The 125562-nt window shown below is 35.4% G+C and overlaps 1 protein-coding gene across 2 annotated transcripts; it reads right to left on the minus strand.

Annotated features, from left to right (window-relative positions):
* Positions 1-25100: 25100 nt before the first annotated feature.
* On the minus strand, positions 25101-95045 carry LOC126967234 (uncharacterized). 2 transcript variants are annotated; one of them, XM_050811725.1, is made up of 2 exons: positions 94516-95045; positions 25101-27882 (listed from the first exon to the last, which is right to left on the minus strand). In XM_050811725.1, exons 1-2 carry the CDS (start codon positions 95022-95024, stop codon positions 27654-27656), a joined length of 738 nt encoding a protein of 245 aa, XP_050667682.1. In that variant the 5' UTR covers positions 95025-95045; the 3' UTR covers positions 25101-27653. The 2 variants fall into 2 exon arrangements, 1 of the variants encoding a protein (XP_050667682.1); XR_007729940.1 differs by having other exon boundaries at positions 27734-27882; positions 94478-94654.
* Between the last annotated feature and the right edge of the window lie 30517 nt (positions 95046-125562).

Consider the following 125562-nt stretch of genomic DNA (forward strand, 5'->3'; position numbering starts at 1 on the left):
AGCCTCTTTTAGTTGTTAGGAATCTGCTTGGCGAGACATTTTGCGTGTCACAATCACATTATTGTCCATTTTGAGAGACCTTACTTACTAAAAATTAAAAACTTTCCGAAAAAAGGATTAAATTAAATTTTTTGTACGGATGTGAAATAAATTATTGCCTATAAGGATTCAAATAAAATGTCAATGAAATAAACAACAATAAAATGAAAATTGGCCAAAACATATAAATTAAAAACACGTTACATCTATATTAAGAAAAAAAACTCAAAAGATTCGAACCGTAATCACCAACACGTTAGTCCAATGTCAAACGACGAAGCTATTCAGTATTTAATGAGCGGATTGAAATGGGTGAATCTATGTTAACAAGCCCACGTCAAATATAGGCTCAAACGTCATAAGCATTAAGCACGGATTTTGAAGTACCGTCGCAAGTTATTTTACACCAGCACAAATTTACTTAGTGTCTTTAAGCGCAAAATCACAATGGTTGAATTTAGTTAAATAATACCGCTACTGTTGGTTCCACCTTGTAATGAATAGCCCTTGTGTTTATTTAATTATTATGATAGTTATCTAATGATAACTTTCATAATCACCCTGTTGTAACAGTAATAAATGAAACGTCGAAGAGTGCACTCGGAATTCAAAGGTATTTAGTGCAGGATGAGCGGTTAATTTCTGTTGAGTAACGCCTGTATTTGAAGCATCGATACTAAACTTTCTTATTAATGTAATGTAAAACAGACTTAATTTATAATTTTTACTTATCTTTTGACTTCAACTTTTACGGAGGCAACCGCTCACTGACACCATGACACTCGAAACACAATATTGAAATATTAATACTAATATTACTCGATGAAATAAGGATTCTATGAACTGGATTGTCACACACTTTAAAATTTATCTTCAAAATTTAGTATTTTACACCCTAAAAATTAGGGAGCACTCAAGAAACACGTCATGACGTCGTACACGTCATTCGCAAAAGAAAAGAAGATAAGTTGGCATTGATCCAAATTTTATTTACTATCGGTAGTACTTAATATTGTTTATTGTTGAAAAAATTTTGGAGGCCTTCGTTTCGCCGTAGTTTTTTAAAAATAATAAAACTTAATTCAGACTGTCTTAAAAAAAATGTAGGTATGGATAAAGGTACAAATTTACCGAAAAATGATTCAAATATTCTTCGTTTATTGTATTTTGGTTTGAGTTGATGGTCTTGTTACCAATGCTCTAAATAAATAAAACTAAATCTAATGAAGGTACCAACATTGACTATTTAATTTTATATACCACATTTAAAATGTGAATACAATTTCATTTTAGAATTCTAAAGTCAGACATCATAAATGTTTTCGTGGAAATGAACATATTTATCAAAATGAAGAAGACAACATCTTATTTTCTTATTAGATTGCTAACTCTATGAAGATTTTTTTTTAACACTGTTCTTTTTACACACGCACTCTGCTGGTGCATTTTAAAACTAATTCATGTTCCAATTAAGCATCAGCACAATTCAGCATTGTGCGGCACTGAGTCGCATTATGCTCTGTAATTGGAAAACTACCAGAGTATTTTTTAACTTCAAGTTTTTATATGTTATTTTTCGCATTTTAAGAAAAAGTTCTGAGGTTGTCATTACCACTTTAGGAATATGAGATTAGCGTAATTGCATTAAGTTCGAAATTGATGTAAATGAATTTGTAGTTATGTCTTTTCGTGATTGTGAATTAAGGCCTATCATGAAGCAGGAATTATGTGTGTGTATTACATATTTAATAGATAAATGTGTGAGTTTGGCGACATCGGTTTCCATATTAAAATAACATGATGACACTTCTACTTGTTTTTTCTGTTCTGTGGTTTCTACAACCATAAAATTTTGTTGTCTTTCTGATTTAATGACATATTACACGTTATTTACAAACTAGCATTTATTTATGTGAGTTATTTGTAATCTGTGGCACAATCGAGTAATGGTTATGTGTGGCACATCACTAAGGAGGCGGTACCCGTCCATGAAGTACAATATTTTAACGTAAATAATAAGAAACTTCATGGGCGTGAGCTGTGAAAAACTATTAATAAAAATGGAAAAAGTATAAGTCATATGCACTAAGCACTAATCTGTTATTTTGACATAACACACAGATACTTTAATTTTAATTACTTGTAGGTAAACCGAGATAATAAGTTACCCACTCAATAAGATAGAAAGACTAAACGAATTTGAAGTACCTAATCTGGCACAAGGCAGAATACCTATAATGAATAAGTACCAATAAATTTATAACATACGAGAATTTTATATATTATTTAGTAAGGATCCCTAATTTTTTTGTAAATGTAATGTACCCTATATCAGCCGGGGATAATGTAGCTTCCCAACAGTGAAAGAATTATTCAAATCGGTTCAGTAGTTACGGAGCCTATAGAATTCTACAAACAAACAAACAAACAATCAAATCTTTCCTCTTTATATTATTAGTATAGATTATGTTAACGACTGTTGTAATTAATATTAGGTGAGGGTTTTAAAAAGTAGGTTAGTAGATAGCTGTTATTATGGATATGCGACTATCGACAAAAAAAAAACTATTAATCTTCACACCACTAAGATTAGCACTGCCCTTTGCCTACATCATAGATGGCGCTAGTTACAGAAATTGTTTGTTTCCCGCATGGTTCTCTTCAAAGGTCCATTTTTGAAACAGAACCATTCTTGGTAAGCTAGGAAGTTCAAACACAGAAATAGGTACCTATTACTTGGTAACGATGTGACATGCTTCTAACATTGTCAACTAGGTGGCGCTGATTTTGTTGAAGAATTGTACATGATCGCTTTTTATGGTTATGTATTTTTTGACAAAGATAGAATTTGACAAATTTGCATTTTAATGAATTGCATAAAATACATAATAGCTGTAAGGGTAAATGTTATACACTTTTATAATGAAGTCCCAGCCAATGTTCATGCATTCTATAAACTTTAAATGTATTATTAAAAAAATGGTCGTATCGTAAATCCTACTGCTACATAGCTGAATATCTAAGTGATCGGACAGCCTGGGACTAGATTATGTTTATTTTATAGCAATAACAATATGAATGAAATAATGCTGGGAGAGTTTCTTGCGCCGCTTCTCCTCTCTCAGGGCGCCATTTGCTTGCGAAGCGGTGGAAGTGTTACAAATGACACCAAAAAGAATTCTAAAGGAATCAATTTTGAGAAAATATATGCCTTTTTATGTCTTTTTTTTATGACGTGTTGTTTATGTGGAGCGTGGGCTTTCTGCTTATCATCATCATCATCATCAGCCGGAATACGTCCACTGCTGGACAAAGGCCTTCCCCAAAAATTTCCACGACAATTGGCCCTGCGCTGCCCCATCCAACGTATTCCGGCGATCTTGACGAGATCATCGGTCCATCCTGTGGGGTGCCTACCAAGACTGCGTCTTCCAGTACGTAGTTGCTATTCGAGGACTTTTCTGCTCTGCCTCACCGGCCACTTCAGTTTTGCAATCATTTGGGCTATGTTGATGACTTTGGTTCTCTAACGGATCTCCTGATTTCTGATTCGATGTCAGATGGAAACTCTGAGCATAGCCCTCTCCATTGTCCTCTGAGCGACCCTAAGCTTTCTCATCAGGCCCATAGTTAGTGACCACGTCTGCATATGATTTCGATTCAGATGCTTGAGCTGTGTATGATGTTGATTATATCATAATTGAAATGTCAATATAATTTCATCAACACCAATGTTTTAGTACGTCCGAATGATGAAGTCCAGAATCATAACAGGATATCTCAAGTGTTTACCTGTCCGTCCGACAGTCAAACTCGAGAGATTATAATATTTAACAGAATGTGTCTCAGTTTGAATATTATGAGAATGTAGTTGTATAATCTTGGGTGACTGACTATTTAGATTTCTTTGAGTTAGATGGACTACTTGTGGGTGTGTGCTGTGAGGCTGATCTAGCCTGCATTCCACGATGAGGTCAGCTATGATTCCCGAGAACAAAGAATAAGGCAAAGGAGGATGGCGAGAATCCATGTATTTTGGGACCCACTGAAAGAAGTGGCGTACATCATGGAAACTTATTAATAATTGTAGAACGTAACAAAACTAAGAAAAAAGCAAATCGTACGTACCTAAGTCTAAAAAAGTGGGAGAAAAAAGATATACCTAAAAGTATAATATAATCTAAAATAATTAATCAATATCTATTGTTCAATCAATAATTTGTATCTTATGTCTATGCCTAATTACTGTCTGCTAAAAGATAATATAATACTTATGTGGTAGATTGACAAGCAATAGGTATTTGAGGATTTACCTACAATCCATTATTTTTTCAAGTAGGTATCGAATCTTTTAAAGATGACTGATTTTAGTATCAACAAACTATAATAATCTTATTGAATCTTATTTTGAATGATTACTGAATTACTGATTTGAGTAGGTACAGACAATTTCAAATTTCAAAGGTTTCGGAACATCCATATAAAAAATGACTGTTATGTCAACAAAATGTCAATTGCGCAAAACGTTCCGATACTGCAAGATGACTTATTTTTTAATCTTATATAAAATTCTCGTGTCACAATGTTCGTTCCCGTACTCCTCCAAAACGACTTGACCGATTATTATGAAATTTTGTGAGCATATTGAGTAGGTCTGAGAATCGGCCAACATCTATTTTTCATACCCCTAAATGTTAAGGGTGATCCACACGATTTTTTTTATTAATGTTTTTGACATTTTTTTTAAATTTGATTATGAGTCAACATTAAAAAATACATACAACTTCAAATTTTCACCCATCTACGATCAACAGTTACTTTTGTATCGCGATTTTATAACGGCAATACAACGTTTGCTGGATCAGCTAGTAAATTATAACAATTTATTTGTTTTGACTCCCATATCTTAGCGCCTAAATAATTTTTATATAAGCATCGTATAAACTGAAGTTTATCATTAATATAAACTTGTACTTGTACGATGCTTCCTTAATTTTTAAGTTATGTGGGTCCATTCTCGCCATCCTCCTTTTAGGAAGAGGTTCATAAGAGTGGAAAGGGAAGAAGATAAGGAAGTATGTCGTGAGAGTGGCAAGTGGTCCACAGTCCTCGCTAACCCGTTTGGAAGACCGGTGTGTGTTTGTTTGTGTACTAATGGCCCACAAATACTACATTGGCTGATCTCCTTTCATCCACCCTGTCTCCGAACCTTATTAAATGAGACTTAACCTTAATCTTATATCTCAAGCAGACGCAACAGTAGTGCCACTCAGAATTTTTGGATTTTTCAAGAATCCTGAGCGGCACAGCAATGTAATGGGCAGGGCGTATCAATTACCATCAGCTGAACGTCCTGCTCGTCTTGTAATTTATTGGCATAAATAAGAGAATTAACTGAGAGAATTGAGATTATTTTAGTGGAATAGAATCAAACGATGAAAGCTGAGCAATAAAAAAAAATAATATAAGCAGTTTTAAGAGCAGGCCTGTTTTGATATATAGTTTCACAATACGATCTAGCACAAAAATGAATCTTTGTCACTCTTTGCTAAGAACCCCCCCCCCCCCCCCCAAATCATGATTGACCACTTTTTCGTCATTTTGCTTCTTGTAGTGCTCGTCGATTCTGAATTTTTTTCATAATATTTCTGTAAACTTTAAAAAAAATGTGTATAAAAGATACAAAAAAAAATATGTTTCTTAAAATATCCCTAGAATTTTACAATTTCCAAAGAACATAATATTGTAATATTGTACGCAAGACAACCTCATCTTCATATCCAATACATAAAGGGACTGTATGAAGTCATAAAATATGTCATGTTCCTTGTCAAATATATTACGATGAAGACACCGTCGCTAATGGAAAATATTACTTTTTCATCAATCCGTACATATATCGCGGCTCGTCTACGGGCGCGACGAGTTATATTTTTGTAATTATACTTTCTTAGACTAAAAGTTTAGGTTTAAATATAATTTGAGGTTAGTTTTATTGCCACGCGTTTCTTATACTGACATCAAGTTCTTAGATCAAGGATTGGTCTTTGCTGTGCTACAACTATACTAGCAGCATGCTATGATGGCCGTTTTGACGTTTGTCCACTCATGAAGTTTCGTATTAATTAATAATTACATTGAAGGAGCAAATTACTGTTCTTTATTGTCAATAGTGACGTGCAGTTAGTCATAAAAATTTATCGAATGTATAATTTTAGGACATAATTTTTTTTATTTTTATTTTTATAAGATTCTAATTATTTGTGTACTTATTTACCACAAAACACAACATTTGTTTTTCGAAATTCAAAACTTTTTAAAATGAAATCTAATACAATCGTCACATAGGATCGCTGGCCAGTACAACTACAACCTCCGGCAAACTCACGTCAATGCTCAATGCAAAACAAAGCAGTTTCGACTTGACGTTGCTTCGAAAAGTACAAATTGTGAAATTTGTACTTTCAAGCAACGTCGTGCGATTGTGATATAGTTTTGACCTGGCTTTGGATTTCGGATATTGATACTTTATTACTGTTGACCCTTGCTCGTTAATTTAGACTCTGTTTACGCCTTTTGTTGTGGATTTCGTCGATATAGCCGAACGTACGCAGAGAACTGTTCTAAACAGTCAGACACGTGAGTTTGTAATACGCTTTAAAACTATTTCGACCGTAAATCTCAAAATGGAGGGCCAATTTTACCTATAACGTCAGTGGTTGAACGCGTAGTTGATGCGCTTAACATTGGACAACGAACTGTTAGATGAATAACTAAAGAAAAATATGGCGATACTGGCACAGAGGAAAATAAACTACACTCACCAAAAAAGAGGAAACGTGTCGAGTCGAGAAAAACCAGTCGTAGGCATCGATAGCTTTGATGCCGATGCCATCTGAAGACATGTGTACGGCTACAATTTACGTAAGGAGTATCCAACAAGAAAATAGTTAGTGCAATCACTGAAGGAAGCTGGATTATTCTTCGGTGGGGAAAGTTCTTTAACGAAGATTTTGAAGACCGTTGGATTTCAATACAAACAATCTAACAAACGCAAAATATTGATGGAAAGGATATCGTGATGGCAAGATATAGTTTTTTACGGCAAGTGAAAGAAATTGAAAATTGACAAAATGTTGTGTTTTTGATGAAACATGGCTAACCATACTGTAAACCGTTCTTGGACCGATAACAGACGGATGCAGCATCTACGTCCAAAGTTCCTGTTGGAAAAGGATCGCGACTTATAATTTGTCACGCCGGAACCATCACCGTGTTTGTCGAAGGTTCTCTCATGGCTTTTGCGTCAAAAACCACTGGAGACTATCATGAAGACTATCATTGTGTAGCCTCCCTGAACCATCTATTATAATTTTGGACAACGCCTCATACCACTCGATGCAAATTGACAAGCCACCTGCCCAATCCCAAAAGAAAACTGACATCGTCGCATGGCTTCAAAAAATGGCGTAGATGCAAACATAAATATGTTAAAAGCGGAATTTAAAAAAAAAAGAAAACAAACCAACCAATATCCGATACGTCACTGACGAAATAGCGTTAGAACATGGGCACAGAGCTATACGGTTACCGCCTTATCATTGTGAATATAATGCAATTGAGTTGATGTGGGCTCAAATTAAGGGATATGATGCAAGACGCAATACAGAACCCCCATTTGCCACAACAAAAATGGTAAAAATATTAGAAGAAGCTTGTGAACATGTGACTAAAGGAGACTGGGAAAAGGTTGTGAATAGAACTGTTACTATTAATAATTGAAGATTATGAAAGAGATGTGAAAATAGATAATATTCTAGAAAAGGAACTTATTATTAATGTTGGTGATGATAGCAGTGACGACAGTGAAAATAGCAATATGGACGAATCTGATTAAATCTGGCCTTTTGTTACACCTTTTCTTGGTCTCTTTTTGTATTCATATGTTTCTTATGTGCATATTAAGTATGTATATTCATTTTCATTCCAATATTCAGTTCGTTCAAATATATTAAGTAAACATTTAAATTTTTGTTTTATTAAACCTTTTTAATCAGGTACTTGCAACAAAAACTAATAGATTTGATTATATTTTTTTCGAGAATAAATTGACATTTCACATCACTATTATAATATGTCAAAACGGCCATCATAGCGTGCCGATATATTGACACCGCACTACCTAACAACAATAGATTCTTTAATGTGGAAACTAATAGATGTTTGTGTGCGTGGCATCTTAACACTCAATGGCATTTTTCAAATTTTGTAACATACGCTTCGTGTTATATTACATGGAAATCAATAAAATACAAAATACTTACTGATGATATGTGATCTTATGCTTATTCAGTGTCATTCTTATTTCTTGTAGCATTAATTTTACAAAGTTTTACTACATAACCCGGCATTTTAGTTTTCAATTATTAGCAAAGCATAAGACAACATGTGGCACGTCAACGTCACACATTGGACACCAATCTTTAATGTAAGATCAAGCCCTACATGAGTGTATGTGAGCTGTCACGTTGTGTCAGAGTACTGCAAACTAGAACACGTTCAGAGTGACAGCTGAAAGTTTCTTGAGTGACGGTCATTCCAATTAATAACGAACATTACATCGTTGCGTGTAAGCTGTTAGTAAATTAAAGTACAATATCCGGACGACCGAGCCTTGCTCGGATTTTTAAGAATGTACAAACCTTGAACCAAAAAAAAAATTAAAAGGACATAAACTTTCCGGTTCCGCCCCAGAAATCCCCTGTATACTAAATTTTATGAAAATCGTTGGAGCCCTTTCCGAGATTCAGGTTATATATATATATAAGAATTGCTCGTTTAAAGATATAAGATTAATCACGGCTATTGTTAGACATTTACGGTTCATTACACCAAACACAGCAGAGGTACAGGATTCCATGGACTTCATGTTATTATTGGAACTATTTTTCTTTCTATTTGTTTAATTCGACATTTAAATTTTCATTTTTCTAGAAATCATCATTTCGGATTTAAAGCAACAGCATGGTATTGACACTTTGTTGATGTCGTCTGATTATTCCTATATATTACTATTTATTGATGGGGAAATTAATGATTTATATAATATAAATAGTATATTTGATATCCAATCAAAAAGTTTAATAAATTTAATATAAATAATATTTAAACCAACGTACTTATAAATGACCAGAGATTGGAACTTGTGGACACTACGGTCTTCTTGGGTATCACGTTAGATAAAAAGCTCTTGTCCACATATTGCCCAACTAGCAGATAGACTCAGCTCTGCGGCATATGCCGTTAGAAAAATTGGAGAGTACAGGAATGTTGCGACCGCTAGATTAGTGTACTTCAGTTATTTTCACAGCATCATGACGTACGGTATTTTACTGTGGGGTCATTATCCTGGCATTGATATAGGTATTGCTCTGCAAAAGAGAATAGAAGGAGAATAGAAGAATAAGAATAATTTATTGGGGTACCATATTAGTTACAAAATGTTACAAAGTATACATTGGTACAAAATAAGTAACTTTAATTTTACAAGTATTCAGGCCTCACACTAGGATTCCCTGTGTCGTGAGGTCCAGTCTCTTCCCCTATAATAGTACAAAATAAAAATAAAAGAAATTCGCGTGTGTGTTAGATATTATTATAAAATTATTTTATATTATTATAAAAGAGGCCTGTTATATATATAGTTATATATCAGCGTGGTTATAGACAGTCTCTCAAAGAAAAATTTAAAGAAATAAATATTATGACTGTTCATAGTGAAAATTTAATAAACGTTCACAAAAATCGTCACCTTTTTGCACTTTTTAGTGATTTTCATTATTATAACACTATAAATAAGGGATTCTTATAATTCTAGCATTCTTCATAAGATACATAATAGCTTTAAGGGTAAATGTATAACACTTTAATAATAAAGTCCCAGCCACTGTTCAGGCATTATCTATAAATAAATTTAGTTTTATTAAAAAATGGCTCTGTCGTAAGTCCTACTACTCCACAGCTGAATATCTAAGTGATCCGACAACCTGGGACTAGATTATAAATATTTTATAGCAATAGCAATGACAGTACAATATTGTATATTTGATTAAAAACAGCGCAAAAGAAATGCTTGGAGAGTTTCTTGCGCCGCTTCTTCTCTCTCTGAGCGCCATTTGTTTCCGAAGCGGTAGTAGTGTTTAGTATATTAGAAATGACATCAAAAAGAATTCTAAAGGAATCGATTTTGAGAAAATAAATGCCTTTTATTGCAAGGAAGGGAAATCGTAAGTGGGTGTTACTTTGTAATAAGGTTAACAAGCCCGTTGCTCGAGTGGTATTCGTTCCTGACTATCGATCTACGGGTTGTACTGTATCATATTATCTTCCGATACAGCCGAGAACTTCTGTTCACAAATCTTATATGTATATATTCTCGTGTCACAATGTTCGTTCCCCTACTCCTCCGAAACGGCTTGACCGATTCTCATTAAATTTTGTGAGCATATTGAGTAGGTCTGAGAATCGGCCAACATCTATTTTTCATACCCCTAAATGTTAAGTTAATTTTTTTTTTAAATTTGTTTGATTATGAGTCAGCATTCTAAAATACATACAACTTCAAATTTTCACCCATCTACAATCAACAGTTACTTTTGTATCGCGATTTTAATCGGCAATACAACGTTTGCTGGGTCAGCTAGTAATTATATCTTAATATATATAAATTACATGTCACGTTGTTTGTCCGTCATGGACTCCTAAACTAATGAATGGATTTTAATGGGGATTACTTCATGAAGTGCAGTGTAGTCCAACTTGGGAGATGTGTTAGTTTTTATTTCGATAATATGATGGGACCCATAATTATTTTTATTTTCAATATTTGTTTTGTATGGACATAATATTTTCTATGTGAGAATTTAGTGACGCACGGTTTGACAGTTCCACTGCGAAACAATTTCATTATAACAACAGGGAACATTTTTAACGAAATAAATCTTGATGTTTTGAAATATTATTGGCGAATTCGTATAAAACAGTATTTTCTTTCTTATCTACAGAACAACGTCTGTCGGGTCAGCTAGTAGTTTTATACATTTTTCAACGGAGCTATGCTCTAAGTTTCCCTGCGAGATCGAATCAGAAATGAGATCCGTAGGAGAAACAAAGGCACCGACATAATGCCCAAATGATTGCGAAACTGAAGTGGCAGTGGGCAGGGCACATAGTTCAACGGACAGATGGCCGTTGGGGTAGTAAAGTCCTCGAATGATGACCACGTACCGGAAGACGCAGTGTTGGTAGGCCCCTCAGACGGAATACGTTGGATGAGGGCAGCGCAGGACCGATCATCGTGCAAAACTTTGGGGGAGGCCTTTGCTCAGCGGTGGACGTTTTCCGGCTGATGATAATGATACATTTTTCATTCAATTTATTTCTGGATACTATCGAGAGATATATTAATGATTAATAAATAATACGTCAGTTGTTGCTGGGGCTGCTGCTTTGACTGCCGAAGACATGAAGCGTCGCAAATGTGTCGGTCTCAGTGAGTCATACATCATTGTGCCGTTTGGTCCCAGAGGCACGGAAAATGTACCAATTGCGTCTCATTGGACTACGGGAAACCCAAGCGCTGGCTGTAGGTATTGCTAACATATAATAAGTAATGGATTATATTTGTAAACCATTTCGAAGCTTTCTAAGGACACGTTAATAGTAAACCAGCCGGCATCCTTTGCACAGGATGCCGGCTAGATCATAGGTACCACAACTGCGCCTATTTCTGCCGTGAAGCAGAAATTTGTAAACATTACTGTGTTTCTGTCTGAAAGGCGCCGTAGCTAGTGAAATTATTGAGCAAATGAGACTTAACATCTTATATCTCAAGGTGACGAGCGGAACTGTAGTGCCACTCAGAATTTTTGGGATTTTCAAGAATACTGAGCGGCACTGCATTGTAATGGGTAGGGTGTATCAATTACCATCAGCTGAACGTCCTGCTCGTCTCGCACCATATTTTCATTAAAAAATATATATATATATATATATATATAATATGTGAATTGTGAAGTGTCGTCAGCGAAAAGCACAGTCTGAAACCATTACCAACTGAAAGGAAATAAAATGCCATACTATTTAAATTTAAAAATTAAAAGGTATTATTATATCAGTACTCATAATTACGCCTAAATTTGAATGAAACCGAACTCTCAGGAACTGTTAAATACTCTGCTTCCGTCCACATTCTTCAAATAACTCTCCGACCGGAATGCGGCAGGCACGCATAGTCCACCTTCTGAGAACGCCAGCGTTCCAGTAAAGCTTTGGAACTCACATAATATTATAAGCAACAGATTATGGTCCTGAGATTTATTTTATAAAATAGGCTTTTGATATGCCTGTTGGTAAACGTGCCTTTTGTATAACAGGTTCTATAGAATATCGTATTTTGTGTTGATATTGATCCGGGTTGGAGGAGAGTTTATTATTCCTTCCGATCTGGTAACCACCAATACTGGCTTTCACAATTAATATATGAAGGATTTTTTTATTTTTGTTTTACGAGCAGGACGTTCAGCTGATGGTAATTATACGCCCTGCCCATTATAATGCAGTGCCGCTCAGGATTCTTGAAAACCCCAAAAACTCTGAGCGTATAATATGTTTAGTCTGATTTGTCCGGTTATTTCGATAGCTACGCCGCCCTTCATACAGAAACATATAATAGAAATGCTTACACATTACTGCTTCACCTATAATGGTAAAAGGTTTAAAGTGAGGTTTCTATCTGCGGTATCGATCTTAGTTCTAGACTCTCCCTAATTAGGTTTGATTTGTAATTTAAATTAATAATTAGTTACAAGCAAGGCTGTGTATTACACTAAACCTTAACAATCGTGCCATTAATTAATGTTAAAGACGGCTGTAAGGCTGAGAATACAGGACCAAATGCTATAAAGCATTGTGTAAGGAAGCTGTCATAAACCAGGCGGAATTGTAATGATACTACAAATCAAACTAGACAAGCGGCTCTTAAGGGCGGTTTTACTGTCACGCGAATTGGCATCCGCGTGCGGAGCTAGTTCGAACGCTCCTGGCCACACGCAAGACAATATCCCACCTGCAACCAATCTGATTACCGCGTGCAGCGCTTGATAGAAAACACATATTGTATAAAATAATAGGATGCGGCAGATCAGATCCGATTGCGGATGAAATTCCGAGTGAAAGGAAAGCCGCCTTTAGGCCTGGTCCACCAAGGCGGAGAGGAGAGGAGACGAGTGGAGATAAACCACGAAGCTTTCAGGTTATTTCCACCAGAGTGGACATGTGAGCTGTATTTATAGCAACGCTTTCGGGTGTGCGAGACGCGGGGAGAAGGTAGCGGGGAAAAGGGCGAGCGAACGTGGGCTGCCCGGCCGCTCGCCTTCACGCATCTTCGCTCTGCCGCGCCGCTTGATCGCTCGACGTGGCACAAAATTCCGCTTGATCCAAAGCAGAGAGGTTATCAAAACGCATCTCCTCTCCCCTCCGCTTTGGTGGAAACCGGGCCTAACACGTTAACAGTCCGGTGTACCTACCGTATGTTGGTTTGTGCAGCGTTCGTGTACCCTATGAGGTAGGGTGGGCGGAGCTAGTTGAGCAATTTTTCACTTGAGCGGCTATAGATCCTCAACGATAACTCTTAATGTCTTGTTCTGCATACTGATCAATTACTAATATGGGATATATTAGCAAAAGTGTCCATAGTAATTATTATTTCTAGCTAGTTGAATTTAAGAGCTGTAGGCTGTTTAAATGCAGAAAGTCATGTTTGCTCAACATACCCCATGGGTGAGGTAAGTTGAGCAAGGATATGGGGCAAATTGAGCACTCAGATGGATTCAATGTTAACTAGACACGAAATATAATTTGTTTTTGACAATCATCTTTTATTTATAATTTTTATGGGCAGAACGACAAAACTTAATTCTTTGAATAATGAACTCATGTCACTGTTGCAATTAGCACAAACGAAAGTAAGACCAGCACCAGGCACACATTTTGTATGAGCCCATTTTCTGCAAACTTGGTATTGTATGCATGTTTCTCTCCTAGTAAACTTTAAACTTCCCAGCTACAATCTTATTTGGCTTCAGCACAGTGGACACTCCTGTCTCATCCAGATTCCAAATACCTGATACACTGAATCCATATTTGTTGAGCAACTATGGCTCAACTAGCCCCACCCCAAAATATTAAGTTAAAGGTGAGATTATGAATAAACTGTTGGAATTATATAGTATAGTATAATACTTACCCGATTGAAAACGAATTAAATTTGACTGTTACAGACGAAATATTACTGTTTCCCACTATTTTACTCTTTGTTGTCAAAATAAATAATGCGGTCATGTACTTTACTCGATCGACGTGTCGAGGGTAAGTTCTTCTCTGTCGACGCTTTCTTTTCGCTATTTGATGTTTCTGCGAGCGGTGTATAGTTTCCGAGATATTATTTCGATTGCCCAACTTGCCCCTATGCTCAACTACACGAGCCCTGTGTTACTTTGAGAAATCTAGAAGCACGGACTTATCAATTAATTTGTGTTTTCTATGTAGATTTGTGTGGCCAAGGATCTAATTAATAGCAAAAATCAAAAACATATTGTCATATATTTTTAACCGACTTTAAAAAAGGAGAAGGTTCTCAATTCGTCGATATTTTTTTTATGTTTGTTACCTCAAAACTATCGACTGGGTGAACCGATTTGGATAATTCTTTTTTTATTTGAATACTGGTGCTTCCCGTGTGGTCATTTAAATAATAAATAATCTGACAATGGCATCCATGAGAAAACCATAAAAGTTTTAGATTTGCTATACGTTTGTGTATGATAAAATTACATATATTTTTAGATTTTTCAAAGCTGCATTGAAAAATTCAGTATATCTACACATATTTAGACAAATTGTTGGTTAGTGTACTTCAAATTCACTAAAAATCAATAATTAAGTGTTGCCGTATAACAAAACAAAATGAAATAACTTTTAATGAATTTTATTGGTAAACTTTAACTTAAGAACAATCAATACGTTATATTTTGTACAACTTTTATATTTTATACAAGTATAACCAGCGGACCCGACAGACGTTGTTTTGTAAAATGTACTTAAAATATAGATTTTTATGAATTTGTTAATAATATTTCATAATATCAATAATTATCTCGTAAAATATGCTCCAGTTGTTATAATGTAATTATTTCACAGCAGAACTGTCAAACCGTGCGTCAATAAATTCTCTCATAGAAAATATATGTCCATCCAAAACAAATATTGGAAGTAAAAATAATTATGTGTCGCAAAACGTAATAAGAGCTATACTATCTCTCAAGTTGGACTAAACTGAACTCCATGAAGTAATCTTCATTAGTTTAGGAGTTCACTGGGAACAAACATCAGGACACTGGAATTATACATACTAGTTGACCCGGCAAACGTTGTTTTGCCATATAAATTATTTTTAGAGTAAGACCGTTTCTTGAACATTGCAACATTACTTTATTTTTCTAATATAAAAATAAAAAATCTAAAATAAACGCAGCCTAAGTTACTCATTATTATATTAGCACCAATAAAAGTCCCGTCAAAATCGGTCCAGCCATTTCAGAGATTAGCCGGAACAAATAGACAGACGGACAGACAAAGTTGTAAAAAATGTTATATCCATATAACAGACAGACACTCCCTTTTTATGTATATGTATAGATTAACCCCCTTATTCATAATAGTCTGCTAACTTAAACCATTGCTAATTCTCACTCTGTCTTCTTCTATTGACCTAAGTCAGAATGAGAAAAAACACTCCTTAGCGGCTGTTTTAAGTTAGCGGACCATTATGAATAGGGGGCTAAGATTATATCTTAATATATATATTTCTTTTGTGCGTCTGTTGTAACTCCACTCCTCCTAAGCGGCTGAACCGATTTTAATGAAACTTTCTGTGGTTCAGATTCACAATTGAACTGCCTCCTAAACGGCTGGACCGATTTTGATGATTTTTTTGTGTGTTCCAGTGAATTTGAGAATCAGGACTCTTGTATGTTAGTGAACTCCTCCTAACGGCTTGACTGATTTTTCAAATTTAAGACGTGTGTACAGGAGGACAACGTCGGTCGGGTCCACTAGTATTTGTATATATTTTTAAATTTTCTTATGCGTCGTACACGACAGCAGTGAAAATTGTTAAATATTTTAATATTCGAAGGTTAATGTTTGATCTAAGAGTCTTCAATCATGTTACATTCAGTTTAGATAAGCTTACGTCAGCAGTTTGAAACATGATCCTAATTCATCGCTTTATCTTAGATTAGGTGAATATTAATTAGTCGACGCAAATGTGATTTAATATCAAGCTGTAGATTTTTTCAGGGCATTTGCCGCTCTTAATATACCAGCTGTTTTAGAGCCAAATAGTATTACCCGCCGCGATGGCAAGCGTCCTGATGGAATGACGCTGGTGGCTTGGGCACGGGGAAGGGCGCTGGTGTGGGACGCGACTTGTGTCGACACTCTGGCTCCTTCTCATGTCCAAGTTACGTCAGTTGGTGCTGGGGCTGCTGCTTCGACTGACGAAGACGGCAAGCGTCGCAAATATGTTGGTCTCAGTGAGTTATACATCTTTGTGCCGTTTGGTGTCGAGACACTTGGCCCGTGGGGCCCAGAGGCGCGGAGAATGTTCAAAATACTATCTTCGCACCTCAATAAGGCTATAACTGGAAACCCAAGCGCTGGCAGCTATCTCGTTCAACGGATCAGCCTAGTTAGCCAGCTATCTTTGTACGCTTCCACGTAATGATAGTTTTAATTTTAAGCACTCATAGTATTGTAAATATAGTTATAAGATTTGTTTTGTTTGAATAAATGTTCAGCTGTACACGAGAGTAAAGTAGTTTCAAATTATTTTAAATTTGTTTAATATTACTTTAGCTTAACTGGGTACTAGGATTTTAATGTTTATTTGAGAGAGAGACTTAAGTTACTGAAGATAGAACGAGAGAGAGTTACGTTTACGTTTACGTTTACGTTTATTTGAGAGAGAGATTTAAGTTACTGAAGATAGAACGAGAGAGAGTTACGTTTCCTATATTACTGTAGCGGCAAGAGAGAGGTGCGAGCACTCATTTTCTTTTACTCTTTCTCTCATAGCCAGTGCATGATACGTGGGTAACACTGAAATTGTTTAGAACTGGCCAGTTAGAAACATTGCTAATGAAAACTTTTTTGAATTTAAATTTTAGAACCCTTTGGTAACCTAATGTAGTATACTGTATTCATTTATCATTTACTTTTGTGAATTGGCGGCAAATTTAAAACCCTTGTTACACGTGAAAATAAACCTAAAGCGAGAAAATTTTCTGTCAATGATTTATTATGACTTTCGTTGTGGGCTTACACAACAACAAAGCTATGATAGGCTGCGATTAGCATTTCTTAATGAAGCCCCATCTCTTGCCACTATTTACAATAATTGGTTTAACGGGGATAGCGTGGACGTTGCAATCTCAATGATGGTCCCCGTGTGGGACGTCCTTTAACAGCGACTACTGAAGATAACATCAGTGCTGTGCGACGCATGATACAGGAAGATAAAGTTAAACCTATCAGCAGATACGGGCAAACCTAGGCATTGGTATGAGACAAGTTCAAAAATATTACACGAACATTTAGGCGTCAGGAAGCTTTGTACCAGATGGATTCCCCATACTTTAACTGACGACCAGAAACACCTTCGCATGGACTGGTGTCGCCAAATGTTAGATATGTTCAATGCCGATGACTCCGATGCTGTATTTGACATCGTCACGGGTGATGAAAGCTGGATATATTGATACGAACCCGAAACCAAAAGACAATCAGCTCAGTGGGTGTTTCCTTTCGAGGATCGGCCACCTAAGGTAAAGAAAGGAAGAAGTCAAGGAAAAAAGATGATTGCCTCATTCTTTGGTCGGAATGGTCATTTTGCGACAGTTGTGCTAGAAGATGGAAGGTCAGTTACTGCAGACCGGTATGTCAATCGCTGTTTGCCTGTTGTCTTTAAAAAAATTCGACAGCAGCGCCCTCGTAGCAGGATCCTCCTTCACCACGACAATGCTGAAGCAAAACAAAACGTATTCGAGGTATTCGCTTTAAGAGCCCTGAATCTGCGGTGAAAGCCTACGAAAATGCCATAGAAGAGACCCCGGCAAGGAAGAATGGGCCCACTGTTTTTCTCAGTGGTTCCATCGAATGCGACGATGTGTAGAGAGGGACGGAGATTACTTCGAAAAACAATAAAAGTATTGGCAAATTTCTACATTAAGCCGTTTTTCATTTTCTAAACATTTTAAGTGTTACCTAGGTATATATATATATATCAGCCAATAGTTCGTTAGGAAATAGTATTAAATTGGATGAAAAGAAATAAAAAATCTATTCAAAAATATTAATTTATCAATGAAAACCCATAAAATATTTTTTTATTTAATAGTTTTTGTATAACCCGACAAATGTTTTCTCCATGTAACTGTTATTTACTGAATAGATATAAATTAACAAAAAAATGTATGTTATTGGACATTAAATTTCAGTATTTAGCTTTAGCTATGTTTAAAGAGAGAGCATCATACTTTCGTTTCGCGAACTTAGTTTTTATTTTATTATGACGTGCAAGAACAGTCGCATTATAAAGTTTCATATGTTGTAAAATTAACGCCAAAGATGTTTTTACATGAACACATTTCATAAGCTACAAGTTTGTTTTTAAAGCTTATAATGCCTACTACTCGGCTAAGTCGAGTAAGTGTGTCTTTTGTGGGACGATGTATATATTATATTCTTTAACAACAAGATTTGAATAATGTGCTATTGGGTTTAATTTTTTTTTGAATGTATTAATGGACTAGGTAAATGTACAAATCTCTTTAATCGTGAATCAAATTTATCGAAAATGAAACAAATATCATGATAAAAGTTGAAAAGCCCAGTGACGAATAAGTATCTAAACATGTTAAAATGGTTGCCAAGACTTACTTCCTAATGATCTGTAAGAAGATAACGTCTAAAGTCTCTGGGAGAAATAGGGTCCAACTATAGGACCTGATTCTATTATTATTGTCGTTATAAATGTATCACGTCAATAGTTAGTGATTACCGTGGCCTATATTATACGTTGGATGAGGGCAGCCCAGGACCGATAGTCGTGGAAATCCTTGGGAGTGGCCTTTGTCCAGCAGTGAACGTCTTCTGGATCATGATGATGATATTATCTCTCTTCTGCAATACGGAGGAATCCCGTGATCGTTGCGGACGAGGTAGGTGAGTATACGCAGTTTTCCCCATTAAGATTGGAGACCCAGCGCTCGGAAAACGGGCGCAACAAAGAACTTGTTGCAATAGAGGTGCTTGATGAAATAATATTTTTTTTTATGAACATAAGGGACGAGAGGAGAAGGATGTTCAGCCAATTGATACATCCTGGACATTACAATGCAGTGCCGCTCATTCTTGAAAAACCCAAAAATTCTTAGAGCGGAATTGTAGTGCCTGCAATTGCGCTCGTCACCTTGAGACATAAGATGTTAAGTCTCATTTACCCAGTAATTTCACTAGTTACGGCGGCCTTCACATTGAAACACTGTAATTATTTACACCTTTCCTTTGAGCCTCCCACTGGTAAATATTTAAAGAAATACTAATATGAATAATACACAGTACGCTTTATAAATATATTTTATTAAACATTTTATGTAAAATAGTTAAATTATAACCGACATTCATAACAAACACATATAAACACTGTTGGTATCCCGTCCGATATTGATTATTACGTTAGTAACACCCGTTCCACTGAACCGTTGGCTATTCTGGTTGTGAGGACTTCAATGTACTTGAATACGTAATCTGACATAAAGATGTCTCTGCAGGTATTATAACTAATGCCTTTCATACATGTGACTACAAGACTTATGGATTTATACTCGTCTATATTATAGCTGACCCGACAGACGTTGTTCTGTGCATAATAAATAAAATACTGTTTTTTTATGAATTTGTCAATAATATCTCATAACACCAAGAATTATTTTGTAAAATATGCTCCCTGTCAATGACGTTCTATATTATGTATAGAACCTCATTGCTCCCTGTTGTTAACTATAATGAATTTGTTTCACAGCAGAACCGTGCGTCAATAAATTCTCTCATAGAAAAGATGTCCATATAAAACAAATATTGGAAATTAAAATAATTATGGGTCCCAAATCGAAATAAAACCTATCCTATCTCTCAAGTTGGACTAAACTGCACTCCATGAAGTAATCCCCATTAAAACTCGTTCATTAGTTTAGGAGTCGATCGCGGACAAACAACGTGTCATGTAATTTATATATATTAAGATATTATATTATACGATTAAGGTTTATATGGTTTGAGTTAATTTGAGTTCATTTGAGTATTTTTTTTGAAAATAAGGGACAAGACGAGCAGGACGTTCAGCTGATGGTAATTGATACGACCTGCCCATTACAATGCAGTGCCGCTCAGGATTCTTGTAAAACCTTAAAAATTCTGAACGGCACTACAACTGCGCTCGTCACCTTGAGACATAAGATCTTTAGTCTCATTTGCCCGTAATTTCACTAGCTACGGATTTGAGTTAAAGGTACCAGAATGGTCTGTCACTGCTATAAGGTACGCTGTAATTTTTGCTCATGGTATTTTTTAAATGAATATGGAATTTTGTATTGTAAATTGAACTATGTGAATTTTTGTACTAAATTCCTTAGTCCCCGAATGTTAGCAACCGTAAACCAGTTGAAGTCGTTAAATGACGTTAATTCACTAGTTTAATTCCTTTACCGTGTTAGGGTGAAGGTATTATTATTATGTTTTAAGTCCCGTATACAAATGTGGCACACAAACACACATATATATATATATATATATATATATATATATATATATATATTCTATACGTCGGTAACATCAACTAAGTACACAACACAAGAACACAGATAATAACTCTCACACAACAAACAGAGGTCTCCTCCAACACTAACCTACCCCATGAGTTAGTGTGTTCACATTATTACGTTCTGTTTCCCAACTCACGTATGTAATTTGATTGTGCTCGTTGATAACTGCTATTTATTGAGATTTCATTTTAAACAACAACAGATTTTATTGTTTAACTAATAATTTCGATTCAAATTTGCAACATTTTTATTTTACGAAATTAAGGGACGAGACGAGCAGGACGCGATGGTAATTGATACGCCCTACCCATTACCATGTAGTGCCGCTGAGGATTATTGAAAAACCCAAAAATTCTTAGCGGCACGACACCTTGAGATATACGATGTTATGTCTCATTTGCCCAGTAATTTCACTAGCTACGGCGCCATTCAGACCGCAACACAGTAATGTTTACACATTACTGCTTCATGGTAGAAATAGGCGCCGTTGACCCATAATATAGCCGGCTTTCTGTGCAAAGGAGCGTCCCACTTTTTATTATTAGCGTGTGATTGTTTATTTGATTAAAGGTTATAATGTTTTTATGAATAAATATAAATATATTAAACAGGAAACTGTATATTAAAATAAATATTGTTGCTCAAATTATAATTAAAGATTATTATTATAGGCCCACTCTGCAGAGATAGTGCTTACATTAAAAGTGTAATTTTTTTTTATGGAATAGCAGGACAAACGAGCGTACGAGTCACCTGGTGTTAAGTGATCACCGCCGCCCACATTCTTTTGCAACACCAGAGGAATCACAAGAGCGTTGCCGGCCTTTAAGGAAGGTGTACGCGCTTTTTATGAAGGTACCCATGTCGAATCGTCCCGGAAACACCGCACAAGGAAGCTCATTCCACAGCTTTGTAGTGCGAGGAAGAAAGCTTCTTGAAAACCGCACTGTGGAGGACCGCCACACATCCAGATGGTGAGGATGATATCCTAACTTGTGGCGTGTCGTGCGAAGGTGGAATATTTATATTGACTTAATTTCAAATTTCAATCAGTTATTATATTGATATTTAAAAAATGTATAAATATATTTTTTAACATATTATTTCCACATAACATGTAACATATTTTAGTTTCTGGAGTGTTAGGAACCAACTTAAATCGTTATTATTTTATGATTGTTTCCGTTCTTCACTGGTATGGTGTAGGTATATTTATCAAAGCCCTATTGATTTTTACGGTCTTATTCATAATTACTTATCGGAGGTTTAAAACATCGTTAAAAGACGCTTGTTAAAAATGGTATTCATAATCGCATATAGAGCTAAAACGCTTATTATCTCTTCGCTAAAGCTCACGTGACTTATAGTAGTCAGGACTCTTCTATATTTTAAGCCCTCGATAGCAAAAAACATGGCAGACATAGATCAAATGTATTTTTCGATGTCGGTCAGTTCATAGCTTTTATTAGTTTTAATTACTAATAATAATATAGCACATGAGTAAATAAAACGACACAGATACTAAAATTCATCCGGATGTGTGAGTGTCCACTGGCCGCGCGTTGCGTACGCGGCAAAACTGGTTATAATCGGTTTACGATCGCACAGCCAGTTCACAATTTCAGGGTAAGCGCATATTGGTTTATTGCAAACTTGTTTAAACTAAATATTTTAACATCAAAAGGGATATTATATTATTAATAATATGGTTGTTTACTGTAGTTAAACGTAGTAGTACTGTAGTTACGAATAATATGTAAAAAATTGAAAAATAAAAAATTGTGTCATTTTTTAACTATCCCAAGGTAAGTAAATAATTGATACTATTTATATTTGTATGGTCCTTTTGGTTATGGGAAGAGACTACATCACGGTATGTTTTCACCATTTTATTATTAATGTAAGGCTTGACTTAACACATGTTTGTTGGTTGGTTGGTATATTATCACTATTTAGTTATAGTTTAAGTTCAACACCTGCATAACTTTGGTGGCAATACAATACTATTATATTATACATAGTCTGACGCTGCAGCCAGGATTATCTCATCAGTAGGGAACTCTGCAATGGTTCGTAGTATGGTCACAAAATTTGGTATGTAAATTTAGTAATCAAAATATCTAATCACGTATTTATTACGAACTGCTGCTGCAGTGATGATTGTCACTTTACGAGGGAACTCCCTATTAGTTAATAACAAGGACGCGAAACATTGTATGTAAACTTTATTACATTTTGAAAATTCTTTTTAATGTTAATTTCTCCAATCTTCACAAAAAATCACTTCGACACGTTTCGCCTCTACTACCTAGTAGATAGTAATAGAAGTAGCTAGCTAACTACAAGCAAATAAAAAATGGTTTGTTTTATTTGTCTTAACTTTTTGTGACATAATAGGTAACAATTTTGCCCGCTTTTAAGAATCTTTGTCTCTGTACCGTTTATTTACTCATGTGCCTACAGACTAAGCTCGCTACTCAAAACTTGAACTAGTATTTCGACATCGACTGTTGAGAACTGACAATCCATTGACATTGAAAAGATGTCTGTTTCCGTAGACAGTTGCTCGTTAAATCAGTTAAAATAATATTTCTTGAACACAACATTGCGTGCTATAGAGATGTATTAGTTATCGGAGGTTTATCAAACGAATATGAATAAGGAATGTTATATATAGACAGGTTTAAAACACGTTTTAACTAATACAAGTTTATATAGGTTAATATAGGTTTATACCTCAGATAAGCGTTCTATTATGAATAAGGCAGTAAGACTATAACAGCCACTAGATCATCATAACATATTTGTCAATTTATCAAAAAAAATACATGGTCTTCCAGTAATTCGAAATATATAAACAGTCATACAATTTCTTCACAGCTCAAGATTCTACAATATAAAATGTGATGATTGAGACCAGGCCCCTATTGAAATTCAAAACAAACTTTACCCAATCAAAAAAGATATATATTTTAGATGTAATCGTACATCTGATCTTTTGATGAAAAATTAATTTAATATTTAATGTGGTAAACGCATTATATATAAACTTAGACCATTTATACGTCTAGATAGACTATGACAGCTGTGAAAACGTCAAAAAATTGCATTTAGGACTACTCTATATTTAGAGCAATTCACGCTATCACAAAGTGTCATACAAATCGCGAGTGTAAGACGTAGCTTGTCACGCACACTAAAGTATTTACTTGGCCTGTTTTTATCGGTTGTCTAACAGCAAGAGACTCTATCTAGACGAATTAATTATCTAAGTATATAACATATACAGGTCTGTATAGGTTCATGCGTGTCACTATCTCTCATTGAACAATATTGTTTGAAGCTATCAAACAATATTGTTCAATGAAGCGTGCTCAGTACTCACAATACCGCAATCATTCATCGAATCCTTACATGTAACAACACCGTTATAATATTATATCTACAACAACTATCTACTTTCTAGTACGTACAAAAAGCTCATAGTCTTACAAGCAAGTTGAAAGCTCTTTTGACTAGATCTGTGTGAGAAGAGATAGCCTTTTTCATCAGTTCCACACAAGAACGACTTGCAATTTAGCATGGGAACTAAATAATAGGGGTTAAAGGATTAAATTGCCGTTTTATTATAATACGTGCTTCGAATTGACATAGAACCTTCATGGTTTGAGATTTTTGAGTGAAACTTTTTTCACATTGTGTCTATGTAGTTCTTCTTTTAAAAACATTCGATTATCGACTTTAAGTTGTTTTTTTATTCAGCTTAGACAAGAAAGATGGATACTTCGAAATTTCGAGTGATTTTTTAATACGAGTCCCGACACGAGTCTTCTACGTGATAGTTTTCTTCTCAGGAGGCAGTACAAATTGCTTTCACACAGTTTGTCGAATCTAGATCACCACAGCTCTATCGAAGGCATAAATGACCTTTATATTATCTAATATCTTTATATTAGCTGACATCTGTCAGCAATGTATAGACTATATAATGGTAATTACTTTTATCAAATAAATATGTTAAATTAAAAATAAACGAGTTTAAATTTTTCAGCACAAATAGGCAATTTCATTCTTTATTCCCTAATACAAATGCTAAAGCTCTCGATATCCCTACAACATAGAATGTGTATAGATAATAATAGTTTACAAAAGGCAACTTAACAACAATATACATTTTAGATAGACATAATTATATAAGCAACATATATATAACAATTCATTTATCTTTTAAACAATTACAATATTCGCTTTTACAAAGATACCAAACAGTTAAATTCATTTAAATGTATAATAATATATGTATGGTATTGGTAACACATTTAAAAACTGTATTTATGTAGTTCATATGAAAATATTATATGGCTTGGAGATAAGAGTCGAAATAATAACGATTTTAGAAATATGATATAATATGTATTTAGATTCTTCTATAAGGAGTTTCTAAAAAATAAAATAAGAATTTAATGTTTTTATAAGCGTTTCTAATACTGAACATTACAATATAGTTCATTGAGTTGATAGTATCGGTTGATGTTGACCAAAACAAAGTGCAATCACCCGCAGTATGGGGACACTCAGGTGCCACATAATAGCAGCGAGCATTCTACTAACATATATATCTAGAGCGTAACAAAGCCTCCAAAGTATTCGCAGGAGATTGGTCTATTGGGCAGAACCAACTGAGGGAGCTTGAATTTTTAGGGTCGTGTGAAGATAACTAGTCGACGACCCTCAAAAGTTCATAAGGACAGTTATACACGACTGCACGGGCACCTGTTACCAACACGGCTGAAGACCCAAGAGCCAAATTAACCCAACACTATACCAAAGATATACCACACGTCAGCCTGTACGAGATTAGTATGGCCCTAAAACAGCTCAGAAACAATCAGGATGATGGAATTACTGCCGAGCTTCTGAGAGCTGATGGTACTCCTGTGCTTAGGATCCTCCAGAAGTTATTCAATTCCGTCATCCTCTAGGGCAAAACGCCCAAGCATGGCACAGAAGTATAGTGGTGCTGTTCTTCAAAAAGGTTGATACAACATTTCTAAGGTATGTATATAAGCTGTTTTCTAGGGTTTATTCTATTTATTTAATAGATACACCCAGTAAAGTAGGGCTATCACAAATTGTGATGTGCGGAGCGTCTCAACGACTTCGAGCCCCCCCGAACAAGCCTGATTCCGAAAAAGGTTTAGCAAGACGCAGTGTTGCTAGGCCCCTCACAACACAGAACGCCGATCGGTTTAAGATCGCCGGAATACTTTGTATGAGGGCATCGCAGGACCGATTTTCATGGAGATCTTTAGGGGCAGCCGTTGTCCAGCATTGGACGTCTTCCGGCTCATGATAATGCTAATGATGAATATTCTGCTCTCCTTTACAAGACGCAAATAACAAATTGAATATTTATATATTTAATGGACAGATATTAAACCAAAAAAGAAGTAGTTCACATAAATTTACTTTCCATATTATTTTATCTAGAACTGAAAAGAACACAAAGGCAGTATTGATAGATTTAAAAGTATAATAAAGTATGATGCATCAAATATTACATTATATTATATCGCTTGGAAGGATTGTCTTATGAATGATAGGGCAACAGTCATAGATGTTACCGGTGTAATGGAGTTTGTGATCTATAAAAGAGATCTGATAGTAGAGAATATCAAGTTTCTTTATAAATATTGTAGAAATCAAACAAAAGAATGTGAAGAAGAAGTGAATTTGGAAAAAAGTCAGCTCGTTGATGTATTTTAAAAATATCTGAAACAAATTGTTGCATTGACAAACGACTACCTACTACTAAGTACGTCCATATAACATTTACGATGGAATCACTTTTATGGAAGGTAAAATAATGTCATGATTACTAAACAATTTAATATTTGTCAAAAAACAATGATTTATTAATTCAAAATTTATAATATACGAATTAGGTATAAATGTTATAGTTTTAATCGTAAAATATATCATTTCGTAATAATATGGTGTATTGTGCATTTTATGTGTACATATTAAATTACTGTTTTATGAATAAAAGGCATCTTCAGGTTTAATTTCAAGGATCTCTATTTAAAACGTAACAATGTTATAGTTTGTAAAGTCTACTGATAAAAATTTGACCCCTAACATTCCTTTTTATAAGTCATATATCCATTTTAAAACGTAAGAAGTTAGAAAATTAGGCAAATTAATTTCGTCTTTACAATAATATTATATAGAAGAATAGCAGGAGATTGTACAATTTTAGGTATAATTAATACGACCATATTTAATTGAACGATAAAAATCTCCAAACAACATATTTATATTATATACCAATATATTTATTGTAATAATTGTTCAGTTTGACGAGTCGCAAATAGAAGTAAAATCAAATACAGTAACACAACACTCAATGTCATTACAACTCCATTACTATACATCCAACACATTTACTACAATATTGACGGCTCATAACATCATATCCTAAACATCTATCGCGTACTCTTTGTACGCACAACATTGAGTAGTGACTCACGAATTCACAATAAGTTCACTCAAACGTCTACAAAAGTTGCCACAAGACAATCACTTGTGCGTCGCGGTCAATGGAATCATCAATCATACTGGGCTTGCCGAAGAGCTCAGTGGAGTGTGAGAGGGTGTGGCGATGGTAGCGGTGTCGTCTGGAGGTTCAGGGTTTTCGGGAGGCGCAGCCGCCGGTCGGATGTGGTCAAGCCTTGGTCGCGGCGAGTAGCGCGGGGTCAGCGCGATCCCTCCGACGACTGGGTGCGATTGACGATTGCCTCCTGGAGCGCGTCGTGTATCAAGCGTTCGTTCTCCTGCCGAACTGCGAACAAAATATCAAATGCTTAGTCGACGTACAACATCATCATAAACAATTTATGTTTTTAAAGTGATAACCCTCACTTCTGGGATTAATACACAAATAAAATTTGAAAACAAAATTTTATGAATTAGCCAACTTGAGAGTTGAACAAAGTATACATGATTTTATAACGATACGTCACTAGAACGGTTAGCTCAGTTGGAAGAGCACTCGCACGGAACACGAGAGGTCTTGGGTTCCGCATCGTTCATAAAATTTTGTTTTCAAATTTTATTTGTGTATCATCATCAACTTTGAACGAAACGGAACTGTGGAGCCGCTTTTTTTCGTCGGTTACCTTTGTAACCTATGGAGAAAGTTCTTAAGTCGACGCGTATATTTTTTATGTGTAACTTTTTACACAGTAGTCCGATTTTAATAATTCTTCTTAACAATAATAGTATAATTGTTTTTAAAATATTAGTACGATTAATGACAACATTTAAGTAGGTTAAAATCAGCTGGCAGAAGTTTAGTGGACGAAAGAAGTGTTAATAGAGTTATACAATGAGTTCCTACACTCAGATATATCAACTGTTCCTACTAGGTATTCATTGCATAGATGAAGAGTTGTTATCCAAACTTTATAGGGAACATTATATGTATTATATTAAATAAAATATTATATTTTATTATTTTGAGGATTTATTTATACTTCACGTTTATATTATTAATATTTAAATATACCGAGGTAAGGGTGGTGTGTTCTCTTTTATCAGGTAAATGCAAAAGTGACAGCTGTCATAGAGGTGGGGTTTGACACATAGGTAATGTGATGAGTCAGAATATTTTAAAATTATACAAAATTTAAACATGTATAAAGATAATTAATTAGTAAGTTAATATAAGATAATGTCATTTAAAAAAAAATTGTCATTTTATGTTAGGGATCTGATTTACCCTTAGCCTGTGTTTGTAAAACACATTGTCAGGGGTTGCCTGAGCGACGACTTTAATCATCTTATTATTACAATTACGGACGGTTTCCCAGAAACCAGCTATTCAATTTCATATAAAGGTTTCTAAAACCTGAAAACCTTGGCATTTTTAATAAAATTCGGAGGGTATCATATATGTATATTGTACCCTGAGGATGTTAAAGGATCTTTTGGTATGGTTGATCTATTATTGTGAAGTATAAAAACTCATACAGTACGCTTTACACAACGTAACTTTAACATCCTCCTGTAGATGTATGTAATATGTAGGAATGAATCGCTTATAAAATGCTCGCACAATACCTTCGTAAATAATACGGTGTGTGTGGATGTTGCAGCTACTGTACTCAATAACTTTTGTTTTGTATTAATTTACATTTATTTTTTTGATTTACTCGTGTAAGGCATTGACTATTTGACGTTTGAGTATGTTTGTTGCATCACTTTACATATATTGTAATTGAAATGATTTGTAAATCGATGAAAATGTAAATCTTGATTTGAAAGAGTGGCAATGAATTTATTGCTACTTCTTCTCATTAGCTCAACCCTTTACGAAGTAGCGGTAAATTGAATATGAAATTTTTTTTTGACATTCGTAAGTGTTTCCGAGAACTACATAAATAAAGTGATCTTGATTTGATTTGATTTGTTTGCAAATAAAAATAATATAATACCTGACGCACAATAAAACGAATTACGATACACATAATATACTTGTACTAGCTGATCCAGCAAACGTTGTTTTTGCCAAATAAAGTAGTAAAAAATTCAATAATTAAAATTTTTAGGGTATAAAAAATAGATGACGACCGATTCTCAGACCTACCAAATAGATCGTACATAAAATTTACCGTACTAAAATTATTGTATTCGATTGCCATCTTGCAAACCTATTGCGGATCTGTGGATGGAATAGAATAATATTAAAATCGCGATACAAATATAGGTGTTGATCGTAGACGGGTGAAAATTTGAAGTTGTATGTATTTTTTAATGCTGAATCATAATAAGATAATAATAAAAAAATGTAAAAAAATATAAAATTTATTTAAGACCCTTAATAATCCTTATCATTTAGGGGTATGAAAATAGATATTGGCCGATTCTCAGACTTACCCGATATACTGACAAATTTTGAAACAAATTGGTTTGGCCGTTTCGGAGAATTTTGTTAACAAACACCAGGACACGAGAATTTTATATATAAGAAGATATATCTCTCTATTGAACTGATTGCTCGATGCCGCCACATTCTGCTCGATGTTCCTCTGGTGCTGCAAGTGAGTGTCGTCGGTGGTGATCACTGACCATCTCGTGACTTTCTTTCATGTCTTTGCCAGTCCGATGTAGTATAGTATAAAGAAATAAACATTTTGACTGTTGCTTCTCAATACATTTTTGATAATGTTTTGTATGTCCATAAGCACATTGAGGAATTTTCTAGAAACTGTGACATTCATAATGTTAACACGAGGAACAAACATAAACTTGTTGTGCCTACTACTCGGTTGGGTCGAGTTAGTAAGTCTTTTGTTGGGCGATGTATATGCTTCTACAATATGATCCCAGAAAATGTACAAAACAAATGTGTTACGAAATTTAAAAGAATTGTTAAAAAACGTTTGTGTGGGAAAGGTTATTATAGCATAAACGATTTTCTTAATGACACCACGGACTGGGAATAAAGCGAACACCCTGAGGCTCTTTAATTATAAATGTTTATTGTACGATATTACATTGTAATCCATATTTTATATTTAAAAAAAAGCCCGCTGAGTTTCTTGCGCCCATTCTTCTCAGATCTGAGGCAGTCTCTTTTGAATGGGTGGTAGATTTTGACGTTCAATAAGTGATTTTAAATCCTATTTTGAATAAAAATATTTGAATTTGAATTTGAATTACCGCTGGCTCCAACCCTCCTCACTGTGTCGGTCACTTAATGTGCCTTTTTATTTGTATGATTTGCAGCAAGTGAGTTGACAGCGCGTGCTGACACCCTCACATCAAGCCAGCAAGAATCAGATTCTTTCATTCGTTAAGTTGAAGTTGTCTTTACAAAAGAGATTAAACGGATGCAGGGTGCGTTCGTAGACCGCATCGATCGCATCCGAACACAGCACTGAGAGGCCCAGTTTCCACCAAAACGGAGAGGAGAGGATACGAGAGGAGATTTGCCGCGAAGCGGTCAGGTTATTTCCAACTTAGCGGAGAGAAGATGTGTAGTGGGGAGGAAATGTGAGCTCTGCATAGCGGAGATGTGAGCTGTGAGAGCTCGAAATCAGTCAACTGATATCTACGAAAGGAAGACGTCATGTCGTTACAAAAGTTATATTTTAATTTGCTTGAGGAAGAGGAATTAGAGGTTGAAGAAATACAATTCTATAAAAATATTTTTGAAGCCTCCTCCTTTTTTTGAGTTAAAATACTAACTACCTAACTACTAAAGTCGGTTAAAAATACGGAAGGAACGCCTTTTATAATAATAATAATAATAAATTTCTTTATTGGGGCAACAGAAGCCCATATTTTATTAGTAATAGGCTTAAAAACTGTGTTAGTATATTACAATTTCTACTTTTCTTAATACATAATTCAATATAATTTATTCTTTATACATAATAAAACATAGGAAATCTTTGATAACAATCTGAGACAGCGTGTTTTTATCGGACCAGAACTTGAACGAATCGTTGCAGTATTGGTGAATCCAGTTTTCCCGCTATCATATTCAGGATACTGTTTGAGCTCGAACGCAGCCTTGCCAGGACGGATGACGTCCTTTTCCTTGTGATGGCATAGAAATCATCCGTTCGTGCTTCAGCAAACATGCCTGATGCCGAACAAAACCGCGGCAAATGTTATACTGCACCCTTAGCTTGTCGAGTGTCTTTTGAGTGTAGTTGGTCCACAGCCCCTCCGAGTAGAAGGTTTGTCAGTAGGCTTTAAACAGCGTAATTTTTGCTTCCTTGCTACATCGGGTGAACCTTCGGGCCAACATATTACACCTTACGGCTAAGGCTTTTCGTTCTCGTTCTATGTCCATCTTGCCCCTAAGGTCCTCCGTAACATAATGACCTAGATATTTGTACTGGGTCACTCGTTTGAGTAAAGTCCCATTGAGTGCGATACTCACATTGCACTTGCTTACGAGGAGCCTTAAAGATCAGGTATTCAGTTTTGTCCACGTTATACACTAACCCATGTCTAGCAGCTTACTTCTCACATGATTGAAGCAACTCTCTGATCGAGCCGGCCGTGGGACCCAACAACACCATGTCATCTGCATAGCTGAGATTATTTACACAGATGCCGTATATTCAGCACCCGACTGGCTTTTTGCTGAGTTCCACGATCAGCTCGTTCACGTAAAAATTGAAGAGGCAGGGGGGTTAATCTCGTTTGCCTCACCCCGCACTCCAACCCGTACGGCTCAGAGAGCTCCCTTCCCCACCTGACACAATTTAACTGGTTCGCGTACCAAAATCGCATAATATTAAGCAGCTCCGGTGGTACGCCAGCTCTCTCCATCTTTTCCCAAATCACATCGTATGCCACTAAACCGAAAGCCTTGGATAGATCAAGGAAACAGGCGTACACCGGCGTTTTTCTGCTGGTATAATATTGGACAGTCTGTCGAAAGTCCAGGTCGAAACCCAAACTGCCCGTCATGAAATTGAAGCGTTTCACTGAGCTTTCGGTCAATCAGACTATCGAATAACTTGGCAACTATGGTAGCAAGCGATATGGGACTATAATTAGACCGGTCAGAAATGTCACCCGTCCAGTTTTTAACAATGGGGACTACTATTGTTCTCATCATGTTCATATATATGTGGATAGGATATATGAGTGACTATTACAAAGCGAGTAAAACATCGACAACACCCGTGGTAAGTGAAAGCCTGCATATTTCAGATGTTCTATGCTGAGTCTGTCGTGTCCAGGTGATTTTCACTGGTCATATTGTTTATTACTTCTGAGACTTGCTTAGCAGAGAAACGCATTAGCTCCTTGTCACAAAATGCCTCAGCATAAACCACCCCCCTCGATGGCCCCAGTGGTTATGACACCTTAAAGTCGGGTCAGCACATATTTTTCCCGCACACGATACAAAAAGCTCGGGAAAACATATACTCCTGAACCCACTGTTGCATTCCTCATGATACCTATTGATCTGTTCGTCCGTTCTATGACCCCATATTATTTTATTTGGAACGTTGTCATCTACAAATATTTTTGTAACGACTAAGTTGAGATCACAATCTATGATAAGTGGCAGATGATCCGACCAATAGACGTCATGACCAATGGTAACCCTAGTAACAGTACGCCGAGCAGATTGTGTCACTATGCAGTGATCCAGCCAGCGCAGCCTGCCGTTAATATCACTCCTATAGGTAACTGTGTCTCAATTTATACCTAAGATATCAGTGTCTGCACATATCCATGCCTGTTCCGAACAAAAACTACAAAGCTCATTCCAAAAAGGCTGGTTTGGGTGAGAATTGAAGTCATCTAACATGTAAACTGATTCCACATCGTTATTTTCAATTAACGCCTTCATTTCACTTAGACAGTTTGTAAATTCAACTACATTTTCAGTCGAGTCTGTTGGCATATAAATACTAAAAATAATAATAGCTTCCTCATTTTTTAACATGGCTTTAACAGCGCTTAATGTGACAGCTCTAGATTATTCTAGAGCTGTCACATTCTAACATCGCTATCTTTTGCATTCAAGATCTGTCAATCGAATAAATGACGCTTGCCGGTGTGCGAGACGAGGGCGCCGCACCGTCTGACTGCAGATATCTCATATCTCCGTTCTGCCTCGCCGCTTGCTCGCTCGCGGCACAAAATCAAAGAAAAATGAGACATCTCCGCTTCTCTTCGCTTGATCCTTTCAGATCCATCCATCAGATGTGGAAATTACGACATCTGATTGATTATCAGAACGCATCTTCTCTCCTCTCCGCTTTGGTGGAGACCGGGCCTGATACTGCCAGCTGTCTCTACCGTTCATTACACTCCGGAACTCGTATTCAACAACTACTCAAATATTCAATATATTTTTACTCACAAAGTCCAACAATCGAAGGTTCTGGTATTTACTAAGTATCTCTGTGGAATTGTAGATTAATCCAACGCCAATTCACCAAAACTAAAATGTAAACGTCATACTATATTCTGACATTCATAAGTGTCAATGATTGACTTCTATCAATAAATTACCTTTGAGTTTGAATAATACCTGTAAAATGTTTCGTTAATTTAAGTATAGTAACCCGATCTACTCAATAAGGATTGAATCGTATTAAGATGAAACCTTTTGAACTTTGCAACAAATTTGGTACCTGCCTCCTGTCTCCCCCCCTTACTGTCACTGAAAGCAATTTACACGGGAGAAAAGTTTCATTTGAAGTTATTCAAAGTGTTGTAAAACGACATTAATTATCCTACGCAAATAACGTCCAAGTGAGGCTGCCGGGAGGGTTCAGGAGCGCCTGGAGTAAGGCATTAAATTAATCCGGGATCGGGGATGAGTTAGAATACAACACCAGAACACAATTATTATGAAAAGTTTTATGTTCTGTTGTATGTTTTCAATATTTAAACATATTAACATGTATAAATTAAAATTTTCTGTATCAGTAGTGTTTATCGCGAACATAATATCTTAATACACTAATGTACTTTTTTTTTTTTTTAATATTTATATTGGTTGTATTTCCAAATGTTTGAATTTCATGGCGATTATATATATTACAATTTATTTTAATTTATAAATGAATAAAGATGAAATCATAATGGTTTTAGGTACAATCAACAATGTTACTACTTCGTGTGTCAGTATATATCTCACCCACTAATTATAAAGCCGAATCATATGTATTTTTTATGGAGATTTGCAAAGAAGAAGCGCTCAGAGACATTTGAACCTCTTAGAGCCTCTACATCTAACTACATCTGAACTCTTCATCAGTGATTCAAATCTATAACCTAATACTTGCAGCCTCCGGCTTGGTGACAGAAAAGTAAAAAATATTTTCTCTTAATTATCATATGCTTCTACTTTATTTGATAAAAAAGCATGGATACTTTGCTAAAACTTTTTTTTACATATCAATACGGGAAGATACGAGCTCAAGATTCTTGAAAAACCCAATAACTATGAGTGGCATTACAATTGCGCTCGTCACCATGAGACATAAGATTTATATGCCCAGCAATTTCACTAGCCACGGCGCCCTTCAGACCGAAACAATAACGCTTACACAATAATGCGTCACGGCAGAAATAGGCGCCGTTGTAGTACCCATAATCTAGCCGGCATCCTGTGCAAAAGAGCCTCCCACTCACACACACAACATCCCACCTTTATAAATATTGGGATGGGATCTGGTCCAATCCAACCAAATGATATTTCAAAAGGAATAACAAAAATCAGCAAACGATTTCCTTTTTTTAACAAACAAAGTTTGGTTTGTTGCCGATTCCTCTTGTGCTTGTTAATTATGACTAAGAGTAACTTTTGACAAACCTTAAGAAACGAAGAGTTTTTAATACACAAATAAAATTTTAAAAACAAAATTTTATGAACGATGCGGGATTCGAACCCACGACCTCCGGCATTCCGTGCCGCTGCTCTTACCAACTGAGCTAACCGTTCGAGTACCGCCTCGTTATAAAATTCTGTTTGCTTTGTTCAACTCTCAGGTTTTCGGTCACTAACTCACGGGAGAACTATTATGATGATTATTTAGATAGATACCAACGTAAAGTGATCACCACGGCGATAACATTCACAAAAATAAGTCAAAATCAAGTCAAATATCACACAATATATATATACAAATAAATAATATATATATATAATATCACACAATATATATATATACCACATCAATGTAGATGTGGCGTTCAGGTAGATGCTCTTGGACGCCACGGGTTATCCTGCCTAAAATCGGCAGGCCGTATCAGTCGTCACGCCAGCATTAATGAAGTCATCCGCAGGGCATTTGCCGCTCTTAATATACCAGCTGTTTTAGAGCCAAATGGTATTACGCGCCGCGATGGCAAGCGTCCTGATGGAATGACGCTGGTGGCTTGGGCACGGGGAAGGGCGCTGGTGTGGGACGCTACTTGCGTCGACACTCTGGCTCCTTCTCATGTCCATGTTACGTCAGTTGGTGCTGGGGCTGCTGCTTCGACTGCCGAAGACAGCAAGCGTCGCAAATATGTTGGTCTCAGTGAGTCATACATCTTTGTGCCGTTTGGTTTACATTATACTAATACTGTAAAAGTAATAAATGTTATTTGCAATAGTATAGTCAAATAAACTTTATTCAAATAGGCTTAAACTAAGCGCTTTTAAATCGTCATTATACATATTTTATTTAATTTTCGTAAGCTATCATTATATGTTCGGAAAAAGTAGAGCTCGATTAAAGAACATACAAGTAACTCTTTAAGAAAAAGCAGTATGTAGTAAACAAAACAAATTAGTTTATTTAATATATGAATCGTGTTCAAATAAAGAATAAACTGCTTAAATATTAATTATATATTGGATGCATCAACCTTTAGAGCTTGAAATCATTGTTGAAGGACGCTCTCAAAAGCGCTGAAAACACAAACTCGTACATATCGGCTGAAGCCTGACTGTTTAAAACGCAAACTAAAGTTGTAATAAGAATTATATTAAGTAATAACTTATATATATAATAATATTATGACTGTCCATTCTCAGTACATTTATGAAAATTTAATATACGTTCACAAAAATCGTCACCTTTTTGCTCTTAATAGTGATTTTCATTGATTGCTTGATCAGTGATTGCTTGTAACTAATTCTAGTAGGCTTCATAAGATACATAATAGCTTTAAGGGTAAATGTATACACTTCTATAATAAAGTCCCAGCCACTGTTCAGGCATTATCTATAAATAAATTTAAAAGTTTTATAAAAAAATGGCTCTGTCTTAAATCCTATTACTCCACTGCTGAATATCTAAATGATCAGACAGCCTGGGACCAGATTGTGATTATTTTAAAGCGATAGAAATGATTGTACAATATTGTGTATTTTTATTGAAAAGAGCGCAAAAAAAGAATGCTGGGAGAGTTTCTTGCGCCGCTTCTTCTCTCTCAGAGCGCCATTTGTTTCCGAAGCGGTACTAGTATCTAGTTGTTATTATAAATGACATCAAAACAAATTCTAAAGGTATCAATTTTGAGAAAAAAAATGTTTTTTTTTTTTATGGCAAAAAAATTCAAATATGCATCGTTGGTTTGATGTTTTTAGTTCTTTGACGCCCGAAAGATTGGCCTTTAGAACTATAATCTTTAATCTTTATATATATAAATCTAATGTTTGTTTCCAGTGAAATCATAAAGTAATGAACGGATTTTAATGGGGATCACTTCATGGAGTGCAGTTTAGTCCAACTAGAGAGATATTATAGTTTTTATTTCGATTTGGGACACATAACATAATTATTATTTTTTTCAATATTTGTTTTGTATGGACATATTTTCTATGAGAGAATATATTAACAATTTGACAGTTCTGCTGTGAAACGATTTCATTATTACAACAGAGAGCATATTTTACAAAATAATTATTGATGTGATGAAATATTATTGAGAAATTCATAAAAAAACAGTATTTTATTTATTATGTACAGAACAACGTCTGTCGAGTCAGCTAGTTATTATTTTATATGGCAAATATAATATTGGTATCTCTACCTAATACTCCCGTATTGGACAGATGAATACCGCACATTCAGTTAGTTTTAGTGCACCGACAGATTGATAGGCTTAGGCATTATGTATATTTTGATTAAAAGGTACAGTAATATTAAGAATTTCAATTCAAATTCAAGTTTAAATATTTTTATTCAAAATTGGATATGATTGTATTTAAAGTCAAATCTACTACCCATTTGGAAATGAATACCTCAAACCGGAAGAACGGGCGCAAGAAACTTGCTGGCGTCTTTTTTGTTTTGTAAAAAAGTTCGATACTACCAAATATATCATTTAAATAGCCTGAAGGCTTTTCCTCCACTTCCAATCTGTGATATCATTAAGAAAGTCATTTATGTTATAGTTACCTTTACCACACAAAAGACTTACTCGACTAAGGCGAGTAGTAGGCATCATAAGTTTATGTTTGTTCCTGGTGGTAACATTATGGTTGATTAAATTAAGTTAATTTAACTTATGAGCCTATGTATATTTATAACATTATCAAGAATATATTTAGAGGCAACAGTCAAGATGTTTATTCCTTAAAATTTGGCTCTCAATGATTGTTTGGGACCTAGGTTATAAATAGCGCGAATAGTCCTCTTCAAAATATAGAGATTTTACAACGAGTTAATAATATGCATGTTAAAATATCTGGCCATAATTTTCAGCAGATTATTCAACCTTGTAATATCCGGTGAACCCTCAAAATATGATGTAGGACTGAATAAACATCCCGTAATACTTTACAAAATCTTTATGTCTGAATACGGCGCTATTCACTAGAAATTTTACAACTGAATAGAGGCGGTGCCTCTTTCTATACATGTGTCCTCTTTTACGCTTTATAAGTCGTTTTCAAGTAATAATGCCGAGAATGTTGAAATATGTTTCGTGTCAAATAAACAATAATGATTAATCAAATCCAAATGTACCATTATAATCATTTATAATGAGATTTTGTCTGCAACTTTGTCTCCGCGGGCTTCGAATATATTTATTTTGAAATTTAATTCATTTTATTTATAAACTGATCAAATAAACACTCAATGTTGATCCAAGCTTACCGCAGTAGGTGCCAGTGGAACCCGCGTCTGGTTATGTAGTTTCTGTATTTATCGGGAAGACGGCTTACTTTTATTGGTCGTAATTATTTGTAAAAACAACAAAGAAACAGAAATATGGAAATGGTCTTCGCTGCGCTCCAACAAGATACCGCACTTCCTAAGATCAATTGCTTTTTTATTACGGCAACTATTAGATGCTTGTGTGCGTGGCATCTTGACACTCAATGCCGTCTTTAAAATTTTGTTACATACGCTTCGTGTTCTTTTACATTTAAAATTAATAAAGTACAAAATACTTACAAATGATATGTGATCCCAGTGTCTTTCTAATTTCTTGGAGTATTATTTTTACAAACTTTTACTCCACAGCACGGCATTTTAGTTTCAATTACTAGCAAAGTTTAACAACAACGTTAGTTCAGTGCAAAGTGCGATATCCACTACACTGGCTAGCACACACTGGTATGTTATAACGCGCGCAGTGCGATGTCCACTACACTGGCTAGCACACACTGGTGTGTTAAAACGCGCGCAGTGCGGTGACCACTACACTGGCTAGCACACACTAAAGTGTTGTAACGTGCGCAGTGCGGTGACCACTACACTGGCTAGCACACACTTAAGTGTTGTAATGTGCGCAGAGCGGTGACCACTACACTGGCTAGCACACACTGAAGTGTTGTAACGTGCGCTGTGCCGCGTCCACTACACTGGCTAGCACAGACTGGTCTATTGTAACGCGCGCAGTGCCGTGTCCACTACACTGGCTAGCACAGACCGGTCTGTTGTAACGCGCGCAGTGCCGTGTCCACTATACTGGCTAGCACACACTAAAGTGTTGTAACGTGCGCAGTGCGGTGACCACTACACTGGCTAGCACACACGTAAGTGTTGTAACGTGCGCAGAGCGGTGACCACTACACTGGCTAGCACACACTGAAGTGTTGGAACGTGCGCTGTGCCGCGTCCACTACACTGGCTAGCACAGACTGGTCTGTTGTAACGCGCGCAGTGCCGTGTCCACTACACTGGCTAGCACAGACTGGTCTATTGTAACGCGCGCAGTGCCGTGTCCACTACACTGGCTAGCACAGACTGGTCTGTTGTAACGCGCGCAGTGCCGTGTCCACTACACTGGCTAGTACAGACTGGTCTGTTGTAACGCGCGCAGTGCCGTGTCCACTACACTGGCTAGCACACACTGGAGTATTGTAACGTGCGCAGTGCGGTGTCTACTACACTGCCTTCACATTAGTTAACGAAGATCACTTCCACCATCGAATTTATTTAGTGAACATTGGTCGAAAGTTAAGAGCCGAGGAAAAAAATGTATTATTAATGTTCATGAAATGAATTTTTATTATACGAATATAAATCCACGATCCGTTTCTTGCTGTAGAAATAGACACTCATACCGCTAAATCAATGTTATGTTATATTATTTTAAGTTACTTGTTAATCACATACAACGCAACAATTCAAGAACTTTATCGCAAGTTATGAACCTTGTATATAAAAAGCGGGACCACTCAGACTTTCATTACTCATTCTACACTTTAATAGCGTATCTGTTTAACAACTATCATTATGCGGAACTTTTATCCGGAACCCGCTTCTAGTTACATAGTATCGTGTACCTGGCCTCGTTCCAAAGTCTCAGCTTGTTCGTGTAAATAAGCGAAGAACAAATGGCCACTATTATAAATAAAAAAATCGGGCAAAAGCGAGTCTGACTCGCCCATGAAGGGTTCCGTAGCAGCAAGTAACATAATATAAAAGTTCTTGTAGTTCGATGTAACTTTGATCTATGTTTTATTAATAGTGTATTTTTTTTAATTAAGTTACTTATGACGTATTAAAAAAAACTACTTACTTTATCTCGTCCCAACCAATTTTCTGTGGAAATTTGCATGGTAATGTATATACATTACACATATATTTTATAATTCTCTTGTTTTAGAAGTTACAGGGGGTAGAATGTGTCCGCCCAATTTACCACTTTGGAAGTGTTTCTCGCGCAAATTATTCAGTTTAGAAAAAATAATATTTAAAACCTCCAAATCGTTTTTGAATACCTATCCATAGATACCCCACACGTATGTACGCGTACACTTAATTGAGCTTAAACTGAACTGAAATTATAAAAAACTTTGAATTTCAGTTGTAAGTATCCTCCAAAATTTATCGTTTTTTGGAACGAAGTTCCGGTGCTGCGCGACCGAACTGAAAAAAATGTGATAGTAAAACCGTAAGAAAAAATCCGTGGAAAAAAGTGCGTGGAATAAAACCGTTAAATGAGACGTGCGCAGGCGCGACAGTCGCATACACAAGCGAGTAGTGTATATATTATCAATATTATTATATTAATATATGATAACGATTATAGCAATATTAGAAGGATTTTTTTTGCAATTTGTGTCGATTCTACATTAGCCGAAGGAACTTCGTTTCTACCTCCTACCCACGACACCACATCATTTGTTTTTTCTATTTTTGTTTGAATATCTTAATGCGGTTCACAGAACACATCTACTTACCAAGTTTCAACAGTACTGTTCTTATAGTTTCAGAAAAAAGTGGCTGTGACATACGGATGGACAGACAGACAGACATGACGAATCTATAAAGGTTCCGTTTTTTGCCATTTAGCTACGGAACCCTTACAAGGACATCCTAAGATGTGCATGAGGTGTTTATAACAGACTCTGAAAACAGGGATCCGGAGATTATTTTGAAATCAGTATTTTTTTTTTATGGAATAGGAGGACAAACGAGCGTACGGGTCACCTGGTGTTAAGTGATCACCCACACTCTCCTGCAACACCAGAGGAATCACAAGGGCGTTGCCGGCCTTTAAGGAAGGTGTACGCGCTTTTCTTGAAGGTACCCATGTCGTATCGTCCCGGAAACACCGCACAAGGAAACTCATTCCACAGCTTCGTGGTACGAGGAAGAAAGCTCCTTGAAAACCGCACTGTGGAGGACCGCCACACATCCAGATGGTGGGGATGATATCGTAACTTGTGGCGTGTCGTGCGAAGGTGAAATTCGGCGGCAGGAATCAGGTTGAACAGCTCTTCGGAACACTCCCCGTGATAAATGCGGTAGAAGACACACAATGAAGCGACGTCTCTACGCAACGCCAAGTGATCCAGCTGTTCACAGAGTACTGGGTCCCCGACAATTCGAGCTGCTCTGCGTTGCACGCGGTCAAATGGATCGAGCTGATATTGGGGTGCGCCAGACCAGAGATGAAAGCAATACTCCATGTGAGGCCGGACCTGCGCTTTGTGTGCTCTATTTATGACGCCCATTTTCTAAAAAGTATTTTATTACAGCCTCAGTTTAAATAATATAATAGAGGCCAACTTGTTCAGCCGTTCAAGTAACATCCTAGCCTTTTAATTAAATATCGCCCTTAACGACGCAGTGACCTGGTTAAATCAGTCAGTCATTGGACGGCCTAGTCCTTTAAGCAATTACCGGCATTAAATTTTTATTTGTTGTTAAATAACAATGTATGTGCGATAATTCAATCAGCACATTTGTGTTATATGTGTTATGTTTGTGTTATATAATAATAATATTGACACACTTTTTAAACAAATTATCTTGCCCCAAGTTAAGCATCTATAGCCTGTGTTATGGGTTACAAGACAATTATATATTTAATACAATATACTTACTTAGACATACATAAATTCATATAAACATACATAAATACATTTAAACATCCATGACTCGGAAACAAACATCCATATTCATCATATAAATGCTTGCACCTACCGGGATTCGAACCCGGGACCTCTAGCTTAGTAGGTAGGATCGCTAACCACTCGGCTATACAGGTTGTCTATATATAACAGGTATATGTTATATTATTTATCATGTAACCCAACATAGGTCAGAAAAAGAACATCGTTTAGACCTCTTCTTACTAGACTGAATTAATTCTATTTCTAATTAGGTTTGTTTCATAACAGTGCTAAGAACCACATGATATAACTAACATAAATATAACTGCGACTACGGAAGAGTAAAAAAAGAAGGACTCCGTGTCACCTAACACAACAGTGAAGGACCCAAACAAGCCGGTTGACGTGTAGATACATAGCCCCACGCACACATTTACACAAATACAAGCCGATCAGCATTCGGCCGCCATTATAAGATTTGCCAAAGTCTGTGACAGATCGGTTTGCCTCGCAATAAAATATTTTTCTCAGACATGCATGGAAATATTGTCATTATTTTCGAAGAAAGAACACGCTAGGTATCGTATTTTCGGACAAAGAAAATCAAATCCATTGCAGGAGCGTTTTTTGAATTTGGAACATTACAACGCTCCTGCAATGTTGTATGAAACGGCGTGCTTGGGTTATTAAATACTCTTTGATTGTGATTCTTCGCATACCTTAGTCTCTGCGTTTGCCTGTCGGCACAGATGATAAAAACATAATAAATATAAATTTAATTATAATTAAAATGAGTTTCAACGGTTCAGAGAATGAAATGGAGATTGATTCCACCAGATTTAAGATCAGAAGCCAAATGGGCAATGGAAAACCTGCTTCCAGCGAAGTCAATAGAAAAATGAAAGTATATGAAATTTTTATGAGTTGGAAAAACGAGAAAAAAGTGAATATTTTCTGCGGAACAGTATTTTTGGCGTATTTAATGAGATTTCTAAAACTAAAAAGGCATCTAAAGGCCAAAAACATTATGGGCAATTTATTGCATGCTGAAATGTTATGTACAGTTCATGTTATAAACGGCATAAACTTGAAAAATTTTTGGGAATTTAACTATTTTTAATTTATATTATATATAAAAAGTGTGTTTTATTTCCCTGCATTATTTTGAGAAAAGCACTATATATGTCTCGGCGGGAAATGGCAATTGCCTATCTCGTATTTAGTGAAGTCCTCGCCTACTACTCTACCTGCAATTGCCTACTTCCCGGCCTTTGCAATAATGTACTATTAAAAATGCTGTCGTGCGTTGTGAAAAAGTGTAAAAACAATATAACCCTACAAAAAAAGTGTCAAAGGATTTTACAGGTAGGCCAGTAGTTAATACTTTTCTGTTATTTTTAAATACGAATTAATTCGATGACTGGAGCACAAAAATCGCGCTACGCATGATAGTGACAGTCAAAGTGTCCGGAATATTAATAGGGACTTTACCCGAAAACTAGGTAATCCATTTAAATGATGTTCTAAGTAGATAAATCATTATCTGTTTCAAGATGTAGAGATTTCTTTATTTTTCTAGGTTTCCTACAGGTAATGAGCTGTGGAAAAATGATTTGGTTCAAATTATAAGGACGGTAGAGGTGAAAACGTTTGTCCAAAACTAGTGTGGTATGCACCGTTCATTTTGATGAAAATGATCTGTACACCATAGCAAACGGACGTCATCGCTCAGTTATGTATGCAGTTCCAAAGTTAGTAAGTTAAGTTATTTTTATTATTAATCGATTTTAATAACTTCTCAAAAAAAAATAGAAATAAATTTCAATAAGTTTGAATGTACTTGCTGAATATCTGACGCATACTGTGGTTTTGATTTCTTGTACAATTATTTTAAATGAAAATAAGGGTCGAGACAAGCAGGGCGTTCAGCTGATGGTTATTCATACGCCCTGCCCTTTAAAATGCAGTGCCGCTCAGGATTATTGAAATACCCAAAAATTCTGAGCGGCACTGCTCTCAACTGCGCTCGGCACCTTGAGACATAAGATGTCAAGTCTCATAGCTATTATTTTAATTACCTGTGCAAGAAAGGCAACCAGTTGAGCCCTGAACAACTAGTAGACTTTGAGGAGTACGGCGCCGTCTCGATCATGAACACAAAAAAACAGATGTCATTGAATGACAATCAAATAAACTTTATTCAATTAGGCTTAAACTGAGCGCTTTTGAATCGTCACTATAAATATTTGTTTAAAATTACTGAATTTACCATATGTTCGGAAAAGTTGAGCTCGTAAGAAGAACATACAAGAAACTCAACGGCCACTCTTTTCAATCAAATATACTCTATTTGATTGAAAAGAGTGGCCGTAGAGGAGTCCCTATATTTGACTTTATAGTTAAAACTGCACGTCGCATATGCATAGTATTAGTTTTCGCAATAGGTACAAGGCTCCCATCGTGCACTATGATGGTGGCAAATTGATACCTATAAGAGTGTAGAAGATAATATGGGAGTTGAAACATAAAAATGTGTGATAATAATTTATCTAAAATGATTTGGACTGTTCTAGAAAATTCTAGAATGATCTAGAGATTTCTAGAATTATTTGGAAGGTTTTCAAATGTTAGCCTTTATTCTATTCAAATATTAGAATGGAAGAAAATTTAAGAATGTTCGAGGAATATTTTATATAAAAATTGTGAAATAATTCGTGATAGACAAAAACATTAACAAATAACTACACAAATAAAATTTGTAAACAAAATTTATTAACGATGCGGGACTCGAACCCGCGACCTCGCAACTTCGCAACAAGTTAATATGTGTAATTGATCCCAGAAGTAGTAGAATCTTAGATTTCTTTGAACATATCGCCAGAAAAGATGGCCACAACCTCGATGATGGTTGGACGTTGGACAAATGATGGTTACTGGGAAGGTGACGGACGACATAAAGGCATAAAAGGCATAAAAAGACATAAAAGGCATTTATTTTCTCAAAATTGATTCCCTTAGAGTTCTTTTTGATGTCATTTCTTATACTACTAGATGTTCAAGCAAGTTTATATTAAAATCTCCACACACTATAATTATTGACTTGCTGGTTTTGCTAAATTTTGATAGTACCTCCTCCATTCTATGTTGGAATTGTTCATATGATGCAGCGGGGGGCGGTATACACTTACAATAATAAATTGCTCTAGTTCTATACAAGCTATCTCAATTAGTTGTTCTATAGAGAGATTAACAATATCTCTTCTATTTTTACTTTTTAATCTATTATTAATAATAATTAGGGAACCTCCATGTATTGCCCTACTTCTACAAAACGAACTGGCTACTTTATGTTCTCTAAAACTAAACTGGAGCTGATGACTTACAGCCAATGTTCTGTAATACATAATATATCTATATTACAGCAGCTCAAAAACAGTTCAATTTCTAATTCCTTACAGAGGGTTATGGCGGTTAGAGTCATACGCGGTTACCGCACCGTATCGACGGAGGCGGCGTGCGCATTGGACGGATCGCCCCCGTGGGATTTGGAAGCGGAAGTGCTCGCCGAAGTTTATCGGCGGACGGCTGAGTTTCGAGCGGGTAGTGGCAGTCGGCCCCCGCCCAAAGAGGTACGCGAGTGGCGAAAAGCCACCCGCCGAGCCATCCTAGTTCGATGGTCGTCCCGGCTGGAGGCTCCACGTGCTGGATTTGCTGCCGTGGAGGCGCTCCAGCCGGTCATTGTCAAGCGGGCAGGGCGACAGCACGGGGCTCTTTCCTTCCGACTGACGCAGGTGCTTTCTGGGCACGGTTGCTTCGGGAAGTACCTGCACTCAGTCGCCAGGAAGGAACTGAGTCCCGCCTGTCACCACTGTGATTGCAGTGAGGACTCGGCTCAGCATACGCTGGCAGTATGCCCGGCCTGGGTAATTCAGCGCCGGGTCCTCACTGCAGTTATTGGAGAGGATCTCTCGCTGCCGGCCATGGAGCGTATGACGGCCGGCATTTAAAGCATGTCAAGGCATTTTACCGCGGTCGCAACCTTCTGCGAGGATGTCATCTCGCAGAAGGATGTGGCGGAGCGGGCTCGAGAGGACGATGTCCACTTGGACCGCATCCGTCGCCGGCGAACCGGGCGGCGGAGGGGCGCTTACATGCGCCTCATGCCGCCCTCAGTGTGGCCGCGGGTGGACGAGACGGGCTTACCCATCCACCCGCCTTAGTGCTCAGCCGCGAAGGGGCGACGTCCGCGTGTACATGGACGCCGCCTAATTGAGAGTTTATATAGAAGATGGTGCCGGCACTCATGCGGGCACGCGCCAGGATTAGTACCGGATGTGTTAATAACGCCGTTCCCGGACTCCTCCTACCAACGCGTGGTATGGTACACCGTGTGGTTTTAGTCGGTTCGATTCCGACACACCACCCTACCGAAAACCCCGGTGGGGTGACGGCCCGTGGGGGTTTCCACACGTATAAAAAAAAAGGGTTAGACTATACTGCTGAATCACTACATATTATTATAAAACAAAGTCCTGGAGGACCGCATCTGTCCGTCTGTCTGTTCGGGATAAACTCATCTACTGCTACACAGATTTTCATTTTCACTAGTTGTACAGTGGTTCTCGAGGAAGGTTTTAGTACATAATTTGTAAAATGTATACATACATAATTACGTACATTAACAATATTTGTTGGAAGTGTCGGAAAAAAATAAGCCGTCTGGGAGCTTTCAATGAAAACGCTGTCCTTACCCTTTGAGAAATAACAAAATAATGTACGGTGGAATGGTGTATCTTATGTAGGTCTACAGATAAGTGTCCTGTAGCATATGTCTATCTCATAAGGATAACTCTCTATATCCATTTTAATACTTTTTAAATTGCAAATTATTAAGCGGTAATGTAAAAGCTGTTTTAACAAATACGATATCAATCCACGGACGAGTAAAAAAAGAAGGACTCCGCGCCGTGATATTAGCAAGTGAAGCACCTTTATACTAGTGTGTGTGCAGTTACGGATACCATTAACACAATTTTTCTCCCTTAAATAATCAGATATGGCCACAAATACACATATAGTATCGTTTTTACACTTTTTCACAACGCACGACGGCATTTTTAAAATATTTTACTGCGACGCAAACTGATCTGTCAGACGAAGGCAAATCTCATAATGGCGGTTGATCGGCTTGTATTAGTGTAAGTGTGTGCGTGGGGCTATGTATTTACACGTTTACCGGCTTGTTTTGGTGCTTCACTGTTATGTAAGTTAACAAGGAGTCCTTCTTTTTTTACTCGTCCGTGTATCAATCCTTATCATTTTATTACTACATGTTATTATCAAATCATTACGTATTTGTTTCTGTTTTAACTACATTAACTTTGATTACACATTTTTGATGGTCAACGCATTAGGTATTGTTTGGCCCAACAGTAGTCTAAGGACTACTGTTGGGTCATACAATACCTGATCTTACCGTAAATACTGAAACAAAGAAAGAAAATTATAATATTTATGGGTATGAGTAGAATCTTTGTACAGAAAGATTTTACTAATACCAAGCGTATGGAGAGTTAATAATTACATTTGGCTCCATACCTACTTTCTGTAATGCAATCACAGCGATTCGGTTCTCTTTATCACCCCACTCCATTTTAATATCGCAAAATATTGTACAATGTATTGGCGCCAAAATGAGAAAACTCAATGAATGAATAAAAATGTCGGATTCCAAATTCAAATGTAATATTTTGTTTATTTTATATTGTAATAGTATTTATGGCCAGGCTAAGTATATAAGACTATCTCGGAACGTGTCTAAATGTAAGTTACAGAATGTAATATCAAGTATATGTACTGAGCAGTAAATATTACAGAGCAAAGAGTGATATTAATTCCACGAAACCATAAAAAGATAATAATCATTATTCTTCGCGTCTGTTCCATACCAACAGCTACCACACACTGAAATCCACAACATAAATAACATTTGTCTAAACTCTGTAAGTAACAGACCGTTATTTAATCCATAAAAATAGGCTCGTTTTAATGACTGCGCAGATGTGAATAACATTTTATTTTAACGCATTTTTTGCTTGTTTCATCTTCAGTAGAAATAGGTTACAAACTCTAGATAGCTTTCATTGAAACCAACGTGAACATAATACGGTGTTGAATCTGTATTTACATTTGTGCAGCGAACACTCGTAATATTTATTACTGTAGTTTTTGAGATGCAGCAACCGCATGGATGCTGTTATATATAACGCTGTAATATATTAATTAAAAAAAGGGAAATCGCTGGCTGGGTGTCAAATCGAAACACATTGTGGTGTTGAGCTCCGGTAAAATAACTTAAAACTGTGAAATTATTGTGCAAATCAACAACAGGACGTGCAAAAACTTTTAAAAGTGCATCAACCTGTATAGCCCAGTACAACCTGTAACCTGGTTAGCGATCCTACCTACTAAGCTAGAGGTCCCAGGTTCGACTCCCGGTAGGTGCAAGCATTTATATAATGAATATGGATGTTTGTTTCCGAATCATAGATGTTTATATGTATTTATGTATGTTTATATATATGTTTATATGAATTTATGTATGTTTAAGTAAGTATATTGTATTAAATATATCATTGTCTTGTAACCCATAACACAGGCTATATATGCTTAACTTGGGGCAAGATAATTTGTGTAAAAAGTGTGTCAATATTATTATTATATTATATAAGAAATAATTGAACTAAGTGAAACTATGAAGAAACAATACAAAATTAGTGAAACTCCAAAACTGAACTCGTAAACTCTAAATCCAGTATTACATAGTATTTATATTCTCTTTGGTGGACAGTGAGCATAGAGAAAAGAACCAACTGTTAGATACTACACAGACTGATTCAATAACATTGATTCTTCAACATTCCCTGACCTAAGGTTCTATTTTTAAAGATTAAACGGAGGTCTTAATACTCTTTCATCAAAAATTTCAATGCTTATGGAATTCTGGTTTCAATGAGATCACTTGTTTATCAAAGAACATAGACCCATCTTCACAAATTAAACTCTGTAAGATACAAGTTTCGGTTTCATTTTGTGAATTCACCTGATTTACAACCCATTACCAGAATATATCGAACGAAGAAGGTTGCGTTATTAAAATTCCATCTTACACAATGTACGTAAACCGGAGCTTTTCCTCGGAGAAATATAATATTTGTTACATAGATAGCCTGTAGGCTATATGTATAATTAATATCACTAAACAAGAGGTTTTTATCTATACCTTGTTGTTAATTATACCTTCAGTGCTTAATACAGCTACAAAGTTACTTCAGACAATCTCTATTGATTTTATACCCATTATATATATCGGCATAGTATTTTTTTTATTAAAATAAGGGAGGAGACGAGCAGGACGTTCAGCTGATGGTAATTGATATGCCCTACCATATACAATGCAGTGCCGCTCAGGATTTTTGAATAATAAAAAAATTCTGTGCAGCACTACAATTGCGCTCGTCACCTTAAGACATTAGATGTTAAATCTCATTTGTCCAGTATTTCACTAGCTACGGCGCCCTTCAGATGGAAACACAGTAATGTTAACACATTACTGCTTCACGGCAGAAATAGGCGCCGTTGTGGTACCCACAATCTAGCCGGCTTCCTGTACAAAGGAGCCTCCCACTGGTATGCAAAGGAGCCTCGCACTGGTTAAATCTTATCTATATCTTAGAAGTTTCTAACCATAGAGCTTTTAAATTAACATTAAATATTACTGTAGAGTTCTTTTCTATCATAACTGATAAAGAAACGAGAATAATTGACTATGGCGGTGAGAAACGAGCGGCCTTTCATTACACCTGGATGAAAACATTAACGTGAGGGAATATAAGAGATAAAATTTACATAATATTGGCCTCCGTTTCCTGTAATAAGTGTTTGACATGACATCCTTTTTTAGCTGACTGCTCGACGCAAATGAGGTTATGTGCCTTGATAGATATAATCACATTAAAAACCAAATACAAACACACATATATATATACTAATGAATATTTGTGGCAGTCTAGAGAATATTCAAATTCAAATTCAAAACGTTCCAAGCCACAAACATCAAATTTTTAAGGAATTCGTGTTTAAACTTTAATAAATATTAGTGTATTCCATATATGTGGGTTTGGCTAATAAGTCATGATGTCATTTAGAGAGTGACAGTACGGCTGCCATTTTTTGGCAGTCCGTTAATATGAATCACGTGACCAGTTTTGTGTTCTTAACTCAATTTCGACATGATTGTGGTTTGGAATGTTTTTCTGGAATTACGTCCAATTTTACCATGAAATTAATCTAATCCTTAGAAATGATCTAAAAGGTCTGACAGTTTTATAAATTTAATATTGCTGAATGCCTATTTGTGAAACAGAAAACGAAAAAATGTTAAGTGGAGAACAAAAAACAGGTCAGTGGTAAGTTTTTCATAAAAACTTTTTGGTCCTACGAAATTACGGCACTACCTTGATTCCAGTAGCTAAATAAGTTATTAATAACCACGTAATATTCCACCAAAGAACAGTGAAAGTAGCATCAAAGTATAGTGAAGTTGCGGAGTTTTGGCTACCGAACAACAAAGGGCGTTTATTACAATATTTACAAAATATTCTAGAACTATCCGAGAGAATTATGTATTTTATTGAAATTATTGGAACGGATACACTTACGAAATAAAGTAATATCAGGTCAGTTCTGCAGCACACGCGGTTAAAAAGATTAGACAATTAACTGAAATAGATACGGCGCGACTTGTTTACTTTAGTTACTTCCATAGTATTATGTCCTATGGTATATTGCTGTGGGGCAGCGCTGCCGATATTAATACAATATTTGTGCTGCAAAAGAGGGCTATTCGCGCTATTTATAAACTAGGCCCTAAGGAATCATTGAGAGCAAAATTCAAAGAAATTAACATCTTGACCGTTGCTTCTCAATATATTCTTGATAATGTAATGAATGTTCATAGGTACATAAGTGAATTTGCCAGAAACTGTCATAACCATAATGTTAACACCAGGAGCAGACATAAGCTTATAATGCCTACTACTTGGGTCGAGTTAGTAAGTTTTTTGCGGGGCGATGTATATGCTTTTACAACAGGATCCCAGAAAATGTTCAAAACAAAAGTATTACGTTATTCAAAAGAATTTTTAAAAACGTTTCAAATTCAAATTGAAATATTTTTATTCAAAATAGGATCTGAAATCACTTATTGAAAGTCAAAAGAAACTACCACCCATTCCAAAATGAATGCCTCAGGCCTGAGAAGAATGGGCGCAACAAACTCAGCAGGCTTTTTTTTTCAACAAAAATATGTTTAACAATTAAAGTGACATTTACAAAGTAACATTGTACAATTAAACTTATTATTTAATAGCAATTTGACACGTGTTTCGCCTCTACACGAGGCATCCTCAGGACGTGTTGTCTCGCCAAAATCTGGCACGAGACATAGAGTCATAGAGTCTCGTGCCAGATTTTGTAACGACTACTTCAATAAATTTTCTAAAATTAAAAGGTTCAGGACTTTTTTTCTTAAATTAAAAGGACTTAATTGATTCCAATCGTATTTAAAGTAACATTAAACTTAACTGTCCAAAACATTAGACACGTTCTATAGATACATTCTTGATCCCTGTTCGTAGAACTAATTATACTAGCAATTGTTTTATTGTAAAAGCAGTGTTCCATACACTTATAATAATAATTATAGTCATTTTGACTTTTTTCAGCAGCTATCGAACATTTGCTAATAAAATTAAAGAATATCTTAAACATCTATAAAATATGTCCAACTGATAAATGTGATAAACTTTGTTTCATTTGTATTTTTGTGTTCTTTTTTCGCCTTATGTTTAATTGTATATCAAATCGTTATGTTTTGTATTATATTCACTCCTACTTTGTTTATATTTAAGTGAAAACTTTATTAGCTTGTGTAATTTAAATTGTGTTCCAATGTGTATAATTATAACTTAAGCTGTTTGTTTTCCAATAAATAAATAAAATTAAATAGAAAAATAAACTTACTAAAACAAACACATATTTAGCTAATCAGTAAAAAATAAAAGAGTTTCACCGGGAGTTGTGAATGCATCGGCCATAAAGCTGACTGATCTTGCATCTTGAGATTTCCACCTGTTGCGCTCTCTTCAGAATTACATATTTAGGTAAAATGACACGCTTTTTTTGTCAGAAGTCCTAAAATTTCTACAGCAACGATATCATAATATCACTCCTTACAAGATGGCCAAAACTCATCAAAATAAATTGCACTTAATATATACTTACTGTATGTTAATAAAAAGATGTCCAATTTTCTTAGAAATATTGCATTGAAAAATTTTCCCCAACCTAATAGTTATTTTCAAATTGGTGGTAGTTTATGACTTTCAAATATTATTGTGATATTTTAAGTAAAAATATCACAATTGATCGTTCGGATTTCGTAAAGGTTTTAGCGTTTAAGCCACGTGGTCGTATTGAATCAATTAATTTCAAATTCAAATATTTATATTCAAAATAGGATGTGACATAACTTATTGAAAGTCAAAAAAACTACCACCCTATATTCTATGTATGACGAAGTGAACTGGTTTAGCGCTAATAACCTATTGTTAAATAGCAAGAAAACTAAATACATTAAATTTACCGTACCAAATGTCAAAAATGTAAATGCAAATGTTTTGTTAAACGGAGAGGTGATAGAACCGGTGGAATCTGCTATATTTCTTGGCATAACTCTAGATTCCAAATTACAATGGGGCCATCTGTTCGCCAATCCTTCAATATGGGGGATATTGAAGGATTGGCGAACAGACTTAGTTCTGCAGCATACGCGGTTAAAAAGATTAGACAATTAACTGACATAGATACGGTGCGACTAGTATACTTTAGTTATTTCCATAGTATTATGTCCTATGGTATATTGCTATGGGGCAACGCTGCCGATATTATTACAATATTTGTGCTGCAGAAGACGGCTATTCGCGCTATTTATTTATAAATGACTTACTTAATGATACCACAGATTGGGAATGGAGCGACCGCCCCTAAGGGCGCCTTATCTGGCACGAGACTCTATGACTCTATGTCTCGTGCCAGATTTTGGCGAGACAACACGTCCTGAGGATGCCTCGTGTAGAGGCGAAACACGTGTCAAATTGTTTAACGACAACTATTGTCGGAATTAACACTAAAGAAAACTCAAATCATTTGGATACTTATAATTTAATCTTTTAATAAATTTATTTTGAACACTTTCTATAGCATCTATATATATTATTATACGTCATACTTAGTGTGAACAGACTTTTTCCCCGACCTATAACATGAATTTGCAGGACAGTTTTTATTTTTTATATTTCATCCTGCCCATGAAAAAGCAATACGAAAATGAGTTTAACTATTTGAACATAAGACTGACTGGTTATCGAAGTGCCTTAGTGCTGGTAAACTATGCACAAGATTCAATTTTGAAGTGCAGCGTGTGCTGCAGAACTAAGTCTGTTCGCCAATTGTTCAATATGGGGGCCCCATTGTAATTTGGAATCCAGAGTAATGCCAACAAATTAAGCAGATTCCACCGATTTTATCACCTCTCCGTTTAACAAAACACTTGCATCCACATTTTTCTTGCTATTTAACAATAGGTTATGAACGCTAAACCAGTACACGATATCAGATAGAATATCGTTCACTTCGTCATACATAGCTTGGTTTCTTTTCACTTTGAAAATCAGTGAAGTGTCGTCCACAAACAATACTACCTTATATTTTTTCTCTATAAGATTAGGAAGATCATTTATATAGATAAGGAAGAGGAACGGTCCGAGAATAGACCCTTGTGACCCCCATACTGAGAGGAGTCCCAGGAGATCTCCTGCCATTCACGTCGACCTTCTGAATTCTATTGTTTACATATGGAATCAGAAGATCGAGCGCAGTTCCCTTTATGCCATAGTGACATAGCTTCCTGACCAGCGTTGAATGTTGAACACAACCAAAAGCCATATAAATAAATCGCAGAAGATGCCAAGTGCATTCTGCGATTCCTCCCAGGCATCACAAATATTCTTGATAAGCTCAACATCTGCATCCGTTATTGAACGTCCCATTGTAAAGCCAAATTGTAAGCATTTGGCTTAAAATTATTATAAGATTAGCTAGTTTTAAGCTATTTAATTCACTGCATAGTTTTTGTAGATTTTTTTATTAAAATTATCTCTTCTCCGAATCATTACAATAATAGAAGTATTTCGTTAAAGTTCGTTATTATAATAATAATACTCAATAATAATAATATAATTATACTCAAAATCTGAGCCCAAAACGTTTTGTAAAAGGAAAATGCAGTAAAACTTGTCTGAATTAATTTAATGTGCTGCGTGTTGTTGTCAGCGATAATTCCTACTTGTGATGAACAAATGTGGGACAACATATAAACGGCTTAACGTTTATTTGAATAAATTGAGGTAATATCTAGGAGCCGGATACTCATAAAGATATATTAAGTCAAATCCGAAAGGAACGGACTACATATTTCATTTGAATTCTGTTTTATATTATGTATACAACAGCATGTATTACGGGCGGTCTCACTTCTCTAGGAGAAGATTTTATTAATCTTTCCTTGAAATGAATTTATGTACATAAAAGTCGTGTTATAAAATAAATATTCTCATAACGATACGTGGGTAACACTGAAAATGTTTAGAACTGGCCAGTTCGAACATTGCTAGAGCAAACTTTTTTTTGAATTTCAATTTTAGAACTCTTTGGTAACCTAATGTAGTATATAGCATTCATTTGTCATTTGTTTTTGTGAATTGGCGGCAAATCTAAAACTCTTCTTACACGTGAAAATGAACCTAACGCGAGAAAATTTTCGGTCAAAGATTTATTATGACTTTCGTTGTGGGCTTACTCAACAAAAAAGCTATGTTATTTCTTAATGGAGCCCCATCTCGTGCCACTATTTACAATTGGTTTAACGAGTTTAGACGTAGCAATCTCAATGATGGTCCGCGTGAGGGACATCCTTTAACAGCGACTACTGAAGATAACATCAGTGCTGTGCGAGGCATGATAGAGGAAGATAAGAGAGTGACCTATCAGCAGATACTGGCAAGCCCAGGCATTGGAATGAGTCAAGTTCAAAAAATATTATACGAACATTTAGCCGTCAGGAAGCTTTGTACCAGATGGATTCCCCATACTTCAACCGACAACCAGAAACACCTTCGCATGGACTGGTGTCGCCAAATGTTAGATAAGTTCAACGCTGGTGACTCAAATGCTGTATTTGACATCGTCACAGGTTATAAAAGCTGGATATATTGCTACGAACCCGAAACCAAAAGAGAATCAGCTCAGTGGGTGTTTCCTTTCGAGGATCGGCCAACTAAGGGACCTAAAAAAAAGAAGAAGTCAAGGAAAAAAGATGATTGCATCATTCTTTGGTCGGAAAGGTCATTTCGCGACATTTGTGCTAGAAAATGGAAAGACAGTTACTGCAGACTGGTATGTCAACCTGTTTGCCTGTTGTCTTGGAAATAATTCGACAGAAGTGCCCTCGAAGGAGGATACTTCTTCACCACGACAATGCTTCAGCGCACTCCGCAAAACGGACTGTTGAATATTTGACTATGGCAGGTGTCGAGATAATGAGCCATCGGCCATACAGTCCTGACCTGGCGCCCTGCGACTTTTATTTATTCCCAAGAACTAAAGATAGAATTCGAGGTATTGGCTTTACGTTCCCTGAAGATGCGGTGAAAGCGTACGAAAATGCCATAGAAGAGAGCCCTAAGGAAGAATGGGCCCACTGCTTTTCTCAGTGGTTCCATCAAATGCGACGATGTGTAGAGAGGAACAGAGATTACTTCGAAAAACAATAAAAGTATTGGCAACTTTCTACATTAAGCCGTTTTTCATTTTGCTTAACATTTTCAGTGTTACCAAGGTGTAATAAAACAAATATGAGAGTAAATTTGTAATTTTAGGGTTCCGAATCAAAAAAGTAGGCACTGGGGAGTCTTTTAAAGGCTCCACTATCCATGCGTCATAAACTGCACGAATTAAAAAGTTGAAATTTCAAAAGAGTGTGAATATATCAGTGCATTTTCAATAATAAAATTAGACCAAAATATAACAAAAGAGAACTGGTTCCTCCCATGAATGATACGGGAAGCCATGGAAATTACAAAACATCCAAATTGTAAAACAGTCTAAGAATATTCAACCTGGAAAACATGATATACAGCTTAAAGAATACTGAAGATTGTTAGAATTGAAAATCAAGTTAGAGGTGCAAAGTCTATTAATATTTGCTGAGTGAATAAACATGTGTGTGGTCTAGTGTTACCGTGATGAAAGACTACACCATTTCTGTTGATGAATTCCGGAGTCGCAATTATTTCCCGGCTTGCATTGGATTTTTTTCTTTTTTGTTATATCATTTTAAAATGCATCACATTCCTTCTAAGAACATTTATACGCCTAGATAGAGTATCTTGCTGTCGGAAAACAGAAGAAAACAGGCCAGGAATATTTGTTTAGTGTGCATGACAATCTACGTCTTACACTCGCGATTTGTATGTCACTCTGTGATAGTGTGTGTGAATTGCTCAAAACAGCGGTCAACCTCAATTTTTTTCGACGTTTTTACAGCATTCATTGCCTATCTATATGTATAAATGATCGAAGCATTACTTCATTTGATTCACTAATTTTGAGAGAAAGGAAATCAAATTAAAAATTGCTATACAACTATTTAGTATTATGTTTCTCATTTTATCAAAGATATTTAAAATGGAGGTCTTACTCCTCTTTTAATACTATAATATCATTGGGTCTAACCTACAATCTACATCAGGAAGTTTGTTGCCGATAAACCTAACAGGGGTTTTTCACGTAGTCGAGTATATTAAAAAGGATTTAAATATTCTTCTGTTATTGTATTATGATTTGAGCTGAAGGCCTTGTTACCAATGCTCTAAATAAATAGTATTATATAGGCGGGACTGCTTAAGTAAAAATGAAAATTTAGTTTAGTATGAAACGTGCAGTCATTTTACATAAGTTTGAAATAGTAGTAATTACATTATGGCGATTGGCGACGAAGTATAATCCGGCTAAGTTGTAAAGCGAACAGTTGCATAAAACTTTGTGAATTTCGGCTATCTTCGTTTTTTACAAGATTATAGTCGTCATCTGTCAATCTATCAATAGATATCAATAGAGAGTTTCGCTAGCCTGACCAATGCTCTAAATAAATAAAACTAAACTATAGTAATATGTTTCGTTTTTGAAATGCAACTTTTTTTAATATCATCAAAACCAGCCGTATAAAAATAGCCAAAGAGATTTTATTACAAGTTTAAATTAGATGCTGTACGCGGAAAGAGTTTTCCCCGACCTACTAATTAAGAAAATATGTTTTACAAAACTATTTACTTAAAAGCACATATTTTTTATCTGGTCGGTTGTTTGGTAACCTTTTTATTATTATGACTAGTTTAAGTTTCCTTTTGATTGGTATTTGGATGTCGTAGGGCTTCGTTTTAAATTTATTACTGACTGTTCATCTATATATATAGAATATATATACTATATATACAGAATGTTCATATAATATATATACAGAAAATTTGTCCATACAAAATAAATATTGAAAATAAAATAATTATGGTTCCCAAATCGAAATAAAAACTATCCTTTCTCTCAAGTTAGACTCCATGAAGTAATCCCCATTAAAATCCGTTCATTAGTTTAGGAGTCCATCGCGGACAAACAACGTGTCACGTAATTTATATATATTAAAGATATAAAAATAAGTAGTGTTAGTTATAACATTTATAACTCAAGAATAGCTGGACCAATTTTTATGATGTTTGATTTTTTAGATTTCTCTTAACCCGGAATAGGATAATAAGTATTAAAAAATCGAAAAAATCACGAAAAAAAAAAGTTTATTATTATAAACAATATAAATTTTCTCATAAATTTTGTGTGGCTGGACATTTTCATGAAATCTCGAGAATAGAAAGATTTCAATGAACTTTTTTGATAGTTTCACACTACATTAGTAACCAAACACAACTAACAGCGCACGTCATGTTGTTAAAGTTGACCGGTTGATGTGTTTGTTTCGAGTTTCTATTAGCTTATTGTACCAATAAAATCATTAGCAATCCCGCGACCAATAAAGGCATAAAAAGGCATAAAAGGCATTTATTTTCTCAAAATTGATTCCTTAACAATTCTTTTTGATGTCATTTCTAATAACTACTAGATACTACTACCGCTTCTGAAACAAATGGCGCTCTGAGAGAGAAGAAGCGGTGCAAGAAACTCTCCCAGCATTCTTTTTTTGCGCTCTTTTCAATAAAAATATACAAAATTGTACAGTTATTTCTATCGCTATAAAATAATCACAATCTAGTCCCAGGCTGTCCGACCATTTAGATATTCAGCAGTGGAGTAATAGGATTTACGACAGAGACATTTTTTTTATAAATATGATCAAACCTTTCCCGACAAAGCCGAATGAAAGGCAATTACGAAGCCTGAAGCCATTCTCATGGAAAGAATTCAACCAGGCCAAGTAGATGATATCATATTTGCCGAGATTCCCAATCACAAAGCCGATCCAGAGCTACATGTTGTTGTAATTACAAATATGATACATGGACCATGTGGCGCTATCACTCCCCAATCACCTTGCATGGTCGACGGTAAGTATTTCAATGGCTATCCATGGAAATTAACTATGGAGACCTCCACGGGCCATGTATTGTCGTTTATCAAAAGGTGCTTCACTGAAGAGTGCAATAAAATACATGACCAATAAAGAATCATTCAAATACTTGATTTTTTATTTTCCTTCCTATATTTATTATCCTAATACAGAATTGAAATTAATAAAATCCAAAATCTGCTCATTTATTGCATCTAAGGCGGAACAATGTTCGCCGGGTGAGCTAGTAAGCTTGAAAAGCTTGAAATAAAAGTAATAAACGTTGGTTGCGTTAGCTTTTTAAAATTGAATTTGAATGATTTTTCGAGAACAGGTTTGAAACATATATCACTACATATTATAAAACAAGGTCCTCCGCTGCGTCTGTCTGTTCACGATAAACTCAAAAGTTACAGCACCGATTTGCATGTTGTTATCACCGATGGATAGCGTGGTTTTTGATGCGTGATGTCTGTCTTAACCCTTTGAGATATAACAAAATAATGTAAGGTGGAATTGTGTATCTTATATACACTGGCCTGCAAAAGTAAGTATCACACTTTTCAAATAAATTTTTTTTCTTAACTATAGAAGGTAGAGATTTAATATTAAAAACGTTTTGTTGCAAATTTTATAGGCTTTAATTCTTAGAGACTAAAATTATACATTAGTAACATTTTTAACTTAAAAAAGATAAAACAATGAAAATAGACATTTTTAGTCTAGTTTAAAAAAATTGAACTAAAACGTATTACATGTTATTTAATCAGAGGCAATACCAGTTGGTATTGCCTCTGATTAAAGCTTCGAGCCGGTTTGGCATACTGAACACTGGTTTCGGAGCCGATGTTGGGGAATATTCTCCCATTCTTCTACCAGGGCCTGCTTGCCAGGGCACTACCCTGAGGGTGGTGGTCTGCGATTTCTAATTAGCCTCCCAAGCTCATCCTAGGCGTGTTCAATCGGGTTGAGATCAGGACTTCTTGATGGCCTAGCCATCACGCTGATACCGACCTCCTGAATATACTCTTGTACGATATGAGCCGTGTGTGACCGGGCATTATCATGCATCAGCATCGATCCATCACCCATATTTGCTAAATACGACCCTGCATACTCATTGAGAATCTCTTGAGTATATCTTTGCCCAGTGAGGGTGCCATTTTCTATGGCTACTAGCTCTGTGCGACCTTCTGAAGATATGCCAGCCCATACATGTACACTGCCTCCACCGTATTGGACTCTTTCTGAGATGCAGGCTTGAAGGTATCGCTCACCAGGTCGCCTGTAAACACTTCGCCTTCCATCAGAAGTGTAAAGGGAGAATCGAGACTCATCTGCAAACAAAATTCTTGACCATTCTTCTTCATCCCACTGCATGTGTTCACGGGCGTATCGCAGTCTCGCTACTCGATGCTGTCTCTCGAGTTTTGGGTCACTCGCTGTTCTTCGGGGTTTCAAATTTGCTTCAGCAAGTCTTCTTCTCACTGTACTGTCACTAATGTAGTCCCTTCGGGTCTAAAGTAGCTGTTGCTGGACTTCAACTGCGTTTTGGTGGCGATTTCTTAACACAGTGGAAATAATATAACGATCTTCTCCAGAAAAGCCATGATCCTAGCACATTCTTCAACTGAAAGAGGCATGATAAATAAATGTTATGTGCTTTTTAGCATAAATTTTTAAGACAAGACCTATCGATCTTGAAAAAAATTTAAAACAGAAAGAAAAATGTGAATGGTAAAATTGTAATTCGGAAACGTCCACTTTGAAAAAGGAATGGTTTTGTTTTTGAAGTTTTTTTTCAGCCAATTCTTAAAAGAAGGTTACCGACTATACAGTTTTTATGTACTGTTACGGGTTTTATTATGTAAATGACACACCTTTGGTAAATAAGAACTTATATTTCTTGCACTAAATCAACTGTAGCCTTATTACACCTATTATATTTAAACTAGACTAAAGCTAAGTACTAAGACTACTTTGGACGCCAGGAGAATTTTATCCACGTTGGAGGGAATTCTACCAAAACCCAAGCTCTCGGCTGCTCAACCTCTCAGGGTACTTATGTATTCATTAAAAGGGCATTTCCATAGGCTAGGACAATAAAAAATAGTAATGTTATTTTCAGATACAAATACAAATGCCTAACTTCTATCCCAATTAGATATAAATTCTGTGCAACTTACCCCTTTCCTTGTGGTTTAATAAATATTTTTGATGGCACAAATTATTTTATTACTATAACAAAACTATAACCATGACGAACTATAATATCACATTGACGATCACAAAGGTACGTGTTACTTCATTGCACAGCTGATCGCTAATGTCAATGACCGACCGTAACATTCGTTATGAACCAATAATCGAGAAAGAAACAAAAAAAAACTAAAAACGAAAATGAAGCCAGGATTCGAACCCCCGATAGACGACAGTATAACGCTTCACGATTCTATCGTCGATACCGCTAGACCACGAACGTTATGACCGAAAGTGTGAAATTATCTAATATGTTATACTCAAAGAGTCGTAATACTAATTCATAACATTCCCCCAACCTACAAAAGAAAAAAAAAATATATATTTTATCTAAAATATATATATTTTATTTCTTCTATGCATCAGCCCACAGTCTTTAAATCTTTTGCATGCCAAACGCCAATCGGTTTGCCATAAGCATTATTTAGCTGAAATACATTATCCGACAATTTTTTAACAATTAGAGCTTTTTCAAATTTCGGTGCAAGCTTGGCCATAAATTTGGTTCCCGCTTTTGACAGGAATTTCGTTCGTCTCCATACTATATCGCCCTCTTTAAAGTTTGCTTTACGACGTCTTTCGTTATAAAACCTGAGACTTTTGTCATGTGCGAGCTTTATCCTTTGTTCAACCTCTCTATGTAATTTCGATCGCGATTTTAAGCTATGTAAATATTCTTCAATGTCCACACGTATCGGTTGGTTCTGCACTACGTGTTGTGTACCAACAGATTCACCAGTCAGTTTTACGGGAAAGGATGTTTCTCGGCCAAAGAATAAAAAAGAGGGTGTGTACTCAGTAGTTTCATGAAAATTAAATTCTCTTTGGAGTCCTTTTTATTTCGAAAGTATATCTTGTGAACTTAAAACGTTATCCCAATTTTAAAAGTGTGATACTTACTTTTGAAGGCCAGTGTAGGTCTACAGATAAGTCCGCGATGGCATATATCATCAATAAAGGAAAACATACTATATCCATTTTTTTTTCTATTGATCTAGAACAGCGTCTTTTGGGTCAGCTTGTTGTATATAAATGTATCATTTAAACTTTAGGAGAAACTATATAAGCATCGGAAGTTTATTATCTTTATATTTATCTGAAAAAACACATTGCGAAGTAACTTTAACCTTCCGAAATTGGCAGTGCTGGGGCACTAGATTTTTCAGATACACCAAAACCGAGAGTGCCGTACGGCACACTATTCCCTCGCCAAGTTCTCACCCTCATATTGATTATAAGATGGTTTATTTTGCATAGTCTTACAGCTTGTTTCAATAGCTTTCAGATCCATTCACTAAAATCATCCTAATGATAAGCAATATATTATAAAAATAAGTGACTTACGTATTATTTACCTTGCTTTGATATAGTTAACACAGCTATCGTGTGCGTCATAAACAGTTTATTTTGTTGTTATATGACGAGTTTGTAGGAATGTTCAAACACAAATTGTATCATTATCGAGACACGACAATAATATGACGATAATGATATGACGTACATCGCAGTTACTGTTTATATCTCCGGATCAACCCTCGGTGCGTAAGTTGTGGTTAGTAGGAGGTACCTACAAGTGATTAAATTGAAGAGACGAGCTGATTAAAATCCAATGGCTGCCGAACTACTTAAGAACATTTTTACCTAAGTATTATCTCCCCTCGGAACCGCAAACCGCAGTTTCAGCTGGAACCATTTGACTGCGTGCAACAATAAGCAAAAATAATGTGCCATTCTGTGCGATCTGAATTGCACCTTATTGTAAGGCCAGCAAGAGTCCCTATTTCTTTAATTGATTTTGCGGAGTGAGCCTTCTGTTCTTGTGCTATTACATATTCTTTGTCTCGACTCTTAAATAAAAGCTGACATATATCAACAAAAATAATCCACATTTCGTTTATTCCTCTGTAAGCATTTACGAGTTCAACTTTTATGAGAAAACCCACCTCTAAAAGGGTAAAAGTTCTTCTGCTAGTGATACGGGTAAACCAAATTAAAACTGGTCTAAGTTCGAGTAAAAGCAATTTAAATGTATTGCGTGTACTCAAATCACAACCCTTGTTAAAGAAGTAAGGCTACTTTTGAAGGCTTTCACGTTGTATATTATTAATTAAAAAAATTGACATTTATGGAAATATCTGTATGGGTCAATTTCAAGAATTCGTCATCGTTAGCTAGGAAACATTGAAAATGTTTAGAAAATGAAAAACGGCTTTATGTAGAAAGTTGCCAATACTTTTATTGTTTTTCGAAGTAATCTCCGTTCTTCGTCGCATTCGATGGAACCACTGAGAAAAACAGTGGGCCAATTCTTCCTTAGGGGTCTCTTCTATGGCATTTTCGTACGCTTTCACCGCATCTTCAGGGCTCGTAAAGCGAATAACTCGAATTTTATCTTTAGTTCTTGGGAATAAATAAAAGTCACAGGGCGCCAGGTCAAAACTGTACCTGACTGTACTGTGTGCACAAAGAAAGTCATAATAAATCATTGACCGAAAATTTTCTCGCGTTAGGTTCATTTTGAGCAAATGATAAATGAATGCAATATAATACATTAGGTTACCAATGAGTTCTAAAATTGAAATTCAAAAAAGTTTTCATTAGCAATGTTTCTAACTGGCCAGTTCTAAACATTTTCAGTGTTACCTAAGTAGTAGTCTCATGACAAACAGTTCCCGGTTTCTGCCGGATCTAGTGAATGCGTATTATTCTACCAACACACTTCGAAAACTTCTAGCAGCTTCTGTTTGATGCTATAGGCCAGACAATCAAAGGAGTATTCGTACTTGAGATTATAGATAACTTGCAGCTGCTCAGTACTTTCTGCTTTCTGTTTAGGGTCACTTGCGATTCCAATCCGGATGTGTATTTCTCGCTCACTATTCTATTCTTTATTATAGCATCCAGATAATGATGCAGAGGTATCCGCTCTAAAACCAAGCACTTTTCAGGATTTTTTCAAATTTGTTACTTAACTCCGTTCAACTCTCACACTATATCCACGTAAGACTTCGTCTTAAAGTTATAAATGTCTCATCCCAAGTGTTATTCGAATTTTGATTCTATGTCAAACTAACATTATATAGTTTCAGTAGGTAGGCCATTTCCCATTAAAGCCTTTTGAGTTTTACTTTCAGAAATAGCTGGTGTCGCAGTTAGCGTCGGACATTTTATTTGAATTTACCATTAAAAAAATTACATCTGCAATTGTAAATATTTACCTATTATGGTTTTTAATATTCATTAGTAGCCACCGATTGATTGTTTCTTGTGTTAAATGTAGGAATATTAATTAATTAGAGATGGGAGAGATGAGAAAGATGAGAGAGCTTTCGCACGACGTAATTAATGCAAAGATACCATAAAATATGGTAAAAACTTTTTTCTGATAGAAAATACGTAAGACAGTCATTGAAATTAATTTTATACAGTGTTTTGGTACCAGGCGATCATAGTTGAAGAAGAGATTGTCTTATGTATGACGCGAATATACCTTTAAATATTCTGACGTCATTCGCACAAAGTATTACTACATAGACACCAAGAGAACATAAATATGGTATTCAAGTTTTCACTTCTGCCGGCACTCGCGGAATGCAACCCGTATTTTTTTATTTATTTAGTTTAATATCTTGGTTAAACGGTTCTAAGTAATTAGTCTTAAAATGGTATCAGTCCAGTGTCCAAACCATTTTTTAATGCAATAATTCTGGAGGTTTTGAGGGCCCAAAAATAAAGGCATAAAAGGCATTTATTTTCTCAAAATTGATTCCTTTAGAATTCTTTTTGATGTTATTTCTAATAACTACTAGATACTACTACCGCTTCGGAAACAAATGGCACTTTGAGAGAGAAGAAGCGGCGCAAGAAACTCTCCCAGCATTTTTGTTTTGCGCCCTTTTCAATAAAAATATACAATATTGTACAGTGATTTCTATCGCTATAAAATAATCACAATCTAGTACCAGGCTGTCCGATCATTTAGATATTCAGCAGTGGAGTAATAGGATTTACGACAGATCCATTTTTTATTAAACATTTAAATTTATTTATACATAATGCCTGAACAGTGGCTGGGACTTTATTATAGTAGTGTATACATTTACCCTTAAAGCTATTATGTATCTTATGAAGTCTACTAGAATTAATTACAAGCAATCCCTTATTTCTAGTGTTATAATAATGAAAATCACTATTAAGAACATAAAGTAGACGATTATTGTTTTTAGTTTTAGTAACACCACGTAGCATTCATGTGACAAATGTTAATCTCGTATGCTAAAATGTTTGGTTCATATAATGTTACGAAACTTAACATTTGAAAGCATCTTGCATTTAATTTTTTTAAATATTAACGTGTATTCATCCCAGCACGCGTCAGTCTTGCAATATGGAACTTTTTTAATTTCACGCTTGATTTGTGAAAGTTTCCCGGGAGGCGGCAGGTTAGTGATGCGTTCACTACGTCTGTCACTCACTTTATGTTCAAAATCTTCTGAGACATCCATTTTTCATCACTTCATCCAAACCGAGCACATGAAATGTGTAGGTACAAACAAAAATTTTAACAAAAAAACAACCGACTTCAAAATCACTATTCCAAAACAATAGATATAATATGCACTAAAAAGTGTAAAAATAAGTGTGCATTTTTAAACAATCTAATTTATTAATCTTATTTTAGTTACGATTATTATAATTTTGGACATTTACTGGACCAAATTACAACGGTACCACACAAATAAAAAAAAGTATGATCAAAATCGGTTCGCCCAGTTGAAAGTTCTGAGGTAACAAACATAAATAAAAACATACAGACGAATTGAGAACCTTCTTTTGTTGAAGTCGGGTAATAAAAATAATAATTATGTTATATCTATTCTAGGAACTTGTGTAGGGTAGTAGAGGTCATTTGGACTGACCGGGCTGTGATGGCAATCCAGCCAGTGTACCTACTGGTCATCACACCAAAGGGAGTAAATACTACGTAATAAGAGGCGCGACTGCCTAAGTAAAAATTGAATTTTATTTTTCATACTAAAAAACGTGCAGTGATTTGTCATAAGTTTCAAATATGTAGTAGTAATTACAACTAATTGCAGTATGGCGGTCGGCGACGAAGTATAATCCGGCTAAGGTTGAAAACGAACAGTTGCTTAAAACTCAGTGGATTTCAGCGATGCGATTCCGATGTAGTTCAGTTTAGGTACCTAAACTGAATCGCTAAAATTTGTACCATGAAGTGCCTTTTTATGAGTGGCGTTTGGATCGCTTATGAAGAATGATGTAGTAATTACAGCAAATTGCAGTATGGCGGTCGGCGACGAAGTATAATCCGGCTAAGGTTGAAAACGAACAGTTGCTTAAAACTCAGTGGATTTCAGCGATGCGATTCCGATGCAGTTCAGTTTAGGTACCTAAACTGAATCGCTAAAATTCGTACCATGAAGTGCCTTTTTATGAGTGGCGTTTGGATCGCTTATGAAGAATGAACTACGAAATAAATTTGTTTGTGGTCCGCGGTGTGAGAAAGAGATGACGCTCTACAGTCATTGCATAAGTTTGTCTCTCTTATTCGAACCATATGCGTTGCGTTTCGAAACATAAAATGATGTGATTTTAGCGGTTTTTTTTGGTAATAAATACTAAAAATACATTTTAAAATTGCGCTTTATAGTGTCAAATTATAATCCATTAAGCCCTTTTTTTACTTATTAAATAATAGTAACATAAATTTGAATTACACATTAAATGTATTCTTAGAAGATCTTATCTATCCATATTTATGTCCAATACAGTTATAGTCCAATGCTTTATGTCGATAGGTTATTGAAATGTAAGTAAGCGTAAAATGATTGATTTGTCTAACTCTAGTAAGTTAATCTGAGGATAGATAGGTTACTGAAAACTGCCGTGTCCGTCATCTGTCAATCTATCAATGACTGCACGTTTAATACAATCGAGTGAATCGCTTTTTTCTTAGAGAGTTTCGCTAGGCTGACCATACGGCGCGGGCGTCAGTTGATGATGACCAGTGATGTGTTGCATAGCCAGATGAACAGAAGACGGAGCTGATGGTGTACTGTAGTTTGGCGGCAAGGTGATGGGTTCATGTACATTTACTAATATGCATTTCTAATCACTTTTTTAACAAAACCATAGTACTTTCGAGAGTTTTCCCATAGTCGAGAGACTTTAAACACTACGATTTTTTTACAATCTTTAAGTGAATATGCAGTTGTTTATTTATTTTGTTTAAATTATTTCTATAATAGTATAGACACACACACACACACAAACCGGATTACACAAGCAATCCGCCTGCTAAGCCCTAAAAAACGAATACTCCACAAAACAATCTACATTATCGAACCCAACACCGTATTGGAAAACACTTTCATAAACGACTTGTCAATACTTACAAAGTGTCGGCATATTTTCCGCTGTGAACACAGGGATGACGTCAATCGGGAGTGTTCTGTTGACCCTAGAGGAGGCCGGGACGCAGGGCCCTGCATCTTGTTAAACATTGCCCTCACCCATGTGGAAAACATCGGTCGACCACGAGTGACACATAACGCTTAGCTTCGTGCCACGGCGCCAACCCTGATTTGTACTGACGTCATAGTTTCTCAGTGATTGTATTAAGGCGCGGTCATACCTCAATATTCACAAAAATTGGTTCCTTAGAGTCGATTACAAAAATATTCCGACGGAAAAAATACAATACAAAAAGAAGGAATTTAAGAAAATTTTAAACCGAATAGAATCTATACTATAATATTATAAAGCTGCAGTGTTTGTTTGTTTGAAGGCGCTAATCTCTGGTACTACTGGTCCGATTTGAATGATTCTTTCAGTGTTGGGTAGTCCATTTATCGAGGAAGGCTATAGGCTATGTTTTTTTTCAAAATTAGGGATCCGTAATAAAATTGCTATTTTGTAACACATGGTGTAAAATCGAAAACCTATTTTTGCGTGCGCTGCAAAAACTATTGACAATAGAACAAAATGATGTACAGGCTATAATATAGGCAATATTTTATTACTTATAAAACTATCGCGTGAATTATACTCCATATGGCAAAACAACGTTTGCCGGGTCAGCTAGTATTTATATATAATTTGAAATATCCATAAAAAAACTTGGAAGTTGCTTCCCAAAAATAAAATTTGGAGTTAAAAATGTCTGAATTATCAGCGATAGCAACATTCATTTTTTAAAGAATTTAATACCTTTAGTATTTTTCTAAAACTTAAAACCAGTAAAATCAATCAAGTAAAAGCGTTTACAATCCTGGTCAGTCCGCGCCTTAAACTGAAATGGCCGCGTTACAAATGTGTTACAACTCGTTTTAGAACTGAGACGTACATATACAATACTATGCGTTACCTTACTTTACTATTGATTGTATAGTCTCACTAGCAGACCCGACAGACGTTGTTTTGTACATAACACTGACCTGTATAAATACCACTGGACAGGCTGTTCCATATGTTTGACAACAATTTTTTGTGCCAATTTGAAGCGTGACTCACGAGTGTCTAGAGAACTAATTTTGACGTATAATACAAATGGCTGCGAACGAAAGTATAATACTCTGAAGTAATTTTGCGTTTTGAATTAATTTCATTCGTTTTCCGTGTTATTTATACTTCAAGAATAAACTTAATAAAGTACACAATTTTTTCTTGTAAATAGTTTCCCACCATCTATCGATGTTTGCTGAGGTTGTCATCACTAGTTTTAGTACCGCAGACTCTCGCTACATGGCCAACAGCGCCAAAATGGCATGTACATGCTATATTCACAGCAAAATTGTATAAACGAGCGTCAATAAATTATCCCACAGAAAATATGTTCATACAAAACAAATATTGGAAATAAAAATAAATATGGGTCTCAAACAATGACGTTCTATACATATGGACATATCATTCGCAGTCTGATAAGGGAACGGCAAAAGTGTGCTTAAAGAAAATGTAAGCACACTTTTCTCCTTAGTCGTGTGTCAATAAACAAGCCTAAGTGTGAAATAAAAAGTGCATTAATATTAGATTAACGACTCAAAAAAAAGATGGTGTGATCATCATGTGCTTATCATCGGAAACTGAAATAGTGTTTACATTGCTGCCTATTGACCAATAATATTTTAAACAACTGGAGTAAACGCAGAAATGTATAGACCTAGCAGTCTAAGCATAATATGGTGTCATTTGTGGCATGTGCCATATTTCGGCTTTGATTTTGTATGAGGTGCATTGTCTATATGTATAGAACGTCATTGGTCTCAAATCGAATTGATCCATGAAGTAATCCCTCCAACAAATACAACAATGTATACAAAAACTTAATAAATTAAAAACAAAAACAAAACAGGTGAAAACAGCATGAAAATCGGTGCAGTAGTTTTTGAATTTATCGAGAACAGACAGACAGACGCGATGGAGGACTTTGCTTTGTAATCTGTAGTGATTTTGTCAACATATTATATAGTATTGAAATAAACGTGGTTTCAATAAATATGATAAAAGTAAGTACCTACTTAGAATTCAATGAAAGTATTTCTGCAAAGCAAAAATGTGGGAGGCACTTAAGAATTCTAAATGTTTCGCAGTTTGAAATTCGTAACTTTGTGTACAAAGGTATCAGAACAGGAGGGAAAGATGAAATATTTCAGGTCGGAACCGGGAACACCCGGGCTATGGGGCGCTACTGTTACTGCTAACTGCTAACATTAATATTATCAGTAGAAATAGATGACTCTGATCAAATTATAAAATTACTTCACTGGCCATATTTAATTGATACAGTATCATGGTAAGAAATTAAGTTTTCTAATTGTAATGTTTAAATTTTTACTCGACTGCGCCAGAAGGAGGGTTATTTCTTCAAGAGTACACGCTTTTGTACTTGGCACCATGTGAATGACAAAATCAAATTAATTAACAAAATATGTATATTTTAATAAAATAATTATAAAAATATTTAAGTTCACATATGTACATATTATTTGAATAATATTTATGGTAGATAAGCCCATACCTTTCATTTATAAGGTATTCTTAAACTTATTGACATCAGAATTAATACAATAATGTTGCCTGGAGACAAGAGTAACAACTCTAGTCTGTTTGATCTCTCCAACAAACTGTGAAAGTTGACTGTGAATTCTACTGTTTATGTAGATCTAAAGAACACTACATAAATGTTATATAAATCATACTACTCTTACACAAATTTGAAAACAAAATTTATGATGACGGGCTCGAACCCGCAACCTCTTGCGTTCAATCTGAGCCAACCGTTCGAGTGACGTATCGTTGATAAATCTTGTTCAACTCTCAGGTTCTGGCTTCATCTGCAGGATGTACTTTACAGTTGATAACCTGCTCAACTCCAATATTTGCATATTAGGCAATTGTTTGGATTTGAAAGAGCGACATCTCAAGTCAATTTCCTAATATGCTTGAGATGTCATAAAAGGCATTTATTTTCTCAAAATCTATTCCTTTAGAATTATTTTTGATGTCATTTCTAACTACTAGATACTACTACCGCTTTGGAAACAAATGGCGCTCTGAGAAAGAAGAAGCGGCGCAAGAAACTCTCCCAGCATTCTTTTTTTGCCCTCTTTTCAATAAAAATATACAATATTGTACACTCATTTCTATCGCTATAAAATATTCACAATCTAGTCCCAGGCTGTCCGATCATTTAGATATTCAGCAGTGGAGTAATAGGATTTACGACAGAGCCATTTTTTTATAAAACATTTAAATTTATTTATAGATAATGCCTGAACAGTGGCTGGGACTTTATTATAGAAGTGTATACATTTACCCTTAAAGCTATTATGTATCTTATGAAGCCTACTAGAATTAGTTACAAGCAATCCCTTATATCTAGTGTTATAATAATGAAAATCACTATTAAGAGCAAAAAGGTGACGATTTTTGTGAACGTATATTAAATTTTCATAAATGTACTGACAGTCATAATATTTATTTCTTTAAATTTTTCTTTGAGAGACTGTCTATAACCAAGCTGATATATAGCACGAACAGCTCTCTTTTGCAGAGCAAACACTATATCAATGTCAGCAGCATGACCCCATAGTAAAATACCGTACGTCATGATGCTGTGAAAATAACTGAAGTACACTAATCGCTGTCGCTCTTTCAAATCGCGGGTTTGGCGCCAAATTAAAATGTTTGGCATGCTCTGCAGCCTGAACGGCTGAATCAATTTTAGCTCGCACGTCTTACAGTTAGGGGTTTATACTTGTCCTCCATTTTAATTCAACCAATTTACTTTTATATTACAAGCAATTATAACAATTCTATTTACGCCATACATGATTAGATTTATGCCTATGATGTCTTCTATATTCATTTAGTTTCTACACAACAGGTCATAAACTGCCTTATTTTTTTGTATTATTAAAGAGTGAATGTTTTCAATTATTTAGTGAAAGAGATAAACCGCTGGTTAGAATTAAACTAGCATAATGTTATACATTTATGAGGTTTATCATAGTTTATATGACATTATAAATGCGATAAACGTTTCTTTCTATGAAAATAAGGGACGAGACGAGCAGGACGTTCAGCTAATGATAATTTATACGCCCTACCCATTACAATGCAGTGCCGCTCAGGATTCTTGAAAAACCCAAAAATACTGAGCGGCACTACAATTGCGCTCGTCACCTTGAGACAAAAGATGTTAAGTTTCATGTGCCCAGTAATTTCGCTAGCTACGGAGCCCTTTAGACCGAAACACAGTAATATTAACACATTACTGCTTCACGGCAGAAATAGGCACCGTTGTGGTACCCATAATCTAGACGGCTTCCGGTGTAAAGAAGCCCCCCACTGGTAAAGCAATACGTAAGATTTATCATTATTGAATAATTCACAGGACCTCAAGTAAAAAGGGACTCGCTCCAATTCCTGAGAGTTGACGCAACTTTATGTTGTTTATAAAAGCGAGTCGTTCGATGGGCAAGCTTTCTATTTCATAAAAGAATTTTGATTAAATAAAAAATTTAAATGACGTTATGTCATGTATCTCAGAGACACCATTCTTCCAATCAAACGTTACATTAAGTTCGTAGATTAAGGACTGGTCTCTACTGCGATCCAACTAGATACCGCTGGCGTAGTGGTAAAGTGCGGCAACTAATACCACGCCCGAGTAGTCGAGCCAGTCTCGAACAATGTGTGACGTTGATATGCCACATGTTCTGTTAAACTTTACTAATAATTGAAACTAAAATGCCGGGTTGCGTAGCAAAACATTTTAAAATTAATACTTCAAGATTACATATTATTTTATTAATTTTAATTTAAAATAACACGAAGTGTATGTTACAAAATTTGAAAGATACCATTGAGTGTCAAGATGCCACTCACAGAAGCATCTAATAGTTTTGTAATAAAAAAGCTATTATTTTAAGTTCTTAGGTAGTGCAGTATCTAGTTGGAGCGCAGCGGACACCAATCCTTATTCTAAGATCATCGCGTATCGAGTATTATTCATGTTACACTAATGAAACAACCATAAATATAAGAATCGACGTCAACAGACTTATAGCGATAAGTTCTATTATTATCAATGACGTTCTATACATATGGACATATCATTCGCATTCTGATAACGGAACGGCAAAAGTGTGCTTAAAGACAATGTAAGCACACTTTTCTCCTTAGTCGTGTGTCAACTGTGTGTCAATAAACAAGCCTGAATGTGCTATAAAAAGTGTTTAAATAATACATTAACGACTGAAAAAAAGGTGGTGTGAGTTATCAACGGTAAGTTTATTTTATTTATATAAGAATGTTGTGCAAAATGCGGAAGTAATTTAATAAAACGAATATTTTTTCATTAAATATGGTACAATAAATATGGTACATTATTGACATCCCCAGACAAGAACCGCTTGTCAGAATGGGACAATCGGGTTCTAAATTCAAAATATGGAGCTGAAACTGAAATAGTGTTTACATTGCTGCCTATTGATCGATAATATTTTTTATCTACACCTATGCTTTAAATCCTCTATTAAAGATTCTGAAACAGTTAGCTTATTGCCAACATTAAAAACCCAATGTTCTAATAACCATTACATCATCCAAACGAGTGTTGTAATGTTGTACTGAATTTCATAACAACACCCCTGTTTTTTTTTCGATCCCTTCATGCGCAAAGAGTATCAACAGAGAGCCACATTCTTTTTGCTCGATGCGTGGTATCTGTATGAATTTCAAAAAAAGAACATATTCGTTTACGCGCGTTCCACACTACCAGAACGCCGCGCGCCGTAAAACAAAGTAGATTATTCGAATCCCCGCCATTTTTCTTCGATATTTTTATTGTTTTGTTTACAAAAAAATGAGCGATTCATTTCGATTGAATATTAATTATTGCACTATACAAAATGTAAATTACAACTAAAATAAGTAATGAATGATATTAGGTTACTACTAGGACTGGTGTTTTAATGTTAGCAGAATGCTAACCGTTCCAGAACCTTTTAGAGGATTCATATTCTAGGTGTAGATAAAGTCTTGTATGCAACTGTTGATAGTTAGGTATTAAAACACTCATGTGATACTATTATCACACTCGGCTTCGTCTCGTGTGATATCCACAATCCACATTCGTGTTTTAATAGCCCTTATTACACAACAGTTGCATAAATAACTAAAACAACTTAGTAAACGCAGAAATGTATAGACATAGCTGTAGAAGGTTATTATAGTGTCATTTGTGGCGTGTGCCATATTTCAGCTTTGATTTTGTATGAGGTGCATTGTCTATATGTAATAGAACGTCATTGATTATTATAAACGAAATATGACATTAACGTAAGTTGTTCACTGGGCCATAATGGATCTAAAGTGTTCGGAGACAAGTTGGTAACAATGTAGATTGTGTGGTCGGGAATCAGGACCACAAGCTTCCTGTGAACTCTCGCTATCGAAGGCTATATTGCATATTTGAAACCTGTACATTGTCACTTATGAACAACGACTGGATTAATGGAATATCTTATGAGTCCGTAAATTGCCTTCTGGTAACAGGATTGGAGATTTTCAGTTTACTTATATTGATAAGTAAACTGTCAATTAAGCGTATTCAATAATTGTATTGAATACGCTTAATTGACAGCATTTTTAACCGCAGTTTTGTGTTTTTGACTCTGGGGCGTCACGAAGCCATGCACACAAGAAATTTCAATAGCTACTTTTTTTGTCTTTTTTTTATGAAAATAAGGGACAATACGAGCCGGACGTTCGGCTGATGGTAATTGATACGCCCTGCCCAAAACAAAGATGAAACTAACATTCTTGAAAGACCCAAAAATTCTGAGCGGCACTACAACTGCGCTCGGCACTTTGAGACAAGATGTTAAGTCTCACTTGCCCAGTAAATTCACTAGCTACGGCGCCCTTCAGACCGTAACACAGTAATGCTTACAGATTGCTGCTTCACGGCAGAAATAGGCGCCGTTGTGATACACATAATCTAGCCGGCATCCTGTGCAAAAAGCCTTCACTGTAAAACACAGACACTGGTTACAGAACGCAATCCCTCAAGATTGTATTGATTATTTGATTAGGAGCATGCCAAGGAGATTGGGAAGAGCTATAGGAATACTAAATATTGATTATAACGTGGGCTACGTTAGGACCTTTCTAAAAGTTAATAAAATGTTCCATACGAAAATGTCTGTTTCCTATTATTTTTTTTTCATACGATAATTTGGTTAATTTTCTAAAATAAGCAATAAAATAAATAATGAATAATTGTTTATAGTTACTTTAAATTTTTCCATGAGTGTATTTCAATTTCTTAGTAAACCCGAGTAGTGGAATCCCCGGTGTATGTAACTGTGCTTTATACGACGTTAATGAAGAAAATAAAAACTAATATCCAGCTTAGCGAAACTCTCTAAGAAAAAAGTGATTCACTCGATTGTATGAAACGTGCAGTCATTCATAGATTGACAGATGACTGCTATAATCTTGTAAAAAACGGAGATAGCCGAAATTCACTACGTTGTAAAAGCATCTGTTCGCTTTTCAACTTAGCCGGATTATACTTCGTCGCCAATCGCATCACTGTAATAACTCCTATTTCAAACTTATGTCAAATGACTGCACGTTTCATAGTAAACTAAATTTCAGGCCTCTTAGTACGTAGTATTAACATCCTCATAACTAGGTATCAATTTTACAAAAAATGTAGTTTTATCCGTGTTTTAATGAGAAACTTCTACAATAACATTAGAATACAAAGAAAAAATTTCGCCACTATATACAAGACTATAATAGCTCCGATAGATATAGATAGGGTGATCCGGAAAGCAGAAGACCCCAGTTCAAAACGAGATGTCCTATTAGTTTTGTACCTTTTTAAAATCCGAGCAAGGCTCGTTCGTCCAGGTACTAAGTTACTGACCAGTGCCGTACTCCGCCAAACTATTTAATTCACAGGCAAAAATCAAATAAACAACCAGTTAAAAAGTGAATTTTCAAACAATTATTACACTGCATACCTGTTGTACTCAATATATGATCTATCAGTGCCGCTCAGGATTCTTGAAAAACACAAAAATTCTGAGCAGCACCACTACTGCGCTCGTCACCTTGAGACATAAGATGTTAAGTCTCATTTGCCCAGTATTTTCATTAGCTACAGCACCCTTCACACCGAAAAACATTACTGCTTCTAAACTAGCCGGCATCCTGTGCAAAGGAGCCTGCCAAAAGTAAAAGAACGATTTTAAATTCGAAAAGCACATGACGGACGTAGTACGGATAAAGGGGGGCCGCATCGTCGTCGGTATTTGTTCGATAAACATTCCAAACGCGAACGGTGTATTCAACATTCACGAACTATGTATGACTTTGTAAAATAGCGTTGCATGTTGTGTTCATAAAAGTTTCAAAGTATTTACATTAGATAGTACCAGGATATACATCATCTTTTATACGTTCAGTTGTTGGTAATTGATACGCCCTGCGCATTACAATGCAGTGCCGCTGAGAGGATTCTTGAAAAACACAAAAATTCTGAGCGGCATTACAATAGCTCTCGTCACCTTGAGATATAAGATGTTAAGTCTCATTTGCCCAGTAATTTCACTGGCTACGGCTGAAACACGGTAATGTTTACACATAACTGCTTCACGGCAGAAGTAGGCGCCGTTGTGGTAGGCACCCATAATCTAGCCGGCGATGTGGGCAAAGATATGGTAAAAAATATTATCTTACAGAGTTCATAATTATCTTACAGTTTTATTTTGATGCTTTAGACTTAGATAATTTATACGTCTAGATAGAGTCTCTTGCTGTTAGATAACCGATAAAAACAGGCCAGGAATATTATAGTTAAGTGTGAGTAAGAATCTACGTCTTACACTCGCGATTTGTATGACACTTTGTGCTAGTGTTCATTTAGGTCTAAGGCCTATTTATTTCGACGTATTCAGAGCTGTCTTTACGGCTGTTCCATCTACAGATAGAGATAAATTACTACCTTCTACTGTCAGCAATTAGCGGCTAATAATCTGAAGCTGTCCCAATATACCCGATAAGTCATTCTTATCGCCTTATATTGGGACGCGTGAATTCAAATGACCATACAAACTTCTATCGCTGGTAAGCTATACGTCGTCCCATTGACAGGCAGCGTGTACGGATAAGGTGAGTTACAGTAGATAAGTTTATTGGGACAGAAAAATCAACGATAGTTACGTTATTTTTATCTCAAGGAAGAGATCTGAATATTGGGAACGGCCGTTAGTCTATCTAGACGTAAATGATCTAAAGCTTTAGATTATAATAGTAATAGCCTTTAATAACAATCTTTAGATAGTTTTAGGTTAACATTGAGTTTGCAGTAGACATCAGCACATTTGTTTTGAATAGGCTCTTCCAGTGTTCTCAGTTATGACATCATCTGCTCAACGTCATACCAGCGGCATCTTTTAAATCGGTCTCCCTCTCTGTCTTCTTCTTTCTCTATGATACTATTATGTTTCTAGTTTGGCCCATTTTTCTTGTTTGCCCCGTGTTAGGTGTCCCGCGCGTTGCCTTTTGAGTTTATTAACAGTTTATGATACATCTACAATGTTTGTCCTTTTTCTTATTTCTTTTAATTCTATTCTATCACTTTTCTTAATCCTTAGTATACTTCTTTCCTTAGCTTCATTCTTTGTTATGTTGACATGTTTTTAATTATCATTGGTTAGTGCCCATGTTTGACAACCATACTTTATGGCTATGCAGGTGTTGTAAACAATACTTTTGAGTTTTAGTCGTAGTGACGGGCTTTTCATTATCTGTTTTAGGGACCAGTAACGCTTCCATGCTATATTTATTCTGTTTTGCATTTCCTTTGAGGTAGTATTGGTTGACGACAACAGCGTAACATAACAATTGATTATGTTACGCTGTTTATTTCAATGGGTGATCTTGAACTATTTGTCATCAGCTTGGTTTTCATTGTATTCATGTTTGTGAGCATGGTATGTACTAAATACGTGTAAAACAAAAATTACTGCAAAACTTTCATACAAACACGATATCTCGGATTGCTGCCCAGTCATATTGCGATAACACTTATCTTCGCTTAATCGCGACGAGGTGGCCGAAAAATTCAGAAACAACAATAAAAGTAAGACAGTTGTATTGAAAATAATATATTTTCAATAGTCCTTGAAACGCTTTTACGTAAATAAAAGACAATCATACATAGAGGTCAAGCTACAATAACGAATATGAAAAATACTAAATGAAATTATTTAGTAAATCTATGAAATTGCCGTATTGTACTGCAAAATACAAACATGTTTTTGGGATACCAGTGGGAGGCTCCTTTGCGCAGGATGCCGGTTAGATTATGGGTAAGCAGTAATGTGTAAACATTATTGTGTTGCGGTCTGAAGGGCGCCGTACATATTGAAATTACTAGTCAAATGAGACTTAACACCTTATGTCTCAAGGTGACGCAGTTGTAGTGCCTCAGAATTTTTGGGTTTTTCAAGAATCCTGAGCGGCACAGCATTGTAATGAGCATGGCGTATCAATTACCATCAGCTGAACGTCCTGCTAGTCTCGTCCCTTATTAACATAAAAAAAGTAAAATAAATTTATTAATTGTCGCGTATTTTATTTAAAAAAAATTACAGCCTTATATATATTTACGAATTAAAGTAATTAAAATACGAAAATCTATTTACATGTTACAATAATCAAAATTTCGTGACACATGTCGGTACCAACACCGATTAATCGTAAGTAAATGCAATTGATAACTTATAAAGTTTTCACAAACAAATAGTTATCATAATAGAAAGTCGATGAAAAATACAAGTTTGTTACGTAAATTTTTGATTATTTGCCAACTCAATTCACATGGTGTTATTGTCTAATATATATATATATATATATACGCCCTTCCCATTACAATGCAGTACCGCTCAGGATTCTTGCACTACAATTGCGCTCGTCACCTTGAGACATGAGATGTTACGTCTCATTTGCCCAGTAATTTCGCTAGCTACGGAGCCCTTTAGACCGAAACACAGTAATATTAACACATTACTGCTTCACGGCAGAAATAGGCACCGTTGTGGTACCCATAATCTAGACGGCTTCCGGTGCAAAGAAGCACCCCACTGGTAAAGCAATACGTAAGATTTATCATTATTTATAAACTCACCAACATTTCGTGGATTGTTTTGAATAATTCACAGGACCTCAAGTAAAAAGGGACTCGCTCCAATTCCTGAGAGTTGACGCAACTTTTTTATTATTAAAAAATAATTTGTTTATAAAAGCGAGTCGTTCAATGGCCACTTTCTATTTCAAAAAAGAATTTTAATAAAATAAAAAAGTTAAATGACGTTATGTCATGTATCTCAGAGACACCATTCTTCCAATCAAACGTGCATTAAGTTCTTAGATTAAGGACTGGTCTCTACTGCGCTCCAACTAGATACCGCTGGCGTAGTGGTAAAGTGCGGCAACTAATACCACGCCCGAGTAGTCGAGCCAGTCTCGAACAATGTGTGACGTTGATATGCCACATGTTCTGTTAAACTTTACTAATAATTGAAACTAAAATGCCGGGTTGCGTAGCAAAACATTTTAAAATTAATACTTCAAGATCACATATTATTTAATTACATTCAATGTAAAATAACACGAAGTGTATGTTACAAAATTCGAAAGATACCATTGAATGTCAAGATGCCACTCACAGAAGTATCTAATAGTTTTGTAATAAAAAAGCTATTATTTTAAGTTCTTAGGTAGTGCAGTATCTAGTTGGAGCGCAGCGGAGACCAATCCTTGATCTAAGATCATCACGTAACACTAATGAAACAATCATAAATATAAGAATCGACGTCAACAGACTTATAGCGACAAGTCCTATTATTATCAATGACGTTCTATACATATGGACATATCATTCGCATTCTGATAACGGAACGGCAAAAGTGTGCTTAAAGACAATGTAAGCACACTTTTCTCCTTAGTCGTGTGTCAGCTGTGTGTCAATCAACAAGCCTGAATGTGCTATAAAAAGTGCTTAAATAATACATTAACGACTGAAAAAAAGGTGGTGTGAGTTATCAACGGTAAGTTTATTTTATTTATATAAGATTGTTGTGCAAAATGCGGAAGTAATTTAATAAAACGAATATTTTTTCATTAAATATGGTACAATAAGGTACAATAAATATGGTACATTATTGACATCCCCAGACAAGAACCGCTTGTCAGAATGGGACAATCGGGTTCTAAATTCAAAATATGCAGCTGAAACTGAAATAGTGTTTACATTGCTGCCTATTGATCGATAATATTTTTTATCTACACCTATGCTTTAAATCCTCTATTAAAGATTCTGAAACAGTTAGCTTATTGCCAACATTAAAAACCCAATGTTCTAATAACCATTACATCATCCAAACGAGTGTTGTAATGTTGTACTGAATTTCATTACAACACCCCTGTTTTTTTTCGATCCCTTCATGCGCAAAGAGTATTAACAGAGAGCCACATTCTTATTGCTCGATGCGTGGTATCTGTATGAATTTCAAAAAAAGAACATATTCGTTTACACGTTCCACACTACCAGAACGCCGCGCGCCGTAAAAAAAAGTAGATTATTCGAATCCCCGCCATTTTTCTTCGATATTTTTATTGTTTTGTTTACAAAAAATGAGCGATTCATTTCAATTGAATATTAATTATTGCACTATACAAAATGTAAATTACTACTAAAATAAGTAATGAATGATATTAGGTTACTACTAGGACTGGTGTTTTAATGTTAGCAGTATGCTAACTGTTCCAGAATCTTTTAGAGGATTCATATTCTGGGTGTAGATAAAGTCTTGTATGCAACTGTTGATAATTAGGTATTAAAACACTCATGTGATACTATTATCACACTCGGCTTCGTCTCGTGTGATATCCACAATCCACATTCGTGTTTTAATAGCCCTTATTACACAACAGTTGCATAAATAACTAAAACAACTTAGTAAACGCAGAAATGTATAGACATAGCTGTAGAAGGTTATTATAGTGTCATTTGTGGCGTGTGCCATATTTCAGCTTTGATTTTGTATGAGGTGCATTGTCTATATGTAATAGAACGTCATTGATTATTATAAACGAAATATGACATTAACGTAAGTTGTTCACTGGGCCATAATGGATCTAAAGTGTTCGGAGACAAGTTGGTAACAATGTAGATTGTGTGGTCGGGAATCAGGACCACAAGCTTCCTGTGAACTCTCGCTATCGAAGGCTATATTGCATATTTGAAACCTGTACATTGTCACTTATGAACACCGACTGGATTAATGGAATATCTTATGAGTCCGTAAATTGCCTTCTGGTAACAGGATTGGAGATTTTCAGTTTACTTATCAATTATTTAATACGCTTAATTGACAGCATTTTTAACCGCAGTTTTGTGTTTTTGACTCTGGGGCGTCACGAAGCCATGCATACAAGAAATTTCAATAGCTACTTTTTTTGTCTTTTTTTTATGAAAATAAGGGACAATACGAGCCGGACGTTCGGCTGATGGTAATTGATACGCCCTGCCCAAAACAAAGATGAAACTAACATTCTTGAGAGACCCAAAAATTCTGAGCGGCACTACAACTGTGCTCGGCACCTTGAGACATAAGATGTTAAGTCTCACTTGCCCAGTAAATTCACTAGCTACGGCGCCCTTCAGACCGTAACACAGTAATGCTTACACATTGCTGCTTCACGGCAGAAATAGGCGCCGTTGTGATACACATAATCTAGCCGGCATCCTGTGCAAAAAGCCTTCACTGTAAAACACAGACACTGGTTACAGAACGCAATCCCTCAAGATTCTATTGATTATTTGATTAGGAGTATGCGAAGGAGATTGGGAAGAGCTATAGGAATACTAAATATTGATTATAGCCCACGTTAGGACCTTTCTAAAAGTTTATAAAATGTTCCATACGAAAATGTCTGTTTCCTATTATTTTTTTTTCATACGATAATTTGGTTAATTTTCTAAAATAAGCAATAAAATAAATAATGAATAATTGTTTATAGTTACTTTAAATTTTTCCATGAGTGTATTTCAATTTCTTAGTAAACCCGAGTAGTGGAATCCCCGGTGTATGTAACTGTGCTTTATACGACGTTAATGAAGAAAATAAAAACTAATATCCAGCTTAGCGAAACTCTCTAAGAAAAAAGTGATTCACTCGATTGTATGAAACGTGCAGTCATTCATAGATTGACAGATGACTGCTATAATCTTGTAAAAAACGGAGATAGCCGAAATTCACTACGTTGTAAAAGCATCTGTTCGCTTTTCAACTTAGCCGGATTATACTTCGTCGCCAATCGCATCACTGTAATAACTCCTATTTCAAACTTATGTCAAATGACTGCACGTTTCATAGTAAACTAAATTTCAGGCCTCTTAGTACGTAGTATTAACATCCTCATAACTAGGTATCAATTTTGCAAAAAATGTAGTTTTATCCGTGTTTTAATGAGAAACTTCTACAATAACATTAGAATACAAAGAAAAAATTTCGCCACTATATACAAGACTATAATAGCTCCGATAGATATAGATAGGGTGATCCGGAAAGCAGAAGACCCCAGTTCAAAACGAGATGTCCTATTAGTTTTGTACCTTTTTAAAATCCGAGCAAGGCTCGTTCGTCCAGGTACTAAGTTACTGACCAGTGCCGTACTCCGCCAAACTATTTAATTCACAGGCAAAAATCAAATAAACAACCAGTTAAAAAGTGATTACAACCAATTATTACACTGCATACCTGTTGTACTCAATATATGATCTATCAGTGCCGCTCAGGATTCTTGAAAAACACAAAAATTCTGAGCAGCACCACTACTGCGCTCGTCACCTTGAGACATAAGATGTTAAGTCTCATTTGCCCAGTATTTTCATTAGCTACAGCACCCTTCACACCGAAAAACATTACTGCTTCTAAACTAGCCGGCATCCTGTGCAAAGGAGCCTGCCAAAAGTAAAAGAACGATTTTAAATTCGAAAAGCACATGACGGACGTAGTACGGATAAAGGGGGGCCGCATCGTCGTCGGTATTTGTTCGATACACATTCCAACGCGAACGGTGTATTCAACATTCACGAACTATGTATGACTTTGTAAAATAGCGTTGCATGTTGTGTTCATAGAAGTTTTAAAGTATTTACATTAGATAGTACCAGGATATACATCATCTTTTATACGTTCAGTTGTTGGTACAATGCAGTGCCGCTGAGAGGATTCTTGAAAAACACAAAAAAATCTGAGCGGCATTACAATAGCTCTCGTCACCTTGAGATATAAGATGTTAAGTCTCATTTGCCCAGTAATTTCACTAGCTACGGCAGAAACACGGTAATGTTTACACATAACTGCTTCACGGCAGAAGTAGGCGCCGTTGTGGTAGGCACCCATAATCTAGCCGGCGATGTGGGCAAAGATATGGTAAAAAATATTATCTTACAGAGTTCATAATTATCTTACAGTTTTATTTTGATGCTTTAGACTTAGATAATTTATACGTCTAGATAGAGTCTCTTGCTGTTAGATAACCGATAAAAACAGGCCAGGAATATTATAGTTAAGTGTGAGTAAGAATCTACGTCTTACACTCGCGATTTGTATGACACCTTGTGCTAGTGTTCATTTAGGTCTAAGGCCTATTTATTTCGACGTATTCAGAGCTGTCTTTACGGCTGTTCCATCTACAGATAGAGATAAATTACTACCTTCTACTGTCAGCAATTAGCGGCTAATAATCTGAAGCTGTCCCAATATACCCGATAAGTCATTCTTATCGCCTTATATTGGGACGCGTGAATTCAAATTACCATACAAACTTCTATCGCTGGTAAGCTATACGTCGTCCCATTGACAGGCAGCGTGTACGGATAAGGTGAGTTACAGTAGATAAGTTTATTGGGACAGAAAAATCAACGATAGTTACGTTATTTTTATCTCAAGGAAGAGATCTGAATATTGGGAACGGCCGTTAGTCTATCTAGACGTATAAATGATCTAAAGCTTTAGATTATAATAATAATAGCCTTTAATAATAATCTTTAGATAATTTTAGGTTAACATTGAGTTTGCAGTAGACATCAGCACATTTGTTTTGAATAGGCTCTTCCAGTGTTCTCAGTTATGACATCATCTGCTCCACGTTATACCAGCGGCATCTTATAAATCGGTCTCCCTCTCTATCTTCTTCTTTCTCTATGATACTCTTATGTTTCTATTTTGGCCCATTTTTCTTGTTTGCCCCGTGTTAGGTGTCCTGCCCATTGCCTTTTGAGTTTACTAACAATTTATGATACGTCTACAATGTTTGTCCTTTTTCTTATTTCTTTTAATTCTATTCTATCACTTTTCTGAATCCTTAGTATACTTCTTTCCTTAGCTTCATTCTTTGTTATGTTGACATGTTTTTAATTATCATTGGTTAGTGCCCATGTTTGACAACCATACTTTATGGCTATGCAGGTGTTGTAAACAATACTTTTGAGTTTTAGTCGTAGTGACGGGCTTTTCATTATTTGTTTTAGGGACCAGTAACGCTTCCATGCTATATTTATTCTGTTTTGCATTTCCTTTGAGGTAGTATTGGTTGACGACAACAGCGTAACATAACAATTGATTATGTTACGCTGTTTATTTCAATAGGTGATCTTGAACTATTTGTCATCAGCTTGGTTTTCATTGTATTCATGTTTGTGAGCATGGTATGTACTAAATACGTGTAAAACAAAAATTACTGCAAAACTTTCATACAAACACGATATCTCGGATTGCTGCCCAGTCATATTGCGATAACACTTATCTTCGCTTAATCGCGACGAGGTGGCCGAAAAATTCAGAAACAACAATAAAAGTAAGACAGTTGTATTGAAAATAATATATTTTCAATAGTCCTTGAAACGCTTTTACGTAAATAAAAGACAATCATACATAGAGGTCAAGCTACAATAACGAATATGAAAAATACTAAATGAAATTATTTAGTAAATCTATGAAATTGCCGTATTGTACTGCAAAATACAAACATGTTTTTGGGATACCAGTGGGAGGCTCCTTTGCGCAGGATGCCGGTTAGATTATGGGTAAGCAGTAATGTGTAAACATTATTGTGTTGCGGTCTGAAGGGCGCCGTACATATTGAAATTACTAGTCAAATGAGACTTAACACCTCTCAAGGTGACGCAGTTGTAGTGCCTCAGAATTTTTGGGTTTTTCAAGAATCCTGAGCGGCACAGCATTGTAATGAGCATGGCTTATCAATTACCATCAGCTGAACGTCCTGCTAGTCTCGTCCCTTATTAACATAAAAAAAGTAAAATAAATTTATTAATTGTCGCGTATTTTATTTAAAAAAAATTACAGCCTTATATATATTTACGAATTAAAGTAATTAAAATACGAAAATCTATTTACATGTTACAATAATCAAAATTTCGTGACACATGTCGGTACCAACACCGATTAATCGTAAGTAAATGCAATTGATAACTTATAAAGTTTTCACAAACAAATAGTTATCATAATAGAAAGTCGATGAAAAATACAAGTTTGTTACGTAAATTTTTTGATTATTTGCCAACTCAATTCACATGGTGTTATTGTCTTTAATAACTCATTTATGACTTAACCGTGGAGCCCTGGGGGCCTGAACTTAACAACAGCTCCTTCAGAAAAAAATTAAATGTTGTACATTTTTAAATAAAGAATATTCTACCGACATGTGAAAAAAGTTTCATACTGAAATCTCGCACCAAGGAGGTATTATTTAAATCCAAAGCGGCCGGCCGGGACCAGTACTCCCGTTATTATACTCTTTCTGTAAAATACTGCCTTACAGCAAAGATCAGCTTATAAACATTGTGTCTACAATGTCTATTATTTTCTTGACATATCAGGATGTTTCAGTTTCTTCCTAGATACCACGGGTCTGTTTTCTATTCGTTATTATTCCTTATTATAGAAAATATATTGCAATTTGTATTATACTAGATGACCATCTTAAAAAACACAAACATACACAAATGCAACACATCCAACTAATATTATAAACGCGAAAGTTTGTAAGAATGTATGGATGTATATACATATAACGTATAATGGAAATGTTTATTTTAAGATGTCCTACAAGAAAGTCCGCGACAGTAAATATCTGTCTTTTATGGGATGAATACATTAAAAATTATTAATTTATTTGTAATGCACACTTGGTAGTAACAAATTGATTTATTAGAAAAACCACCCCGTGAGCCTCTTGCCCGTTTGCCCCCTCTTATATAAAAAAAATGCTAAAGAAGTTTTCACTTCAAAAATATAAGGACAAAACATTGGGCGTATAAGCGTATATATATTTAAAAAAAACTATGGAGATATGAGCGTCTTTTATGTTTTAACTTTCTATTAAATATATGGGCCTTGAAAGCACCAGTTTGCGATGAGAGAATCTTGACTTACATTTTCATGCTTACAACACTTAAACCGAACGACGTTGATCGCTTATTAAGATGCACGTTTTAAGTACGCCTATTAAATATATTTGAGGCACCACGAAATTCTTAAGAAGCACAAATTGAAGTAACGATGACTTGTTGGTTAAGAATGAATTATTTTTCACAAGATCTCTATTCACATAGACTATTATTTAATAAACCTTCACAAAAAACGTCACCTTTTTGCTTTTAATGGTGATTTTCATTATTATAACACTAGAAATAAGGGATTGCTTGTAACTAATTCTAGTAGGCTTCAAAAGATACATAATAGCTTTAAGGGTAAATGTATACACTTTCATAATAAAGTCCCAGCCACTGTGCACTGTTCAGAAATTATCTATAAATAAAGTTAAATGTTTTTTATTCGAAAATGGCTCTGTCGTAAATCCTACTACTCCACAGCTGAATATCTAAGTAATCGGACAGCCTGGGACTAGATTATAAATTCTTTATAGTAATAGCAATGACAGTACAATATTGTATATTTTATTAAATAGAGCTCAAAAAAGAATCCTGGGAGAATTTGTTGCGCCGTTTCTTCTCTCTCAGAGCGCCATTTATTTCGGAAGCGATAGTAGTATGTAGTATATTAGAAATGACATCAAAAATAATTCTAAAGGAATCAATTTTGAAAAAATAAATGCCTTTTATGCCTTTATGACAACTGTGAAAACGTCGAAATATATTGTCTTTAGAACTATACTAACAATACTAACAATTCACGAAAACTAACACAAGGTGTCACACAAATCGCGAGTGTAAGGCGTAGCTTGTTACGCATACTAAACTAATATTCCTGGCCTGTTTTTATCGGCTGTCTACAACAGAAAAAGAGACTCTATCTCAGGGGTGCTCAAGCTTGAACTGCTGGCGATCTACCATCATCATCACCTATCTACTACATTGTAAGACTATAAGACTACGATCGATCGACTCTGAGAGGCTTCAAGTATGTGTGTATCCTTCATGGATTGTCGTCTAGGTAGAGTGTCATGGTTAATAAGAGATAATAGTTTTGCATATGCATTTTTTAGGCAAGGCAAGTGTAGGTCTGCCCTAAAATGTAAATGAAAAAGTCATAATTATTCAAAACTAGCTGACCTGGCAAACGTTGTTTTGCCATACAAATTATATATGTAAACCTTCCTTGAGCTTCAACGAATCTATTACAAAAGATTTAATTGAGATCGGTCGAATAGTTTAGGGGTTATTAGGGAACATACAAACATACATTCTCTTTTATATACATACTAGTTGACCCGACAGACGTTGTCCTGTAAATAATAAACAAAATAACGTTTTTTATGAATTTGTCACTAATAGAAAATATTATGTCTGATAATTGCTTTAGATTGTAAATTTTCTCCCACAATGACAACAGCCACTTCGTCAATGGTGGGTGAATTAAACCTCCTTGTGTGTTCACCGGCAGGTGTTTTGTCAGCTCGAATGACAATATTATGGCTGTTTGATTTGCACGAACTCATTGCATTCTAAGCCTATATATCTAAACTATAATATATATAAAAACTAATCTGATAGATAGTTAACAACTGTTGTTAATCTATCAACTATAGTTAGCTAAAATTAAGTTTATTTTTTACCTCCTGAGAATGTTAGAAAGATATAAAAATTCTTATTAGTTATTCATTTTAAACTATTTTTTCAATTTAATTCCTGAACGACGGGACCACTTCAAAGGAAAAACTAAATTGTTGCTTTTAATTTAATTCTGAGCTTTTTCCTATTTATTCACCTTTTAAACCTTCCCTGGACTTCCACAAATAATTCAAGACCAAAATTAGCCAAATCGGTCCAGCCGTTCTCGCGTTTTAGCGAGACTAACGAACAGCAATTCATTTATATATATATATATATATATATATATATACAAATATGTAGATATAGATAGATTGCGAGTTTAGTGGTTCTTACAAAAAAACGCGTTCTAGTGTCTAAAGTTCTAAACTTAACTAAAGAGTGAATTTAGATGTTGAATCTGTATGACACTGCATGTCCTGAGCATACCTTTCATAAGATGGTACGTAATTTCTAATTTTAGTTACCTAAAACAAAATCTGTAACAATTTAGAACTATTTCTATATCGGATTTTTTCTCGAGATCTACTCAAAAATCACTCGCGATCGTCCGTTTGAGCAACCCTGCTGTATCTAGACGTATAAATTAAGCAAGCTGTAAACATTGACTATAATTAATTTCTATTATCAAAACGGTAACTTCTCATTGTTTTTTTTTTTAATAACACCCACGGGACTCCCGGCCAGTTCGTTTGTAATTAAATTAAATAAGTATTTATTGTTTCGAGCAAGCGTTAGGTGGAGAAGATTGCGTATGAAATTGAAACTGTTTTTATTTAGTACATGAATTGCTTAGATAATTTATACGTAATTTTAATTAATTAAATTTTTTTTTAAGTAATTTAAATAATTATTGTAATGCGAACTTACCGCTCGCACATAAAACTTAGAGGTTTTGCGAGTATGTCTTTATATATATTAAGATAATTTTGTTCATAGAATAAATAAATAAATACGTCTAGATAGAGTCTCTTGCTATAAGACAACCGTTAAAAACAGGCCAGGAATATTAGTTTAGTGTGCGTATCAAGCTACGTCTTACACTCGCGATTTGTATGACACTTTGTGTTAGTGTACGTGAATTTCTCGAAATAGAGGGTACTTCTAAAGTCTATTTCTTTGACGTTTTCACAGTTGTCACAGTCTAAGATGCCATGTTATATAATAATAATAATACTTTAATCAAAGTACAGCCAATCACGAAGCTCTCAGTGAGAGAAAGCTTCAAGAGACTTCGATAATAAGGTAACAAATTTAGATTAAGGATTGGTCTCCGCTGCGCTCCAACAAGATACCGCAGGCGTAGTCGCAAAGTGCGGCAATTAATACTACGCCCAAGTGGTCGTACACGAGCCAGTCTCTAACAATGTGTGACGTTTACGTTCCACATGTTCTGTTAATCTTTGCTACTTATATGAAACCTAATTCCGGGCTGCGTAGTAAAACTTTGTAAAAAGAATAAGTACTACAAGAAATAAGAAAGACACTGGGATCACATATCATCAGTAAGTATTTTGTATTTTATTAATTTCTATCTAAAATAACACGAAGCTTATGTTACAAAATTTGAAAGATGCCACGCACACAAGCATCTAATAGTTGTCGCAATAAAGAAACTATTATTCTTACGTAGTGCGGTATCTAGTTGGAGCGCAGCGGAGACCAATCCTTAATGTAAGGTACTACGCATACTACTAGTACTACTGTCAGAACCTTATTGGTAGCACCGGCCTTTTTCATGTTCTGGTCAAAATAAGAAGCCAAAAGTGTCAAAAAACATCATAGAGTTGACTACACATTTAGTGATGTAATTTTCAAGGTTTTCAAGGAGCTTTCTTCCGCTCTCCAAAGCTGTGGAATGAGCTTCCTTGTGCGGTGTTTCTGGGACGATACGACATGGGTAACTTCAAAAAAAAAGGTGTACACCTTCCTTAATAGCCGGCAACTCTGCTGTGATTCCTCTGGTGTTGCAAGAGAATATGGGCGGCGGTGATCACTTAACACCAGGTGACCCATACGCTCGTTTGTCCTCCTATTCCATAAAAAAAAAATTGCTCAATTGAATTATAAAACTTACCATAATTTATTGTTTTATTTAGCGATTCTTGAAGTATATATTAATTGTTATATAGTTTTTTAATTCATTGACCTTAATGTTAAATCAATTGTAATTGTTAATAAGTACTGTAAAAGCGCAATTGTTGAGTGTCCGATTCATCTTAAATATCAGTTGATTAAATACTTAACGTTTAAGGAATTCAACAGTTATGAGGAAGCGTGTTCACTATGGTATCGACGCACTGGGACAAAGAAAGAATCAAAGTGGTATGTTACTTGGCTCGATCACTGAGCTGTATAAATACCACTGGACAGGCTGTTCCATATGTTCGACAGCAAATTTTTTGTGTCTATTTGAAGCGCCACTTGCGAGCATCCAGGGAACTAATTTTGTCGTATATTACAAATGGTTGCGAGTGAAGCTTACAATACTCTAAAATAGTTTTGCATTGTGAATTAATTTCAGTCGTTTTCCGTGATATTTATACTTCAAGAATGAACGTAATAAAGTACACATTTTTTTGTACATAGTTTTCCTATCGATGTTTGTTTAGGTGAGGTTGTCATCACTAGTTTTAGTACCGCAGAGTCTCGCTACATGGCCAACAGCGCCACAATCAAATAGGAACAGAAGCACTTTGACAGCCGCCAGTCCAGTGGTAAATAGTAGAAGTCAGTGGGCTCGATCGACTGGCCTATACTACTGTCAGCCTTTTCACGGGACTGAGCCAACGGGCTTGAGTATATGCATGTATGGTATATACATGTTTATAAGAATCTTGGATATGAGTGTGCAAATGGACATTGAATTTCACATACATTCAGAATCTGGATTAAAATACAGATTGGATAATGAAACCGATGAGCCGTGACTTCAAGAAGTCTCTTAGGGCTGGGGACTGAGCTAACGGCCTTGAGGAATCGAGCGGAGCCAAGTTACCTCTCTCGTACAGGATCGCCATTTTTTATGCAGCATTAGAAGCATTTTTACTTAATTACAAACAGAAAACAATATTCTTTACAAAAATAACAAAACTATGTCATGTTAAATAGTATTTGTAAACAGTTCATAATTTTTCATATAATTTTTAACTAGATTTAATGAGAGCATGTTTCAACTGTACAAGTTTTGGTGATCTTTTTTGCAATATCTATTAAATATAGAATTGTAAAGAAAAATGAAATTTCATCTCATATTATGTAGACATATAACTATTTTTGTAAAAATAAAAGCTTTATATAAACCGTTAAAAAACGGTTTCAATTATGCGCTATTTTGGCGATTTCTTGGTGTAGCGGCCTTAACGCGCAATCTTTAAGACCGCGTCACACGCGGCTTTTGTACGTTCCCAAATTTAATACAAATTATTTATGTATTTAATTCATATAGGAAGACCAACAGCGTACAAAAGTTTTATAGAAAATCAAATAGTGACAAAAAGCCAACTAAAGGTCCTCACAGATAGCAACATATTAGTTTAAAATAGTTAAGAACACTTAAGTTAATACTGTCAACTAGATAGTAGTAGATATACTTATATCATACTTACATACATATATCATACTTATGCTCTAACAATTTAATCAAATCATTCGTTATTTATTTTATTTATTATTATGCGGAAAAAGTTTGATTTATTTCATTTATCAAAAACTAAGCTAAAAACGGAAATAAAACATCATCGTAAAACAATAATAATAAGTAACGCAGTATTCACACACTCCCACTATCTCTCTCTCTTTCTCTCTCTCTCTCTCTCTCTTACATACACACACACACACGTTATTGTAATCTTTTGTCAGTATAATAATAATCTTTTGTAGCTTTATGTAAAACCTAGGTTTAGATTGTAAAAATAACTGTGTACGCTGTTGATTACGAATAAATACAGAAAAGTAGTTTTTCAGATTAATAAAAATATTTGGGTTTGACTTTGAATGATTTTCTACCGTTGGTGACTTACTTTAGCTGGAAAATTGGTAGATTCCAAAACCGTAAAATATATAAACTCTAATTAAATTGAATAAAAATTTATTAAATCTAAATATATTTAATAAGATTAAATCGTATATGATTATAATTTATTTTTAATATTGATTATTTCGTAAGGCAACGTTTCTGTTTCTTTGTTAATGAAAATAAGGGACGAGGCGAGCAGGACGTTCACCTGACGGTAACTGATACACCCTGTCCGTTACAATGCAATGGCGCTCAGGATTCTTGAAAAATTCAGAAACTCTGGGTGACAATACAATTACGCTCGTTACCTTGAGACATAACATGTTAAGTCTCATTTGCTTCATTCACTAGCTACGGCGCCCTTAAGACCGGAACACAATAATGTTTACATATTACTGCTTCACGGCAGAAATAGGCACCGCTGAATCAATAAAATCTAAATAAAAGATATATTTTAAGATTAAGCCACATGTAATTATTATATATTTTTATCTTTGATTATTTGGTTATACAACGTTTTTTATGTATCTCTACGTTTCGGTGACTCTCCAGAAGAATGTGCCATAGCAACAATTCAGAAATAACGTCTTTTAAGACGTTTTGTTGTTTTAAACAAATACCCGATAATCTCTCAAACAAAATGTTCCAAAACAAGTATTATAATATTAACTTTTGTATCATTTGTATTTTTGTGTAATTTTTTAGCCTTATGCTTAATTGTATATCAAATTTTAGGTTTTTTTTTATTATATTCACTCCTACTTTGCTTATATTTAAGAGAAAACTATTGGCTTGTGTTATATAAATTCTGTGTTACAATATCTACATAACTTTTAATGATAGCTATAAGAATAGGTTAAATACATTTCAAATGATATCTCTGCGAATACGTAGAAATGCTTCACAATTGCTAAGTTTACATAAACTTTTAAGCTATGATATGGACTGTCCTTCGCTTTTATCACAAATCGGTTTGCATGTGCCTGCCTTCAATTGTCGGCTTTGTACTTTTTCCCCAATGCACATTAAATTCCACCACAGTAATTATGGCTTAAACTCTCCTCTACATCTAATGTTACAATTATATAATTGTATTTTTAATATAGATGAAAACATTGATATATTCTTTTAAAATTTTCTTAATTTTAAAAAACAAATTTATATTGCTCTCCAAAATTTGTAGATACTAGATTTTAAAATATCACGTGTATTTCGTATAGTAATGTTGTGCCTACCTATAACTAAAGTACATTTCAACTATTTTATTATATTTGTTTAATTCTCAGTGCTTAAGTTAATAAATTTTATTTAGTTGATAAGCCTAAATAAATAAATAACTTAAGCTGTTTGTTTTCCGATAAATAAATAAATTAATATATATACTTAGTTTATTCCTACCATGTTCCTAATAATATTAATTAAATTTGGATTGCAGTTCTAAACTGGTACCTTTAAATAGAATAATAGTTTAACGTAATTATTGTTAAAGATGAACGGAGTTAAATATACATACAGCCTCTTGGGTAAAGGTATTATGATATATTCTAAGAACCGCACCGAACCGAACATAATACACTGAAATATTACGTTAAGGAGATTAGTGAGAAATTAATATTATAATAATTAAATATCTTTTTAAATTGCGAACCTTTCAAAAAGTCAAAGTTTAATAAAAAACAGTTTCATTGTTAGATGAAAACCGACGTTAAGGAGGGTTTTCTTTGTATAAGTTTTGAAAATAGAAGCTTTAATTCAAAAAGTTTCATTAGGCATAAAAGGCATTTATTTTTTAAAAATTTATTTGTTTAGAATTCTTTTTGATGTAAATTCTAATATAATCGATACTACTACCGCTTCCGAAAAAATTAATGGCGCTCTGAGAGGGAAGAAGCGGCGCAAGAAACTCACCTCATTATTTTGCGATTAATATCATGGGTGGGAGCGAGCCCAGATGGAAGAAAGTCATGTTATATATTATATACTGTGAATGGTTAAATGGACACCGATTAACAACTAAATACAACATTGTAGGCATGCGGAACGGGGTTGCGAACGTGCGTCTTGTGTCTTTGGACGTAAAGACAGACGAAAGTCAAAGTTTAGTCAGATTACAATTGATTGTTGCGAAAAATGTATCGCAGTCAGAAGGAGCAGCTCGGTGATTGAGAGCCGGGCGCTACAGGTGCGAGTAGCCGGGGCTTGAGTACTGGTGGAGTACTGGTCGCAGTTCTGCGGTGACGTTCGCAGCCCCGGGTGTCGGGGTCGGAGACAGTCTCATGCGAAGCGGGAGAGGCGACGGGGAGGCGAGAACGGGGCTCACTGAGCGGATGGTGCGGCGGCACGGAGAACGTGTAGTACTTGGCTGTTTGGTTGTGGGCGCGGAGCACCGAGCTGTGGGTGAGGGTCACCACCACCACCAGAACGGCGGCCAGAGCCAGCGCGGAGAACGACGCCGCCACCACCACCACCACCCGTCGTCGCCGGACCTCCTTGGCGCTGCGCTCCGGTGGCGGCTCCACCGGTTGCGGGGGCGGCTGGGGCTCCGGAGACCGACTCCTCACGCTAGGCCCGCGGCTGGTCGGCAGCTCGAGGGTGTGTCGGCGAGACCTTCGCGCACGTTCGCACTCTGCGGCTGAAGAATGGTGTCGGCGAAGGCGATGAGGCGCTCCGGGGGCGGCGCGACACGACGACGAGCGCAGCGTGCGCGCCGGCACTACCAGGTCGTCACTGGCGGCGCGGGGCACGCGGCCCGAGTGTGACGAGCGGAACGAGTGGTCGCGGGACGAGCCCCCGGGGCACGCCACGTCCACGGAGGCGCGGGACGAGTGCCGCGAGAACACGTCACGGTCCCGCGCGGAACCCGGCATGGCGCGGCTGACACTCGCGGCGGCGACCGCCCGAGTGCCGCGCCCGTCGCCGCCGTCACTCGCGACACCACGCGACTCCACAGACACGCGCAACCTGTTTACACTTCACTTTCGTCCCTAACACATCTTACATATTATTACTCCAGTAACTTCACTGTGACCACGTGATATGAAATTTAATACGGTTTTCACTCGTTTAAACATAAGCTTTGATATAAATTTAGATTGTTTCTGGATAATAAAGACAGTTTCAACTTTCCGCTCTAAAATGGATTCGATGATTGTATGCAATACCGCGGCGAGATTTACGAGCGGTATTAATAGAAGGAGCGCTCACCGTTGTAAGAGCCGAGCCGTAAATAGAGCGCACCGGCTTTTGTTATACGCCTTTTACTAGAGGGTACATTGTCAAGTTAAATTGTCTCATAGGCGGGAAAACTGATAGTTTATAAGTTGTAGTGAGGCCGCTCGGCTCCGTTCAATACGGACCATGGACTACTCCACATACATTCTGCCCGCCTGGTATCGGCCTTGTATCTATTTATAGACGAGATATGCCGTAGCTGTTCTCACTTCACAGACAATTAATACGATAAATAGGAGCGAAAACCTTTTACTCTAGTTTTTACATTTCCTCGCTTGCATAATATTTTGTTTTTTATGACAATTTCGTATATTTTTTTATATTTTTTACTACACATTCAATACAAGTAGTGTAATCAAATTGCTTCCAACAGTTTGGCTATGGGAATGGACTCTATAAATTTCTAAACTAATACAAAAACATACTAACAATGACAATGAAGAACAGTGCCGTACTGATGGAAGACTACTTAAAATATATTTTAAGTCTATTTAATTTAAACGTCATATAGAGCACAGTGTCCGACATCTTGAAATCAGTCTTTAAATTTTCTGCTCAAAGAGAATATAAATACTACGTAATAAGAGTAGGAACTGCCTAAGTAAAATTGAAATTTATTTTAGTATGAAACTTTAAAATAGTAGCAATTACAGTATGGCGATCGGCGTCCAAGTATAATCCGGCTGAGTTTGAAAGCGAACAGATGCTTAAAACGTAATGGATTTCGGCTATCTCCATTTTTTACAAGATAATAGTCATCATCTGTCAATCTATCAATGACTGCACGTTTCATACAATCGAACGAATCGTTTTTTTCTCAGAGAGTTTCGCTCGTCTGCAGGTTAGCCGACATGATGATGATGTCGAGTGACGAGATGCTTCTTCCCAAACCTTCAATGTCAACCCGATCAAAGAGGACTGACTTACAATTGGACGTATTTCCTGAAAAACGTTCCAAACCACAAACATCACATTTATGGAATTCGTGTTTAAAGTTTATTAAATATTAGTGTATTATATCATACATGTAGGTTGGGTTACTAAGTCATGATATCATTTTAAGAGTGACAGAGGGCCCTACGCTGCCATTTTTTGTCAGTCCGTTAATATCACGTGACCAGTTTTGTGTTCTTAACTCAATTTCGACATGATTGTGGTTTGGAACGTTTTTCTGGAATTACGTCTAATTAATATTGACAGTGACAATGACGTTCACTACAAACTAGAAAACAACATGTGCGTGTCAGGACGACCTACAGTAGTGACAACTTATGCTAATCTAAGTTTAACTATTTAATTAATATTGAAATTGTTTAACTTGAAAGAACCTCAGCCTATTAATTAAATTTTATCTATATTAATATGATAATGTAAGGAAAGGTTATTTATTAATTATTAATTAAAAAAAAAATATATTTTTATATTTATTTTATTTAGATAGTTACACCAACAACACATCATTATACAATTAAAATTGTAGCAAGTACACAAGGGATTGTACAATACGACATGTCTTTACAGGTGTAAACAACATTTATAATAGTGCGGAAAGAGAAACAAAGTTTATTTATATATTTATTTATTTGGAAACAAATACAGATACATCCTTAAACATAAAGTAGATAAAGTAAAAATAGAAATATGTACACAAGGATGTCTCCTTAAACAGTTTCACTAAGTACACTTAATATTTAAATTTACACATACATTACACTTAGTTGTAGTCAACCAGTTAATAAATAAATCTAACATAATGCAGTTGTACACATTATTACAATTTAGATGAAATTACGTGATTTCTAACTTACTCTGTTTGTGCCAGGATTTGTTTTATTCTGAGTTTGTAAGTTTTAGAGGAACACGAAAACATATTTACATCATTAAATCTAGAGTTGAACAATTAAACATAATAAAATTAAAAAAATGAAGAGTTAAATAAAAATGATGATAAAAAATTACTTAAATAAGATATATTTTATTCTTATAAAATATATTTTATTCTTAGTTACAATTCTTGAATATATGTACATTACAATTTTGTCGATGGACATTATTAGTAGCATTATTTAATACTTCCTATACCTTTAAGTAACAATGGGCTTATGGAAGCTATATTAAGCAACGAAATCTTTATATTATGTTTTTACAATGAATATAAACGATTATGGCTGTATGGGCTTTAACCCTTTGCCTGACTTATAATGCACGAATAAACCAAAAAAATTAACGAATGTGGCAAACGTCAAATAATTTCTGAAAATTCTTATTTATTAACTCCAAAAGTAGTAATGAATAAACAGATACACTTAAAGATTTTCAAAAAATATTACTGAGCAATTTTTATAAGACCTTTATAAAGGCATTAAATTTTAACCGTTAAAAATTGTTTCAATTTTGATGTTTTTCAATTGTTTTTCGATTTCAATTGTGATTTTTTTTCTGACGGAACTACTACGTAATAAGAGGCGGGATTGCCTTAGTAATAATTGAAATTTCGTTTAGTATGAAACGTGCAGTTATTTGATATAAGTTTGAAAGAGTAGTAGGTAATTACAGTTTACCGATGGGCGGCGAAGTATATCCCGGCTAAGTTTGAAAGCGAACAGTTGCTTAAAACGTAGTGGATTTCGGTTATCTCCGATTTTAAACCGACTTCAAAAAGAAGGACGTTCTCAATTCGTCTGTATGTTTTTTTTTACAAGATGACAGCCTGCCAATCTATCAATCAATGACTGCACGTTTCATAAAATCGAGTGAATCACTTTTTTTTTAGAGTTTCGCTAGGCTGGTGGTACCATAAGAAGCGATAACTTTGAAATTATATATACGTCATTTAAGTCAGCAGGTTTATTTAAAAGGAGTATATACGTACATCGGTATTCACTTCGCGTGTATTATATCTGACATATAAACATTTTGAACACTAGATCCTTCAGACTTTCATATTTTATTGTTTTTATGTTGCCAACATAATCAATACACGTTTCAGCCACTCTTTCATGGAGGAAAGTATTACTTACTTTGGTGTCTAGAAAGAGCGCATAATATATATAACTGTACTCAGTCCTATGGTCTTGTATCACTATATTATAATTTAGATAAACAGTATCATAAAGTCGAAGAATTCTTTACATTATTTTTTTTACTATAACATCCAGTGTTATAAATTAGTTTTCTACTTCTACTACTACTACTCAAATATCAGAATAAACATCCGACAGCCAATAGATGATGTAGAATTCTCTCAAAGCTGGAATTAAAATTGAGCCGAAAGGTGAATGAAAGCTGAAATTCAAATAAAAGTCACCAGTATTCACATTTCCCTGGTCGCGATTGAAACGCGAGTAGATGACAATGGCTGTAGTACAATGACGACGACAATCGAAACAACTTCACGATATTACGACGCTCAGTAACTCAGACAAACAATGGAATGGCTTCATTTAATTAATAATTAGTTCTGCATCATGCTTATTGTATCATCATTAACGGGCGGGAAATACATTTTAGTAGGTTTGTAATTTGTTTTTTTTTATGAAAGTAAGGGAGGAGACGAGTTGGAGGTTCAGCTGATGGTAATTGATACGATGGATTCTTGAAAAACAAAAATTCTGAGCGGCGCTACAATTGCGCTCGTCACCTTGAGACATAAGATGTTAAGTTTCATTTGCACTCTAATTTCACTAGCTACGGCGCCCTTCAGGGCGAAACACAGAAATGTTTACACATTACTGCTTCACGGCAGAAAAAGGCGCCGTTGTGGTACCCATAAGCCTGGCATCCTGTGCAAAGGAGCCTCCCACTGGTAGATTGGTTTGTTATGACAACAGAACGTCATTTAAATTGTAATCTAGGCTTAGAATCTTAGATTAAAGATTGGTCTCCGTTGCGCTCCAACTAGACTGCCCTACTTCGTAAGAAGTAAGTTTTTTATTGCGGCTACTAATAGATGCTTGTATGCGTGGCATCGTGATACTCAATGGCATCTTTAAAATTTTGTAACATACGCTTCGTGTTATTTTACAGTGAAATTAATAAAATACTTTCTTTTTTCTTATTTCTACTAAGCAACTCGACATTTTAGTTTAAATTATGAGCAAAGTTTAACAGAACATGTGGCTCGTCAACGTCACACATTGCTCGAGACTGGCTCGAGTACGCCCACTTGTGCGTACTTTGTGACTACGCCTGCGGTATCTAAGCTAAGAATATTAACGATAGTGTCAATATTCTAACCCCCTTATTCATAATGGTCCGCTTACTTTAAACAGCCGCTTAGGAGTGTTTTTTCTCATTCTGACTTAGGTCAATAGAAGAAAACAGAGTGAGAATTAGCAATGCTTTAAGTTAGCAGATTATTATGAATAAGGGGGTAAGAATGTAGCCTATGGCTAATCAGCAATTTCTTGTAATGTTAATTTAATAATTACAGTCAAATAAGAATGTGTTCGTTATCACTTCTCTCAAAAAGGGTATATTTAGTCTATATTGAGATATTCTGGTCTAGTCCTTTTAAGATCTTTTAATTCAGAAGAATATTAATAGTGTAAGATACTATCGATAAAGGCTTCGATACATTATGACCACGGTCTATTTGCCGCTGTGATTGTCGCATAGTTTTATTTATTTTACCAGTGGGAGGATCTTTTACACAGGATGCCGGCTAGATGGGTACAACAACCTATTTGTGCCGTGAAGCAGTAATTTGTGCTGTGTGCAGGACAGAAATAGGCGCCGTTGTGGTACCCATAATCTAGCTGGCATCCTGTGCAAAGGAACCTCCCACATGGTAAGTACTAAGGTTACAGAGTTATTTCCTCTATTAATGTTACAATTCGGATAAAAGCTGCCTTCTTTATGCCATAGTTTTAAACTGAAAATTGTTTCAGATATATGTTTATATTGTTATGATTTCAATTCATTTATTTTAAATAATAGTAGACTACGTTACTCCATAATGCGTATTGTTTGAAATAATTTTTCAAATCAATTAAATTTTATCTTTATTAATATTAAAGATGGCTTTGTGAAATCGGACATGTTTTAGTATGACAGTATAGTAGTGTGTTGGTACTTTGAGCGTAATTCGATGTACCTTATTAGCGAAATTTTACAAAAAAGGGAAGTATTCTTAATTGCCGAAACTTATTGGATTATAAATAATATTTTGTTAACATCTTAAGTACAATGTTTCTTACAATTAAAATAATTTCATTTCGTTTCATTTGATGGCAGCTATTTTAATTATATTAAGTATTAAACATAATGTTCAATATTTTCATTGTAACATTTTCCAAAATGCACAACTTAATTGAACCGTAAGCCGATATCGGGTTTACTAACCGATACTGCAATATGATAATCACAAGAATCTTATCATCTAGAATCACCCCATTTGCATAAATGAATATTAATTAACTGTTTTTTCATCCATTTTGTCAAGTTGCTTGTCATATAATAGACTATAAGCACGCCACTTGAGTTTGCGAGCGTCATACTGTGTTGACACGGCCAAGATATATTTGTGCATTTTCAGCTTTAAGCTGAGTGATTACCTTGAAATTTAGAACATAATATGTTATATAGAATAATAACCGATTTATGTCACATGTACAACACTCAACACTGTTTTAATAACTCTCAAAACACAACTAAAAGTCAAGGAAGGGCAATTTACCACTAAGTTAACTAAAATGTGTCTAAACGCAGCACGAGACAAGCCAGCTACTTGATACTATCTAAGAGTAGAACAAATTAGGGAATGCGTATACATATTTATTTACGAGGGCGCACAACTTTTTAATAGTCTACCTTCATCTCTCAATCGTAATCTTTTAGTCGTTTAAAACATTTAAATCTACGTTATCAGAGTAGGTTTTTTTCAAAGTTTTTATAAAACACATGTCTGAAAAAGTTTGTAATACCTGACCTGTAAAATTTTATAATTATAAATTTTGTGGAGAAGAATATACTAAGTACCTAGATACGTTTGAACTGAAACATGTAAAGAACGGCGAACAAATTATCACAACATTATGTTCTCATGTAAGTGACGATATTATGTTTTTAATGAGAAAATAAATATCTTTAAACCTAAGTTCAACAAATTATATTTAAAACCAATATAATAAACACCACCGTGGCTATGTCTATCAACCATGACCCACCTCTCACCTCCATCTGCTCCTCACAAACTTCACTCGCAAGCGTCTGTTCCTGGAACTGTTTGCCGAGTGCGGTATGAGCTACTCTCCGATACCATCCTACATATGTCCAGACCACGCCAACATTACCTTCTCTATAACTGACACTAAGTCTTATGTCCATATTCCTCAACCTATTACTCACATTAAGGCTGCTAATCCCAAGAAATCGGCAAAATACCACATAGTTGAAACAATTTCTTGAAGGTTTATATAAAGTTTGTATTTTTTTACAAAAAAAAATTATATATTTACAGAATATGAGAAGAAAATTAATTTTTTCGTTACATTTCTATTTTTTACTAGCTGACCCGACAGATGTTGTTCTGTGTATAATAATTAAAATAATGTTTTTATATGAATTTCTCAATAATATATCATAACATCAAAAATTACTTCGTAAAATATGCACCCTGCTGTCGTAATGAAATTGTTTCACAGCAGAACTGTCAAACCGTGCGTCAATAAATTCTCTCATAGAAATTATGTATGGACACATCAAAGGAAAAACAAATTTGTTGTTTTTATTTAATTTAGCAGCATTTTCCTATTTATTCACCTTTTAAACCTTCCATGCACTTCCACAAATAATTCAAGACCAAAATTAGCCAAATCGGTCCAGCCGTTCTCGAGTTTTAGCGAGACTAACGAACAGCAATTCATTTTTATATATATAGATAGACAGACAGTGCGAAAAAGAATCAACAAAATACTCCTCCCCTAACTTTATTATTTAACATGACATAATTTTGTAAAGATAATTGTATAATGTTTGTATTAAGTCAAAAATGCTTCTAATTCCTTATCTCCTTCCTTAAATTAAGACTCCGAACGATTCCCCAAGGTCGTTGGCTCGGTCCGCAGCCTTAAGCGCGGCTCTCTCTGCACCGCGAGGGCAGGTTGGTACGGGGATTATGTCGAGCGTCTGTTAGCAGATTGTTGCGAGATAACTTAAGCCATACTTTGAATATCTGTTCTAAAGCAATTTCATATTTACTCACTTATCTTACTTAAGCTGCGAATAGCTTTGCACTGAGGTCTTAATAGATATTATTAATAATATATTATAAGTAACATAATATAATTAAAACTCGAATACTTATTTTTGTCTGTCTCTCTTTTACAGTTAATTATTTAGATGTTAGCTTGTTTGTAAATTTAAAGTAATAATAAATATAATTAAGTAATAATAATAATAAATATAAAATCAAAAGGTATATATATCTTAATATATATAAATCTCGTGTCACAATGTTTGTCCTCAATGGACTCCTAAACTAATGAACGGATTTCAATGGGGATTACTTCATGGAGTGCAGTTTAGTCCAACTTAAGAGATAGGATAGTTTTTATTTCGATTTGGGATCCATAATTATTTTTATTTCCAATATTTCTTTTGTTTGGACATATTTTCTGTGAGAGTATTTTTGACGCGCGGTTTGACAGTTCTGCTGTGAAACAATTTCATTATAACAACAAGGAGCATATTATTATGTTACAATGAAAAATTATTGACTAATTCATCAAAAACGGTATTTTATTTATTATGTACAGAACAACGTCTGTCTGGTCAGCTAGTATTATATATATATATTATTCTAAGAAATATATATATAATCGTTTAGTTTGTGTATGTGTCCCCGGTGTCGGTACGATACATTGCTATCACCGTTTAATGACAAGATCTTATCTATCCATAGTTATGTCCAATATAATTATAGTCCAATGCTATCTGTCAATAGGTTATTGAAATGAAAGTAAGCGTAAAAGGATAAAAAATAATATAATAAAAAAAATATAAATTCGTTTAAAAAAATTAGTGGCACTCATAATGTCAATACTAGAAATAGGGATAGGCTTGCTGTTCATGTAAGTCGACTCCCAAAAAGTCACAAATTCGTTCAGAGGTCTGTGTATACGTTTTAATAATGAGGTCCCTATTGACATTCAGAACTTACCTTTAAATGAATATAAATCAGTGCTAAAGAAAAAGTTGTATACAAAAGGGTACTATAAAATATCTGAATATCTGGATCTAAAGAACCCCTGGGACTGAGCTGCTGGGCTGTTACATGTCTGTCTTAGTTTGATAAATGTCATTATAGTTATATAATTTAAATATTGTTTCTGTTTTTTAATCAATTTTAATTATCATTATCATGAGTTATGTAATTTGAAACAAAATTGTAAGTAGAGGCATTTAGTAAGTATTGCATAATATGTAGATGAACTTGAATTGTTTTGTTATTCGGTAGATTTCTCGTGACAGGTATCGTCATGCTCGCTTAAATGCCTCTGCTTGTGGCGGCGACGTGGGGCGGGTTCCCTTCCCTAAAATATGGTCGAGGGAGGCGATGGCTGGTCCATGCGTCATGCTCGTAAACGGGTGCTACTCGTGGGGGCTGGATGATCTTGTTACCGGGAGGTCTGCTTGATGTGTTTTTTTTATTATTATTATTTCCTTTAAAGTTAAAGTTATTATATATTTTATTTTATGAAATGCTCACATAATGCCTCTATTTATTTACGGTATGTGTGGATTGATGCATCTACTATACTCAATAACTCTTGTGTTTATAAGTATTAATTTACTTGTTTTTCTTTTTTTGACTTACTCATGTAAGCCTTTCAGTTTTTGACATTTGAGTATTTTTGTTGTGTCACTTTGCATATATTGTAATTAAAATGATTTGTAAAACAACTAAAATGTAAATCTTGACTTAAAAGAGTGGCAATGAGTTTCTTGCTACTTCTTCTCATTAGCTCAACCCTTTACGAAGTAGCGGTAAATTCAATAAGAAACAATATTTTTATATTTTTTTTTGACATTCATAAGTGTCATTTCTGTGACCTACATGAATAAAGTGTTTTTGAATTTGAATTTGATAGATTTGTCTACCTCTAGTAAGTTAAACTAAGGATCGATAGGTTATTGAAAACGGCCGTAAATTCGTATATAAAAGATTAATGCTCTCCCCTCGAGTCCGCTTAGTCGAGTCGAACCGACTTTACCCGACCCTTTGTGCGATACACAGTTGTGCGTGACAGTCCCAGCGAGCCTCTACAAGATTTCAACTTCCAACTAACCGTTCGAGTCCCGCATCGTTCATGAAATTTTGTTTTCAGTTTTATTTGTGTAATTAATCCCAGAAATGAGGGAACTTTAAAACATAACAAATTATTAAGGTTTGCAAGAGCGAAATCTCAAATCAATTTCCTAATTTGTTAATATTGGGGTTGGGCAGGATATCAACTGTTAGGTAGATTCTGTAGATGAAGTCAAAATCTGAGAGTTGAACAACGCTTGTATGCGTATTTTATTTACTATACGTCACTCGAACGGATGGCTCAGTTGGAAAGAAGGCTCGCACGGAACGCGGGAGGTCGCGGGTTCTAGTATTGCATCGCTCATAATATTTTATTTTCAGTTTTATTTTTGTAATTAATCCCAGAAGTGAGGAAAAAGAATGCTGGGAGAGTTTCAATTGAGCCGCTTCTTCTAGTATGTTAGAAATGACATCGAAAAGAATTCTAAAGGAATCAATTTAGAGAAAATTCCAGCCGTAAATTATTCCTGAATAACCGTCATTAATTGCTAATAATCAACCGGTTTGGTCTCTCCTCAAATACTTCCAATAAAACGCTCTTCGTATTTAATGTCTTTAAGACATTTTTTTAATCTACGGCTGGTTTCAATATCCGATCTCTAGTTTAAGATTATTTAGAATCTAGATTCTGAACGTATGAGAATCATAATGTCCATTTGCACACACAAATCCAATATTACTTCACCAGTGGGAGGCTCCTTTGCACAGGAAGCCGGCTTCATTATGGGTACCACAGCGGTGCCTATTTCTGCCGTGAAGCAGTAATGTGTATACATTACTGTGTTTCGGTCTGAAGGGCGCCGTAGCTAGTGAAATTACTGAGACTTAACATCTTATATCTCAAGGTGACGAGCGTAATTGTAGTGCCGCTTAGAATTTTTGGGTTTTTCAAGAATCCTGAGCAGCACTGCATTGTAATGGGTAGGGCGTATCAATAACCATCAGCTGAATGTCCTGCTCGTCTCATCCCTTATTTTCATAAAAAAAATATACATGCACTAGCTGACCCGACAGACACTGTACTGTCAATAGAACAAAAAAAATATATGCGTATTTTAAATGACTTTTTGTATTTATACTACACTTGCCAATTTTATAAAGTATCAAAATGGATAAAGTATGTTATGCTTAAGAGACATATGCCATCGCGGACTTTTCTGTAGACCTTTATAAGATACACAATTCCACAATACATTAATTTGTTATATCTCAAAGGATTTATGCAGCGTTTTCGTTGAAAGAAAGAACGGCTAATTTTTTGCGACACCTTCAACAAATATCGTTAATGTATGCAAATATATATAAAAAAAACTTAACAAACTGTATTCTAAAACCTTCCTGGAGAACCACGCTATCCATTAGTGAAAATAGCATAAAAATCGGTGCAGTAGTTTTTGAGTTTATCACGAATAGACAGACAGACGCGGCGGAGGACTTTATCTTTATATGTGACCATACCTATAGTATAGAAGACGCTCATATTGTCACGTTCACACAAGAAACAATATGTCGTCCCGTACATAATAAAATAAGAGATCACCAAAACTGTCCGTTAATAGGTTATTTAAATGAAAAAAGAAGAAAATGTTAATCCCCCACAGTTAATTTAGTACTGCAACGTAAATATTTCGTATATAATCTACTCAGGAGCTCTATTACCAAAATCGAAATACGGAGTTTCGGTTGACGGATCGTATATTTTCCTATTACGTAAGTATTTCGGATCCGAATATCGATACGAGGTTCGCGATTAGATAATTTGTCTTTCGTGTACCTTATTCCCAAATTCACTTGACATTATTTTGATCGTAACTACAACTTCGCTGTATATGTTATGTGTATGGTTCCGATAAGAAATCCGTCCGCAATATTCGGATCCGTAGTACTTTGGTAATATGATTTAACTCGAAGTTCGTCGTTCTTTCGTTTCGATTTTAGTAATAGACTTCCAGATATAAAGGTATAGTATGGAGGTATATGGGCGCAAACTGCCACCTACCGGCAATAGTTAGCAACCATTGATATTTATGTTTTAGTTTATCATTAAAATGAATATAATTGTTATAGATATATCTGAAATATATAGGATTTAATTACAAACAGCTATTTGTAAACATAAAACCGTTATTTATTAAGGTCTGATATTTAATAGACACTGTTTTGACTGTTTGAATGTTTTGAAGATGTTTGATGTTTCATTTATTAACTTGCTTGCAGCGCCATCTTCTCACTTACTAATGTTTATTCAAATTTGATGAAAAAACCATATAATATAAATCATTTGAAGTTATACAAATTCACTAAAACATTTATTATAAATCTGTATTTAGGATAAGCTAATCTGTATTTAGCTAAACCTGTATTTAGGAAATATTTTACAGTACCTGATTTTATTTGATTGTTTTAAAAGAAGTGGTATCTACTTTTATCTATTGTAAGGTAGCTATAAAAGCGGTTGTTTTATGTAAAGACTGTTCAGTTCAAGTTCAATTCTTTACTAGTAATTGTGAGTGATCAAACTAAGAAATTATTAGTGTGTTATTGGACCATGATCGAGAAAGCCCTGGCGTAACGCCGACATATATTATAAGTTTAATATGGGGGTATACACACTCGATGTAAGTATAATAATTAAAGGTACTGGCGGTATCAATTTATAGGCATAACAAGCTCTGTGGAGATGACGTATCGATGTTTCGACAGCAAATTACGTCGTATGATTAATGTGCTCCTGGCGTGAGACAGCTTTTATATTATATTTTGTTTCATTATAGTCATTATTTTACAGAAATGCGTAAAAAATTTTGAAGTGTTCGTTAGCAGCGTTGTGATTTCAAAGTCGATGAAACGAAAAAGCGACAGTAAAAAGAGACAGGCACATAAATTCATAAGATTTAACGGGGGAGCAAAAGAGATAGGAAGCATTATACAATGTTTCTTATGTTCATAGTTCTCTTTTTTTAAATATTTTTTCTTATTTTAAGTTCGGTACCGCTCCTGTTGAACCCTACCCTATTACTACTATATATATTTATATAACATTCAATCCATGCGGAATCAGTTTTATATATTGTGTAAGATGTTAGCAAAGACATAATAAAAACTTTTTATGACTTCCTCTTGAAGGACGTGACAGCATTTGTAGTACCCTTTGGTATTGTAGGAGAGAGCATATGCGGTGAAAACTGACTATTGTACTATTTTTTTTATATAATAAAATATATAAATAGCTTTAGGAAACACAAATTAAATTTGAAAACAACATTTATGAACGATGCGGATCTCGAACCCGAGACTTCTCGCGTTCCATGCAAGCGCTCTTTAAAACATAATTTTTTTTAGATTTTAAAGAGCTACATCTTAAGTTAATTTAAATTCAATTCATTTTAATTCTAATATGCAAATATTGGGGTTAAGCAAGTTATTAACTGTAAAGTGGATCCTGTAGATAAAGCTACAACCTGAGAGTTGAACAAGACGTACAAGATTTATCAACGAAACGTCATTCAAACGGCTCAGTGGAAGGAGCGCTCGCACGGAACGCGAGAGGTCTCGGCTTTCGAGTCCCGCATCGTTTCATAAATTTTTTGTTTTCAAATTTATTTTGTGTAATTAATCCCAGAAGTGAGGGTTATCACTTTTAAAAATAATTTGACAAATCGTTTAACTTTACGAAATTTCGACCAAGAAACATTGGCTTGACATGATGTTGTGCCCAGAATATTAATGATTCTCAACAATACTTCAAATTACATTGTAAGAATACTAAATAATACAATTATTTTACTTCAATTAATCACTTATTTGTTAAGAAAATGACAATGACGATTAATATCTTAGAACAAGTGCCCGTAAAAAATAAAACGTACAAGCCTATACACTGGGTCTCGAAATTTGAATGATTGCAGATGCCGCGGTCATCTGGCAGCCAGAACCAAGCTTTAAAGAAACGAATTATAACAAGGATGGAATATAATTAGAGCAAGGCAATTTTTTTATGACAGTAAGGGAACACGGCGTTCAGCTGATGGTAATCGATACGCCCTGCCCATAACAATGCAATGTCACTCAGGATTCTTGAAAAACCCAAAAATTCTGAGCGGCACTACAATTGTGTCACCTTGAGACATAAGATGTTAAGTCTTATTTGCACGATAATTTTACTAGCTATGGCGCCCTTTAGACCGAAACACAGTAATGCTTTGTTGTAGTACCCATAATCTAGCTGGCATCCTGTGCATGCCTCCCACTGGTAATTCCTACTTGAAATCCCAATTTATTTATTTATTTAGTTCAGAGAGATCTCCATATATATTAGTAAATGTATTGGTAACAATCCTAATTTGAAATAAATTTGTGGTAGGTACTTACCAATTCAGACATAATTTTCAATCACAATAACAATTGTTTGCGTGTAAAACATATTACACCGGTATACACATATAGCGAATAAAACAATCAACTGTATTGTATCAAGGGAATAAATATTGACTTTTTCTGATTAGAGCTTTTACTCAAGACGAGGTCGAACTCAGGTGCCTACAATACACGTCACATTGAATCCGTTGTGATTGATTGGCCGATCTTATATTATACGGAAAAATATGTAACTTCACAGTAATCATAAATGTTTTCTTATTATAAAACTAATTACTAATAAAAAGGATTAACCTCTTCAGTCAAAGTCTATGGTAGATATGATATAAGAGCATTAGACATAAAAAATAAAAAAGGGCAGTCCACAAGTAAATGCAAACCATATAACGATACTGCCAATAATAGATAAAATTACAGAAAAATATATCTGAAATGAAATTCATTTGTTTTTTTTTTAATCACATCTTGAATACACTGTGTGGCTTTCAACCTTAAAAAAGTACAATTAGTGCATGCATAGATAAAATCTACGAACAACTAGATAACAGAAAATATGTTATGGTTCTATTTCTAGACTACAGCAGCGCTTTTGACACTTTGAGACATGATACATTATTAAATTGCCTACAAAACTGTGGTATACGCTGTAATATGCTTAAATGGCGTAAAAACTATCTAGAAAACAGAAAATACGTTATAAAAATTTATGATACGTACAGTGACCCAATATCTGTGTCTGAGGGCACAGCTCAGGGCTCGCTAATCGGACCATTACATTATCTAACTTACGTGAATTGCACACAAAACTTAATAGAAAAATGTGAACTATTCCAATTCGCTGACGACACATGTGTACTAGCTTACGGTGATAATTCAAAAGATGCTACAAATAATCTTCAAATAGACTTTGATAAAATAATTAAATGGTCACACGATACGGGATTAGAATTAAACGCCAAAACATCAAAATTTATGTACTTATGTACAACACAATACAATAAAATACGAGCCCAGATTAATATAGCACACAGCCGCGACAGCAGTATTAATTAATTGTTAACATTGAGGGTATTCGTAAATTCTTTAGTTTGTAACGTTGTTCTTAAGTCCGAGCACCTGAATGTTAATTGCTTTTGTTTGTTTTTCACAGGATTAATATTAATTAGTTCACAGTTGTTTTCTTTTTCTTTATATAACAAATAAAATTTTAATAGTATTATATTTTGACCACCTTTTGTACCACGGTAAAACTCGATTGAGGTTATGTTTCTACAAGAATTATGATGTATATGTAATATTTTGATTATAATAAATAAATATTTAGCTCAAATTCATCATAATCGCGAAGTGGTGGTCTATAAACAAACATACCATAATAAGTTGCTCCAGTTCAACACAGTTTTTGATATTTTTCAGTACTTATCCCTATTTGGTGCTGACAACTTTTAAATTTCCTTTTTGTAAACGAGTAGGAAAATAAATTGAATTTAAAATTAACATCTAAACATTTTTTTATGTTTTTAAATTGATAGCCCTCACTTCTAGGATTATTACACAAAATAAGATTTGAAAACAACGATTTGCAAATATGCTATTTCCTAATATGCAAATACTGGAGTTGAGCAGGTTATCAACTGTAAAGTAGATACTGTAGATGAAGCCACAAACTGAGAGTTGAACAAAGCATACAAATTTTATGACGATACGTCACTCGAGCGGTTAGCTCAGTTGAAAGAGCACCCTCAAGAAACGCGAGATGTCGTTGGTTCGGGTCCCGCATCGTTTATAAAAAAATTATCAAATTGTATTATGTGTAACTAACATCTGTTTAGAGAAAATCACGCACACAACCACAAAGTGTCATACAAATCGCGAGTGTAAGAAGTAGCTTGTCACGCACACTAATTTAAAAAAATCCTGGCCTGTTTTTATCGGTTGTCTAACAGCAAGAGACTCTATCTAGACGTATAGATTATCTAAGGTGAGAACAACAAATTGAAACAGGCCTAACAATCCACGAACATAATTAATTGGCATAAAGTTTAACCTTAGCTAGAATTAAAATGGAGTATCTCTATAAAATCTGTTTACGAGAGCCCTCAACTAAGAAGTAATAAAATACATTAACCCGCCCGGCGCCCCGTCCTCTGTTGATTCTTAAAAGCTTTTTGGGATTTTTCACTTCGGATACTCAACAGAATTCATTATTTCTCAACCGCAGTTATTTGTAAGAGCCTTTCAAATGTTGGATGTAAAAGACCTTTATTAAAGCTTTGGCTAAGTATGTTCATTTGTAAACGAAATATCTTAAAATAATAATTTCTTTCATGAGAATCTGAAATGCTGAGATATATTTGTAAATTAGGCTAAGACAACTTCAAGATTTTCATTTATTGGCAGATTTTAAATTGTAGGACTTTCTATCTGTTAATTTAAATTTAAATATAGTTTCATAGCATTTTCGAAGCACATTTTTGTCTTTACTTATCACTCAAACAGTATGTTAACTGCTAAATGTAGGTGTTGAAGATACAATAATATAGGCTTAATTATTGGTCGATAAAATTACAGTATGTTTGCGCCGCAATTGTCTTTCCTCTTCGTTTTTATTTTTTGTTATGGCAAGCTATAGTGCAGATAGATTCATGTAGATAATAGAGAGATAACTATAGACAACAGACTCATTAGTATCTGATTGGCTAATCGAATGCCAATTAATTCTCGCGCCGTTTAATAACCAATTGTCACCAGGCACCGGCACAGTCGCACCCATCAATATGATGCTGATATGCCAATGCATATTAGCATCGCATAAAAGTACTCGGTGTAACGCATTTATTCACCAAACGCCGAGAACACCTCAAGAAAGTTCCTAGAGGAATGGCGGAGGCCCCCCGGAGACCATCTTTTCCTCAAAAGCTCAGGTATATCTTATAGTTTCGCCATAACTAAATTTCATTTTTAATATCATATGTTTTCCTACGCACGCGCAAGCGCTTATATAAGTTATATAAAATGAATCATGGCATGAGGGTCCAGATTATACTTAAAATTAATTAATGCTACATTTACTTTAAGGAAATTTTTATATTTCGCAATAATTGTTAAATTACAAAAAGAAAACATTTATATCAATCTTATGGGTCGACAAATCATCATCACTCTGTCAAAGATTCATCACAATCGGAACAATGGTTTCGGAACGCAGTACTACTTATAAAAACCACGCTTTCCATTGGTGAAAACAGTAGTTTTTGAGTTTATCGCGAACAGACAGACAGACAGACGCGGCGGAGAACTTTGTTTTATAATATGTACTGATTTTGTCAATACAGTCACCATTTGTCAAAAATCGAATAAGCTGTAGATGTGTACGATCCCGTTGCCTCGTTACGTTGTAAGACAATTCCAGTTTTGAAAAAATGCGCCATTTTACTAAAGTAGATAAATCTTGAAATAAACATATTAAATTCTTTATTTTGTTTTTTTTATTGTTTCCCACAACTGTATTGATAAACGTCATGTTATTACACGGTTTTGTAGGCTACTTGTGATTTTGAATACCTTCGCCTTCCGCTCGACTTGTTTATAACGGCTCGTTTGTAATAATCTACTTTCCACCCTTAGCCTTGTATCCTATGTATTACTTATACATGGCGATGCAACACTATTATTCAAATGTAACAATTCACTTGAGAGAAAGGAAAGCTTACCAGTGGGAGGCTACTTTGCACAGGATGCCGGCTAGATTATGGGTACCGCAACGGCGCCTTTTTCTGCCATGAAGCAATAATTCGTAAGCATTATTGTTTTGGTCTGAAGGGCACCGTAGCTAGTGCAATTACTGGGTAAATGAGACATAACATCTTATGTCTAAAGGATACGAGCGCAATTGTAGTGCACAGGATCATTGAAAAACAAAAAAAAATTGTCATTTAATGGGCAAAGCGTATCAATTACCATCAGCTGAACGACAATAGGAAAGAAGTAAATAAATCATAAAAAAACCCTTAAAAGAGTTACGGAGTACATGAGATAAGATACATAGAATTGTTAATTTAATGAAGGTACTAAAGTTTTATCAATGGACTCATTTATTGTTAAATAAAAACAATAACTTATTTACAGTTAAACCAATTTTGCGACTGAAATTGAATGAAATGCCGCATTACTTTTACACAAAATATCGCCTCGAAAGCTTTTTTAATAGTCCTCGTTTACTTTCATTTGACCTTTCCTTAACTTTGTGATGTACGGGATAGCTTTGAAACAGCACTATATTACTTAACTTGTACTTTATTCGGTGACAAGATGAGTTTAAAAGATATACTAGCTGATTCCCGCGACTTCGTCCGAGTAAATAAAGGGTTTTAAAAATAATAAGCAAGTTTGGAATTGAAGATTATCTCATATCATATTCCAGTTCCGGTTCCCGTTTTCGCTCCCGTTCCCAACATTTTATACGAATCTTATTTCGAGGAAGATTGCTATGGTAAACTAAAAATACTATTGGAATAGTTATAGCTCATCGACGTGTATTTCAGTTTTTCAACAATCCCGCGGGAGCCATGGATTTTTCCGGGATAAAATGTAGCCTATTGCCTTTCCCAAGCCTATCGCTGTACCAAAGTTCATCAAAATCGGTTCTGTAGCTTCGGCGTAAAAGCGTTACAAACAAGCTTACAATCACATTTATAATATTAGTGGGATTAGGGATAAGAAGGATAACTAATACAAACTTATAAAAACTAATTAACTAACACTAAACGCATATATTTTATTGGAACATTAAAAGCTAATTCTTTTGTTACAGAGATTTACACAATAATTAATTTTTATTTGCAATTGTAATTGTTTGACTGCATATATTAGAAATACTTTAAATAGATTTTAATTTATTAATAGTACAAAATATAAGAGTGCTGATATAATAATAATAATAAAACCTTTATTCGGACAACAGATACACATTTATGTTTCGTAATACTACTGCACTTTTTTTTATGAAATTAAGGTAATTGATACGCCTAGCCCATTACAATGCAGTGCCGCTTTGGAATATAGAAAAACCCAAAAATTCTGAGCGGCACTACAACTGCGCTCATCACCTTGAGACATAACTATATTCAAGTTGATAAAAATCCTAACCCTTCCCTCCCAATACATCTATTGTATGATTATAATGTATGTTAAATATATTACAGAATTTAAAAAATTTTGATTTAAATTCATTCAATTCAAGAAGAAAGAATAAACTGTACGTGCGGTTTAATAAGTTAGCTAGCGCTAACTGCTCCTTCAAAGGTCTTGGTTTTCAATTTAACAATAAAATACAAGTGATTGAGTCTCGTGCCCGAGTTTGGCGAGTCAACATCTCCTGAGGATGTCTCATGTAGAGGCGAAACACGTGTCGAATTGTTTAAATATTGGCGGAATTAACACTAAAGAAAATTCAAAACATTTGGATGATTAAGGATTTCCGCAAAGTAACGCCTAACTTAATAATTTTTTTATAAACAAAAAATAAAATACCAGACTCTATACTAGGACTCACTGAGAACAAATTCAAGAGATATATTAAAGCTCCTTTGACAAAGAAAGGCTTACTATGTGGTATGTGTGTATGGTGGCCACGCACCAAGCTGAACACTACTTGTAATAAACTGCAACGATTCCAAAGACTAGCGTGTATGGCTATCACAGGATGTATGCGAACCACACCTACCGCGGCTGTAGAAGCTATGCTGAACCTTCCGGCTCTACACCTCTATATAAAACAAAAGGCGGCCTGCGCCGCAGTAAGGTTGAAGACATTAAATCTTTGGAAAACCACTCAATCCCCACACCCAGAGGTTCTAAATGAGGTGATTGAAAAGGAGCCTCTGCTGTTGGCAGTAAGTAATAGATCTCCAATGGAATACATATTCGATAAGAGATACAAAATACAGCTGTATGGAGATCTGAAAGAGGACTTCAGTACAAAAGACCTCAGGATTTTCACAGATGGCTCAAAGACAAGGTCGGGCACGGGATACGGAGTGTTCTCGGATGACCTAAATATAAGAATAGCTGCATCACTAGGAGCTCATAGCACTGTCTTCCAAGCAGAATGTATGGGTATCATAGAAGCAGTCACTGCTACTTTGACTCGAAAGGTAAAAGACTACTCCATCCGCATCCTTTCAGATAGCAAATCAGTACTACAAGCCCTACAAAGCCACACTATCACCTCTAAGCTAATATACAACTGTCACCAGTGTCTGAGGGAGTTATACGAAAATAACAACCAAGTAACTCTTCAATGGATAAAGGGTCACAGTAACTCACGAGGGAATGATGCCGCTGATGAATTGGCCAGGAGAGGCTCAGCGATGACAGCAAAAGGACCAGAACCAACTATCCCTCTCCCGCCTAGCTGGCCTACAAAGGTAATACGCCAACACACCAAGGAATTACATAATAAGTACTGGATGGAAGTAAGTGGGTGTAGACAAGCAAAAGAAGCTCTACCTCAAATAGACCCCAAGCTCTCTCGCAAGCTAGTAAAACTTCCACGACCTAGGTTACGGAAAATAACTCATGTACTAACGGGTCACGGCCCTTTTAACAAGCATCTGTTCAATATAGGTGTCACCGACAGCCCACTGTGCAGAGCCTGCACGGAGGCGGACGAAACGGCCGCACACGTCATTTTGGAGTGTAGGACTGTGGCCACATACCGGGCCAAACACCTGGGGTCACCGAGGACACTCCCCGAGGTCATGGGTGACATCAGAGGTTTGATACATTACCTTGAGGAACTGGGGTGGCAGTATTAGCCGCCCTCCTCACCACGCAAAATAGGAGCGCTGTAGTCGTCGAGTTGCGGATAGTAGCCCGTGATAACCTATAACCTATATAACCTAAGGCTTACTATAGCATATATCTAATCTTATACATAAAATTCTCGTGTCACAATGTTCGTTCCCGTACTCCTCCGAAACGACTTGACCGATTCTCATGAAATTTTGTGAGCATATTGAGTAGGTCTGAGAATCGGCCAACATCTATTTTTCATCGCGCTAAATGTTAAGGGCGGTCCACACGACATTTTTTTTTTAATTTTATTGACATTTTTTTTTTTATTTGTTTGATTGAGTCAGCATTAAAAAATACATACAACTTCAAATTTTCACCCATCTACGATCAACAGTTACTTTTGTATCGCGATTTTAATATCGGCAATACAACGTTTGCTGGGTCAGCTAGTATGTATATAAAATTCTTATGTCATGGTGTTAAACTTTGAACTCCTCCGAAACGTATTGACCGATTATCATGAAATTTTGAATGCATATTGGGTAGGTCTGAGAATCGGCCAACATCTATTTTTCATCCCCCTAAATGTTAAGGGCGGTCCACACGAATTTTTTTTTTAATTTTTTTGACATTTTTATTTATTTGTTTGATTATGAGTCAGCATTAAAAATACATACAACTTCAAATTTTCGCCCATCTACGATCTACAGTTACTTTTGTATCGCGATTTTAATATCGACAATACAACGTTTGCTCATTGCTGGGTCAGCTAGTATGCTATATATAAAGGATAATGGTTCTTGTCAGGTTCTGCGCAGGCCAACAAAATTGTATAATATTATATTACGTAGGCTAAGTTGTTACATGATTTAAATATGGGCTGGGAGTTTCTTATCAGTTCTTCTCCCCATATCGAAGCCCGTTTACGAACTGGTGTAGCTTAATGGCGTTTACCGAGAGTTATTGTAACATGTGATTGTCACTCCCAATGGTGAATAAATATATTTATATTTATAATTAATAACTTAACTATATCCTTCTATTAATAACTAAACTAAAGCCCGGCAATACAATACAAACATGTAACAAATTACAGAATCAATGTATTCCAACAAATGAAACGGGTGTAAAAATAAAACAAAGGTTGAAACGATTAAAAGCTTATGTTTAGCGTCCGGAAAACGAATGTAAAACGATGCCGGTATTCGACGAAAGATATTTCATTACGTATTGTATTGATCTGCCGGTCTAGCAGTTTCCACACGATTGTCGGTGATCATTTATTGAGCGCCAGTTCTTCAAGATGGACGTAGAGTATATAGTTGCTGCTAGCATTCATTTAATATCAGTATACATATTTCTGGGTAGTTCTGTTTAAGTTCTATGAATTTAAGTGTTTCTTTATTTGACCAACCATTAGTCATAGTATTTATTATTCAAAAAAAATCTTATAACTATATCTACAATACTATGTACTACATAAAATTAAAACTAGGCAGCATTTCCGCGTTGGATAGCTAGGCTGATCCGTTGACCGAAATAGCTGCCAGCGCTTGGGTTTCCAGTAGCCTTATTGAGGCGCGAAGATAGTTCTTTGTACATGCTCTGGGCCCCACAGGCCAAGTGTCTCGACACCAAATACACAAAGATGTAAGACTCACTGAGACCGACATATTTTCGACGTTTGCTGTCTTTGGCAGTCAAAGCAGCAGCCCTAGCACCAAGTGACGTAACTTGGACACGAGAAGGAGCCAGAGTGTCGACGCAAGTCGCGTCCCACACCAGCGCTCTTCCCCGTGCCCAAGCCACATTAGTCATAGTATCATAAATAAAAGGTAAACAAAAAAACGCCAGGAGGATGCGAAGTACGGAGTACGAATTCGCTCACTGTCCAGTGTCCTCCAGTGTATAAATGACCGGCGATCGTGTGAGCACGAAGACGCACTTACTTTGATGCGTGCCCAAATAACCGAGAAGTCATCAATCGCCGCGATTACAATGATCTATGGAATCATTTAGAAAGTCAATTATGTTATAGTAACACCTTTGTTTTGAAAATTTTATGGGATTATGGGCTTGGCGGGGCCCCGTATATAATTTTTTTTAGAGTCCCTTTTGAATGGTAAAGATTTCTTTAAAGACTCGACTTAACCGAGTAGTAGACATAACAAATTTATGATTGTTCACATGATTATCACAATTTCTAGCAAATTCGCTTATGATATTATCAATAATTGATAATGATGGCCCTCCATCATTACAACAGTGCAGCGAGTGAAGCAGATACAGGATCTGGGTGTTTTGTACATCGAACTTGATGTTTAGAGAACATATTATTAAGACCTGCAAAAAGGCCTATAGGAATTTAGGGTTTGCGTTAGGCACCTATTCTTCAATTTATATGGAGTATACCCATTTTACCCACATATGTACCCGACGCTGTTCGTGCTGGGTATGGCCCAACCATATTCTGAGTTGAGCGGCGGTAGGGATTTTTTTCTAGCAGCGTATGTGGTGAAGTTGTTGCACGGGAAGGAGCACAACCCGGGAGTTCTGAGTCTCCGTGTGCCGGACCGGTACGTGTGGAGGCGCCTCCATCCGCCACTACTATCCATTCCGATGGCGAGAGCAAATGTGTCGGCAAAGTCGCCTTTAACTAAAGCCCTTCGCCATATAAATGAACTCTACCACAAAGTGGACATTTTTGTGTGTGGAGTGAACTCGCAAGGATATTGTTATATGTAGTATGTTATGGCAAATAATTGTATGTTCAAGTTTTTTGTATTTTCTGGTTATTTTATTTGTAATGTAATGTTTGATTGTATGATTAGTTTGTTGTTTGCTGTGTTTGTTATTCTTGTTTGTTTGTAACTGTCGCATTAAGTAATACCTGTAATTATAGTTGCTATGTGTGGTAAATAAATAAATTTGACCGTCCATTCCCTTAGGACAACAACCGGGCGCGAGAGGTCAGTCTCATTCAATTCTCACACAATGAAATACTTTCGCGCGCCTACACAAGTTTAAACTTCAGAAATTATAAATTTACAAGCTGACCCGACAGACGTTGTTCTGTAAATAATTAAAAAAAACTGTGTTTTCGTAAAATATGCTCACTGCCGTTATAAAAAAATTGTTTCACATCAGAACTGTCAAACCGTGCGTCGACAAATTCACTCATAGAAAGTATGTCCATAGAAAACAAATATTGAAAATAAAAATAATTATGTGTTCCAGATCGAAAAAAAACTATCCTTTCTCTCAAGTTGGACTAAATTGCACTCCATGAAGTAATAATCCCCATTAAAATCCGTTTATTAGTTTAGGAGTTCACTGGAAACAAACATCACTGGATTTTTATATAGTAGGTACCTGAACGACCGAACCTTGCTCGGTTTTTTTTAAGAAGGTACAAAACTTTGACAAAAAAAATTAGTAGAATATCTGGATTCGAACCGCGATCTTCTGCTTTCCGGATCTAAGGATCAGATTTCCCATTTGAGCTATTATAGCCTTGTATAGTGGCGAAATTTACCTTTGTAATCTAGTGTTATTGTAGCAGTTTCTCACTAAAACACGGATAAAAATACGGTTTTTTTTTAAATTGAAATCTGTCTAGATTGATTTCTCGCCCCCGAAACTAACTGTATACTAAATTTCATTAAAATCGTTGGAGCTGTTTCCGAGATTCAGATTATCAGATGATCAGTTTGCTGGCTCTGCTAGTGTTTATATATATTTACTAGCTAACCCAGCAAACGTTGTATTACCATATAAAGTAATAAAATAAATTCAATAATTAAAATTTTTGGGGATATAAAATAGATACAATAATCATTAAATTCGATTGTCATCTTGCAACTCTAGTGCGTATCTGTGGATGTAATAGAATAATATTAAAAACGCGATAGAAAAATAGATAGGTGTTGATCGTAGATGGTTGAAAATTTAAGGTTGTATGTATTTTTTAATGATGTATCATAAAAAAATAAAAAATTAATAATTTATTTTAAAAAGTAAATAACCTTACCATTGAGGGAGATGAAAAATAGATGTTGTTCGATTCTCAGACCTACCCAATATGCACTCAAAATTTCATGAGAATCGGTCAAGCCGCTTCGAAGGAGTTTAACTACAAACACCGCGACATGAGAATTTTATATATTAGATGTATGTTTAAGTAAGTATATTGTATTAAGAATATCGTTGTCTTGCAACCCATAACACATTTATATACAAGAAATGCTCGTCTAAAGATATAAGATAAAGATTTGACAGTAAACCTTTACAATTATCGAAGGCCTTTGTTTATTCTTAATTCAATTGGAATATTTTTAAAAGCCGTGGGAGTAATAATAGGGCGCAAGTGTAAGTGACGTTATCAACGTGACGCGCAGGTCGCGGGCTGAACATTATCTGATTACAGGCAACCTTTCTGACAAGCTTTTAATTAAAATACAATTTTAAGATTACTGAACAATAATTGTTGTGCAAAACATAATTTTGGAATAAAAAATGGAAGAAAATCTCTATATATAGAAGAAATGTGTATATTTTTAATGTGATTATTAGTATACGCTCCTGTGATTCCTCTGGTGTTGCAAGAGAATGTGAGCGGCGGTGATCACTTAACACCAGGTAAGCTCGTTTGTCCTCCTTTTCCATAAAAAAAAATTATAATGTAAGTATAGATTTTTATCTAGATTAATTTCTCATCAACAACTATTTTTTTATTTTGAATCTTTTATTCAGACAATTTATTTATGATCTTTAATTAACACTGACTATAAAAAAAATTAGATGCAAGTAGATTTTAAACGGCTTATATTTGATAATATATTTAAAAAATTTAGAAGTAAGTGTTAGTACGGTTGGGCACATTTAAATTTTTTATTTTTTGATAATTGACACCTGACAGTCTACTGAGAGTAGAGCATATGAGCCGGGCAATGAGTTGGATCAAAATATATTTCTTCATCTAAATTACTTCGAATAAAGAAATATTTTAAAGTGAAACTTTTATTACATCGTCTCAAACTTTTTCGTCTGTTTGTTGCATGTCGCGTGACGCTCGGGCGGCGCCTATAGTTCGCAGCAGCTGACCGTTTAGGGTATAGACTATTACACATTTGTGCCAGTGCTCTACGCTATTTTGTTTGTTTTTGTCAGTGTTCAATGTAAATGTTGTTATTTATGAAAGTTAAACTTTTATTTGCTTTTGGTAAACAACGACACAGCTAGTGAGTCCAAAAAACTAATCAACGAGGAAAAAGCCAAGAATAGTGTTGAATTTGATAGTTTCACTTTTACCGTGGTTTCATAAAACCACACAATCCTTTTTTACTTTAACAGAATGTTACGAGCACAAGCCGATGACGTCACGAACTTTTTAGGAACTGTGTACACAGTCTTCGTCCCAAGGTTGTTCATAATAATGTCTCCAATGAATATGACGGTACACATTCTGACGTTGAGTGACACTCCTTTCTTATTTTACTGTTGACTTAAGGTCGGACTGCATTAGAACGGCGCTGCGCTGCGCGTCGCTTCACAGCGCTAGAGGGTACCTATCGCATTACAACGGCAATTAACGGCAGTTCGCGTGCTAGAAACCATATCCGATGAGAGATAGGCACGAGGATTTGGTCACAGCACTGCGTTGTGGCGTCGCCACAGTGACATAAGTATAAACATAAATCTTAGAATATTCGTCAATATTCTAAGTTATAAATATTGGTTTGCCATGCACAGCGAACCGTCAAACCATATATCTTTTAAGATATATAGGTTTATTACGTGCATCTGCTCGAAGTGTAATATATAGAGTTGCGATGCGTTGCGACGAGATATTGTTTTTGCGATGCGACGCCGCAACGCAGTGTTGTGGCCAGGCCTACTTCATAGGAACTAAACCGCTTGCTGTGTCGCACTGAGCTTCGCTGCAATGCGAGTTGCCGCGCTGCGCGCCAAAATAGTATCATCATATAGTCAAAGGCAACTGTGCTGCGCGCAGCGTCGCGCAGCGCCGCGGTAATGCGTTCCGGCCTTTATGGTGATGTTCACAATCGACACATTATATCATAATATATCATAATATAACATACAAAATGATAAGCCGACATCCGTGAGTGTTCGCGCTAGTTAGAACCATTTACGCAAATTAGGTAGGTACGGCTTTCTATAACTTAGTTGAGTATATCCATCATAGATTTCAATCCATCAGCATAAGTGATCGGATTCAAAACGGCTTATATTGTAACATTTCGTGTTCCATGCTGCCACATATAGAATTCCTTAAGTCTTTGGACAGACTACTAGAGCTTGACAGAGTACCTACAGTAACAGTTATATTAATTACAAAATGAATTATTTCGGTTAATTCCAGACTTGTCTTGTAAGACATAGATATGCTCCTTTCTTCCACAGTTTCTATAACAAGAATAACAAAGGTTGTGGAATTAAGCTAACGTGCCCAATGTTAAACTGTAACCTCTTCACAAAACAACTGAACCGATTTTCATGCTGTTTCTAGCAATGGATTGCGTGGTTTTCGAGGAAAGTTATAGTATTTTGTTAAGTTATTGTAAACATTTTTGAATACATCAACGATATTTGTTGTGTAGTGTAGGTGTCGGAAAAAATAAACCGTCTGGGAGCTTTCACCAAAAACGCTGTCTAAAACCCTTTGAGATATAACAAAATAATGTAAGGTGGAATCATGTATCTTATCTAGCTCTACGGGTAGGTTCATGATGGCATTTGTCTATTTTTTTAAAGATATCATACTATATGCATTTTAATACTTTAAAAAAAATTCAATTATAAAGCAGTAATGTAAGACCTTTTTACACAAGTACGATATTAATCCTTATCATTTTATAGTTATTTATGCAACTGTTGTGTAGGAAGGGGTATTAAAATCGAATGTGGGTTGGTGATAATAGTATCACATGAGTGTTTTAATACCTAATTATCAACATTTGCCTGCAAGACTTTATCTACACCCATAATATGAAACCTCTTTAGAAGATTCTGAAATAGTAAGCTTGCTGCTAACATTAAAAAAGCCAGTCCTAGTAACCATTACAACACCCAAACGAGTGTTGTAATGTTGTACTGAATTACATTACAACACTCGTTTAGATGATGTAATGGTTATTAGGACACTGGGTGTTTTAATGTTAACATTAAGCTAACTGTTTTAGAATCTTTAATAGAGGTTTTAAATCAAGGGTGTAGATGAAATAAGTTAGATATTTTACTCTTTTACACCACTTAATTGTTTGATGCGATACGACCCACCCCCAGCATCGTCTTGCGTACTACCAACAACTACAAACAAGGAACGGTAGTGAAAGAAGGATAATCATTTAGAAATACGTTTTTATTTCATTCAAATGTTTTGAGTTTTCTTGAGTGTTAATTCGTATATGTGTCTTCGAAAAATTCGACTCGTGTTTCGACACGTGTTGAATCCCGTTTCAGAGTTTGGCGAGTCAACAACTCCTGAGGATGCCTCGTGTAGAGGCGAAACACGTCTCGAATTTTTTGAAGACAAATATTGGCGGAAGTAACACTCAAGAAAACTCAAAACATTTGGATATTTATGGAGTTCTGCAAAGTATCGCTTACTTCAATAAATTTTCGTTTTTGTTTCACTTTTTACTAATTAAATAATATTACACATTTTCGATGGCTTAAAACTTATTCCCGAATACTTACCTACATATTTTGTTTTAATTTACAAAACAGCGTCTGTCGGGTCAGCTAGTTATGTATAAATCTTTTTTTATGACAATAAGAGACGAGACGAGAAGAACGTTCAGTTGATGGTAATTGATACGCCCTGCCCATTGCAATGTTGTGCCGCTCAGCAATCCTGGAAAATTCCGAAAATTCTGATCGGCACTACAATTGCGCTCGTCTTCTTGCGACCTAGGATCTTAAGTCTCTTTTGCCCAGTAATTTCACTAGCTACGGCGTTCAGACCGAAACACAATGATGCTTACACATTACTGCTTTACGGTAGAAAAAGGCGCCGTTGTGGTACCCATAATCTACCCGGCATCCTGTGCAAAGGAGCCTCCCACTGATAAATCTAAATAAGAAGGAAGCAGGTGCCTCACAGACCGGGGTCAGGGTAAGGAAAATGTTATAGTACCTTCGCTTCGTCGCTTCCAAAACCTGTAACCCTACCAAATTTAAACATATATTACATACTAGCTGATGCCCGCGACTTCGGCGCAGATAAAGGGTTTTTAAAAATAATAAGCAAGTTTGGAATTGAACTGCCGGTTCCCGTTTTCGCTCCAGTTCCCAACATATTACGTAAATCTTATCTCGGGTAAGATTGCTATGGCAAACTAAACCTACTATTGGTATAGTTACAGCTCATCGATGTGAATTTCAGTTTTTCACAAATCCCGAGGGAACGATGGATTTAACTGCGATAATATGTAGCCTATGTCCTTTCCCAAGTTCTAGTTGATAAAATCAGTTCAGTAGCTCCGGCGTCAAAGTGTAACAAACAAACTTACATTCACATTTATAATAATACTAGCTGACCCAGCAAATGTTGTATTGCGAATTAAAGTAATAAAAACTTCAGTAATTAAAATTTTTGGGGTATATAAAATAGATGCAACCGATTCTCAGACCTACCAAATTTATCGTACTACAATTATATTTGATTGCCATCTTGCAACCCTATAGCGGATTTGTGGATAGAACAGAATTATATAAAAAACGTGATGCAAAAATAGTTGTAGATCGTAGAAGGGTGAAAATTTGAAGTTGTACGTCTATTTTAATGTTGAATCAAAATAAAATGTAAATAAGAAAATTTGTCAAAAAAAAATATTTTGAGGTGAACCTTATCATTAAGGGGTGTGAAAAAAAGATGTTGGCCAATTCTCAGACCTATCCGATATACACACAATTTTTCAAACAAATTTGTTTGGCCGTTTCGGAGAACAAACCCCGGGGCATGAGAATTTCTTATATTATATTTTTAAGGGTAGCGATTTTTTTACTTATTGCTGTACTTTTCAAAATGTATCTTATTGCCGTAATTTACACACAATTGGTGCACAAGTCCCTCGATATCAAGAGTACTTAAAAATTTTCTATGTCCATCTTAATTATACTTTATTCATTCATTCATAAACTCACGCCTTGTTCCCGTCGGGGTAGGCAGAGACGATAGAATGCCACTTGCTTCTATCTCTACATTTATTACTTTTTTCATACATGCTTGCCGGTTGCGGGAGCTCCGGACCTTTCCTTTTCTCAAAACGTCCCCAATTTGGTCGACGAATGTTCGACGAGGACTCCCGCGACCGACTTGCCCACACACACTTGCCTTATATATTTGATGCGTCATTCTTTCTTCACTTAATTAATTATACTTCTATGGTAATAATATTTTTTTAAGTTATTGTCTTGTAGTTGCTTGTACTATAACATTGTGACCTCTTTGTATTTTGTCCAAAGAGTTTAACATGTATCGTAACAGATTTCCAAGATATTTGATATTAACATCCCAGCGATCAACGACTTAGATTTCAAACGATCTAAACTCTGGACTCAAATTATTTATGATATGTGTTTACAGGCTTGTTAAGGCCCTGCTGAGTGCTCAGTTGGCAGTTCTAAATGTTCGCTTAGCTTGATTTGTGGCAGTCTCATAA

The sequence above is a fragment of the Leptidea sinapis genome, chromosome 12, assembly GCF_905404315.1.
Source record: "Leptidea sinapis chromosome 12, ilLepSina1.1, whole genome shotgun sequence".
Taxonomy (NCBI): Eukaryota; Metazoa; Arthropoda; class Insecta; order Lepidoptera; family Pieridae; genus Leptidea; species Leptidea sinapis.

Excerpts from the sequence above, each read along its gene's own strand:
- LOC126967234 (XM_050811725.1), bottom strand. The coding sequence starts at position 95,024 with ATGCCGGGTTCCGCGCGGGACCGTGACGTGTTCTCGCGGCACTCGTCC. Across the intron at positions 27,883-94,515 it reads GCCCACAACCAAACAGCCAA|TTCGGCAGGAGAACGAACGC; the intron begins GTACTACACGTT and ends TTTTGTTCGCAG.